The sequence below is a fragment of the Salminus brasiliensis genome, chromosome 5 (assembly GCF_030463535.1).
Source record: "Salminus brasiliensis chromosome 5, fSalBra1.hap2, whole genome shotgun sequence".
NCBI classification, from domain to species: domain Eukaryota; kingdom Metazoa; phylum Chordata; class Actinopteri; order Characiformes; family Bryconidae; genus Salminus; species Salminus brasiliensis.
Window position 1 is genome coordinate 24,584,150 of NC_132882.1, and position 113,435 is coordinate 24,697,584.

The window sequence follows — 113,435 nt, forward strand, 5'->3', positions numbered from 1 at the left end:
GTAGTGTTAGGCGTCTTGGCCAAGGACTCCTATTGGTGTAGCGCAGCATAGCCACCCAGACCAGGAATCGAAGCCCAGTCTCCCACATTGTGTGGTAGCTCACTGGCAGGTAGTGGTGTTATCTGTTGCGCCACACCAACCACTGTTGGTGTGGCAGCTGCTTTAGAATGTGCTGGTTGGTTTGTCGGCTGGTTTAGGATGTGCTGGTTGGTTTGTCGGCTGGTTTAGGATGTGCTGGTTGGTTTGTCGGCTGGTTTAGGATATACTAGTTGGTGTGCCGATTGGTGAACTGGTTGCTTTAGGATGTAACGGTTAGTGAGCTGATAGGTGTGCTGGCTTCTGTAGGGTGTGCCGGGTGGTTTGATGGCAGCTTTAGAATTTGTCAATTGATGTGCCAGTTGGTGTGCTGGCAGCTTAAGGATTTTCCATTGCTATGCCAGCACTTTTAGATGTAGTTAATGTGCTGGTTGGGGTGTTGGCTGCTTTAGGATGTGCTGGTTGGTGTGCTGGCTGCTTTTAGATGTGTCCATTGGTGTGGGTTTAAGATGTGTTGGTTGGTGTGCCAGTGGGTGTGCTATCTGCTGTAATATGTGTCGGGTGGTGTGCTAGCAGCTTTAGGATGTGCCATTGCTGTGCCGGCACACTTGGATGTATTAGTTGATGTGCAGGTTGGGTTGCCGGCTGCCTCAGAATGTGCCGAATGGTGTGCTGGCTGGCTTAGGATGTGCTGGTTGGTGTGCTGACTGCTTTATGATTTTCCAGTTGCTGATTGGTGTGCCGGATGGTAAGCTGACTGCCTTTGGATGTTCCGGTTGGTCTGCCGGTTGGTGTGCTGGCTGCTGTAGAATATCCCACTTGACTTAGGATGTACAGGTTGTCATGCGTGCTGCTTTAGGATGTGACTGCTTAAGTATGTGCTAGGTAGTTTATTGGCAGCTTTGGGACATCACAATTAATATGCAGTTTGGTGTGCTGCTTTTGGAAGTGCCGGGCGGTGGACTGGCAACCTTATGATGTGCCAGGTTGCAAGGCCGGCTGCTTTAGGATGTGCCTGTTGGTCTGCTGGTTGCAGTGCTGGCTGCTATAGGATGTGCCGGGTGGTGCGCCGACAGCTTTAGGTTGTGCCTATTGGTCTGCTGGTTGCAGTGCTGGCTGCTATAGGATGTGCCGGGTGGTGTGCCACTTTGTGTGCAGATTGCTTTGCCGGCTGCTCTAAGATGTGCTGTTTGGTGTGCTGGCTGCTTTAGAATGTGCCAGTTGGTGTGTCAGCTGCTTTAGGATGTGCCGGATGCTGTGCCGGCTCCAGTAGGATGTGCCCAGTGGTGTGCCAACTGCTGTAGGATGTGCAAGTGGTTTGCTGGCAGCTTTAGGATTTGCCAGTTGGTGTCGGTTGGTGTGGACACTTCAGGATCATTTGTAAAAAAAAACAATGGGTTTAATTAGGTGTCCATATTTTTTAACGTCTCCATATTGTTTAACGAGAGAGAGAGAGAGAGAGAGAGAGAGAGAGAGAGAGAGAGAGAGAGAGAGAGAGAGATCTTCAGCACCACGGCCAGAGCTCTCGGCAAGAACAATGGGAGGTTCTGTGGTCCAGCATGGCAGGGATCAGCCCAAATCAAAAACGCAGTAAAAAACGAAAAACAGCACTAAAGCCTGAGACCAGCATGCAGGTGTTTCTCCAGAGACAACACACAACTCTCCATAGACAAAACGATCAAAAACACCTCGCATTACAAGTAAAGGGAGAATATATATATTGTGTGTTTATTTTTTCGTGGTACCTAAAGTATGTACATTGTTGACGGCCCCTGCGGGATACATCACGATCAGTCAACAGCTGAAGAGAAGGGGACAGTCAGGAGGAGGTGGAGGAGAAAACTGTACCAAAGGCAGGGGAATCGCCTCTGGTGTGACTGTGAGTGTGAGTGTGTGTGAGTGAGTGTGTGTGTGTGTGTGTCAGGCTGAAAGTGGTCAGTGAGACTGATCGTCACGGCAGAGCGGGTTGTGCTCGCGGCGCTGGAGGAGCGGAAGCAGCCCGGGGGGATGAGAACACACACACGCCGACCTGTGGGACTGAAGATAGAGGACTACTGATCAGCTGTCCGTGTTCGTTAGAGAAACCGAACTGGAGGGAGACAACACCGATCCACTCCTCACCTCCAGCGCCAGAAGCATTCAGCAATAACTGGAAACAAGCGGCAGGATTGGGTACGCGTTGATTAGCATGTGTAACATATTTGTGTTTACAATATGTGTAAAACGCGCGTGAGCCTGTGTGTGTCTGTGTGTATAAAGTATGAGGGTTATATATAGCTATACATATATTGTGTGTGTGTGTGTATAGCCAATGTGTCTGTTTATGTGCATGTTTGTATAATCTGTATACACATGTCTACACATTCATAGTCTACATACACACATACACTAAACATATAACCTATATACACTTATACACTACACAATACAACCTATATGCACACACAAACACTACACTTATATATCTTATATATACACACGTACATTCACTATACAAATATTGGCTATATATACACTACACACATAAAGCCAATATACACACATACGTTGCACATATACAGCCTATATATGTGTATAAACTATGCATATACAGCCAATATACACACACATACTCTACATATAAACAGCCTATATACACACATACAGCTACATACATACTGACAATATATACGCACATACACACTACACATGTACAGCCTTTAGAAACCAGGTCTATTACACTATACACACACAGTCTATAGGCATCCTATATACACAAGTACAACACACAGCCTATATGCACATATTGGATTGTGTGTGCATGTAGTTATATTCTGTCACTGTCTTCAAAAATGTTGGGTCTTTACCTTTGATCTAATTTAGAACCAGCAGCTGCTGTTTCTCACTGTGTCAGAATTACATGATGAAAGGACCAATAGAAATGCTTCAAAATTTTACTTAGAATTCCATTGAAAAATTAAGGGTTTTTTTCCCCCCTTCTCCTGTAAAGTTGCTGTTTTAGAGATATAAGGGTTTGCATGACAGTGGTGAAATATAATATATATATATATATATATATATATATATATATATATATATAGGTAGTGTGCATGCGACTTTATGTTAACAGAGGTGGACAAAGGCACTCCTCCTCCTCCTCCTCCTCCTCCTCCTCCTCCTCCTCTAGGCACTCTGCATGGGTTAAACAAAGGAAGCGCACCCCCTCTGGATCTGAATAAATGTGTGAATCTTTCTGTGTCTCTTGCAGCCGGCTCTAGAGGAACACAGCTTTGAGGTAATTATGAAGTAATGTCATTACTCTATGGAAAACCGGGGCGTGATAGATGCCATGATGGCATTTTAATGGCATAATATAATTTGCATAATTGTTGTCATTATTGGCAAATGGAAGTGCCTTTGTTTTATTGTTTCTGCTGATTCGTCTGTTTTCAGGAACATCAACACTTTAGACCCATGGCTAATATATCTTGAACAACAGTCTATTTGATTATATATTGGCACTGTGATGTGATTTCTGCATATATTCATTCACATGTATCTCATACGTCCCACAGAGGCTCTGTTTTAGCCATCCCTGTCCTTAACTCCTGCTGTTGTGGTGTTGTGATCTGGGGCGTTTGGACACTTTTCTCTCCACCGTCCCAATGAAGGAGGCAGACGCAATAAAGCTCTTCATCGGGCAGATCCCACGGAATCTGGAGGAGAAGGACCTCAAGCCCATCTTCGAGCAGTTTGGGAAAATCTATGAGCTGACGGTGATCAAGGATAAATACACCGGCATGCACAAAGGTACTTATCAGGTTACAGAAGCCTTTCAGGGCAGAATGAGGGGACATTCCAAAACACTTACGGTGAAAAATGTATTGTGTCATGTGCCTAAATGGTCTGGGAACACCAAATCTCTTAGGATTCTCTGGGTTCTTGAGAAAACAATGTTAATGACCTGTCCACTGAAAAAAATGAGATGACAAAATTGAAATTGAATAGTGTAAATTCAAACTGCTGTTTTCAGTGTTGTACACTAAATGGACAAAAGTATTGGGACACCTGCTCACTGTATCCCTGTCTCTACTGTCCAGGGAACTCTTTTGGAGATAGCAGACTTGCCTGTGTTGACTTTGGTTAAGCCTAGCCAGCCAACTGCATAATAAACAGACAATACCAGAGAATCAGAGTAACTGCCTAGTAAAGATGCAGGGAGCAAGTAATGACTGTTTGCTGTCTGCAGTTCGTAGCCTGCAGGTTAGTGTATGATTGGGATTGAGCCATTATAGTGTCCATGACTGAGGGAAATGCTTGTTTACACAGTGACTGGCACCCTACATGAATCCTGGAATTCTAACACTGATCTTTTCGTTCAGTGTGCATGTAAATGGTTTCTTTTGCAAATGTGAACCCGTGCACAGGAGCGTGAAGGAGGCCTTTGTCTGCTGTTTTGCTCTGGTCTTTAAGATCCAGAAATGGGGAGGAGGGGGACTGCAGGTGGCTGTGGTTGAGTGTATGCTGTGAAGCAGGTCAGCGAATAACCTCTCGTCCATTTATGGGACATCTCAACAGCTAGGTCTGAGGGGCTGCTGCCCAAATAAAGAATGCACATCATTATAATGAATATAAAGCCTTACTGATAGCTTCCTGCCTTATGTGTATGTGTGTGTGTGTGTGTGTGTGTGTCCCTTCTCTTATTTATTGCAGTTAGTTCTGATCAGTTCTGATCAGTTCTGTTCGATTTGATTTGGAGCTTACTTGTGGGTGGACTGTTGTGAACTATCATGATCAGCTGTGCTGTGACATTAATAATGAGCTGCAGAGTAATTTTAGTTAGCTCTGGTGCATCTGTAATAATGAACTGAGCTGTAATAACTAAAAGCGAGCATTTGTGTAAATAATAACAGTGATTGTGTAAGTGTAACAATGAACTATGGTTGGCTTATGATAGTGTGCTGTGGTGTAATCTGAATAATCAGCTGTGTAACTACCACTGAACTCTAGGGTAACTGTAATTCTGAGCTGTAATCTAACTGTAATATTAAGATGTAATCTAACTGCAAAACTGAGCTGTAGTGTAACTATAATACTGAGCTGGAATCTAACTGTAATATTGAGCTGTAGTGTAACTGTAATACTGAGCTGTAATCCAACTTGAAAACTAAGCTGTAGTGTAACTGTAATATTGAGCTGTAGTGTAACTGTAATATTGAGCTGTAGTGTAACTGTAATACTGAACTGTAGTGTAACTGTAATATTGAGCTGTAATCTAACTGTAATACTGAGCTGTAGTGTAACTGTAATATTGAGCTGTAATGTAAATGTAATATTGAGCTGTAATCTAACTGTAATACTGAGCTGTAATCTAACTGTAATACTAAACTGTGATCTACCTGTAATACTGAGCTGTAGTGTAACTGTAATACTGAGCTGTAATCTAACTGTAATACTGAGCTGTGATCTACCTGTAATATTGAACTGTAATCTAACTGTAATACTGAGCTGTAATCTAACTGTAATACTGAGCTGTAGTGTAACTGTAATACTGAGCTGTAATCTAACTGTAATACTGAGCTGTAGTGTAACTGTAATACTGAGCTGTAATTTAACTGTAATACTGAGCTGTAGTGTAACTGTAATACTGAGCTGTAATTTAACTGTAATACTGAGCTGTAGTGTAACTAATATTAAAACTGAACAGTGTTGTGTCTGTTGAAGTAAACTGTGGTTTAATAGTTATACTGAATCGTAGTGTAACTATGCTGTCCTGTAGCTGTAATACTTGTAATACATATCTGTGCTGTGTCTGTAATAATGAACTGTGGTGTAATTTTAGTACTGATCCATGAAGTAACTATAATATAACTGATCTCTCTCTCTCTCTCTCTCTCTCTCTCTCTCTCTTAGGATGTGCCTTTCTGACATACTGTGCACGGGAATCAGCCATCAAAGCCCAGACTGCTCTGCATGAGCAAAAAACATTGCCAGGGGTGAGTCTACTGTGTGTGTGTATATGTGTATGTTTGTGGTTGGCATTTACACCGCAAGGCTTGGGTCATTTGACATTCAAGCTCTCCCATCTCTATGTGTGTGTGTGTGTGGTTTTTTTTTTACATTACAGTGTGATTGTATGTTTTGCAAGACCTGGTCCCTTCTAGTATTGTGATAAATCTTACACTACAGAAGATGGTAAGGTTACCAATAAAGGACTTTTTCTGTTAGAAAGATTTTCTTTTAAGTAGGGCTGGGCAATATATCATACATATCAATGCATTAAAAAATATTTTATTCAAGATATTAGAAATGATCTTATTCGTAATCTCACACATGCTATACAGATTATCTTCTGTATGTGATTTAAAAGAATGTGCAGGGGTTATTTGTGTGAAAATGGTTTCAACAGAGGAGAGTCTTATAAACGTCAGATACGAAGTTTCTTATTTTACTTTACTTTTGCGTTTGTTAGTCTCTAGACAAAAAAGGGCAGCTGGTATTTTTTAAATATGCCAATGTGTCTATGTGTGTGTGGTTATCTGTTATAGTCATAGTTAGCCCCCTAACAGTGTTGCCCATTCCCTCTGAGTGGCAGACTGTGACAGTGTGGCTGTTCTAGTGAATTCCATCATACATTACGTTTATGTAATTATTATTTATGTACAACAAAGTCCTGACACCTAAAGTGACCTGCACAGCAGTCACTGACAGTTGTTGCAGTGTGTAAATGTCTAGTTTACTAGATTTGATATATTGGTATATTTGGGAGCGTTCAGTGTGTTAGCATACACATTAATGCTATTAAGCTGCAGTAAAATCACAGTAAAGTGTCATACAACTAGCATTTAGTTTTTGCTCTGCTGCTTGAGTGTGTGTGTGTGTGTAAAAGTGGGAATTAAATGCTGAGCATGGGGATGGAGAGTGTTAAGGCAGTAATTAATGCTACCACCCTGACACACTTTTGACCTCTCTTAGATCATTCAGGAAGACTCCTCTCTCTCTTTCTCTCTCTCTCATCTGCCTCCTGTCTCACAAACTTTCTCTTGTCTTTTCTTGCCTCCTAATCCACAGTTTGTCATTTTACATGCAAAATGACTGGTTTTACACCCTCTGCTTTTCTCTAATGTGAAGTTGCTATTGATTGCAGTAATATTATTATTATTATTGTTGTTGTTGTTGTTGTTGTTGTTGTTATTTAGCCATCATTAACCTTTTTGTTTGATGAACTGTGTGGGCAGTGATCAATAAGGGCTTTCTATCGGCTACTTCTATCAAGTCCTATCATGATAAAACAATAACAGTGTCTCCATCATGCTGCTATACTTCTTCTCCATACACACTTTACCTCTTATTTAACGTATTACACACTAAGCCGTATTAATCAGGAACTACAGGGACTTCTGTACAAACTTCTATTCTTTTGTAATTTGTTAAGTTTGTAATCACACTTTCTGCCCTCTGGCATGCCACAAGCTTTTCTCACTGTCTAACATGTCCCATTCTAGAACTGGGCAGGCTTTTTAGATGATTTCTTTCAGTCTAATCTGTTACGAGCAGTCTAAATTTTGAAGTAAGTTTACCTTCATGAAGGAATCTCCTGATACACTGAACACTTTTAAGTTATATGCCTACATCCTGGAGGGTGTTCCTGACTTGACTAGATGTCACAGAATTTGGTGTTCATCACCTTCTGTAGTGTTCTGTGATCTTCCAGGCCTTTTGGTGTTGCTGAGATCACCAGTGCATTCATTTACTTTATAATGCTACCAGATTGTTCATTTTGGTTCAAGTTTCCGCTCTCTCTCTGATAGTCTTTTTTTGGTGTAATGATGCTTGCAGATACATTGGTGGCAGTGTACAGTGGCAAAATAACCTAACTGTGATACTGTACACATACTTATATGTATATGTATATAGCTGTATGGTATTTATTAAGCTTGTTGTTATGCTTGTAAGTGCCATGAGAAAGCACACCAAATGACTGAGGGATGCGTCAGTTGTTGCTTTGGCTGTCTCCACTCTGCCCAACCCCCTCATAACCGCATGACCGCCAATTGGTGGCATTTTGCAGGATTCATTCATTCATTCAGGATCCATTATTTACTTTGCCTTAGGAATAAATCTACCAATTTGCATAGTTTTTCTAATAAAGCATAAGTTAGAATATATGACATTTTCTCACAGACCCTGTAAGATAAAACATATTAACCTTCAATATCATCTGATTATGCCTACATGCAAACTATTGAAGGAACATGCAGTCATGCAAAACAGGGGGATTTGTGTATGTGTGTGTGTGTGTGTGAAAGAGAGAGAGAGAAAGAGAGAGAGAGAGGAGGAGAAAGATGAACAGATGGTGTTCTCTACGCATCACTGGGGCACTGGGTTTAATTTCAGTCGAAAGGACAAAAAACAAGCAACTCAAAAATGAGTACAGACATGTAAACAACTGACCTGATACTGCTTAATCTCTGCGAGTTCTTACTGATTTGAAGTGTGGCATGATTGTTGGTGCCAGACAGGCTAGTTTCAGTGTTTCTGTAGCTACTGATCTCCTAAGATTTTCAATACAACAGTTTCTAGAGTTCACTCAGAATGGTGCAATAAGGGTAATACATCCAGTGAGAGGCAGTTCTGCAGATGGATTGTTGTTAAGAGAGGTCAACAGAGAGGCTACTATAACTCAAATAACCACTCTGCACAGTTGTGAGGAGCAGAAAAACATCTTAGAATGCTCAACATGTCCAACCTCAAGGCAGAGGACTGCCACCGAGGGTCGAGTTTAAGGTTCCACTTTTGTCAGCCAAGAACAGAAAGAAACAGACTGGAGAAACATAACCTGGTCTGTTGAATCTTGATTTCTGCTGAGGCTCACAGATGGCAGGGTCAGAACTTGGCACCAACAGCATGAATCCGTAGACTCAACCTGCATTGTGTCAACAGTCCAGACTGGTGGATGTGGTGTAATGGTGTGGGGATTTTTTCTGGGCACACTTTGGGTCTTATAATACCAGTCAATCATGGATTAAATGCCAAAGTCTATTTAGGTATTGTTGCTGACCATGTGCATTTCTTCATGCACACCTTACCATCTTCTAATGGCTGCTTCCAGGATGATGATGCATCATGTCATAAGTCTCAAACTGGTCTTATGAACATGAAAATGAGTTCAGTGTTCTTCTGAGGCCTTCCTAGTTACCGGATCTGAATCCAGTAAAACCTTTTTTGGGATGTGGTAGAACGGGAGATCTGCAGAACTGTGTGATGCAATCATGTCACCTTAGACATCTTGTGGAACCCATGCCATGAGCAACTGTGTTTTGAGAGTAGAAGGAGACCCTACCTGGTATTAGTATAGTGTTCCTAATAAAGGGCTGTCTATCCATCTATGCCTGTGTCTACCCATCTTTCTGTGTCCCTATTTCTCCATCTGTTTTGGTCCATCTATCCATCGCCACCCCCCTTCCATCTATTCCCCAGATTCCTCTCTCTCTCATATACAGTAGCATGGGTTTAATGATGATGCATGTGTTAAATAGTGCATAACGTATCTTCGTCAGTAAGGGTTTTGTCAGAATGCTTGTGTGTGTGTGTGTGTGTTGTACAGTAACAGAGGTGGGAGCTGTAGGTCAATAGACAACATGAAGTGTGAGAGCAGAGAGACAGATGGAATCGGAGCATGGAAGTAGGTGAGAGGAGAACAGGGGAGTGAGGTGTTCAAACAGTGAGGAAAATCACTCAAAGAAAGTAGAATAACAGATGGAACAACCATGTGTGGTGTAGAAATCCAGAACTGTGTGTGTGTGTGTGTGTGTGTGTTAGGTGTGTAGTGTGTGATGTCACTCTGGTGAGCTCATCTGCACTACACTATAGTGCATTTTTGGGCCAATGTAGTGATACATGTGTTTAACAGTACTGACTATAAATAATTCTCTCTCTCGCCCTCTCTCTCTCGCCCTCTCTCTCTCATTCAGGGACATGCAGGTTTCGTTCTTCAGTTGATTTTTATTACGTTTATTATCCTGACATTTGAGGATAATTGGGTTATAAATACCTGCGGGTGTGTGACGGGATTCATATATTGAGAAGAGGTGGTACAGTGCAGAAAATGTCTTGCTCAATTTGTGTGAAGACCATAGTGTGAAGGAAGTAGCTGGATTTGCAAGTTTATGGAAGCGCACAGTCATACGGGTCTACCAGCAGTGGCGAAAATCCTTGTCATTCTCATCATTCTTGAGCAGAAGTGAGCAAAGGCTGCTCTGCTCCATATGTTCATGGTATGCGGTTTCCTGCAGAGTGTCCTTTCAGATATTGGATGTGAAGGACCTGCACTGACATTTAGTATTTTTAGAAGTATGCTTGGAAACAAAGTGGTTTTGATCCATGAGCCGTGAAACACTCCGGTGGTCCCTGTCTCTCAGTTGCATCTTATAGCCACAATTCTGACCTGAATTTCCTGTAGACTGGGATTTTTTGCTACTGCTGGTAGACCTACATTACCATACATTTTGATACACCTGCAAATTCATTCCAAATATGATCAAAACTGCAGGGATAACTGGTCTCAGTGGAATGGACTCAGGCTAATTTTTACCATTTTCCAGATGGTGGGATAGGCTGGACGAGTGGGAGAGATCTGATGAATGAAATCGGGGGAGGGATGAGGGTTGAAGAGGGGGAGGCAGGGGGAATAAAAGGATGAATAGATCTGAGGTTTGTGGGGGGAGGGGAGGAACAGAGCAGTGCTGAAAGTTTGGGGGCGTCAAGCTAAACAGAGACATCTGGTAGAGAGAGAGAGAGATAGAGAGCAGTAGAGAGATGGATGGTGATGAAAAGAGATAAAAAGAAAGAAAGATTAATTATAGTTAACTATATTATAAGGTGATACAATATGCATTTCTCATTTTTTGTCCACTAGCCTATTTTACCATTAACTGCCTTACCAAAATCCACTAGAGTGGAAAATCCTGTTTGCTCGTTTTGTTTGATGACCTGCCAGTGCAGTGTTTATAGTCATTAATAAATGCATTCATTCATTCATTGTGATGAGTGGATGCTTGAATAACATACTGAATGAAATAATATGGATGAAGGGACTGGTCATTGATCAGGATTGCTTTGTATATTCTGAACATTATGGATTTAAAATTAATTTATTTAAAAAAACTGAATTCAGTGTGAAAGCAGTGGGATGGCTGTAATGAATTCTTAGCCATTCACTCTTTCATTGGAAGAGGATGAGTGATGTTGGGTTGAGTTTCAAACATAAAGAGGATGAGATGAGAGGTTATGGATTGAATCTATAGGATGTGGTTGCTAGGATACAGTATTAGTAAGATATACCAGGTTGCTAGGTAATGTGCATGATACAAGAATAACAAATGTGATGTGTAAGGTGGCAGGTGAAAATAAGAAATGAGTGTCTGTGTGTGTGTGAGAGAGAGAGAGAGAGAGAGAGAGAGTAAGGCAGGCTGTGGACTGACAGATGTTATTTATAGACCAGTCCTTTGTGTCCTGCGGGTATGAAAATGAAATGTGAAAGCGACAGCGCTCCAGTCCCGTGCCTCCCCCCGCTGATGCTGCAAGGTGGTACGGTCTGATGATTGCACATAGGCTGAGAGGGGTGGAATGCAATTTGATTGGATAATCCAAGAATTTAATACTCCGTAATCCATGTCAAATCCTTTTGGTATTACTGCCAGGAAAGAAATGAATGTATGACTGTGTTTGTGTGAATTTTTGTAGCATATATTTCATGTATGGTTGAGTATGTTATAACATCATGACTTATATGTACATGTGTTTATTCTGTAAGTATGGTGATAGTTTGTAGACATGTGTGTCCAGATTGACTTTTACTGCCTTTGGAATGACCTTGTGTGTTAATTAATTATTTTAGTTTTTTCCCTTTTTGACATAAAGAGAATCTGGCAGTTCTTCTTTATATTAAGAGAAATGCTCCAAAATTAATTGGAATAAAATGTTTTTCGCTGATTTCCATTGAAAGTTAGGACAGATTTTTTTACTTCTCCTGTAAAGGGGATATTTAGAGATATAACATAGAATGACTAAGACTGGACTCAGGTCAGAAGTAGTACAGTGAACATTATACACTTATTGTCCATATTATACACACATATGTTGTTTTTTATCATTTCACTCACCACTTTATGAGGCCCACCTATGCACAGTCACAACAATACTTTAGTATTGTGTATTTCTGTCAGGGACAATACTTTATAACAATCAGTACACATAAACATGAATAAAATAGTAAGGATGTGGTGCCAATTTTTACTTAATGTGAATCTGACACTTGTTCTTAACTTTGTGTCAAAAGGTCATGATGAATGGAATCATGAATAATAGAAATGCTTCAAAATAACTTGGAATAAAGTCTTTTTTACATTGACTTTCATTGAAATTTAAGAAGATTTTGTCCTTCTGTAAAGTGACCATATTGGAGATACAAGGATTTAGTGCAACAGCAATGAAATCTTGGCTGGAGGAACACAGGTTCGGTTGCTGACATCTCTGTGAACTCTAGATACTGTATCAATGGATTTGTTCAGTTTCACCAGCAGCTCATTTAATTTGCTTTAATGGAGAACTGAATAGATACACTCAGTTTTGAATGGATGGTAACAGCAATAATGGTCTTTCCTGTTATGTAATTTTTTTTTTTTGTAAATTTATATTTATTTCAGTGTTCGTATTTTAATTCTTAAAAAATAATAATACCTGCTTATTGACCAGGTCACTAATTTTATATAAGCATTTTTCTTAGACATCACTTTCTCAGATAATTAAGACTATTGCAGAGTACTGTAGAGTGTACTGCAGAGTACTGCGGACAGCAGCCCTGCACAATTTATCAGCCACTACCCTGTTCATCATTGGTCAGTTTGTGGCCACAGGGATGCTGGCAATCAGATATTGTTTTTTTTAGCACAACTGTGACTCAGACATGGTAGCAACGTGGTAGAATGTGTGGTACGAGTGTTATTAGGCACAGTGGTGTTGTTGGGGTTTCTTACACGTCAGTGTCACAGCTAGGCTGAGAGTGGTCCACCCCCCAAACACATCCAGCCAAGAGCAGCACTATGGTTAAAAGGTGACCACTGATGAAGGGCGTATTTAGTGGCATTCGCTCTGATTCTCTTTGTTGTATCTCTCATCAGTCCTCTACTTACATGTATATATATTTTCCTCCTCCCTCACAACCCACTTTACCCATTTCTCTCTTGCCCTCTCTCTCTCTCTCCATGTCTCTCTTTGTTAGCTTTTAGAGGCCGGCTGTTGCCCCTGGCAACTGGCATCCTTGTTTACCTACCACTCTCGGTATCAGCATGTCGTCATGACTACAGGGAGCCGGACGAGGCCGTGTGTGGCCAAAGGCACTGTTGCCATGCCGATGTCGAGTGGCATTGTGTCAGAGCGACCCTTTTCTCTCACCTGTCTGATCTCGCTCATCGCCGTGGTTATGGAGTGTTTTTCAGCGGCCTGCCCTTTCTGTTTTTTCACCTTCTCCACTCGCAGCATTACTCTCTGGCTGAAGCCTGTGGAGTCATGCTCGTGTCTTATAAACGGTCGGTGTGTTTTAGAGAGTGTGTGCAGCGAGGACTGGAATCATGTACTACTGATGGCTTGATGCTGGCAATTTGTCCAGGCTGTGGGTCAGATTTAGTCCTAATCTTGGTGAAATACTGAAATAGTGAAGTGGGTGGAACTGGGCAGTGTATAAGCACATATCAGTGACCGATTATAACCTAGCAATCAGAGACGTGGATTGTGTGTATGTGTGTATGTGCAAATAAATAGATCCACTCTAGTCACATCATCATACAACACACACAAGCCTCTTTTACATATTCTGTCTCTCGCTCACACTTTTGCCCACTCTCTTATGAGTAGGTCCATTGCTGTGTGTCGTGACTCAAACCAGAGCCAACATGTCTCCCTCATTTTCTCTCAGTCACCCTTTTTCTGTTATTTTAAGCCCTGTAACCCATCTCTCTCTCACACAATCTCTCTCTGTTTGTGTGTTATCAGATCTTTTCCTCCCCCTCATGTGTGTATGTAATGTAATTTCAGTGCTCTGGTCACCTGGGATTTGTCACACGCTTGTGGGAAAGAGCCGTGACCAGTCAGTGTGTAAAACCTGCTCTTGGAGAACACAGAAAATGTATTTCTCCATCACACACATTCTTCTTCTCAATCCATTGTGTGTTTGTAATCCTGAAAAGATGGCCAGAATTACTAAGCTTTCTTAGCACTCTTTGTTGCTCTTTCGTTCCTCTTTTACTGGTGGTTGTTCCTTTTTAGGATAGAGAGGTTCTGGATGCTGTTCATCTTTATGATGCAGAGGTTCTGGTGGCTGTTCTTCTCTAGGATGTAGGGGTTCTGGTGACTGTTCTGTCTGATGGCTGTTCTCTCTATAAGCTAGAGAGGTTCTGATGGCTGTTCCTCTTTACGCTCTGGAGGCTCTGATGGCTGATGGCTCTGAGAGAGGTTTACAAGCTTGCTGATGATTTTTGTTTTTTGTCTTTTGTTAGATGAATCGACCCATTCAGGTGAAGCCTGCAGACAGCGAGGGAAGAGGAGGTAATGCACACACACACAGACACAGACACACACACAGCTTGTGCATCAGATAGACAAAGTGAGTCAACACTGTGCAGAAAGCCAAGCAGGCAAGTAGACAGGAACAGAAATAGCCTCCTGTGCACACATACACACACACACACTCTCCTGCAATTGTGCTGGTTTATTAGGTTTCTTGTGAGCTGTGGGTATACTCTGCCCCCTGGTGGAGGACATGTATTTTTGAGTTTATGCTTTTACAAGAACAACATAATCAACAGCAGCAATAATAATAATAATAATAATAATAATAATAATAATAATAATTATTATTATTATTATTATTATTATTATTATTATGTATAATAATGTATAGTAATGTCTTTTTTTCTTTAAAAATATTTATAATAAATTCTAATAATTCTAATCTTATATTATTATATATTAATAATTCTAATAATTTCAATTCTCCCTCTCTCTCTCTCTCTCTCTCTCTCAGAGGACAGGAAGTTGTTTGTAGGGATGTTGGGGAAGCAGCAGGAGGATGATGATGTGAGAAAGATGTTTGAGCCATTCGGCAGGATTGATGAGTGTACAGTACTGAGAGCACCTGACGGTACCAGTAAAGGCAAGACACACACTCATACACAGTGATACACACAGGCATGCACTCTCATACAATTTTAAAATCTACAACCACAAGCAACCTTTCACACACACACACACACATTATTCACATTATTATTAGAAAATAGAAAATTAGCTTTTAGAATTAGTTAGCAAGCAGAATAGGTTTGTTAGTGGCCGCCCCTGTTGTAAAACAACACACGTGTTTTAGGAGTGTAACAGTACCGTGTATAACACTGTGTGGCTCTTAGTTCAATACACACAGGAGCACTGATCAATACATTTAACACACTGGAGTGAATGAAAGTGACTGGTATTGACACTGATTTTACTGCAGTGAGCATAATCAAATAACCCCCTGCTTTGAAAATATGGGACATGCTACTCATAAGCATTGATTAGCTCAGGGCTAACATATTAGTTAGTAAAATCAGATAACTGGCCATTTCCACCCACAAGCAAGGACTTTGTTTTATGCCACCAGTGCTGGGAGGATGAAGGCTAGCACATGCTTCCTCGCGTGAAGCCAGCTAGTCTCTTCTTTTCCAGCTGTCACCAATGCAACATCATTGGGCAGCTGAGTACGCTTGGGGGAGAACACTAACTGTTATGGCAGCTAACAGACATCAGCACTGGCTAGCATCAGACTGAGTGATGGGGGAGATTTTTGAATTGTTACACCCTTAATGTTTCTGTGTTTGTGTGTCTATGATGGACAGGTTGTGCGTTTGTGAAGTTCCAAAGCCATGCTGAAGCTCAGGCAGCCATTAACAGCCTTCATGGAAGCAGAACGCTACCTGTGAGTTTACCTCTCTAACACCTCACACTGTCACAAACACACTTACACTTGGAAAAAGTCATGGACTCTCAGTAAGTCAGTTTCGTAAACTCAGGCAGTAATGGCACTACACCACGCAACATTTGCAGCACCCTATTTAAAGTAACACTATGTGAATAAAATTGAACAGGGAGAACTAACAGATAAATGGGATGGATGGACAACAGACTGGCAGAGAGAGAGAACGCTTACCTAGCTTTTGGCTATGCTGGTTAGGTTTTGCTTGGTGAGTTTCTCTGAGTGGAGTTGCTGCTGAATAGATAGTGTAGCTAAAGCTGAACAAAAACACATCGGCTCTGTGACTGGTAAGAGTACCACTGACACAAGAAGTACCCAAGATTAGAACCTTCCAATTTATATCTAAAACATATGGAAAAACTGTGGCAAAGTACTGTATATGTGTCATTTTTTGGTTAATAGAGTGCTATTGACACAGCATACTTTGTACAGACGACCTTAATTAAAGAGAACAGATTCAACTTTCCTGTGGCTTTAGGTTCTAGGGGCCTTTTTACTGCTGCAATATTTTTTACTACATGTGAACTCAAGAGCAAGCCTTCCAAATCATGTTTATTTAAATGTAAACAGAAGTTAGATCGACAGGAAAAAGTCAACAAGTAAAGGGATAAAGACCAGATATACAGGTTGAGATCTCTAACCTCATTTACACCTGATAACACCTGTTAACATGTTAGCCACATGTATTTACAATTGATAGTCAAATACGTCTCTGGTTAGCCAGACTTAGGAATATGCAAATCCGCTGGTTGTATGGCAGTTATGTACTGGTGTTTTGTTGGTGAATGCGTCTTGGAAAGATGGATGCATGTACTCTGCTATAACATGTGCCTCAAATGCGTCTCCACCTCCTGAAGTGGTTAGAGTAAACGGATTTTGATGTTTAGTATGAGTTAGGATGCGTTGGCCTTATCCAGATTTAATCCTGATCCTGAAGATGCATAAAGTGACCAGGTATGAACGGGGTCTGTAAGTATTTGTCTGACTGGCTGAGCCCTGTTTAAAGCTAGTCTGTTTTAATGTGCTCTGAAAGTTTTTCAGTTCGGGTGGCAGTTGGTATGTTAGCCATTATGCTCAACCTTGACAGCGCCAAATGAAACCAAATATGTTTAAAGGCATTATAGAAAAGATATTTAAAACTGCATCAACTTTTTACTAAACACTTACCGCCAAAATCAGTCAGGCTGAATTTTTAAGCATGACGGTGTGGTTCATGAATCATTAATGGCGCATGGAAGTGAGGGAAATTCACATTAGCACCATGTTTCACACAGATGGTAAAACATGCCGGTAATGCTTATTAATGGACAAGTACATGCCATTTCCTTCTAATGCCACTGTAAATCCGGTGGTGTGCTTTATGAATCACGCCCTAAGAGTCACTGTATTATTTCCAGGCCCGTTCTAGTGCATGCCTTTCTACTTCTATCTTTTACATTTTCTCTGCATGCTCTGCGCCTCTCCTTCATGCTCTCTCTCTCTCTCTCTTTCTCACACCCTCTCTTTTTAGGGAGCTTCCTCCAGCCTGGTGGTGAAGTTCGCAGACACAGAGAAAGAGCGAGGACTGCGGCGCATGCAGCAGGTAGCTTCACAGCTGGCCGTCTTCAGCCCTGTGACCCTCAACCTGGGGGCCTACAACGCTTACACACAGGCTGTGAGTATTCATGCATTACTGTGAGCGTAGTACACACTGCATCAGTCCTGTTCACTTTATTGCTTTCCACTTTCAACTCAACCCCCTGTGCACTTTATGGTAAAGCTTCATCTGCCATTCAGGTCCACTGATTACTGTAGTCCATCTGCACAGTTTGTCAGCCACTGACCCTGAAGTGCAATATTTGCTGTGGGCCGAGCACCATAAAGATAAGGAAAAGAAATAAAGGATGTCAAGGACGTTTTCAAAGCATTTTCTTAAAAATAGCATTCCACAATATTTTATTACAACAATATTTAAATGTAATTTAAAAGTAAAGAATAATAAGAATTACATTTGTTAAATAGTAAAAACAGTGTGGTTGTTTTTTCATTAGTTAGTGGCAGCTCCACTCCACCTCTTTCATCAGCTCAAACACAGACTGTGCGATAGACAGCTTGTGGTCCTGCCTTGTCTCTGCCGCAGGGAGTGTGTGTTGTGAGATGAAACCAGGCTTCTATCTCAGTGTGTTAGATTAGGCAGCTCAGACAGCAGCCAGCATGAGTTCTGTCCAACACCAGAACCCAGCCAGAGGAGCAGGGTAGACATATTTACACACACACACACACAGATTTGTCCCGTTACAATTAGATTAAAACATCTTTAAGTATTAACATCGGCAATGCACATGATGAAATCCTCATTCTTTCCATTTTCTCTCTCCTTTTCACTTCTGTTCTCTCTTTTTGTCTCTCTGTCTCTGTTTCCCAGCTGGTACAGCAGCAGAACCTTGTAGCACAGTCTGCCTACCTGTCACCCATAGCAACAGTCGCCACAGTGCAGATGCAGCAATTGGCAGCTCTTAATGCCAATGGCATCATAGCCACTCCCCTAACACCAATCACACCTTCCTCAGGTAAAGATCTGCGCTGAGCTAGGGTTTTGGCATTTGGTCCTGAAGTACTGAAAATCCCATTCCCAGGGTTTTGTTGCCCTGCTTTCTCGTTCTTATGTAAACGCTGCATATTTGCAGGCACAAACACTCCGCCCACTATTGCAGCGACACCTTTACCTGCCCTGCCTCCACCGATGGGAGTCAACGGTTACAGTCCTGTTCCCGCGCCAGCCAATGGACAGTCAGCATCTGAAACAATCTACACCAATGGCATTCACCCGTTTCAAGGTGAGATGCAGTGTGTGTGATTAATGCAACAGAAACGGCCCATACACATCAGTCCGCTACCCCGGGGGTTCCCAACCCTGGTCCCAACCCTGGCCTACATTTCCTTTTACTTAGGAAGGGCTTGTTAATTATTTTTATGATTTCCCGCACCAAATAACATCAACATAGGACAAGCTTTCCTATGTAGGAGGGTCACGGAGTTGGGATACTGCTATAAAGATCTTTGAGGGTAGAGGGTTGTGGAGCCAAGATACTGCTGTTATGATCTCTGAGGTCGGATGGTCTTAAAGTCACTGCTTCAGGGAATCGTATTCTATTCTATTGGTAATACTTCTCTCCAGGGACTAGACAAGCTGTGCATGTGCATTTGCACATCTGTATCAGCAGTGGGTGCAACCTAAAGTAGCTGAACACATTCATTAAAAGGGGTGTCCACAAACATTTGGACTGAGACAGATTCTACCGGGTTCAGACTTGTAGTAAGCTGGCACTATCTAGCTGTATTTAAATAACATCACAGCACAGCTAACTGTTCCAGCTAACTGAGGCTCAAGTCACATCCGTTTACCTGTCAACATTTTCAAATACTGCAGCATATGGTATTACCATTATACCATCCAACCCTTGATAATATTAAAATACTATTAGAGAAGAAGCTGTGTTTGTATTGCTAAGAATGTGTCCACACACACACACACACACATAAGGGGATTTTACCTCCAATTTTCTTCCATAATACCCCCTCCTCTCCCCATTATACACTTATAATGTATGTTTGGGTTTATTTATCAAAAACAATTATAATTCATTTTATGTGACCATTTTCCAACCTCACTTTATTCTTTAGAACAGCTGTTCTTATTTCTGTGCCTTTATGACTGATATATGTTAATAACCTATGTTCTGATTGGCTGTACCCCATTCAAAAAGCAATCTGGACTAAAATGCTCCTTGCAAGAGCTACTTACTATAGTAATTACTGTAGACTAAATAGGCAGATATATGCATTAGTGTCCTCTTACTGTATCGCATTCTCCCTCTCTCCAGCTCAGAGTTCAGCTGGTATGTTGGATCCCCTTCAGCAGGCTTATACTGGCATGCAGCACTACACAGGTATGACCCCCATGTGCTGTAGGCTCTTTATTGAGCGTGTCTCTCCACTGTGTGTCACGCTTTAGCGCAATTACCCTGCATGTCTTCCTAGCCGTCTATCATTACACCCTATTTTTCACTCTCCACAGCGGCCTACCCTGCTGCATATGGATTGGTTAGCCCGTCGTTTCCACAGCAACACACACTGGTTCCCCAACAGCAGCAGCAGCGAGAAGGTGATGTCATTTCCTGTAAGAAAGTTTTATGTTCGTGATACTCTTCTTGAACCAGTATTCTAAAAAAGCCATAGCAACTACCATAGCAACATCATATGCGTATTTAAATAAATGCCAGGGCAGAATGCTCCACATGGCAGGCTTAGTTTTTTTTTTAGCAATTTATTGTTGCACTGCTATACAATTCTAATGCACTTTCTCAGTGCACCTCACCTGTGCACTGAGACCTGTAAGCTGTGTTTGTGCAGGTTGTTTGTATGTAAAGATATTTATCTTGTGCCAGTACTTTAAAGAATATCATCAAGGTATTGCCAGTTCCTACCTTGGATCCCAGAGAGCATAATTGGCCTAGTTTTTCGTGGGTGAGTTGGATGGATTGCTCTCTCCCCCCACCACTCAGCGTGATGCTAGCCAATGTTGGCGTCTGGTAACAGAATTGGCAGTTAGTGGTCTCCTTCCAGTGCGTTCAGCTGTCCAGTGTTGCATTAGCGTTGCATTAGGATGCAGTGGCTGGCTTCATGTGACTCAGAGGATTCACATGCTAGCTTTCACCCTGCCAGCACTGATGGTGTCTGTTCCCTGCTCTCCTCTATAATTAAATCTGAAATATGTGTTAAAGTGAGCTTCAGTGTGATGTTTTTTTTTTCTGCAGGTCCTGAGGGCTGTAATATCTTCATTTACCACTTACCCCAGGAGTTTACAGACTCTGAACTGCTGCAGATGTTTGTGCCGTTTGGAAACGTCATCTCCGCCAAAGTGTTTGTGGACAGGGCCACCAATCAGAGCAAGTGTTTTGGTAAACACAGCACATTAACATATATTGGGAAACACCAGCATACAATTTTTATGTGTTTACATGTGTGTCAGGTATGCATTTTCCATACTAACTTCCTCTCTCTCTCTCTCTCTCTCTCTCTCTCTCTCTCTGTCGCTCTTTCTGTCTCTTTCGCTGTCTCTTTTTCTTAGGCTTTGTAAGCTTTGATCACCCAACAAGTGCTCAAACTGCCATCCAGGCAATGAACGGCTTCCAGATCGGGATGAAGCGTCTCAAAGTTCAGCTAAAGAGGCCAAAAGACGCCAACAGGCCATACTGAGACAGGAGAGCACATGAGATACAGGTGAGAGGAAGAGAGGAAGAGAAGAGGAAGAGAATGTGGAGTGTTTAAAGAGGACAAAAGTAAAAAGGCAGGAGAAAAGTAGGATACCTCTGAAACCGTCAGTGGGCCAGACTGTGCCAACAGAAAGTCTTAGTAGCTATACTTCCAGCCAACGAATTTTTGTCAAAGAATTATTAAATGAAATTATTGGTAATATTTAATGAATGTCAACAAAAAAGGTGTCCCTTCAACTTCAATGGATAAACAATTTGTGAGTGCAAGAAATGCACAATTTCCCTCACATTCCTCAACAAACACAACAAAACCTGGGACATAAAGGCTGCATCCCAAGCCACACATAAGCACACTAAATCATGAATTAACAAATGAAAAATGTATTTGTTAATGTAGTAAGTAAAGTGTGGAAGTGTGCGGTGTGGGATGTGTAATGATGGAGAGAGATGTCCAGAAAATGGACAGTTTTTCAACGGCTTGGACTAACAGGATCTCTCTGAATGGCTCTGATGGGAATAAATTTAAATTAAATGAATTAATTAGTAGATTAGTAGATCGGTCAGGTAAGCCAACAGTGCACTTATGTGACGGTGCTTTTTTTGCAATGCATAAAGCATTTTATAGTCACTTTAATGGAAACAAGCTTCTGGTCAATGGAAAAATATAGCTACTGATAGTTTCATAATTGGCCACCGGTTACTTTGAATGGTCGACAATTGCACACCTCTGCTATTTGAAAGATGCTGACAATGTGAATGATGGGATGCCAGTCTGCAGGGCAGGTGGTAGATGGACACAGTCTGCCCCACTGACCCAGGCAATGAGAATAAGTGAGGAACAGGGAAAAGTGAGAGTCTGTCATGAACACTCAATCAGTGCTTTCATGTGAGCTTAAGTGAATTTGAGGTATCATGCATTTTAATGCCTTAACCAGACTTTAATTCCTGGTTCCAGGCTTTAATTCCTCACTTAACCAGTTTGCATTGCTTTCCATGTAATTACGGAATAATGATCCACTGAATTTAATAATCCTGGAGAGTTCAAATCAAATCCAAAAAACAATTGTGACAATTAATATGTATGCCCAGTGTTATGTAACCTTCACTTTTACAGTTGTCGAATTTTTGTTCTGTATTTTTTTCCTGAAATCTACAAATCACAAGCCAAGGTCCACACGCCACATCGTATATCGCAGGAGGCCCCATCGCTATGGCTATGCCTACAGTTGCCTAGCAACAGATAATGCCCTCCCCCTTACAGCTCCCACTTGTAGTAAGTTTACTGGCCTGTGTTTGGGTTGCCGTGGTGACAAGCCAAGTGCTGGGCTGCATGCTGTGTTGCCGTGGCTACAATGGACTGAGTCTAGTGCATTGTGATTTTATTGATCTCTTTACAATTTGATCGGTTGCTGTGCGGCAAGCTTTAATGACTCACATATGAAGACAAATCTATAATCCCTTCTCTCTCTCCTTTTCTTACTTTCTGTCTCTCACAAACTCTCTCTCTCGTTCTGTCATTCTGTACGCTGTCTCTCAAACTCTCACGTTCTCGTTCGCTGTCTCTCAAACTCTCACGTTCTCGTTCGCTGTCTCTCAAACTCTCATATTCTCGTTCGCTGTCTCTCTCAAACTCTCACATTCTCGTTCGCTGTCTCTCAAACTCTCACATTCTCGTTCGCTGTCTCTCTCAAACTCTCACATTTTTGCTCGCTGTCTCTCAAACTCTCACATTCTCGTTCGCTGTCTCTCTCAAACTCTCACATTTTTGCTCGCTGTCTCTCAAACTCTCACATTCTCGTTCGCTGTCTCTCTCAAACTCTCACATTTTTGCTCGCTGTCTCTCTCAAACTCTCACATTTTTGCTCGCTGTCTCTCTCAAACTCTCACATTCCCGCTCGCTGTCTCTCTCAAACTCTCACATTCTCGTTCACTGTCTCTCTCAAACTCTCACATTCTCGTTCGGTGTGTCTTTCAAACTCACATTCTTTTTCGCTGTCTCTTTCAAGCTCACATTCTCGTTCGCTGTCTCTTTCAAGCTCACATTCTCGTTCGCTGTCTCTTTCAAGCTCACATTCTCGTTCGCTGTCTCTCAAACTCACATTCTCGTACGTTGTCTCTCTCAAACTTACATTCTTGTTTGTTGTCTCTCAAACTCTTACATTCTCGCACTGTATCGCTCTCATTCTCTCTCTCTCGCTCTCTCTATCTGATTTTTGTAGTGAATATGACTAATGTTGCCATTTACAGTTTGTTTTTGATCAATTCTCAGAGTGTTTTGTGGTTGATGGTGTGATGTGTTGCCCACTGATGTGCTGTTTATTTGGGATGCGCTAGTGTATGCGAGTGTGAGTGCGTGAGTGTGTGTGTGTGTATGTGTAACCTTAATTACAGCATGGCAAATACATGAGCAGCTTTTTCTTCAAATTTATAGCGCACTGCCCAATCTCTCCCTCTCTGCCCATGTCTTTTTCTCTGTCATTCTCCCCTTTCTGTCGTTGCCCAGTTTCTCTCCCTCTGTTGCTTTGAGGGACAGTAAAGGTTTGTGGTGCTCACGGTAAAATTCATTGTGTTGTGCTAACTGAAGAAATCATGCAGGACTTCTGGGAGGAAAATAAAACCGAATCATGTTTTGTTCATCAGATTAATTAATGGGTGTTTAACAAGGGATTGCTAAACATTCCTCATTTGAATAATATCAAGTAATACTGTTCTTAAAGAAATCCCAGAATTCCTGTGATGGAAAAAAGAGTGCTGCATGACGGGTGACGATTTGCTTGCTATGAGCATATAAACAAGCAGACAACTTAAACATGCATTTTTGACTACGCAGACGTAAACACACACACACACAGACATGAACACACAGCAATCTCAGGCTTCATTGTGTTCAGCTGCATGGTTACTGTGGATGCGAATGTGTGTGAAAGAGCATATTTGAAATGAAGCCTTGTTATGTATAAAACATGCTCATGTTTTAATTGGAAAACAAATCTTATATGTGCAAAGTTCAGCTGTAATTAAGCTGTTTATAACATTGTTTTAATACCTTATTCTTTAGGCTTTGAATTGTTATTTTTTTTAATACTTGACTAAACAATAACGACTACACAAAATACTTTGTTGGTTGGTTTCGGTTTTCTCAAACAATGGTTAAAGTTTCTCACGTGCACACATAATCCAAGCAATTGACATTTTTGGATCAGAATGGGTGATCAATGGTGTAATTCCTCAGTTCTCATGTTTGTTGTTTTTTTTTTTATTTGCATTTTAACATTTTACATTTTGTATTTGATTCAGTTCACTGGTTTATGGACATTTGTATTTCAGTAAGAGTTTTAAGGCCTTTCAGAGGGAGTAAAGGTCTTTTACTAGAGCAGAGGTGGGTAAAAGGGGCCAGAGTCCAGCACAGTTTGTTAATTTCCCTGCTCTAGCAGACCTACTAAACCTGGCAATTAACAGGAGAGTCAGATGAAAAAGAAAAACAATTAGAAGGAATCTGGCACTTCAGGACCAGAATTGCCCACACCTGTAGTAGAGGGCGTAAAAGCTTTTCAGTTGGAGGAGTCAATGTTTTTCAGTGTTTTAACAGTGTTGAGATTGGAGGCCTTTCAGTGTCAGGAGTGAGGGTCCTCGGTGTTAGGGAGTAAAGACCTTTCAGTGTTGGGGAGTAGATGCCTTTCAGTGTTGGGGAGTAGATGCCTTTCAGTGTTGGGGAGTAGAGGCCTTTCAGTGTTGGGGAGTAAAGACCTTTCAGTGTTGTGAGTGGAGGTCTTTCAGTGTTGGGGAGTAAAGGCCTTTCAGTGTTGGGGAGTAAAGACCTTTCAGTGTTGGGGAGTAGAGGCCTTTCATTGTTGTGAGTGGAGGCCTTTCAGTGTTGGGGAGTAAAGACCTTTCAGTGTTGGGGAGTAAAGACCTTTCAGTGTTGGGGAGTAGATGCCTTTCAGTGTTGGGGAGTAAAGACCTTTCAGTGTTGGGGAGTAAAGACCTTTCAGTGTTGGGGAGTAGATGCCTTTCAGTGTTGGGGAGTAGATGCCTTTCAGTGTTGGGGAGTAAAGGCCTTTCAGTGTTGGGGAGTAAAGACCTTTCAGTGTTGTGAGTGGAGGTCTTCAGTGTTGGGGAGTAAAGGCCTTTCAGCGTTGTGAGTGGAGGCCTTTCAGTGTTGGGGAGTAGAGGCCTTTCAGTGTTGGGGAGTAAAGACCTTTCAGTGTTGTGAGTGGAGGTCTTTCAGTGTTGGGGAGTAAAGGCCTTTCAGTGTTGGGGAGTAGAGGCCTTTCAGTGTTGGGGAGTAGAGGCCTTTCATTGTTGTGAGTGGAGGCCTTTCAGTGTTGGGGAGTAAAGACCTTTCAGTGTTGGGGAGTAAAGACCTTTCAGTGTTGTGAGTGGAGGTCTTCAGTGTTGGGGAGTAAAGACCTTTCAGTGTTGTGAGTGGAGGTCTTCAGTGTTGGGGAGTAAAGGCCTTTCAGCGTTGTGAGTGGAGGCCTTTCAGTGTTGGGGAGTAGAGGCCTTTCAGTGTTGGGGAGTAAAGACCTTTCAGTGTTGTGAGTGGAGGTCTTTCAGTGTTGGGGAGTAAAGGCCTTTCAGTGTTGGGGAGTAGAGGCCTTTCAGTGTTGGGGAGTAGAGGCCTTTCATTGTTGTGAGTGGAGGCCTTTCAGTGTTGGGGAGTAAAGGCCTTTCAGTGTTGGGGAGTAAAGACCTTTCAGTGTTGGGGAGTAAAGACCTTTCAGTGTAGGGGAGTAAAGGCCTTTCAGTGTTGTGAGTGGAGGTCTTTCAGTGTTGGGGAGTAAAGGCCTTTCAGTGTTGTGAGTGGAGGTCTTTCAGTGTTGGGGAGTAAAGGCCTTTCAGTGTTGTGAGTGGAGGCCTTTCAGTGTTGGGGAGTAGAGGCCTTTCAGTGTTGGGGAGTAAAGACCTTTCAGTGTTGTGAGTGGAGGTCTTTCAGTGTTGGGGAGTAAAGGCCTTTCAGTGTTGGGGAGTAGAGGCCTTTTAGTGTTGGGGAGTAGAGGCCTTTCATTGTTGTGAGTGGAGGCCTTTCAGTGTTGGGGAGTAAAGACCTTTCAGTGTTGGGGAGTAAAGACCTTTCAGTAGGGGGAGTAGAGGCCTTTCAGTGTTGGGGAGTAAAGACCTTTCAGTGTTGTGAGTGGAGGTCTTCAGTGTTGGGGAGTAAAGGCCTTTCAGCGTTGTGAGTGGAGGCCTTTCAGTGTTGGGGAGTAGAGGCCTTTCAGTGTTGGGGAGTAAAGACCTTTCAGTGTTGTGAGTGGAGGTCTTTCAGTGTTGGGGAGTAAAGGCCTTTCAGTGTTGGGGAGTAGAGGCCTTTCAGTGTTGGGGAGTAGAGGCCTTTCATTGTTGTGAGTGGAGGCCTTTCAGTGTTGGGGAGTAAAGACCTTTCAGTGTTGGGGAGTAAAGACCTTTCAGTGTTGGGGAGTAGAGGCCTTTCAGTGTTGGGGAGTAAAGGCCTTTCAGTGTTGTGAGTGGAGGTCTTCAGTGTTGTGAGTGAAGGTCTTCGGTGTTGGGGAGTAAAGGCCTTTCAGTGTTGGGGAGTAAAGACTTTTCAGTGTTGGGGAGTAAAGACCTTTCAGTGTTGGGGAGTAAAGGCCTTTCAGTGTTGTGAGTGGAGGTCTTTCAGTGTTGGGGAGTAAAGACCTTCCAGTGTTGGGGAGTAGAGGCCTTTCAGTGTTGGGGAGTAGAGGCCTTTCATTGTTGTGAGTGGAGGCCTTTCAGTGTTGGGGAGTAAAGACCTTTCAGTAGGGGGAGTAGAGGCCTTTCAGTGTTGGGGAGTAAAGGCCTTTCAGTGTTGTGAGTGGAGGTCTTTCAGTGTTGGGGAGTAAAGACCTTTCAGTAGGGGGAGTAGAGGCCTTTCAGTGTTGGGGAGTAAAGGCCTTTCAGTGTTGTGAGTGGAGGTCTTTCAGTGTTGGGGAGTAAAGGCCTTTCAGTGTTGTGAGTGGAGGTCTTTCAGTGTTGGGGAGTAAAGGCCTTTCAGTGTTGTGAGTGGAGGCCTTCAGTGTTGGGGAGTAGAGGCCTTTCAGTGTTGGGGAGTAAAGGCCTTCAGTGTTGTGAGTGGAGGTCTTCAGTGTTGTGAGTGGAGGCCTTCAGTGTTGTGAGTGGAGGTCTTCAGTGTTGTGAGTGGAGGTCTTCAGTGTTGCGAGTGGAGGCCTTCAGTGTTGTGAGTGGAGGTCTTCAGTGTTGGGGAGTAAAGGCCTTTCAGTGTTGGGGAGTAAAGACCTTTCAGCGTTGTGAGTGGAGGTCTTTCAGTGTTGGGGAGTAGAGGCCTTTCAGTGTTGTGAGTGGAGGCCTTCAGTGTTGGGGAGTAGAGGCCTTTCAGTGTTGGGGAGTAAAGGCCTTTCAGTGTTGTGAGTGGAGGTCTTTCAGTGTTGGGGAGTAAAGACCTTTCAGTAGGGGGAGTAGAGGCCTTTCAGTGTTGGGGAGTAAAGGCCTTTCAGTGTTGTGAGTGGAGGTCTTTCAGTGTTGGGGAGTAAAGGCCTTTCAGTGTTGTGAGTGGAGGTCTTTCAGTGTTGGGGAGTAAAGGCCTTTCAGTGTTGTGAGTGGAGGCCTTCAGTGTTGGGGAGTAGAGGCCTTTCAGTGTTGGGGAGTAAAGGCCTTCAGTGTTGTGAGTGGAGGTCTTCAGTGTTGTGAGTGGAGGCCTTCAGTGTTGTGAGTGGAGGTCTTCAGTGTTGTGAGTGGAGGTCTTCAGTGTTGCGAGTGGAGGCCTTCAGTGTTGTGAGTGGAGGTCTTCAGTGTTGGGGAGTAAAGGCCTTTCAGTGTTGGGGAGTAAAGACCTTTCAGCGTTGTGAGTGGAGGTCTTTCAGTGTTGGGGAGTAGAGGCCTTTCAGTGTTGTGAGTGGAGGCCTTCAGTGTTGGGGAGTAGAGGCCTTTCAGTGTTGGGGAGTAAAGGCCTTTCAGTGTTGTGAGTGGAGGTCTTCAGTGTTGTGAGTGGAGGCCTTCAGTGTTGTGAGTGGAGGTCTTCAGTGTTGTGAGTGGAGGTCTTCAGTGTTGTGAGTGGAGGTCTTCAGTGTTGGGGAGTAAAGGCCTTTCAGTGTTGGGGAGTAAAGACCTTTCAGTGTTGTGAGTGGAGGTCTTTCAGTGTTGGGGAGTAAAGGCCTTTCAGTGTTATGAGTGGAGGCCTTTAGTGTTGGGGAGTAGAGGCCTTTCAGTGTTATGAGTGGAGGCCTTCAGTGTTAGGGAGTAGAGGCCTTTCAGTGTTGGGGAGTAAAGGCCTTTCAGTGTTGTGAGTGGAGGTCTTTCAGTGTTGGGGAGTAAAGGCCTTTCAGTGTTGGGGAGTAAAGGCCTTTCAGTGCTGTGAGTGGAGGCCTTTCAGTGTTGGGGAGTAAAGACCTTTCAGTGTTGGGGAGTAAAGACCTTTCAGTGTTGGGGAGTAAAGGCCTTTCAGTGTTATGAGTGGAGGCCTTCAGTGTTAGGGAGTAGAGGCCTTTCAGTGTTGGGGAGTAAAGGCCTTTCAGTGTTGTGAGTGGAGGTCTTTCAGTGTTGGGGAGTAAAGGCCTTTCAGTGTTGTGAGTGGAGGTCTTCAGTGTTGGGGAGTAAAGGCCTTTCAGTGTTGGGGAGTAAAGGCCTTTCAGTGTTGTGAGTGGAGGTCTTCAGTGTTGGGGAGTAAAGGCCTTTCAGTGCTGTGAGTGGAGGCCTTTCAGTGTTGGGGAGTAAAGACCTTTCAGTGTTGGGGAGTAAAGACCTTTCAGTAGGGGGGAGAGTATAGGCCTTCCAGTGGGGGGAGTAAAGAATTCTAATTCAAATAAACAGACTGAGTTTCAAAAGTAGGAGGTCTTAAGGTCATGGGGTTTAATGAACTTAACCTGAAAGAAATTAATTAATCTCTCTTTTCCTCTCTCCCTCTTTGTCTCTCTGTTACAGGTTGCGAAAGATGTTGAAAGAGGTTCATGCAGTAAACTCAATTGCGGCGTTCCAAGATGAAGGGAGATTCACACAAAACACACACACACACACACCAACATATCAAATGTGCAAATGGAGCGTACCTTTGTAAAAGATTATGTACATAAACACTCATATGCATAGAGACATACACATCCTGAAAGAGACTGCAGTATGTCCAACATACGTGTGAGTCACACACCTTACTACTGCTCATGGACTCTAAATGTCCAACAGAGACAAAATATCTTAAAATGAAAATGAAACAGAAAGAAAGTAGCTTAGCTCTGCAGCAGTGTGAAGAACATTATCAAGTGTAAATACCCACCATTACTAGATTAAATAAAAAAGATTGAAAGAAACGGGAGTATAGTTTACATGAAAATAACAACCCATCAATGTTGTTGTTGTTATTATTATTATTATTATTATTATTATGACTACAATACAAAAGAACTTTTGAAGTATTTCTACTTTTCTCTAAATATAAGACATAGAGTTTTTTTCAGAGTTTTAATACTTGAGCTATTTTTATTTGTTGATTAATTTATCTTTTTTTTAAAGGTTTTATGTTTGTTGGGAGGAAATTTCTTAATTTTAGAGTGTTCATTTTTAAAGAAATCCATTTAAGCAGATGTATGACTTTGTATTTGAGTAATTATGAATTACAATGATATTTATGTCTTATTTATTGACTAATTTTTATTCTAATTTAAATAAAATACAACTGATAAAAACTGTGATTTTCTTTGGTCTTCGTTTCTGATCTTAGCTCTGAACATTATCAGATCTAAACTATAGAAATTCACATATTTAACTTTTTTTTGATCAAATATCTTCTGAATTATTTTTTTTCCAGTGTTGATGTATTCGTTTGTCGGGACTCTTGCTAGAATAAACTATATTTAACCAACGGGAGCGCGAGAGGGGCGTGTCCTTCCGGAATACGGGTGTGGAAAAAGCCATTACGCGCACCGCAGTTCGGTCTCACGTGCTCCCCTCCTCCCTCTGTTCGATTCAGTTTAGGCAACCGATTCTTTAGAAAAGTATCTAATCTTTGATTCAACTGATTCAATTTCGCTCTGATGAATCAGTCTGGCTGACACACTCTCGTGGTAGTGATATATGAATCAATTTATTTCTGAGTAGCGTGTTCAAAACTCTGTTAGCATTATTAAAGCATGAAAACTCTTATTGACTAAGCCTGCCGGGAAAAAAAGAAAAGTTTGCGTTGATGTTACCTACAGCCACTAATCCAAAGGGGTATTAAATAATCCGAATTTTGAGCTTTAATCAGGATTAAACTGCACAATGACTGGAATGCATCTAACAGTGTTAGGTATTCAGCATTTAATAAGGGTAACTGTACTCCATTGCTATTACAGAACAGGGCACCATTCTATTACAGATACATAGGATTACAGCAGGAGTACAATAAAACTACTATTCAGCATAACTTAAAACTGTACAAATTTATTTAGCATATATAATAAAGAACTGCAGCTCAAAAAAGTTCACAAAAACACATATAGCGAACAAGCCAACAAACAAAAATTATATAATGTCGTTTTGGTATATTATGATTTTATTAGGTGAAAGTGATAAATTTTTTATTCGTACTAAATTAGTAATTTATTTATTTCTTAGTTAGCGATATATTCTTACTCGATTCGCCCAAAAGTGACCTGTCGAGTAACGTAGCGCTAGGCCATCGTGGCGGTAGACAGCACTAACACAAGGACTTCAATTCGGTTGGTCTTGTGAATCGGTTCGGAGTGTTTATTTTGCAAGATCCTGTTCAAACGAGTCGGTTGGCAGAGGATTCGGACTCCGCCAGTGCCATCCTCCGTGCGTGTTGTGCTAACGGCTCACTTTTACCTCAGAGAGAAAATAACGGTAAAGCGGCAAACAACGGGGCAAAGCTTTCGAAGCTGGTTTTTAAAAATAACGGCCGTTACCCGAGGAGAGAGGCGTAGCCTTACCGTTAGCGAGCTAAAACCCCGGAGAGAGCGCGAAAGAGTAAAACTGAGGCTAAGCTAGCTAACTTTCCAAACTCTTTTATTTTCTCGCTAACGGACGCCGCAGCCCGGCGTAAGCGATTCCGCCGCTACCTAAACTGGAAGAAAAACTTGAATTTCTCTTTATACGGGAACGGAGATGAGGACAGGCGGCAGAATCACTCAGACCCGACCGTGAATCCACCGAGCGGACCACCGAGAGAACCACTCTTTCTCCCACCGACCAAGAACAGCACTCTGGACCCGGACACCCTGAGACACTTGGCCGGGCTTCTGTAGACTTCAGCCGACCATTTCCAGACGTTTTCTTTCTTTTCTTCCACTGTGGACCACCGACAGGATTGCTGTGACCAAAGTGAGTAACGTTACGTTAAAGCTCCGTTATATTTAACTAACTAAATAACATTTTAAGCAGGTTTTATTCAAACAGTTCTCGTCGAACCACGAACCGTAGATAATTAGCACTAGCTTAATTCTTAGCTAAATAATGTGCTCAGAGAGAGTACTGCGTTTTGCGGTTCGTTATTGTCGACTTTATTTGACTTAATAAACATAATAAACATAGCTAGCTAAATGACTTCTCGGTACTTAGCTAGTGCTTGCCAGCTATAGCTAGCTAATAGCTAGCTAGTTACTGTAGTCACTTAGCGCAAGCTAGGGCTAGCTGGCTACTCTGAATACTCTGGCCACGACTCTGCTCTTGACTCCAAATGTGACCGTTGTGTTAGGCAGCACTAGGGTCGGAAATACACGTAGCTAGTTAGTTTTCTACGGTTAATCTAAAATAAACTCTAAAGTGGAGTCCATATAGTAGACCCTCCGCCACCTGAGAGCTGCTGGGGTTCCTTTAACTGGAGAAAATGGGTTGGGTTGGTGTTCATTAAAAGGGAGAGAAGCAGGACCCACGACACTAAACACTTACTTTTGATGATCACTGCCTTCTCCACACTAGCTCCATATTCCACAGTAGTTTTAAGACTTTCAGTGTGGACAGAGGGGCATTGCTGACCAGTCAGCAAACCCATGACACATTGGATATTAGTTTCTATTAATATTGTGGCATATTTACTGTAGGGAATGCCAGTGGAGGTATGCTGCATTAGCATAGAAGTCAAAACCAAAAATATCCTCATGCTCTAATACTGTAGTTTAGTAATGGAAACCCAGATTTTACGTTACAAGGGCATTTTAATCAGAATTTGAAGAGTCTCATTAAATAACCATGTTCTCATCGGCTTTAGAAATAGACAACAGGTGTTTGTTCACACATGCAAGGATTCTCCTAAACAGGGAAGGAAAATCAGGAGTGTTACACTCATCACTTGTCCCCAGAATATGGGTGTAATAGGATGATGGGAGCGTGTCATGACTGATGAACCCATCCTAAACTCAGTGCACATGCTGCTAAGCACACACACACTCTTCCTGAAGCTATTGACTCAGCTGCCTTTAATACGAATGGTAAAGTCAACCAGCCACCCTGTAATTGCTCCACTACACACAAACACACTCCTACATAATTATGTAAGCAAATGATTGAAAGAGACGATCACAAACATCTCCCCGTACATGCCCATGTGTTCTACAAATATTTGTCCCCCCACACGCACACTCCCTGCAGATGCGTATGGTGCGAGTTTGTCTAGGTCTGATATGTTTGAGGTGAATTTGAGGTTAATCTGCAGTTTTTTTTAGATTAATACTGTTTTACAGTTACTGATTTACAAACTGTGACAGTTTGGCTTTTTTGGCAGAGGGTGAATTCTTAAGCTGATCTGCAGTACATCTCTCAGGCCTGCTATATCTGTATTTGTAACATCAGGATGCTGTTGTTATTTTCACCTATAGTACACTTCACTTAATACATCTCTGTGGAAGGCCAGTTCAGGTTTTGCAGACCCATTTTAAGGGACACATACCCAGACTATCATATTTACAAACTGCTGGATTCTCACATTCCCAATGAGGCCTCGACTGACGGACCTCGGTCCCTTTGTGCAGTTTCAAGCACAAATCAATAGAAATCAATTAATTGAATAATCAATATAAAAAATCAATCATAGCAAACTGTAATTATTAACCAGTTTTAACAAGTATTTTAATTAACCTTCTTACTCCCATTAATTACAGCCATGTCCCTGTGTAATAATATTTATTCTATAAGACAGTCACTATGTGGTAATGACTGGAGAATCAATGATTGATTCTTAAGCTGCTAAGTTGTTGATGTCTTTCATGGCAAGCTCTCTTAAACAGCCCTGAAGTGCTCAGAGTCAGTTTAAAATGAATCAAACTGATCAGTCACACAAGTTTCACAAAGATCCTTCTGACTAAAACCTAAGCTTCTCATTTTACACTGGATCATGAAAATGCAAATTAAAATCTAAACAGAAATTGTGTTTAAATGGCAGTGTGGGCTGAGCAGATGAATGGTCTTGGAAGACTGTGTCACTGAAGAGGAAGGGCTGTTTTATCGCGTGGCTCTTTAGGTCCAAAGACTCATTCTAAGCAACTGAAATGGGATAAATGAATCAGATGTGACTAACATGAGGCACACATATTTGAGGGGGGTGCCTGGGGGATCAGGGAATGAGCACAGTTGTAGACGGTTGTATATGAGTCATCAGACTAGACAGCTGTCATGCTTACAGTAGCAAAACAATGCCAGAGGACACGCTTTGCAACACACGTTAATACTTACACATTTAAAGCGTTCTAAGGCAGTTTGGATAAATGAATAAATAGAGGACATATTTGCATATTACTAACACATTTAACTTCAGTTAAAAGTGATGTACATCATACACCATGAAATTGAGCTGAACATTGAATTCAATACTCTGTTTTAAAACAGCCCTGTACCCACTATCTCACTATCTTTTGTCTAGTAAAGAGGAAATAGACACACATACTCATGCACAGTCTCTGCAGTGATGGGTCAAGAAGAGAATGGCCAGAGCAGTGTCACATGACTGGAATAGCCAGTCAGAGTGCATGATGTAGGCTGTCATTGGGGAAAGTGCTGGACTGAGCTGAAGTGTAGGATGACGGCATTCTTATCTGAGTGAGCACCCTCATGCAGGTTTGGGGTCGGAACAGGAGACACAGAGAAGTTACTCATTTGTAAGTTTATCTTAAACTGAAACATAATGATAAATTCCAAATAAATATTGCACCAAGTTACAAGTAACAACTTCTGCCATTATTGTGTAGCATTGATCTGGAGTTTTAAATAGACTTTGAAATGTAGCCCTTTCTGCCATACAAATCAATCAGGATAAAGTATTTGTTAGCAACAATTATGCCAGTCATGCTGGTGTATATTCCAGCAGCAAGAGGTTACATATTCTCACTTTGCCAGTCAGCAGAATCCTTGGGATTAGGTGCACATTTCCAGACACACTTGTGTGGAAGCACAATTATTGCTTAAGACTTGGGAGGTTTGGTGAGCTTGGGGTCAGGCAGATGGTCTGGGAGCTGCATTTGAGCTGTGCTTAAAACAGGGTGGAGTCCTGCAGATGGACACAGTGTAAATAAATGATGAAATGTAATGAAACAATAGATGAATTAGGATCATTCTAGTGCTGCACATTACCCAGAGGCATGTGTTCAGGGTTGGTGCAAATCCCTCTTTGTTTTAGTCCAACGCTTTTGTCTTTGAGTTTTAGTCAAAAACAAGTTGAAAGTAAGTAAATCCTGTTTTCCCTGAAGTCCTCTCGTTCAGTGCAGATTATGCTAAATGTTTCTTAAGTAGCAATGTCCGGTTCCAAAACAGCTTTTAAATTTGTAATAATTAATTAAAATTTAATAATTAGGAACAGAAGTTGTGGGCCAGTGTCAGTATTGAGTATTTTGAGTATTTATGTACAGGTTTTTTTATTCACAGAATCAAATTGTGACTAGTTCACAGTATCTTCCAGTTCGCTTTGATTGGTTTCTGTTATTTACTAATACTGTTTGTAAACAACACCAAAATTAAGAGATAAAATGAGTAATCATTCTGCAATGCTGTTGTACCTTGTGATATTATGGGCAGATCATACAGTGGGAAAATAAGTCCTATATGTGTCCTATATCACATTGTTAGCTAACCCTTGTGCTCCAAAATGAATTTACATGGCTAATTACTGACCCCCAACTCATCAACAAAGAATCTGAAGTTCGCTAGGCTAACATTGCTAACAAACACTGGACAAACACGGTCATCAGTCTCTTTATTATTACGTTCTCAAATGCTCAAAAATGTTTTTCAACCCACTCAGAACACATCCAGATATCCATTTGTTTAGCGCAGACAAATCTGTCTGACACAGTATGGAAATATATTTAAATATCTACAAATGTGTAAAAATTCACCATAACACAGCACTGCAGGTACGTTCTGCCTTCTGGAAGTTCTGCACCATTTAAGGTGGAATTGAAAATTCCAGAAGGAAGCCAGAGAATATCTTCAGCCTTGTTGGAGCAGCTGTGTTTGTTTACATAAATCACCACGTTATGATTTTAAAGGCAGCAATGTTATACAGAGGTTGTGTGGCAAGATGGATACATTTCATGCCTGACAAAACAAGAATATTTCTTTGCTATTTTAGTGAATAACGAGGGAAAGACATCTCAGAAGTGTATGTTGAGCACACATGAGTTGTTTTTGCGTTTTTGAGGCAAGACAAATATTTATGTATTTACAGTGAAGATTGGTGATAGTCTAAATCTAGAGTTTGTTAGCAATGTTAGCCTAGTGTTGCGAACTAAAGAAGCACATAGAAAGCAAATTTGTTGTTGTGGATTGACTGCAAGTAGGATAAGTGATGAATTGAATTGGATTTTTTGCTAATCTGTTCCTTTAATGTGGCTGTAACGGTTTTACTTCACACTGCTATCTCCTGTTAGGTTGCCAGCTATTCAACACAATGCTGCACTCATTTGCACTCATAAGATGATTAGTTTTTGTTCTTACAGCCTCCAGTTAATATATTGACCCTTCTTTGTGGTTGCGGTACATTTATAAATTAGCTACATAAATGTAGAAGTAAAATCTGTAGCTGCATTTTCAGACCCACCCAGTTTGGTGGGAAAAGGGTGTATCTGGCAGCCCTGTCATCGGGAAAAGAGCCAGTGAATCACAGGCATGGAAAAACATAGAACTGTTTTTGCAAACATTGTATGTATTTTCACTACCATGACTTGCTTCTTGCTTGCTTCTTGCATTGTCTCCTTATATTAGTTTGGGGTGGCCAGTGACTAAATGCCCCACGTACCCCCATAAATTGATCCACATATTTTACCACAGATACACATTTAAACCGTTTTTGCTATTAAAATATGACAATCAGTTAAGGATATATTTAAATTACTAGTATTTAAACCCAGAAAGCTGCATTTAATGACCATACAATAGTTCCAAGGGTAATCTAACTTGGAAAATGTCTAAAAACTAAAAGAGCTTTACAATTAAAAAGCACTTAAAGGAGACATTCCATTAAAGGAGACATTTGTCATTAAAGGCAATGAATGTTCATATTGTAATAAGTATTTAATTAGGGCTGGGCAATATAACTTTTTATCGCATTGTAATTTTGAATTTTGTTATTGTGATACACAATATGCTTTTCTGTGTGTATTGAAGATATTGTCAGTGTGTTGCACATGTTAAATACAAATCACAGTCCTAAGTATGGGGGAGTATTTGGATATTAGTTGTTAAGAATCACTTAACAATATTGCTTGTGGATTTATGACTCTGTTATGTTGGCTTTTATGTACAAGTCAGTTTGTATCTCGCCTGAGGAATAGAAAGGCCTATATGCGATCAAAGGTTGGTATGTTAGTGATTACTACAGATCACTAAGTAACAACTTGTCCCTTGTGTCTTAAGCAACCACGAACTATAGAACTGTGGGGCACTATAGATAGTGGTCTATTTTTGACCTTTTCCCTTATCTTTGGAAGATGATATCAGCCAGGTCCAAAGGTTAAAAGGTGATTGAAAAACTAGGCTTAAAGCAAATCACATGATCTTAGGCCTTTAATAGAGTATTATATTTCTGCTTCAAAATTTCACAAATCTAATAGTACTATCAGCACAAAACAACACCTTAGCTTTGCAATGACATGACACATTGTCTTCCCTGATACAATATTGAAATCTGTTGATTCTAAAACAGATACTGTTTTTTTTTTTCTTTATAAAACCTCTAAGCTTAAAACCTAACGCTTTCGATTTATAGCACTTGACTGTTGCGCATCCAAAAGCAGGCTTTTGTTTTCAAACTAAAAATAAAATAACCTTAATCAGAAAGTTTCTGTTATTTTCCCTGTAGTTGTATTTACTATCAGTGCTAGTGCTAGTGCTGATATTGGGTAAGACCATTTACTGTAGAAAACTGCCATTCTCTGTTTTCTGTGTTCTATAGAAATGAAGCTGAAATTGTCTGCCATGGTGTCAAGTTTGCAACCAAAGTCTGTGCAGTAGAAACCAGAGGTGGAACCAGACTCGCCTACTCGTTTGATAGACCCCTATCAAGCTTTTTATGTTCATTTTTTTGTACAAAATGACACGTGCAAATTTTCATTAATTAGCTACTTAGTCGTATTGTCCAGTTTGTCCAGTTTGTCCAGTAAGTGGAATAGTTTAACAGTAAAAGTGCAGTTCATGTAAGTTCCACTACAACTTAGCTAACTCTGTCCTCCTACGATATAGCAGAATAACTGATTTCTGGGGGGAAATATAAACTTTTGGAATTTTACTCTGGAGATGTTTAGAGGAAAAAAATGAGATGGAAAATTGACTGTTTTGTAATTAAAACGTATGGGAATGGATGGAGCTACACATCATACTGCAGCCAGCCAGCAGAGGCACTAGACCTGTGGTTACTTAACTTTTGAGTGACATTGCTTTATCTATGCTTTTTTTACAGTCATTGTGTAAGCACACATCCAGAGAACCTACTTATGAATACCATTCTGCCATTGGAAAACTTCTGAATGTTCTTGATGAAATATGAGGAGTGGCAGAGGAGAAATAAGAACAGTGGAAGAACAATAATTGATTTCGAGAAGTAATCAAGGTGCATTTCAGACATTCTGATTTAATTTGCAAAAAAGTGAAACATAGCATGAATTCAGACATATTTGGATAAAAATCACAAATAAATTAGCAGACTCTTGAAACTGAGGAAAATGGTGACAGTCCACAAATGCACAGTCTACAGATTCCATATTTTACATTTAAATTCTGTGTAATTATAATTAGTTAAATTATAGTGCTGAGTATTTTTCCCAGTTTCTTCTTTTTTGTGTAAGTATCACATTTAAATCTTTTAAATCATGCAATTAATTTATGTATAAGATAAAAACAACACAAGTAAACACAAAGTGCAGCTTTTAAATCATTCCATTTATTAAAGATAGATTTATTCAAAACCTACATCACCCATGGGAAAAGTAAACATCATAACTGGTTGTTCCACCCTAGGCAGTAGCAACATCAGCCAAGCGTTTACATCTTGTACATCGCTGTGGGTGAATTTTAGCCCACTCCTCTTTCCAGAATGGTGTTAATTTGGCTACATTGAAGCATAAACTGCCCATTTAAGGTCTTGCCACATCATCTTAATCTTCAAGCCAGGATCATTATCTTTCTGCATAACCCAACTGCTGATGGACAGACCTTCTCAGAATTCTTTGAATCATATGTAACAGGACCCATATTTCCTCATGCCATGGAATATTACCCAAAAAGCAGTCATCTAGATGTTTTTTGGCAAATGTGTTTTTTCTTTTTCAGCAGTAGTGCCTTGCAACTCTCTTATGGATGTACTTTTTCTTGTTATTGTAGAATTGTGTGCATTAACCACCTAAGAGCCAGGTTACTGATCCTAGGACCAGTGTGTAAAAGGGGTAGAAACTCCTCCTGGATTAACGCTTACTCTCAGAAGAATGATACATCCATGCCCTGGATAGGCCTCGCTCCCCGGACAGTGTTCTGTTAAAGGGTGGGTGTGAGTGTCTCGTGATGAATTCCAGCCAGTATCTCTTTGCATGGGACAGAACAATGAAGCTAATGTTGCTAGCCAAGTTTGTCCTCTCAGAGGGCTCATTGACAGGGAAAGTTACCACTATTCAGAGATCAGAGTCTGTGTAGTCCCGTATGCATAAAACTGTTAGAAGCTGCTTTGTTTTGACTTGGATCGTATCTTCAGTCCGATCCTGCTGCCCATTTCCTGACTTCACCCATTGACGAAGCTCATTCTCCTAAATCCTTCATGTAAATATGAGGAGCTTTTACAGAGATATCTTAAATATAGACCACAGTCAAGTTCAGAAAGTTCAGAAATGGCTTCTCGGGCTTTGTCGTTCTTGAAAGTTTGTTGCAGATATGCAGTGCAGTGATTCACGCTTTTAAATGCCCCTGCAGGTTGGGTCTGCCTGGGTGACCCTACAGTGGAAGCAGGTTTTTAATAAATGAGTTTAAATAATGAGACAGAGCATCTGTGTCATTGCTGATATAACACAGGACTCTCCATGTACAGTTCTAAACAACGCCCAAACCATAGTGATCTTGAATGTTTCAAACTGAAGTCCACAAGACTTTCTGTATTCATGCAGTTTGCAGTCAGTGAGATTGTTACTCTTGCCCAATGTATGTCCTCAGGTGTGCCTTTGCATCTGTAGATGCCTGTCTATGGAAAGCTGACACTAAAGAAATGGCCATGGCCTAATTGGATATTATGTTAAAGGTAAATAAGTAAAGCATCCTAGAGTAAAAATTACCTCGGAAGGTTGGAAGAGATACGTGTTTTACTATGGCACAACTGAGCTACATTCAGACACACTCACACATACACATATATAAACCTAAATGATCTTTCAATGAATTACTACACTGTCTAAGAGGTCGTAGACACTGGCTGATCCAAATCAAGGGTTTTGGGGAGGAACAGCTGCAGTAACAGCCTCTGTTGTTCTAGAAAGGTTTTACTCTAGCTGTTAACATTGAAGTGAGGATTTGATTGCATTCAGTCATTTGATTGCAATTCCCGCGACCCCCAGCCCAGTGCTGGAAGGCTTTGTTACAGTCTCACTAACACTTAGCATTGTCCATGATGACTTTTGTCCAATGTGTCGCTGCTCCAAAGCTTTTGCAGTAATTTTTCAGGTTGCTGTGCAGCAGAACGCCAATGTCAGCAATGGGACCAGTAGTTGGGGTGTCTGAATACTTTGGAACATTTGAATGTACAAATCAATTATTTTCTGGTGTTTTGTAAAATGCATGAGTTCATGTGAAGTCTGTCATAACTGGTAAATGCTCAGAAGCATACTGCCTATTTTGAGATTGCACAAGTTGTGCAACAATTGCATGGATTTTTGTCACTTTCCTGTTAAGACACATGTGACTTAAAGGAAGTAAAATTAGGGCTGTACCAAGAGCCAGAAGCTGTTCTAATTGGATGCAGAAGAAGCCTGAAGAAGGAGAAACTGATGCAGGATCAGTGACCATTCTTCTCCAAAGTGTGTCAGAACAGATTGTTTCCTGCAGTAGAGCTGTAAGACTCATGTTAAGTAACAAGACGCAAAAAAGACACACATATATGATGCACTCTTGCTTCACATTCTTGTGTGTCATAATTAATCACTTAAACTATCAGCTTCACACATGCCTCAGCACACCTCAGGCCCATACACTTAATTCAGGTACATCATGCAGACACACAAACAAAACCTCTGCCAATGCGGAGTGGTTTCTGCTTGTTCTTTTACACACAATGCATCATGTACTCGATCACACACAGCCAAGTAGATTTACTGGCCTGCACATAAAGACCTGTTTGAATGGGTGAAATTTTATTCAGAAAAACAAGTGACACTTATTCAGCATAAATGTAAAAGATTCTAAAGTTCACCCTAATTTGAAAGTTGTGATGTTATCTATGCTAAAATCCTGAGCTTGAACATTTGAACAGCCTGAGGTAGATTGGCTCTCCCAAGTGATAACCTAAAGATTTACTTAATGTGTTAGCAAGCAGTTAAACTCATTTTATTCAAAACTTTGATGAAACATTGGTTGAACTGACAAAGCCTTTTTTAACAGTTTGGAGTGTAAGGAGGATTTTTAATGAATAACTGCTCAAAAGGAGGGCTGCTTCTTTGATGGCATTGGAAAATAATGTATTGATTATTGACACAAGTAATTGAACATTCAAATTATGAATTTCTCAATTACCCAATAACTAACACTGAAGTGACAGAGTTGTGCAGATGTATGGCTGTGCTCTAGGTGTTGCCTTCTGGCTGTCGTGGCTCAGTGTTTACATGCCGTAACGATAATATCCACATCTGCTCTTTTAATTGCAGCTCTGCGTCCAGATTAAGGGAATTATTACTGTCAAGCAACAGCTATACTAACACCATATTCCACACTCTTATATAAAATATGTGGTGTTTTTTACTGTTTTCAGAAGAATGATTTGTTAAGAATGAGTTTATTTGAACATGCCAATCCAGAGGAATCAATTTTTAAGAGCAGGTGTTTGCATCCTGATAAGGAATTTACATATTTGTGTTTTTTATTTAGGCAATAACATTGTGTGTTTATGTAGTGTTATTGGCCAGTACAGTGTGCATGTGCCTGCCAAAAAGCTGTTCAAGAGCCAAGCCCACATGCAAGATTAATTCTGCTGTGTCCAGAGATCTATGTCTTAACAGCTGAGAGAGAGAGAGATGGGTGTGGTTCAGGGGGAGTGAGTGATTCATACATTTGTAGTGAGCTGTTTCACATCTTCCGCTCTGCTCCTCTCCTCGCTGTAACTCTTTATGCTCCTCTTCCTCTGAATATGGAGAGTTTCTATAGCTTTATCAGAGTTAAACTGAACTGCGGTATTAGAGTAAAAAGGGAATACTGAACTATTTATTCTGTTGTATGTAATTTTTTATTTATATCTTCAGGATTGATCATCCAACACCCAAAAGAATGTGCAATATAATGTTCTATATTTTGTGTACTATAATTGTATTTGTTCACCTCACAGATAATCAGACATTGGTCAAATGTTGCAGCAGCAAAATAATAGAAGAGAACCGCTCTCAGTCAGAAACTGACATGCATAATGTACGTCATAGATTACACACTTTATATCATGCAGTAATTTCAATAAGTGTATCTCTCTTTCTCTTTCTCTCAGTATGCTGGAGTGGTTGAGTGACATCTTCTGGCAGGAGCATCTCTGGTTTCCAAAGGGTTTAGGGTGGGCAGACCTAGAGGACCGGGATGGGCGGGTTTATGCCAAGGCGCGGGATTTGTGGGTTGTGCTGCCGATGGCCCTGCTCTTCCTCGTTATTCGCCAGATCTTTGAAAAGTAAGTTTCATCTATAAGTTAGATTCCTCTCATCTGAAGCTTCCAGTACTAGAGAACCTGTCGCTTTGAAAATGTATAAGAAATGTTCTAAGTTCTAAGGCATTGGGGTGAATTTTGCTGAATTGTTTTTGTAATTTTGTAATAACAATGAAGTGTAATATTAATTAGTGAAGTATGAACTACTGTAAGTATTGAATTATGCCTTAAAAAGTTTGCTCTTGTCTTTACTCTCTCTGACTGGCCATAATGTTTTTACTGTGCTAAAGTAGATGGATCATTGATTTCTGTCTGAATGACAGATGGCCTCCAGCTTCCTTCTGTTTCAGCATAGTGTAGCCTTGCTTGTTTAAATGGATTTGATGTAAAAGGGTACTTTGTTTTCTCTACTCATTTGTCTTTTAAACTGGTCTTTCTTACTGTTTACTTATAGGACTGTTGCTACATATCTGGCCTCATTGCTGGGAATAAAAGAAACCGTACGAAGGAAAGCAGCACACAACCCAACACTGGAGTCCTACTACAACCACACAAGCAAATATCCAACGCAGGTACCCAGCTTCAGCCAGCACCATGCCGTGTCAGACTAGTAGGATGGTGCTAATAAGAAGCTCTTTTTCTCTTAGCTACTGTGCAACTATTGCGCAAGTTGGATCAGACATGGTTTAGCAGTAGTGGCACATTATTTTTGTTTGTTTGTAAGGTTGGTTGGGTTTTTTTGTTTGTTTGTTAGTTTTTTTGTTGTTTTTTAAATTGTTGAAGGCTGTGCAGTGCTGCCAGAGGTTGTGAATTTGAATCCCGAGCTATGCCGCTTTGCCATCAACGCCCAGAGTCTTCGTGTTGGGAACATTGCTCATGCTAGGGGGAGTTACAAATGGGTGGGTGAAACCCATTTTAGGCAGTACCAAATTGGAAGGAAAAGGGAAAATTTTTAGAAGAAAAAAAAGAATATGCAGCATTCCATTCAGTGAAACATGGCCAGGTAATGACAGGGCTGGCAGGAAAGCAGGATCTCTTGACAACATGGCCAGACTTTAGACAGCTGTGCCACTTTTGAGTATTAATGAGGTGTTTTGAAAGTCAGCAAAGCTGTGTCCATTTCTAGTGATGAGCGTGATGTTAAGTCATATAACCTAACCCTGTATATCACCAGAATATCCACTTACACTTTCTCTCTTTCTCTAGTGTTCAGCAGAGAAGCTTTGTAAGCAGACTGGCTGTTCAGAGAGGCAACTGCAGCGATGGTTCAGACGACGTAGAAATCAAGACAGACCTAACTTATTGAAAAAGTTTCGTGAAGCTAGGTAGATACACACACACACACAACCAATATACACTTCCAAACATTTTGCACACATACTCTCCTGTTTAGCTTTCTGCTCCCACAGAACTTACACACAAATCAAATCACATTAATTGTCACATCACATTACGGAGGTGTCAAGGTGAGTGAAAAACGTAAGTTCATCATCCCTCACAGAGGAAAGTACAAAAATAGAACACTAAATGTTCTAAATGTTACATTGTTTACAAAAGTGTGTAGTGTGCGTGGGGAAAAGTCTTTGTGGGTGCAGTGTGACTGTGCATAGGAGTTCCAGTCATAAGTGCAGGGTGCAAATGGTGCACAGTGTTTGTATGGGGAGGACGTGTGATGATACAGTTGAGGTCCACAGTCCACAAGCTATTGTTCGTTCAGCAGTCTAATTGCTTGAGGATAGAATCTGTCTCTGTACCCTCTGGTTCTGGTCTTCAGGCTTCTGTACCTCCTGCCACTGGGCAGCTGTGAGATAAGGCAGTGGCTTGGGTGGGTGGAGTCCTTAATAACCCTCTCTGACTTTCTCAGACCCTGGCTAGTGTATAAACCTAGAAGGTTTGGAAGCTGAACCCTGATCATGCGCTGTGCTGTGCACTCCCCGCTCAGCAGAGCTTTCTGCTCATGAGCAGTACAGTTCCCTTACCAGGTGGTGATACAGCCCGTCAGAATACTCTCCACAGTGCAGGTGTTAGAACGTCCTGAGTATTCGGAGGTTCATACTAAACCTCCTTAGCCGCCTGAGATGGTAGAGGTGCTGTTGTGCCTTCTTCGCCCCCTGCCCCGGGTGTTGTGTTCTGTTCATGTAACTTCCTCAGTAATGTGAACATCAAGGAACTTGAAGCTGCTGACCCTCTCCACAGTGGTCCAAATGGTGGATATAGAGGTGTGCACACTGTCCTGTTTCCTGAAGTCCATTACCAGCTTCTTGGTCTTGCTGACATTAAGAGAAAGGCACCAGTGTGACAGCAAATTTAATGATGACATTGGAGCTGTGTCTGGCTGTCCAGTCGTAGGTGTACAGGGAGTACAGGAGCAGGCTGAGCACACATACCTGGGGGGTTTCAGTGTTGAGGGTCAGTGAGGAGGACATGATTCTGCCCATCCTTACCACCTGCTGTCGTCCAGTCAAGATGTTCAGGATACCGCTGCACAGAGAGCTGTTCAGACCCAGATCCCGGAGCTTGATGTCAAGCCTTGGAGGAATGATTGTGTTGAATGCTGAACTGTAGTCCACAAACAGCATCCTCACATACGTGTATTTCTTGTCCAGGTGGGAGAGAGCAGTATACAGAGTCAGGGCAATAGCATCATCAGTGGATCTGTTCCGCCTGTATGCAAATTGCAGTGGATCCAGGGTGGCAGGTAGTGAGGAGCAGCCTCCTAAAGCACTTGCTTATGATAGGGGTTAAAGCAACTGGGTGCCAATCATTTAAGCAGGTAATGCTGTCTGTCTTTGGAACAGGGACAATAAAGGTCAGTTTTAAGCAAGTTGGCAGCGAGAAATATGTTGAAGATGTCTGGAAAGACTCCAGCTAACTGACTGGTGCATACTTTAAGTGCTCTGCCAGGTATGCCATCTGGGCCAGCAGATTTACGTGTGCTGACGCGCTTATGGGATCTGCACACATCAGCTACGGAGACTGATGGTGGGTGAGACTCGGCAGTGGATGATGCTTTCACCAGGTGCAGCGTGGTCTGCCTTGAAATGAGCATAAAGGAGTCTAGCTAATCTAGGAAGCGCAGCACTGGTATTTACCATGTAGCGAGAACTCCCCTTAAAGTCTCTGTAATCACTTTGGCTTCTTTTCTGGTCTTACAAAGAGCATAGCTGACTACATACTTACATATACACCTGCTATAAGGTTACTAGATGCTCTTACATTACAGTGCTGTCAGTCATATCAGCACAGAGAGAGAGAGCAATAGACAGTTCTGAAATGGAGCAAACAATAGATGTTAGAACAATTTGTTGAAGTTATGCAATCTTTTATATCTAGTCAAAACTAAAAATAAGAAATAACTGTGCTGATAATTGTAATAAAATTATAATTGCTTTGTTTTGTTGGACTGAATGTTTTGCACAGAAAATAAAATACCATCGACAGTATAAACAAAGATACTCACAAGTATTGTTGTGTATGTGTGCATTTTTCTCTTGCAGTTGGAGATTTCTGTTTTATATTCTTGCCTTCATTTCTGGCGTGGTTGCTCTGATTGATGTAAGTAATCTAACAGATTTTTCTATCAGATGGACTTTGATCCAGCTTTCCTGTATTTTCATTTTAATCACACACTTGCCCTCCATCCTGCCGCTGCTACCTGCCTTCCAATTATGTTGAAGTTTACATGGATTCCATTTGCTACTAATATTATTATGACCACCATAAACATCATTACTTTTATCATTCTTACCATTCTCTATTGTGATAATATTAATTAAATAATATGTTTATATCAGCACACCTGAGCAGAGGAACAGCCTTATGTGGTGATACAGTGACTTTATCAATTATTTAGAGTAGAGTAGTTTTGATAAGAGGAAGGTCCTCCCAAGGTTTCTTCCTCCAGCCCTGAGGGAGCTTTTCCTTGCCACTGGTGCAGATATGCAAATAGGACACAAAAGAGTATGCTTGGAAAAAAAATCCTGCTAAAACATATGATCTAACCACTGCAGTTTTGTGTCAGCTAAAATTCCCTTCAGTTGCACTTAGAACACTACATAACAGAAGGGCAACTAACAGCAGTTACCACTTGAACCAACAGTGAAGCAATTAATAGTAGAGCTATCCCTAGACTTGGAGAAGTGGAGTGGCTTACAGTGTAGCTGCCACTGGAAAAACTGTAGAGCTGCCACTAGAATTAACACTAGAGCTATTACTAGAACTAACACTAGAATTAATGCAGTGCAAAGGATCACACACACAAAGAATGGTCTGAGAAACTGTCGTCTATGCAGAGCACAACTCTGGCAATGTCAACAGCTCCTTATCTCACTCTCTCTCCCTTTCTCCAACCAATTTGATAAACAATGCATTGTCAGTTTTGTGCATTTAGTTTTTCTTCATGTATCTATCAACAAATCTATATAGCAGTACATTTTCCTTTATATTCTCTCTCTCCCTCCCTCTATCTTTGTAGAAGCCCTGGCTGTATGACTTGGAGGAAATGTGGAAGGGATTCCCCACTCTGGTGAGTACTCTTTCCTCTTCTGAGTGATACTTTAGGAATCTCCTTGTTTATGTAACTCCCACATTTGCAGCGTGGCCCAGATTCAGACTCTGCTGCATTTAACCCTTTACACATATTCCTGCTAATGAATGTGAGAATGTGTTATTAATATTTATGTTTGTTTTTTTTCCTCCCTCTCTCTCTCTCACAGACACTCCTACCCTCTCAGTACTGGTACTACATGTTTGAGTTGAGTTTCTACGCATCTCTTCTTTTTAGTGTGGCGACAGACGTCAAAAGAAAAGTGAGTCTGAACTCCTGGAGATCTGGAGATATTATTGTCATTTTGCAACACATTGCGTGTACATTGTATAGTCTGTGTGTAATGATTACTTTTATAGTCATAGCATAATTACATAATTAATGAATTACTATGTAGGTACATGATCAATTGCATTTACATTTTATTATATATTACATTTTATTGAAAGTCTGCACTTTCATCTTTTATTTCTTTGTTTTGATGTCAGTCACACAGTGGCTATGACGTGATTCACACTTTTTTTACATAGCTTATCTACAGAATATGTCTACTTTTTTTTAGTTGAAAAAAATGAAAATTAATTCATATAAAATCTCTGCCAATAACTACAGCAGTTGAGTGTTAATTCACCCAACCTTCAGATCATGCAAACACCTGAATGTCATCACTTTCCCACAATGCAACTCACTCAAGGCAGGTACAGAGACGTGCATATTTGCATTCCAATCACACACACAGCTCTGGAATTGTAAGGCTGGTTTTCACAGTAATGCGTTATTCAAAACAGTCTAAGACATCTGGCTCATTTGTGTCTGCGTGTCGACTCAAAGTTCACCCGAGGTCAGGTGACTTTTCTGTCAGTTTTGAACTGTGCTGCTGTTTTTTTCTCTCTTATCTCTGTCATTACTGATGTGGTTATTTCCAGAGCATAGTACACTGCAGATAAACAAACAGTTTAACTGCCACAGTGTCCTCAAACAGCTTTAGATAACCTCCCGCTCCCGCTCTCTCTCTCTCTCCCTCTCTCCCCTTCTCTTTTCTCTCAGGACTTTAAAGAGCAGATCCTCCACCATGTTGCCACAATTATGCTGATCAGTTTCTCTTGGTGTATGAACTACATCCGAGCAGGAACACTGATCATGTTTTTGCACGATTCTTCTGACTACCTACTGGAGGTATATGTACACACACATACTTCATTTATACTCACTCAGTTACACACATATAGATAGATAGACAACTTGATAGACAGATAGACAGACACTTTATTGATCCCAAAGTGAGACTAGGTGAGTGCCAATCTGTTTCTTGGATTCATAGCCAGAAGATGCAAAAACACACAAACATTATACACACTCACAGTTAGAATGACGAATCAATGACGAAAGGCACATCTATCAGGTTCTTTGTGATATTTCTGAAATTCCTGAAGAATGGGTCAGTATTCACTGACCAGTAACTCGGAGGTCTTTTAGACATTTTGTAGGAGTCCTCAACCAAATCTAATACAGCTTAACTGTGGTCTGAAAAAAACAGTAGTTAACAGAGTTTAACCCAAGGTAATTTTACTGTAGTCGTTAATATTTTGGTGATGTACAGGTAAATTGAACGACAGCTCCTATAGTACAGACACTAACTTTATTCTTTTCCTTTTTCCTTTTAAACTTTAGACTGTTAAAGTCTTTAGCCTAAGACTGGTTACATTTAGCCTTAATTTTATTGCTGCATACATTTTGAGATCTGCTCAGAAAATAAATTAGTAAATAACTAAATATTAATAATAAGAGAGAGGGCCACCTACTGGGAAAATACCTGCAACTGTAATATCTGTTGTATGGTGTTTTGAAAATTCCTTTTTTTAACTTCCAGGCAGCTAAAATGTTTAATTATGCTGGCTGGAGAAACACTTGCAACTACATCTTCATTGTGTTTGGTACATTCTTCATCATCACACGACTCTTCATCTTTCCCTTCCGGTAAGAATTACACAAACACACTTGCATAAAATCTCATTTAATTGAATTCAGTGTGTGTAAATACACAGTGCATGGGCTTCATAGCTGTTTCTCAGTCTGATGGTTAGGAACATACACTTATTTTATGTTCATTGGCATTTCATATTTGTCTGTGTACCCAGTGTTTGTATTCATTGTGCATATTTGCATTAAAAGCAACACAGTGTGTTGTAATCTTCAAACCTCTTAACCGTCTCTTTCTTTCTTTTTCAGAATTATGTACTGCACATGGGTGTATCCAGTGACACTCTATCCTCCCTTCTTTGGATATTACTTCTTTAACAGCCTGCTGCTGGTGCTACAATGTCTCCACATCTTCTGGGCCGTGCTCATCATACGAATGGCACTGCGCTTCCTTCCTAGAAACGTATGTCCGTTTGTGTGTGTATGTGTGTATATAAGAGAGAGCTCATTCATTCAAAGCTAGTTTCTCGCAGTACAAGACAATGCACCACATGCACGTTGCATGTTTGGGAGAGATTCTGCATTAACCAAACATTTGTGGATCCTTATTAAAGCGCAGCTGGTAAAATTTTATATTATTTTTATTATTATTTCATATTATTTGCGCTACTAGCTTGCCACATGCATTGCACTCCTATATTAATTGATTTTACTTATTTATTTTTATTTTTTTTTAACTAAGATCACAATCTATGTGATTAGCACTTAGCAGAGATGCACACACAAAATGCAAATATATGCTTTAGATCTGATTTCCACCTCTTACCACTGTCATACAAAATATACAAAACACTCTCCATGGTGTTTTTCAGTCATGGCTACTGGCATTGAAGTTCTGCAGGCTGAAAGCTCTGTTATACCTGCACTAATGAAGCAATTAAACACACATGAGAAATAATGTAATAAAGTAATAATTATGTTTTGAAGCTGTGTGTCTCAAACACTGTGGTGCCTTGAAATTCTGTAATTTCTATATTTGTAGTAAAACCAGTTGCTAGGTACACCGGTCATATAGTTAAAAACTAATATATATATATATAGATCAGTAAAGTTTATTTTATTCATTCTATTCATCCCTCCTTCCTTATGGATGCCATTGAGCTCTGCTCTCAATTCTGTTATTGCATACTTGTGTTGTGGTTTAAAAGTAGTCAATAAGTAGGCCATAAGTAGATCATTTACATGTTGAATTGCATTGAACAATAATTGCGTTGCATTATACTGCTGATGATCAGTTATCCTCTGTTTACTCTCTGGGACGCCTATGAGGACGAGTTGCGGTTAATGCTTTTCAAACCTCCAAGAAACTCCAAGAAACACATGTTTTCATTAGCAAACATTTTTGCTGTAAATATAACATTTAGAGTAGCCTGTCCCAGCAACCAAAATATGAATGGACTGTTATCCTTTCGTCCAGGAAACTGAATCATTCCTGAACAACATGACCACCACAGCTCTGGCTGGTGTGAAGCCTTACTTGACATGAATGGAGTTGATATTTGTTGGAGGAATGGCAAGTCACCCAAGAACAATGGAAACAACATCCCTAATTACTCCTTTGTTTCTCTTTTCCAGGAGATTGTAGAAGATGAGAGGAGTGACAGAGACGAGACAGATAACTCAGAAGAGGAAGAGCAGGAGGAGCAGGAGAGAAACGGGGAGATAAAAAAAAACGGTCCAATTCAAAACGGTTACGTCAAACACAACAACAACCATCACAAAGCGGAGTGATCCTTGTGAGCGAGAGAGGAGAGAGAGGTGGAAGCAGGCGAGAAGCAAACTGTTAATGCACATTCTTATGAGAGAGAAAGGGGGGAAAGAACTGCTTCCAAATGTTGATGAACCTTTTATTCTCTCTTCTCTGCACACTACAGAGTGAACACTTCAGGCATCCCCTCACCACACGCACGCCACACATACAACCTGCAGTCGTATATTCGTACATACTGTATGTACACACATACGAACACAAGCACATACACGCATATACACAGCCGTCAGAGATTATTGATGCCAAATTCAAAGATGCCTCTGAGAGAGGACTTCGAAGAGAAATTGCAACGCAGATTTCTGTTTCTGTAGAAACATGTGCCTTATTGTTCTTTTATCTTTATTCTCCTGTCCCCTTTTTTAAGTGCCAGATCACCATTACTCTACATCAGTATACTGTTTCTGCTTATAAGACTCTCAATTCCAGAAGCTCAGTTCATTTTAAATCTCTTGGATCTTCTTGACAGATGAATTACTTCTGTATGATCCTACTCCAAATGTATGCACAAACAATAAGCCTGCTGCCAAAAAATGATCAGAATGAAACAGTAGATTGGTTATTCCCTTATTAAAACACATTTAGAGAAACAATAGATATGAGTAACTGATATGAGTAGCAAAGATCAGTCAGATGGAATATGATTGCAAGGCGGATGCATTATAGGTTGTTTATTAGAGCGTGCCCTGCTGGATAAGTCATTTAAGTTTCACAGTCAATCTTGCTGATGACTTTAAAGATGCCCCATTACAAACTGTTGTTTTTTTTTTGGTGAAAACTCTGGCATTAGCCTGTATTATGTAGTCTCTCCAAAGTAAATTCCAGACCCTGGCCAAACAAGCCTTCACATGCAGTATTTGAACTAGGAGAAGATCACTAGATTTTCTGCTCAAGTGGAAGGATAAAAAGATTTGTACTTTTAACTTTATATTTACATGATAAAATCCAATTTAAATATAAAAATGATCTATTCAGCTTTTGTGTATGTTGCAGTGAGGTTGCTTATCTACCTACCTGCTTCCCTGAACGCCATATCCATACTCCCAGACCTTATACTTGGACAGTAACAAATGTATGTGACAAATGTAATAGTTCGATTTACACAATTTCATTTCATCACAGTTTGGTACAACAGGAAAAATGCAGATTACCCCCCCAAATGTGCAGTGCTAGGCTTCTTTAATTTATTTCAGAACGGGCAGTAGTGCAAGTTACAGTTTTTTTTCCACATAGTGATTTATAGATCCCCTCTGAGGTAGTTGGTACAGCCTGAAGAGTATTAAGCCATAAAATGTAAACAGTTAACATACACTCTTACATAGGTCATATCTTGTATGTAGGATTAATAAAATAACAAAATATGGTAGGTCACAAATGATTATAAATAAAAATCATTCAATTAAGATTTAATAACAATTAACCTTAGTGTTTTAATTTGTTCCCATTTTGGCTTTTCTTGAACATTCAAAGCTTAAGGCCAACCCTTCTAAAGAAAAGACAGGAAAACACACTTGCTGATTCCACAAAAGCAGGAGGGTATTCTAGCTCCTGTGTGCCGTTTGCACTCTCCACAGTCTGACGGCAATCAGTCTGAGCTATGCTTAGCATGACATGTTGCTTGCTAAACTTGCTAAAGGTTTCCGGTGGAGCATTACGTTTATCACGCACATTACATCCCAAACAGACAACATGAACTTCGACCAGGTACCGTCAAATACATCAAAACAATTGATACTAAATCCCCAGTCAGGATGCCTTTGAAGTACAGTGTTCTGTATAATGCATTTGGATGGATGGCTCATGTACATATATTTTAGGACTTTTTGAATTTAGAATTAATACTTTATATAGATCCAGTAAATCTAACCAACTTTGGCAAGAAATACCAAGAATAAAGTCACTTTAACTTGAAAACGTTAAAAATTAGCGTCAATCAAGTCAGTCTTTTTGAGATATTACACAGGCTCAGGTGTTGATTTTCATATCCATGTAGAGCAGTTTACTTGATAAATTTGGTTGCTGAACTTATCTGTTTTGCATGTGCTAGAAAAACCAAACCAGATTATAAATTATGTTTATGGATGTTTTTGTGTTGCAATTCCAGTAAGAAAAAAGCAAAACATCAAGTTTACAATGGTTTTTGTTTGCTTTATTTTATTTTATCATTTTTATCATCTCCTTCATTCCACATGTTCTAAAGTAAATTGTAATTTAAGGAATGCATATTAGAGGTAAATTTTACAGTGAGAATTAAGTGTAATTGTTTCTTGATTGCAAAGAACCCCCCCCCCCCCTTTTTAAACCTGCCTGATTTGAATAGTACATACAGTGAACCTAAGCCACACAGGATTAAAAATGGTTAGTGGTAATCTTTGGACTTCCTCAAGCCTGCATTCGTAAAAGTGTGATGACTCAGGTCAAAGTCAGTAAGGACATTTCTTATCTTTGCCAGCTTTGCAAGTCTAGAGAAGTCTAGAGGTGCTTGCTTGGGGAGCGCTGAGAGGAATAGAACAACAGCGTGAAAATGATGACCATCACAGACCCACAACTTGCCAACACAGCACACTCTTTTCCTCCTCCATGAAGGCCCAAAAATCCTCAGCTCTGGAACATACGGGACAGTCTCATCCTCTCTTAGAATAAGTGCCTTTTCTACTTCTCCCCTCTCTCCATTCTTCTTTTCCTCTCCATGAATCACTCTGCTCACCACTTTCCAGTTCCGCTATTTCATGCCATCACAGAGTGTTCAGTTTCTTTTCCTGACCAGCCTCTTCACTGCCCTCATCTGTGTGTTGTTCCAGAGATACGGCCAAGCCCTAATTACAGTATTACTTTTTTTTTTGGATTATGTTTGTTGTTATGCATAAATGTTCTTAATAGTGGTGGAAATAATAAAACAACAAATTGGAATCACAACAGGCGTCTGTGTTTACAGTATGAGAATGAGGTTCTTTAGTTAGATTTGTGACTCTTTTTCCATGCAGTCCTAATTCATTCAGTCCCATTTTACTACACATCCTTCAGGCATTTTGCTTTCAAAAGGCCGATTATCCCCTTCTCAGAATGGATTTATGAGACAACCTCTAAACCAAAGAGTAAACCTTAAAACATTTCAATAATCACAAATGACAGGAGATATCTGATGTGTCATCAGCTGGCACACTAACAGACTTACCTGAAATTAAAGAATGACCCTCCCACTTTAACAGGAACATCTACTCATTTTCTGCAGTGATCTATTCAGCCAGTTGTGTGCAGCCATGCACTGCATAAAACCCTGCAGGTACGGGCCAGCAGCTTCAGATTAACCATTAGAAGGGGAGATAATCTGTGATTTTGACTGTGACTGATCTGACATTTTCAGCACAATAGGCTCTAGAGAGCTCTAGACAGAAACACGCATTGTTGATGAGAGATCAACAGAATGGCCGGCTGAGGACCACGTTTAGCTCTTCGTAGAGTACATAAAGTGCTAATTGTGTGTGTGTGTAAACTAGTTTTTTGACTCTGTACTGATTAATTTACTGACTTTATTGCTTGATTAATAGCTAATGTTATTTTTCTTATAATGGACAAATGACCTTATACGTTGCCCGTAAATACAAACTTCATATTAGCGTCATAACATCATATCTAATGCAGTATTGTTGATATAATACATTATTAGTTTATATATATATATAACCAAACCCAGCTGCACAGAGCAACAAGTAGCAAAGTAGGAAAATAATATTCAGAGACATAAAATGTTCCTTAAATTTAACAAACCGCTTCTTCTGCTTAATTAATTTATTAATTGAATCATGGGAAACATTATATCTGTGTAACGATTTATTAAATCGAAGAAACATTATTTTTCTGCCTTGAAACTCTGAGCTCTCCGTGAAACTCTTCAGCAACACTAAACTACAGACAAGGTCAAGAAACCTGCGTTGCGTCACTCGCAAGCAGTCTACCCGGAGAGCGCTCGAACGGGGCGCGTTCCCATCGCCTCAATCACACTAGAAGAGTCTGCGCTCAGCAACGCGTTTGCTTACAGCTCTGTGCACTCGCTAGGGGGCATAGCTAGGGTACGAGTGCGCGTATTGATGCACGGCGCGAGCCTCTGTCGACTTGCGTGTTTTCGGTGGACCGGCCGAAGCGCCATTTTAGAGCTTTGAGGGGTTTTAAAGAGAAGTAAATCATAACTTTATGAAAAATGACGCGGTTAAGATCGAACAGGAGACGAAAATAATCTGCTCCGCGCCATGATATTACAGGGGTAACCGGTTTTAATAAGCAGCGATTTGAAGGAGGTTAAAAGAAGGGGGGAAAAGACTGGGTTGGCTGTTTGTTTTTCTGCATGTTTTGTTTATACGTTAGCAGGAGAAGCTAGCTAACGTTAGCTAAAACTCTCACAGTTCCAGTCGGATATGGCATCTTCACATTCAGGTACTGCATTCAGCACACAGATTCATGAAGTTTAGCCAACTTTAGTCGATTAGAAACAGCTGTCAGAGGGTCCAGCAGCCGTTTTAGATCAGATCTGACAGCAGACAATTAGCTAGCAAAGTTAGCGCACTGGCTAACCGCACTGAACCAGGTAGCTAGCTAGCTTAACTTATCCATAGAGGTGACAAATCCCAGTCAGGAAAGTAAAATCCACCCCAGGATTGTGTTTCGACTGCAGCTGCAACAGAGACGGTCCAGGCAGTCGAAACCTGCTAAATCCTGGGTCGGAGTTTTACTTTAAGGACCTGGATTTGTCACCATTGCGTTATCCAGTGCTTTTTGGTTGTAAATAGCTCCCGTTAATAAACGTAGCGAGAACGTTTCAGGTGAACTTGCTTAGTCGTCTGTTTAGCTACATTGATGTGATCAGTTTATCTAGCCAGCTAGCTAATATTGAAGTCAGCCTGTAGCTGGTAGCTAGCCACCGTTAGCTTAGCATACATGTAGGCCCAGCTAAGCTAGGCTAAACGAACTAGACTTAACGTGGTTTAATGACGCCCAGCGGGGCAACTTCAGATGCCTTTAAATAGCAGTAGTCCCTCTAGTCCTGGTGACTCCCTTTCTCTGTTAACGTTCAGCTCCAGTCCCTGCCTGCGCTAACAGACTGACATCCGCTAACGGTAGCCTTCAGAAGTCACCTGATGATTTCAGTGAAGTGTGTGTGTGTGTGTGTGTGTGTGTATGAGAAGGGGGTGCATGTGGACTCTTGGACTGAGACTGACACCCAGGTGTCATTCTGACTATTTAATAATATTAACTTTAAATAAAGGTTGGGCCAACATACATTGTTTTAATGTTGATCAAATATATTTTTGTTATTTGGTTGCTGACATTGGTCACTGACACCCTTACTAGTCCTTGTGTGGTTCTCGGAAAGTGACGTTTTAGCTCAGAGGTGTCCGGTCTTATCCGGATAAGTTTGGACACCCCTGTTCTGGTATCAGATATGCCTGATTGTTCAGTCTCTTGGTGTATTTTTCCAGTGACCTTCTTACCTCTGTAAATCAAATACAGATGGTGTTCTAATGTGGATAGAGGATTTGATTGCATTCAGCAACAAAAGTGTAAGTGAGGTCAGGATGTTGGACGGACCATCTCCCAACCTCCTCCCCAGCTCCCCAACTCATCCCAAAAGTATTGGATGGAGCGCCATTATTCCAAAGAACACAGTTCCACTGCTCCACAGCTCAATCCTGGGGGGCTTTATACCCCTTTATAGCCCACACCTGGCATTAGGCATGGTGCCAGTAGGTTCATGTATATGAACTATATATGTATAGTACTTCTCTACATGGAGTAGACAAGCTGTGTGAATGTGTGCATTTGCACATCTGTATGGCAATGGGTTTAACTTGGAGTAACTGAATACCTTCATTTGAAAGGGTTTCCACAAACATTTGGATATATAGTCTATAAGCCAGTGTAAGGTCTGCTCTATGACAGTAAAATTACCTGTGATTTGTACTCCATATAACCACTGTCATGCTCGTGTTCCATCTGGCTGTATGCAAACAGGTTCTCTCACACAACATAGCAATGGTGACACTGCTTAGCTGAATTGGGATGTGATTTATTTTTTTTATTGTTTGTGTGTATGTAGATGTACCTGAGTTGCCTTCATTAGGAATGGCCGTATCAGCTGGATCTCATGCTGGCGCTGGAGCCGTCATGTCAAAGGGCAGCAACAAGCGGTCAGCCAGGTAAGGACTGTGCATTGGATCACGTCTATTGTTAGAGCCGCACTGGTGGTGGCTGCTTAGTATTACAAGGAAATGCAGACTTGTGGTCACCTCAGTAAAAAAGAAAAAAATAAAGGAAGCAGCATGTCAACAGATACAAGTGAACATAAATACAAGGGAGAGTAACAAGCAGTTCTCATTCTGAAGTAGTTGAGATCTTGTGAGCCGTGATCTTGAACATCTTGGGTCCAGATATCTCATGGATGCTTTGTGCCAGCATGTGGATTAGTTAAATTCATCACCGGCTCACCTGATTTAACATCATTAAGTACCGATTTACCAAACCAGGCGTCAGATGGTAACTATAATACTAGACTCTCATTAGGAGAGCTTTGGAAAAGCTTTAATGAACACATTTTAGATGTGTAATATTTCATGGTTGTATCACAGCGATGTTGCAATCAGGTTTGAAAGGAAGCTTCATCATCCTGTTCACACTGATGACTCATGTCAAAACCTTATTATTTTGTCCCCTCTCTGCCTCGTTTCCATTTTCAGCTCTGACTTCGAGGATGATGAAGGAAGTAAGATGTTCAGGTGAGTTTCAGTTTTAGTCATGGCTACCAGAGAAAAGTGTGTCAATTCTGGCCTTATCTTTCCTCTATATCAAGTACAGACAGGTGAGAGTCTTGGGAGAAAAGCTGAACTGCACTAGTGTTAGTTACTATTATGTTGCTGGCAGTTGATTAATCAGACTCTAAAAATGCTTTTTGCTTCTCTTTCAGATGCGATGATGATGCAGGCACCTCCAACGACAAAGAGCGCTTTGCAAGGTACAGAGGAGAGAGAATAAGCAGTGTGTGTGAGGCAGGAAATCAAAGCTGTTGTAGAGTCGCTTGTGTGAATTTAAAACGTGCCCAGTTTGATGGAAGAACTGGGACCCCTGAGTGGTAGCGTCAAACTCTCGCTGAAAGCAAACAGAATAAAGGCATAGGGTGAAATGAATCCTGTCCCTCACACTTTCCAACTTTTCCAATATTTTACCGGATGTACAGTAGCAGTCAAAGGTTTGGGTACAGGTAACAGTGTGTGTTTTGTAAGTGTTAGAAATGTGAGGATGTTTTTGGGGGTTTTTTGTTAGACTGCATTCAGATGGACCATATTCTGTCCAAAAAAACATGATGTCCTATTGAAAGATGTGGATTTCACTGGTTCCCGTTGTTCTGAAGCAGATCCTGTTTTTCAACTCCAGTGGTTAGGCTTTGTTTGTTGTGAGTCATTTTTTGTGAGGCAGCCCATCAAAAATGATGGTGGCCACAGGTCCTTGTCCTCAACAAAACAAGGTAATAAGTGGGGATGTTTTATATAAGTTATTTTGTCCCCCAATTGATCTCCTAATGCTGAGTAACAACTAATCCAGATCCGATATTTGTATAAATAATACAGCCACCCAGTTTAAATTAGATCATGAATTAATAATTAATAAGATCATTAATACTGAAGTAAAATCTTTTTTTTTTTAAATAACAAGTTTCTATAATGAGACATTCTGGACTGATTTATTTAATTTGGTTTTTTTTTTTTTATTAAAACTGCTGTTTTTTTTTTATATATATAATAATCCGGTCTGACTCACCTGATTGAGTTTTCGATAACATGTGTGCTTTAGTATTAGTGTTAGCCTCTTCCCGGTTCTGAATGCACTCTGGTTTAAAAACCAAAGAAAGGCGTGTGGTTGTCCTCCTGAGTTTCCACAATAGTTTTATAAAGTTTCAGATATTCTGTAAGCTATGTTTTCATGTTTCACTGTAAAATAGTTTCACACTGCAGACTCTGGACTCTTTTAAGTATCTTATGAGGACAAGCAATAAGTGTATTTAGTTGGACAATAAGGGAGCATCCAGCGTTTCGCCCATCGAGGTCCACTCTGCTCGCTTTCTACTTTGTAAAACTTGTCACTTGTCAAACTATCAGAAGTTTCAGAAGCAAATTTCTTGCGGAAAACACTTGCTGAACGTAGACTTAAAAAAAAAAAACGCTGCTGGTTGTTCTGTATGTTATTCCAGAGTTTGGATGTCTTTGATATGATTCTAATAAAAAAAAAAAAAAAAACAGTACAACGAAAAGCTCTTTCATTAGTAGGTGAGCCCAAGCATTTGACTGGTAACTGTATATCCCTGTGCACTCCCTGTTTCCCACAAGCTTTGAAGTGTTCCTTGCATGTTCACTTCCTAAAGTTTTTTCTTTTGAGCACTTTCCCTTTTCTCCCTCTCCTTCCTTTCCCCCTCTCCTTCCACTTTCCCTTTCCCCCGCTCTCCTACCTTCCTCTCTCTCTTTCAGGCACCCTGAAGAGACCTTGTTTTCCCCTCACTCATTTTTTCACCCACTCACTTCTCTCCCTTGTTGTGAGATGAAACTGTTTGCTCATTTGAAGAGATCAGTCCTTCTTTCTGTATTCTTCTCTCTCACGCCCGTCTTTGTCTTCATGTTCTCTTTTTCTATAATGGCCATTTTTTTTGGATGCTCTGTTGCCTACGTCTTTTACACTCACTCACATTTGTTTCCATCTTCACTCCTCCTTAAACCTTCCCATCTACTCTATGACCTCACTTTACCATCTCTTTACTCTCTCTCTCTCTCTCTCTCTCTCTCTCGCTCTCTCGCTCTCTCGCTCTCTCGCACACGCTTTCTGTTAAATCTGATCTGTCGTTCTCCAACACCAACGCTATTATTATTATTATTTAAAATTTTTTTTTAAAACCCATCTCCCATCCTCATCCATGGCCTTTGCCCCGTGATCTCCTCCTGACCCCAGGGAGAACCACAGCGAGATTGAGCGTCGGAGGCGGAACAAGATGACCGCCTACATCACCGAATTGTCCGAAATGGTGCCCACATGCAGCGCGTTGGCACGGAAACCAGACAAGCTGACCATCCTGCGCATGGCCGTGTCGCACATGAAATCTCTGGAAGGCAGCGGCAACACAAGGGCTGACGGAGCATACAAGCCATCTTTCCTCACAGACCAGGTATTTAACACTCACCCACACACAGACACGAATAGGTCCGTCACAGTAAAACTTTTTACGTTCTCCTATGTATTTTTCAACCACATAGTAGCTTTTATTTTTTGAATGTCTTTTGAAGGTGTTGTTTATCTTTAAGGACCTTAGAACCTTTGCATCTCAGAGAACCAGAAACAGATGACAGGATATAGATTTTCTTGTTGGGATAAATTGATAGTGTGTTATGGGTAGAAACAACATGTGGTCTGTAACAAAGCTCTTTAAGCATTCAGTACCTTTCTGCATGTTCAGTATTTTATAACATTAGCACCACTGACAGGCAAGGTAAAAAGCATTGGTTGTTTTCATCTAGTTGCATTGGTCAAGGGGTGGATACATTAGGCAGCATACGGTTTGGAACAGTCAGTTCTTGAAGGCAATGTGTAAAAAGCAGGCAGGGAAAATGGTCAAGCGTAAGGATCTGAGCCAATATGACATAAACCAATCATTACCTACCAAAAGTGATCCAAGAACAGACAACCAGTGAATCAGCCACTAGGTAATGGGCACCCAAGGTTCATTGATGCGATTCTCAGAGGCCGTACCTCACAACTTACAGGACTTAAAGGATCTGCTGCTAACGTCTTAGTGCCAGATACCATGTAACATCTTCAGAGGTCAATTTCTCAAACCTTATACCCCTAACAACACTCTGTCTCTCTGGCTAAAGGAGCTGAAGCACTTGATTTTGGAGGCAGCAGATGGTTTCTTGTTCGTGGTGTCGTGTGAGAGCGGACGGGTCGTTTATGTCTCTGACTCGGTCACACCGGTTTTGAACCAGGCTCAGTCTGACTGGCTTGGGTCGTCTCTGTATGACCAGCTCCATCCAGACGACAAGGACAAACTGAGAGAACAGCTCTCCACCAGCGAGAATGCCAACAGTGGTGAGCGTGTAGTGTCTCTCTCTCTCTCTCTCTCTCTCTCTCTCTCTCTCTCTCTCTCTCTCTCTCTCTCTCTCTCTCTCTCTCTCTCTCTCTCTCTCTCTCTCTCTCATAGCCTGTTTGTAATGACACTTTGACCTCTTTTCCACTGCTCGAATAGATCTGAGCACAAAGGGTTATTGCAGCAACTTTTCCTACTGCTACGGTTCAGCTCGGAATGTTGAGGCTGTTTTTCTCAGCACGGTTAGTTAACCACACAGAACCGGGGCCACAGAACCGTTCAGTGGGAGGGCTTAATGACAAGAATAATTGTTAAATTTTAGCACTCCTCAAGTGCAACTTGGTGCATTATAGCATAATACAGTTTTGCATATTCAGTCAGCTACGGGCCTCAGGCAACATCTTTGGACAGCACAGTGTCTAAGGGACTCCAATACCGCTACAGCCACATAAGCAGTCTGCCTGCTGGGCTCAGCCAACATCAGTAACACAACATTAGCACAACCCAACTCGCCTAGCTAGGAAACTAGTATTACCTTCCCGAGGTGAAACTGTCGCATAGTAAAAAAAAAAAAAAAAAAAACACACAGAAAACAGAAGCACTGCATGGATGTATTTTTCTTTGACATGTTTGACACGCACTTGCGTCGCATTAAGAAATGCGCCAACCATGTTTTTGAATGCAACTATGTGCAAAACTCAGTCAGGCCTTAACCCTTGGAACAGTTCAATGCCCACCACTACCTAATGTAGGGAAAAAAACTTTCCATTATTATCAACTAGGGCGGAGATACAAAAACAGCAGATCTGAATTTTCTGAACCAGTTAATTAAAAAGTTAATTATTTAATAACATAAAATAGTTCTTTTTTAAAGAATAAAATAAATAAATGTAAAAATGTACATAAATAAAGGTTGTCTGCCTCTCCCTCTTTTTCAGGGCGAATGCTGGATCTAAAGACGGGTACAGTGAAGAAGGAGGGTAGCCAGTCATCCATGAGGATGAGTATGGGGGCGCGCCGTTCCTTCATCTGCAGAATGAGGTGTCTTCAGCAGCCTTTGTCCTATTCATTTCACCCCTGAATCATTAGCATTGTATTCTAAATGCTGTTATTATTTTTTAGATGTGGTTCTTGTCCTGTGGAGCCAGTGTCCATGAACAGGCTCAGCTTTTTAAAGTCCAGAAACAGGTAAATATCTCTTGCTCGCTTTCTAACAGGTGCGCGCACACACACCCACACACCCACTCTAAGTGCCTCTCTATCTGTCTTTGTTGTCAGGAGTGGTTTGGGCCCTGCTAAAGATGGAGAGCGTCAGTATGTGGTGGTACATTGCACTGGTTACATCAGGTCGTGGCCTCCTGCAGGTAACATGCTAACTCAAAGGGGCCGTGCATGGTGTGTTCACATTCAGCTTAAAAGCACTGCTGTTGTCTCTCAGTGATTTAAAAACGGGCCACCAGCTGCTCTAGCCGAAAGCTGTGGAATTTCATGGAACAATCCAGAGGAAACGACCACCCATCAAAGCATCTATTGTCTGCAGGGAAATGATACACTGCCTATTTGTCCAAAGTGCACAAATCTCCAGGGTCCTAGTGCTGACTATGTGTTCATTTTATGTCAAACACTCAAACTGCTTTCTGTCTCAGGTGTTGCTCTTTCTGAAGAAGAGTGCGACAGTGGCCAAGGAAATCGTTACTGTCTAGTCGCCATTGGGCGGCTACAGGTAAAGTGTGTTCTTGTGTGTAAAAGTAATTCTCAGTCTTCTCCTCTAAAAAGTGATGCAATATGGCCATATAATGGCTATATATAATTTGCCAACAAGATAAGTTATGACGTTTTTTTTTTTTTTTTTGGTTATTTGCTTGTTTATCTGTGTCTGTCTAGGTAACGTGTTGCCCAAGTGATACCAGCTTAAACAGTGTCAGTGTGCCTGTGGAGTTCATTTCTCGCCATAATTGCCAGGGCACATTCACGTTTGTAGATCACCGCTGTGTGGCGACAGTAGGCTACCAGCCTCAGGTTAGTGTCTAAAGCATTGGGTTAAGGTACTTTATCAGCCTTTTGTCACCACTTCTTTCATTAGATTTTTCTTATATATTTTTTTTTATATTGTGTGTGAGTGTAGGAACTTCTGGGGAAGAACTTTCTTGAACTGGCCCATCCGGAGGACCAGGGCTTACTCAGAGACAGCTTGCAGCAGGTAGGTTTGCAGGTGTCTGTGTTGTGAGTCTACTCTCCTGCCTCATAATTTGTTTGGAAGTTTTTATGGCTAAGCTTTGTTGTTTTGACCCAGGTGGTGAAACTGCGTGGTCAGGTACTGTCTGTGATGTTCCGGTTTCGAGCCAAATCACGGGAGTGGATCTGGATGAGAACCAGCTCCTTCACCTTCCAGAACCCATACTCAGAAGAGATAGAGTACATCATCTGCACCAATGCCAATGTCAAGTGAGGCTACATGCGTGTGCACATGCACACATACACACACACATATTTTTATGCTTCTTTTCAGGTGCCAAGCACCTCTTTAGCTCATGAGAAGATAATAGCTTATTACTGAAGTATTGATTTGAAACAGTCAGTCTATTTATTTTGGGTTGATGTGTGTGCAGCTGTAATGCTTTGCTGTTATGTATAATTGTACCAACATTAATCTGATTTTAATGTGATGCGTGCTTGTATGGCTGTATTCCAATGTTAAAAATTTTAATTGCTGTGTGCGCAGTTCTATCAATGGATGATCAGCGTATGATCATGACTTGTGGCCTTGCGGTATATTACTTTGTAAAAAAGGGCACAGAAATCCTCCAGGCCTTTAAAGTCTTTTTTTCTTTTGGTGCTTTTTATACATACTATTGTCATTTGCAGAAATGTTCTCTGGGTAAAATGCATCTTAGTGAGGGTCTTCTATTGTGAACCAATAACATGCAGAAGGACTGATGCTGCCGCTAGGGTTAGAGGAAGAATTTCTGATAAGCGTGTGTTTTGTTGTTGTTGTTGTTGTTGTTGTTTTGTTTGTTTTTCACGTGTAGTGCACTTCTTTTTTTTTTTTTTTTTTTTTTTTTTACATTCATTTATTTTTTTAATTTTTGAAAAATCTGAACCAATCCGTCCCTTACTGCACCTGGGTGAATCTCTGTTGAAGAGATATTATGCTGATGGATGGTGAGGTGTGACGGCCTTCTAGTCCTTCTATCATTATTACCCCCATAGCTGAAAAAGATTGACAGGTTGTGTGTTTATTCACTGTGCTTGCCAGATCAGAAAAGCTGATCTCTCTGTCTTTGTGTGTGTGTGTGTGTGTGTGTATGTATGTGTGTGTATGTATGTGCGCGTGTGTGTGTGCGTGCGTGTGAGTGTTGCGATTGACTTGATGTAGGAAAGTGTGAGTTCACTCTGACCACCATATCTCCACTTCTCCCCTTCCTCCATTCCCCCAATCCCTACATCCCTTTCCCGTTCTGTGTGGCAGTAAAGCTCCAAATCAGGATGCCCTCTCCCCTCTGTCCTCCCCAAGAGGGGCATTGCCCCCTTCTCTGGGGCAGAACAGTCCCAACTGCCCCTCTGCCTCCAGCCCGGGGCAAATGACCACCAGGTGAGATCAGATATCCACGCCCACCCCCACCCCCCCCCAAAGCAGCTGTGTGTCTCCCTGACCACACTGCCCTGGACTCCACTCGTTTAGCTCCTTTTTGTAGTTCCTTCTCTCCTTCTCTCTTTTCTCTTCGTGGTGATCCCTCCTTCTCTTCATGTTGGGGTACAGATGAGTAGATCTAACAGCATGATTGTAGGAACTCTCTATGTGGTCGGTGGTCACAGGAATATGCTGCTGGTTGCCAGGTGATGGGTTTGTGGTGTTTTCTCGGTGGTGGGTTTTATGCAAACAGACCCATTTGGTCTTTTCTTACTATCTCTCTGTCTCTTCTTTTTATGTATCTCTTCCTACGATGTAGGCAGTTGCAGCAGCAGCAGGCAGAGTTGGAGGGAGGTGCAGGGAGAGACGACATGTATGAGGCTCTTCCTCAGGTAAACACGCACTGTTCTACTTGTACCGCAGTTCAGTGGATAATTGTGTGTCTGATACATTTAAATGTGTTTAGCTGCAAATTTTCCATCTTATGTTAAGCCATCTCCACATTTCTGCACTTCCGTCTAGGTTCCAGTGCAGCCAGTTGGAGCCGTTGGTGCTGATCCCAGTAAGGCACCTCATTCAACATCCTTATGGTGACCAATAATAGATCACTAAGCAAACCTACATACAAATATTTACAGTTCTGTTTTTCTTCATCTCTTCCCTGTCAGACCACTCTAAGGTTATGCCTTCCACCGCGCCCCCAGTGAATCAGCAGGTTTACCCTTCAGCTGCATCATTCAGTGCTGCACCTCGGCCCAGCGAGCCCTTCAGGTAGCTCTACAAGACACACACACGCCCCAAAAAATCCTCTAGGTACCTTTGCCAAGGCTACATTCAAACTTTGTTCATCCTGCTGTACCAGTGAAGCTTATCTGCCTGTCTTGACCTAATCCAGTTAGGTCCAGTTTGCAGGCAGTGTATACTGGGCTCATTGTGTGAGCATGGCTTTGTGCGTGCACTCTGTCTCCAGGTCACCAGCAGTGGCCCAGCCCCCTCCCTCTGCAGGTCAGCTCCTAGCACACATGTCCCGTCAGAGTGCCCCCTCTGGACCTGCAGTAAATGGCACCAGCCCCATTCAGGTGCAGTCGGGTAACACGGCGCCCCCTGGAGCCTGGACCGCCGCACGCCCCCCTTTCAGCTCACAGGTAGGCCATGGACACAGCAGCCTGCATGTATTTACTTTTTGGCAGATGTGGGTCTGGGTTCTGATTATGTCTGTGGGTTCAGCAGGTGGGAGGACAGACAGGGAAGAATCAGTCACCCCAGTTTGCTATGGGAGCCTTCAACTCTTCCTCCACATCATCTTCCTCTTTTGGGCAGATGGGTGGAGCTTCAGTCAGTGTTCCATCTAACACATCCAGCTACCCACAGCTCAGCACTCGCAGTAATCCTTCTACCAACGGCTACAGTAAGTGGGGCTATATCTAGGTTTGTATAATGTATTGAAAGGGGCATAAAATGCTTATTCACGTGTGCTGATTTCTAGTGCAGCTTGAACCTGCAGTGCTGAGTGGCGAAGTAGAGAAGTGATCATGTTTCACATTCAGTTAGATCAGGGGTTTTAAGCAAACATGGCTTGCTATTAGAGCATACAGTGAACTCCTCTAGAGAGCTAGCTAGGAAATAACTATTCTAGGAAATGAATGAAAATAACTTTCAATACAGGACAGGCTGCATCAGGTGGAAAGTTTCCTTTTCTTATGTTGTGTAAGATTGCTTGATTGCGGTGACTAGCCAGCATTTAGCTTGGTAAGCTTCTCTTAAGACTGTGTGGTTTTATGAGATAGAAATATATCTCTTGTTCTTGCTGTCTTTTAGGTGATGTCACTCAGTCAGGGTCTCAGTTCCCCTCTAGACCAGCAGAGGCATCAGGCTGGCAGCAGTGGCAGAACCAGCCACACACACAAAACAATGCAGACACGCATTCTCACATACAGAATAACCAGCCAGAGATGTTTAATGTGAGTATTACATGGATACGAACAGTGATAAAAACACCATTATAAAAAAGAAAAGAAAAAAAAATCTAATTTTAAAAATCACATCCCTTTCTTTCTTCTTAAGGATGTTCTGTCCATGTTGGATCAGTCTGCGAACTTCAACAGTGAAGATTTTGGAGAAATTCCCATGTTCCCTCCCTTTGCCGATTGAGTCGTCTCTTCATTCATCTCTTTTTTTTTTTTGTTGTTTTTTATTTTCCGCCATCTGTATTTCTGTTCTCCATTTTATTGATCACGGAGCAACAGGAGAGGAATTGTTTAAAGCCATAACGCAAGGAAAAGGAGAGGGAGCCAAGCAGAAGGTAGCACACAGGGTAGCACAGACTTGCCAGGTTGACTCCTAACGGCTTTAGTGAGCTGAATTTGCTCAGCTGTGGAAGCGACTCTGTGCTTAAACCACGCACAAGCAAACAAAGTTAGCACAACAAGTCCGACACACTGAGTTAATTTCCTTATCTCTACCACCCTACATGGTGCATACAGGCACACACACACACACACACACACACACACACACACACACACACACACACGTACGTGCACAGGTTTGAGTTTCAGACTCGGCTCTAGTCTCAGAAGTATCTGAGATGAGGTGGAGGTGAGAGGATGGAGCCTGGTGTAGGGCGGCCTGAGTGTTGAGTATAATTATTGCACTACCCCTCCTTTTTTTTTTCCCTGCTAAGAGTCACACATCTAAGAGCTCTAGGTGTTATAGGAGGTGGTTCTCTCAGTTTGTATTCTCACGTCCCTATTAGCAAGGAAATACACTGCCTGTCAATGGTTTGATTATGCTTTGAATTTACCTTTTTTTTTTTTTTTCTTTTCACTGATGCTTCCAGCTTAAAGATTTGTTGGTACTTTTGTTGTGTTCACCTTTATAATTGGACCGTATTATTTTCCAAAACTTTTGTTAAAAGCACTGATTTGAAATTACACCTAAAAGGATTAAGTGCTGACATCACGACAGAGAGATTTATTCCTTCATGTGTTTGAAAAGAAAGTTGACATGTAATGTTGGGTTTTTGCAAACTGTCCAATAAAACATGGAAATGTGTTATTTTAAAAGGAAAAAGTACAGATTGTCCCCAAACTTTTGACAGGTTTATTACGTTTAATAGTTACATATCCAGATGTGCATGGACACCCGAAGACACTTCATGCGTGTGCACATTCTGTTCCTCTTCTTCCTTGTTTTCTATGGATACAGATGCTCTTCTCAATTGCCAGATCATATGTTTTCATTTTTATTTGTAATCTGCCGTGTTTTTAGAAGAACCGTGAAAAGAAAACGATACAGCTAAAGCAATAATTATGGACAGGACTGCATTTTTAAAGCCATGTTTTATTGTTCTGATGATGTAATTCTGAGACTGTACAGTAGCTACAAAATTGGCTTCAGCTATTTGTTAAACAGTCAGAGCTCAGCAGTCCACTTTTAACTCCTAGGATTAAAAACAATGTTTTCTGTACTAATTAACTCCACCATCGCCGTAACACTGTCATATTCATTTGGTTACATTTTTATAATATCTACCTTAAACAAAGTGACCGCTGTGTAAAATCTCAGACATTTAACCTTTTTGGGTGGTCTCCTTCCAGTCAGTTCAGTTCAGGACCCTCTAGGGTCCAGAGAACATTCTCGGGCTGTTTTCCTCTATCTCTCCACACTTCAGGGGCACTCTGTAATCCGAAGGTTCTTGCATCATGTTGATTCAGGCCTTTTTTTTTTCTTTCTTTTTTTTTTAATTGAATGTTTTAACTGTCAGCATTTGCATTTAGAAAATGCGGAAACTGGCGTCAGTTCCTTTTTTTTTTTCAGCCGTGGCGAGGGAGGTGTTCTGGTGTATTTGTTGTAATGTATTTGTTTCTGTTAAACCACTTTGGTTTTTCGTCCAGGTTTTTACAACGATGTGAACAGCAGTTTATTAATTACACATAGATCCACAAATATATGAAAATATATGTATATGAAATGTTAAACAAGAGAAAGAGAAGTGTCTGGCTTTTTGTATTAAATTGTTATATTGTCAGGAGACTTGTGCTGTGTTTATTTTAATAGCAAAAAAAGTAACTTTTTCAGTTTTTGAGTGTTACCACTGGTTTAAAGTTTATGTAGTTAGATTCATGAAGGCATTCTTTAGTTGTAGACTTTGGCAATGATAGGCCTACGTCTTCAAGAGTGTTCTTGACTAGATGTAATGAAGGATGAATGCATTTATCTCCTTTAGTTACTTAGTTGTCGTACTAAAGTCTTCCGGGCCTCTTGATGTTGCTGAGCTCATCAGTGCATTCCTTCATTTGATCAGATTATTGATTTGGTCACTCCTGAAGTTTCGGATCTCTCTGCTAGGCTTGTTTTGTTTTTTAAGCCTCCTGAAAACAGATGAATTTGGAGCGAATGCATTTCTCCTTTATTTTATTCATATATTCATATTTCATATAAACCCCTGACTCCTCAGGCCAGAGACCAAACACTTAAACACAAAGATATGTTTGTATTGTAGGTGCATTACAGCCTTTAAATGGCATAATAAAAAGAAATAAATAAAAAAATAAAATTTGTACAGTGTCTAAGATATTCAGTGGTCCGTACACTGGTCATTTAGAATTAAGGGCATGCATTGTACATTTTATGTGCAAGTGAATTTATATATATATATATATATATATATATATATATATATATATATATATATATATATATATATATATATAGGTGAGTTACAAAACCCAAAGTGATCACGAAAGTGGCCAGTGTACTGCAGAGATTAAGCCATTTCACCCATTGATTTGGGCCAGACTGGTCATTAATGCTCTGCCCTCAGTCCAGAGTCTCAGTGGTGAAGGAGCGCATTGTGGATCTCACCATGTTTCACCAGCAGTGACTTAACACTGATCTACAAACTGAAAAAGAATGATGTTCCGTGTTGTTGTGTCACTCCCACAATGAACAAAACAGAAGCTCATTGGTCATCCACGCTCCTCTCTGTCTGTGCTGATGGAGGATCTGCTTAACCTCTCTGGATTAGGTTTCCCCCTGTACTCATTTCTCCCTCCCTCCAGCTCGTTTATGTCCTACCTGTTCCTCCTCTTTCCTCTGTTTCCCTCTCTCTTCTCTTTGCTTGACAGTGATAGCTGCTAAATTGTGTGGTGTAGGTTTACTGTTTCCTTCTCTTTCTCCCTTCCCAACTTTTTATCTGTCTGTATGTCTATCTGTCTACCTGTCTATGCTTCATTGGCCTGACCGAAAACAGCTGGCAAAGCAATAGTACTGATACAGCAGTGGTAAATGTTCACCATCCTTTGCTCTTTCTTTCTTTTCCTCTCTTTCCTTCCTTTCTTCTTTCCTGTTGGTATCCGGTTCCTTCTCTCTCAGTTGGCGCTCAAACTGAGCCACTCTGCATCTGATTGGTGCAGTTCAGTTTTCAGTTTTTCTCTCTCTCTCTCTCTCTCTCTCTCTCTCTCTCTCTCTCTCTCTCTCTCTCTCTCTCTCAGCTGCTCCCTCTGTCCATTCCTTCACTCCTCCACTGAACTGCATCTTATAAATTATTATTTTTGATCAATCTTCAGTCCGTCTCTGAGTATCTGCTCTGTCGTAGCTCACCTCTTCACTCTCACAGGTGATGGATGCTCTGCAGGGTGCCTGGACAGAGGCTGTCTTAATCCCGTATAAGGCCTGACCGTTACCAAGCTCCTCTTTAACTATTCATCGGGGACGCAGGTGCCAAGTGTTGGTGTGGGGTGTCCGGCAGGGCGGCGTGGACACGCTGATACCTGTGATAAGAGAAGTAGAAGTAGGAGGTGATCGAAGACGGCAGGGTAAGTTGCTTACAGTGGCCAGGCATGGGGGTTACAGTTTATTAAAGTGAAGCAAAGGAGGTAATGCTGCTTGATGTTAATAGAGGTAAATAGACAGACAGTCTACATCTGTACTGACCGGTCTACCAGAAAAGAAGCAATACAAGAAGGAGAACCAACAGAAGATGAAAGTTGTACATCAGGTGACCTACCTGAACAAGTCAAGGATGTCAGTGATTTTCTGAGGGATTTTGTGTCGAGGACTGAGGAACTTCTTGAAGGAACCATTTCTTACTGAATGGCCAAGATTAGGGGCAGCACTGTCCACACTGTTGGAAAAGCTATTAGCTGAATAGTCATGGACCTCCCTGTTCCCTCGTCCTGGCTGGACATCGATGTGGACTTGGGCTTCGCTATCTTCTTTTTCCTGCTGCTGTGTGTGTTCCTGCTGGTTACAATGGTGCGCTGTGCCCAGATGGTGCTGGACCCCTACAGTGCCATCTCAGTCTCTACCTACCAAGAGGAACAAGTAGAGGGATGAGCGCAAGACCTCACCACTTAACAGCATGCAAGAACTACACTGACCAGTCATTCTGCACCATATCGGTAACTTTAATGGGTGGAGCTGGACTAGTGCCCAACATTGATAAGAATAGATGAGGATCCTATGGAAACATGCAGTGCATGGAAGAGGTAAAAAATCTTCACCTGAACTTGACCTGCAAAGACTCATTACCCCCACTGAAAATGAAGGTAAAACAAACTGGGACACTGTGATTAATTCACGGGGAATGGAACAACTTTTACTTTTAAATATTGTTGCATTCAGAATGTATTGATAACGTTACCATGCAATAGGTTAAGCACCTAATATTTGGCTCACATCCCTTAGCAAATTGGACTAGCTGACTGTTTATTAGTCCTCCGTCTTCATTATTCCTTCCACATCCACAGTGTACCACTGGCAGCAAAACAGACCCAGAGCATGACGCTGCCGCCACCATGCTTAACAGTTGGTACGAAGTTCTTGGGGTTAAATGCCATCCCCTTTTACTCCTTCCAATATCTTTGTCTTATCTGACCATAAAACATTAAATTCCTCCTCTTTCTTTGTCCATGTGCTCAGCTGCAAGCTTTCATTCAAGAATTTAGTCCAGACCCTGGCAACGTGTCTACACCTCCTAATAACTCACACTTACATACAACTGTTTTATCTGATGATCTTGGAATCTGCAGGAGCCTGACTAGATCACAAAATCTCCTATCACCCTTCTAAGATCTGCACTGTCAAAGCTCTGGGTTATGTGGGCACAGAGAAGTTAGCAGCTGTAGTCCGTCAAGATTACCAATCATGAATTAATACATTAATATGTATGTATGTATTTATTTATGTATTTATTTATTTATTTATTCTGTCGTTTTTAAAATGTTTTGTAGAGTTTACCTGTAATACCTACAGACCAGGCAGTTGTGCTTTTATTTTGCCCGCAGGCTGAAGGCGAGGGCGCTAAAGTGAGAGGGACTTTAATTTTGAAAAGAGAGAACTTCCTTTCTCGCTGTCGCGGCTCGGTCGTTTCTCTTAGCATGCTGAATCTCCAGCAGTGCGGTTAAACTCTGTTTCTGGGAGTTCAGGAATGTCGGTGGAGTTTCCTAATTGAAAAGACATTCACGTTGTACCGAGTAAGACACTCTTGCCTGTGTTTTTCTCGTTAAACTGAAGATGAATGGTCTGACTTCCACAGCAAGGTTAAGCCGTGTCAGTCAGGAGTCTGCTGCAGGTCGCAGTGATGAGCTAAGGCTTCGTTGATCTGAACCTTTACTGTGATTGTGTTTTTATTTTGAACAGGAGCAGAAATGGCTTCATTTGGGAGTTTTCTGAAGCCTGCAGTGTCACTGCTACACTGCATGAGACAGTTCAGCACAGGTGTGTGTGTGTGTGTGTTGGTGCGCGCTGGTGTTTTCGTGTATGTATTGTCTGCTGATGCTTGTGTTCATGACATGGTACTTGTCGGGTGTCCGCTGGGTTTTGTGTGTGCTCTTAGTGTTAATGCCTCAAGGCAGTGTCGCCCACTGGCAGTCCAGATGTTCACATCAGTCAAGTTTCACATCTGCACCTGCATTCAGCTTTGATTCCCTGGTTCAGGTGCGCTGGGGTCTGAAACAGCACAGGAATGTGGATCCCAGATGAGCTCTGATACTGCGAGTGACTGGCTGTGTTCATATTAAAGGACTCCTAGCCTATATTTAGTCCTCTGAAGTCCACTGATGAGATTTTCTGTGTGGCTTATCAACCAAAAACCAAGCCAGATTATTATTTCCATGATGTTTCCTAACCTCTCTATATGTATTGTAATGAAACCAGCTGGTTTTGTTTCTGTGCCTTTTAAGACTGATGTGCTAAATGAGCTCTTTTCTGCCTATGCTGTGCTGTGCTGTGCCTCATTCACAAATCAGTCCAGGCTGAAACACTCTACTGAAGGTAGAATAGGAGGATGTTTGTAAATGTGTTGGTTTTTGTGTTAAAAGCATGCTCTTTTATGGCTTACATTACATAGACTTATTGTGTTGTGTTTCTTTAAGGAACATGGTCTCTGGTGAGAATGCATGGCATCCCAAAGCTGAAAGAAGTTGACCGGTGGACTAAGAAAAGAAGCATGTTTGGAGTTTATGACAACATTGGAATTTTAGGTGAGTTTTCACAAATATGACTTTCAGGCTTGTTTGGGCCTGGTCCTGCTTAAAGACCCTTCTTCCGTTCCATACCACTTTCCAGCTGGAGCCAGAAATGACAATTCTTGCATAATGCTGCTTTAATAGCCTTGACATTTGTTCATATCTTTGTGTAATTAAATGTCAGAAGCGAGTGTGATCACATAGAAATTGATATGTGAATGTGATTTAGAGAAATCTGATTTGGTATAGTTTACCCTGTGCTCAGCCCAGAGCCTTAGACATGAGGCAGCAATAGTCCAGATTTAACATGTGGACCTCAGCTGTAACATTTTCTGTACAGTGTAAATTATTATTTTTAATTCATAATTGTATTTTTTGGACCAAATCAGGTAACCAGTATAGTCTTTTAAACCAGCATGTCGGTGTAATTCATACCTTAAGGGTTCGGACTATATATATATATATATATATATATACATAATTATAGATAAAATTAAGGATTGATTTGACATAAATCACATGCTACACATGCTTTTATAAACATTAGAAGTGCACAGCCAGCTTTCCAAACAGCCACAGGATATTCTGCACATGTCCTCATGCATGCAAGCAAGTGTAATGTAGTTCGTACAGCAACTACATTTCTGCCTGCATGGTGTGTTATCCATTGTGCTGGGCTCTAGAGTTATGTTATTAATTAAAATATTTGTTCTTGATTGGTTGGTTAATAATATTGGCTGTTCACCATCACATACAGTGCATGTTTTTCCAAGGGATTCACTGTATCACTCTGTCTCTAACTGGGTTAGGTGACTTTAAGGTCCACCCCAAGGACCTGATCCTTGGCCCAAGCTGGCTGCGGGGTTTCCGTGGTAACGAGCTCCAGCGCCTCACCAGGAAGAAGCGAATGGTGGGCGATCGGATGATGACTGCAGACAAACACAACCTGGAGAAAAGAATCAGTTACCTCTACCGGCGCTTCAATCGCTACGGAAAACACAGATAGAGACTGTTTTCTCTGCAGTTCCCTCTGTCTCCTGTCCGTCTTTTATTTCCCTTTTTCAGTGTAAAAATGATCAAATAAACATGAACTATTACCAGCTGTCTGTTTTTACCCAGACTAGTCCTACTCTTCACCCCCCACTATGATGCCCCTGGTTACTGCCACTAAGTGGCGCAACTGTTCAACCACTACTGACTGATGATTTAGCTGTTAAAAGCTTTAAAAATGACTTCCACGGTGCTGTTCTGTGTTAGTGAGGACATTTTTCAGTACGAAAATGATTTTGAAAATGAAAATTTCCACTATGATTTTGCTCAAATTCTCCATGTTAGCCCAAATGAGTCTTATTACCAGGGTGAGAAGGAGCTTTCTGAGGCCTTCAGAAAGAAAGTTGTAGATACAGATGAGTCTGTTAAGGGATTTAAAAAGATCTCAGAAAAGTTTAGAAATCGGCTGTTCTGCTGTCCGCTAAATGATTTTACAAGTGCAACAACTGCCAACATGGCCAGATCAGGCCATCCTAGCAAGTACAGTACAACAGCAGACCACAGAATGCATAAAGAAGTGTCCAGTGATCTTAAAATGTCATCACAGGATCTCACCACAGCTGAAGTTGAAGTACATTATCTACTATTAGGAAGAGACCTGATGGTAGAAGCTTTTTGCTATTTAATTTTCATGGGAGGTGTGCAAGGAGGAAACTCCATTTCCAGGGAACACCTAGAACAATGTGCTTTTGACAAATTAATTAAACACAATAACAGAGGACATGTTTGGCGTAAACCAGACAGCATTTTAGGACAGGAACCCATACCAAGGAGGTAGAAATGTCATGGTTTGGGGCTGCTTTTCTGTTGTAGGGCCTGTAGAGCTCTCCAATATAGAATCCACTAGGAATTCTGTATCGTATCAGAGGACGCTTCAGGAAAATGCAAGATCATCTGTTAAAAAAAAAAAAAAAACTAAAGCTGAAACATCACACAGCTGAAAGAACTCTGCATGGAGGAGTGGGTCAAAAACATTCTCCCAGTTGAGGACCGAGACTGGTAGATCATAGTAAATGTCTCACTGAAGAAGGAGATAGGATGTCCAGACTTCCAGGATAATTGCATTTTAAATCACATTTCTTTAGTTTTATGTGTTTACTTATATTACCTCCATCTCTTAATATTGTAAAGTGTCAAGTGAAGTGTTTGTGTAAATAAATTTCACATGACTGTAGATTTTTTCCATCAGACTGAAATGCACAAGGGTCAAAAATGATTCATTTATTTAAAAAACGAGGGTGAAATCATAAATGAACAAAGAACAAATACATTAACTTAAGCTTGTGTTCTCTCCACTGAAGTGCTAGGGCTTGCTGTGCACTCCTTACACCACATTACTTTAGACATTCACAGACGATTTCTATTTCTTTACATTTAAAAAAAAACAAAAAACAAAACAGAAAACACAGTGCACACATTCAGTGCGAGAGGGAGCTGGGGCTGGGGAAGCCAGCGAATGAAGCCTCGGGCATAACAGCAAGATCCGACTCAGCCTGTAACAGAGAACGGAGGTTCAGAAATCAACACCATCTGAGGAGCTCTATTAGCAAAACCAAAATTAAAAACCTTTTTGTGACAATTTAAATCCAATGAGAAAGTGTGATGCATTTCAGAATTAAGGTGAACAAAATGAAGTGGCACAAAAGATGTTTTTTGCCTAAATGACTTGCGACCAAGATTTTTTGCACCACATGCAAACACAAATCCCATATTTTGAAATCACACCTGTGTCTCAGTCTTTTCACTGTAATAATAACCAGCTAAGATCTGTTCATGCTGTAATGTGAGTGCATTAAAAGCTTGAATATTTGTGTTGTGGTACGTGAATATGAAATGCCACATTTCCAGTTAGTGTTTTAATAAACTGGAGTGTTACATTTAAAATGTGCCACTTATTCTCCAGCCATGATGAGTTGGTTCACGTCATACCTGAGCATCTCTCTCTTTCTCCTTTGGGACTCGATTTCTCTTTTTCTTGGGTCCAGCTGTTGACTGGTGGGGGACTGAAGGGGAGGAGCCATCATCCTCTCCAGCAGGTAAACTATCCAAAACAGCTCCACAATCATCCTTTCAAAAGGAACATCAGAGAAAATTAGTCAGAAGGATCACAAAGGCAATAAGGGTGCTAACTGGCTGGTGCTGGAATTACTGTTAAGTAAAGTTAGTTTACTAGCAAATGCAAAGCAAAATGTGAAAACACTTTTCGGATTACAAAGCTCATGATCCTCCTGTTTGATACGCTCAAAATTAGAACTTCTAATACTGGGGGGCAGGTCTTCAGAAGGGAGAAAATCAAAAGAGCTGTCTTTTTTCTGTAATTGTTGTGCATGTATGTATAAAATTACTTTGACAATCACAGTTTCTGCAGAGAAGCCCAGCGACTGTGATGACTAACGGATTTAGCCATGTGTACTTTCTGAGCTTGGTTTAGCTGTTTGCAGAACAGTGACCTTGTTTTGAGAGAAAAAAAAGCAAACTGTAACTGGTCAACAGCAGCCTCACCTCCAATGGAATGGTAAGCTGTGCCATTCTGTAGTCGTCTCCATAAGAGTCCAGTGTCTTCATGAGGAACCTGACGAACATGTATGATTAGAAACATGGTTTGAATCCACCAGAAAGGTGGCACCATTGTAAAAAAGAAATAATCCATGTCTTCATTTAAGACTTATATCTTAGAACATACAAAACATCGAAAAAGACAAACCAGAGAACTGCAAGAAGCAGGTTTAAAATAAAATGGGTCGTCTCCCTTGCCTTCTCTCTTTCTTCATCCTGCGTGTAAGTCTTTGGACCTGGTGAAGACGACCCAGTATCCTTTCATTCACCTGATAAAAAAAGAACAGCAAAATAAACAAGAGAAAATCAGTAATGTGAAAGCTATGGGGGACTATGGGAGGAAATGGTCAAAATCGGACAGCATTGTTGGATTGGCACGCCTTCTGTATTACCACAGCATTAACCTAAAAGATAGATAGTTGCCATACAAGCATCAAAATCACAGGGCAAATTTGTTAACCTAGCATAAAATGTTGCCTAGGAGGTCTAGAAAGATTCTGATTCTGAAACATTTGAAACAAAACTGATTGAAAATATTTAATTGCATTTATACTATATATATATATATATAAGTTTAAAGTGTGACGTGAAGATGAAGAGTGAAGCAAAGGGAGATGTGATCATTGATTACTATTCAATTTATTTCCTACACAATTCAAAGAGTATGCTAATTGTCACTGGCAGACCAGATTGCCAACACACCACACAATCTGAGGTAAAAGCTTACCTGTTCGATTTCCTTGCACCTCTTGCTCAGAGTCTGATATTTCTTTTTGTCCAGTTCTCTCCTGTCCTCTTCACCATCCTGCCCTGAGCCAGCTGCAGGTACTTCATTGTCCAGGATCTCAGTGCCTCCTGGGCCCAGCTCCACTCCAGCCGCCTCCAGTTCGGCCTCCAGGATGTGACCCCCAAAGAGGGGCGGCAAAGCCAAGCCTGAGAAATCCTCCATCATCTTTAACACATAAGGGAGCGTAGTTCAGAGCTACAGTATTGGATCACATACAGGCACAAGGTCACAGTGCAATAATGCACTGAACCACAGCAAGTCTTTATATACAAAATATCAGTTAGTCTTTAAAATAACTTATTTTTCTTTGAAGGTTTAGTGTGAAGTTCACAATATAAAAAAATATAAAACAAAAATGTGCAAATATCATTTGTAACCCATAAAACACTGATATGAAACATTGGTTTGAATAACTACTTTTAATAGCATTTTATCAGTCAAATGTATTGAACACATAACTTACTTTCAGCTGGTTTTGCAGCGGCTCATCGGTTCCTCTTTAATAAACCCGAACAGCTCAGACAGTTACTAAAGTTACAATGAACGTTAGCAGGTCAAATGAATGATTACTGAAGTCCTCCACTAATTTAACTCCCTCTTCAGTTAACCTGTTTTTCTCTCCTTCACCTCGTTCGGTATTTTAACCTGTTAAACTCCATTTTCTCTGAAATCTTCACCTGAACAACCGCTCCGGCACATCAACACACCGCGCGGTTTAAATACGTCATTCCTTCAGCCGGTTTGAACTACACTTCCCACCAACCAACACGACTCCATTTAAACTACAATTCCCATGAAGCAACACCAACAGCGAGCAACATGGCAGCCAGTAAGTATTCGATATCAACCCAAACAGCTAGACTATCGTGATTTCTAAACGATTCTGAGTCTTTCTTGTGTATTTATATGGATGTTTACATTGTGTCTGTTTACCGTTGCGTTAATTTAAGTCTTAGGAAACTGTATTCTGCTGAAATTAGGGTGTTTGGACTCGTGTTTGACCTTGGCCCTGTCGTATCGTAGCTGCGAGGTCTTGGTGTTTTTGATGTAACCTACGTCGTTATAATGGACAGGAGTTGTAGATTATAGAAATATATATATTTCTGGGTATAATCCTACAGTGAGGTTTCTCTTTTTCAGTTGGGAGATTTCTGAGGAACGCCTGGAACAAGGAGCCTGTTGTGACAGCCGCCTGTGGAATCGGGCTCTTGTGTCAGTGAGATGAGACTGATTTCCATTCAGTTTGTAAAGGATGCGAGATGATCATTCAGACTTATATATGGTGAAGTGTGTATTGTACTCCAGAATAGGTGGTGTAGCATTACTGTGCTAAAATATCTGCATTATAATGCATTTGTAACCACATCTGTCACCATGTCTCTGAAGCTAAAAAGAAGTAGATAAATATCCACATTTCTAGTGATACAGTATATTTAGATACAGTAGCTGCACATGAGTCTGAGGTCACCATAACCAACGGTATGCATTGCCGTAAGTCTTCCAAAAAACTAAATGTTACATTTTAAAGCAAAACCTTATGGCGCACAGTGTGTACCCCGGGGGAACAAACAAACCAATAGTGTTTGATATTTTATGCATTTATTAAAAAAAAAAAAATGTATAAAAAAAAAAGATATTTAACACTTAACACCCAGTATGGAAAATGTGATTGCCCCTTCCTTTCAATAGCTAATTACACACACATTTTAGCAACAATATCTTAAACTCAACGCTTTCTGTAGGTTAGTGTCTGTTAGTGTTTTTCTTTTTTTGACTAGGCCATTCTAAAAGTTCAAATTTCTGATTGGCAGTGATTGTGAGGAAGACTCAGTGTGTAACATTTATTTATTTATAATTAGAAACTTTTTAAAATTTAATTTATTATTATTTAAAAAAAAAAAAAAAAAAAAAAACTTTTTTAAACCCAGTTTGGAAGGCCAATTACTCAGTCCCTGTTCTCAATCCCCGAACTCCCCTGTCATTGCCAAGGCCCCACCGCTAGGGTGGAGACTAGCACATGTCTCCTTCGACACATGTAAAGTAAGCCACTGCCTCTTTTTGAACAGCCGCTGATGCAGCATCGCTAGGCAGCCAGCACACTCAGAGGAAAGTGTGGCTCCCCAGCTCCGATACAACAGTAGACCAGTAGACCCACCCCTGAGAAAGCAAAACCAAATGTGCTCTCTCTGACTCTGGCTGCTGATGACGAGCAGAGACTTGTTTGTATGCTTTGGACTGTTGTCTTGTTGCATGGCCCAACTGTGCTTCAGCTCCTGGACAGATGACCTAAAGAATTCTAACACCACCACTGTATGTTCTTGCTTTGCAAAGCAGCCAAATATAACATGGCCCATGTCTGCCAAAAAACTCCACCTGTCTATTTAAAAAATAGTTCCAGAACTCAGGCAGGATCGTTTGGGTGTTTCTTGGCAAACTTTGATCATTTATATTCTTAATTAACAATGGTTTGCCAATTACTTTTTTATTTTGAGGGTTGTCATAAAAAAGCATGCAGTTTTTTCATTCAAATTCAGAATCATCCACCATCAGTACTTATCCAGCTAATTTGAATGATCTTGAAGGAACATTGGATGAGTGTATTTGTTATTGGTTATTTTGTAGTGATTCTGTGATGTGCTTTTTCCTGCAGCTGTTATTCTGCCACTGGTCAGCCCCTATACTAAGTACTCGGGATTATTGAACCAAGCAGTCCCGTACAACTATCCAGGTAAAGGATTCACTGGCATGAATACATCACAGTGCTTTATTTATTCTCCAAATGATTCATTTTTTTTCACTTGGCGTCACTTTTTAGTTCCTGTGCGAGATGACGGAAATATGCCAGACATCCCAGCTCATCCATGTGACCCTCAGGGCAGGAGTCTGGACTGGGTGAAGAACCTGTGAAGATTTAGAAATTCTACTGCTGTACAGACCACAATCCGTTCGTTCGTCACATTCTCTCTGCTCCTGACTTAAATGCTCTCAATAAATATCCCACTTCTGATTCCTTCTTCAGTGTGTTATTGCTGTAGCTCCATGTAAGTGCATTTTATAAATATATACTTGTATGGCAAATGTGACCCCTCAAAATGCAGCTTGAAATGTCTTGACAAATATGAGTACATCCTAATAAAGATCAGGTTGGTACTTCTACCTCTGCTGTGTAGCCAGATGTAGAAACAAGATGTGATGCTCAGTCAGGTCATGGAGGAGTATGCAGTCTGGGGTATATAGTGTTAGAAGCGGATTGCTACAGTGGGTAGACAGATTGAAGGCAGTCAAATAATCTTACGACATCCATCATTATTCATTCATCATGCAAGGAAAGGGACTGCAATCGATGCTCTGTCAATGTTTGAACAGTTGCTGTTCCACTTCTGGTGCCCTCATCCAAAGGAAAGCCCATCCCATCTAGGCTAAAACTGTTTTTCACAGATAATATCAAGAAGAGGAAATCATTCTTCCAAGGCATTATGGGTGTGGATTTTACTGTGAATGTATGCAGTCATCTTGGGATCATCTACATCTCTGTTCATTACTTAGTAAACACATCTCAGTACAGCCCTCCTCATCATTGTATATCTTCATCAGCCCCATCTTGCTTTTCTATTATTGGAAACACTGGTTCTAAAATGTTTGAACAGTGATTCCAGTTGTGTGATAAAGTAAAGCCTGCAACCTAGCTGAGCATAGAAAATCTTTCATTTTCAGAGGATCTAATCTAAAAAGACACTTTTTGAGGATCTATCACATATAAATTGTATCCAGATATTTGTACCTAGAGGGAAACTTACCTTTCTTGCATGAGCATGCTAACCCTGTACCGGTTAATAATATCTCATACAGAGAGACCGAACACCACGAAGGAAGGAAATCAAGGTTTATATATATATATATATATATATATATATATATAGTGGGGAAAAAAGTATTTAGTCAGTCACCAATTGTGCAAGTTCTCCCACTTAAAAAAATGAGAGAGGCCTGTAATTGACATCATAGGTAAAGCTCAACTATGAGAGACAAAATGAGAAAAAAAAAATCTGAAAATCACATTGTCTGATTTTTAAAGAATTCATTTGCAAATAATGGTGGAAAATAAGTATTTGGTCACCTACAAACAAGCAAGATTTCTGGTTGTCACAGACCTGTAACTTCTTCTTTAAGAGGCTTCTCTGTCCTCCACTCATTACCTGTGTTAATGGCACCTGTTTGAACTCGTTAACGGTATAAAAGACACCTGCCCACAACCTCAAACAGTCACACTCCAAACTCCACTATGGTGAAGACCAAAGAGCTGTCGAAGGACACCAGAAACAAAATTGTAGACCTGCACCAAGCTGGGAAGACTAAATCTGCAATAGGCAAGCAGCTTGGTGTGAAGAAATCTACTGTGGGAGCAATAATCAGAAAATGGGAGACGTGGGGTCAAAATGATCACAAGAACGCTGAGCAAAAATCCCAGAACCACACGGGGGGACCTAGTGAATGACCTGCAGAAAGCTGGGACCAACGTTACAAAGGCTACTGTCAGTAACACGCTACGCCGCCAGGGACTCGTGCGTGTCAGATGTATATATGTATATGTGTATATGTATGTGTGTGTGTGTATATATATATATATATATATATATATATATATATATATATATATATATATATAATGTTGTAGTTTTGTGACTTTTGTAATTCACTATATAGGGAGTGAGAAGGTGTTTGAGATTCAGCATGCATGTGTTGAATTGAAGATTGAATGAGAAAGCAATACGAAAAGGGTGGTAGAGATTAACATGGTTTATTTGGGTTCTTACACAAAAGAGGAAACAAGCTGACAGACAGTCTGTTTGTAACTCTGTAATTGAGCTGTGAGGCTCAAACCTCCCAGCCAAGCCCAAATATACAGCATGATGCCCAAGGATGAAGGAGTCTCACTGAGGCGGAACCTCAGGTAGACGTTTAGAGACACGCAGCAGTAAGCCCACTCACTTAGAATCCAATGACCCAGTAAAAATAAAACCTGTACAAGTGGCTAATAAATTGGTCAATGATTACCCACTGGTTCTTAATCTCGAGACCACAACTGTACAGCTGCAAATGGGAAGCATGGCGTTTCCTCTTTTTGCTCTAAAAGAAACAAATTAATCAACACAATCAACTCAAATGACCATACATGTCCAAACATAACACTGATTATTAAACAATAATTATGGTTGATTAATTTGAGTTGGCTTTCAGTATCATCTACGCAATTGAAGAATCTCTTACATGAGAGAAAAAATGCAAACCCTCGAGCAGGCCTTGTGCACATTTGATTGAACTACTGATAAAAAAGATTCCACAATAACTTACTGCAACAGATAAGAGACAATTGCACTTACAGGGTGACAGAAGTCACAGGTTATTAATGCCATAACACAAAAAGTGACCAGGTTCAGAACACTGTTATCATAGACATTTGAATTCTAAGCTACTCAGTATTTACAGTGTTAGCAATAAATGCATTTTCTCAAGTTCAATCAACCATTTGAACCTCACATATGATTTATATGCCTCATAGAGAGTTATTTAAAAAAATAAAATCAGTAAAAAAAAAAAGCTGCAAATTGTACGTCCATCTCAAATCACTGGGAAAAAAATGAGCAGAAATGAGCTCTAAAAGCAACGCTGAAGCAGGACAACAAAGACGTCCTCATGTACACACTGTTAGTTCTACACTTCCATTCAGCACTTCCTCAAACACTCCCTCACTTTCCAAACCTTTCTCACTCCCTTCCGAACAGAGGTCCTGTCTGTACGCCCCCACAAAGCCTCGACTCACTCTTTGCCTTCAATGCCCTCTGCCAAGGATCTGTGCAACTCCACACTACAAGCTTAGTGTGGTTTGTTTTAGGGGGGTGTTAGAAAACCAATACGCGGTTAATCACTACTAAAAAAGCAGAGACGCCTGAGCAGAGTCTTCTCATCAATTACATTCATTAATCCACCAAATCCAGCAGTCCTTTTCCTCTCAAACCAAAGGCCTTTCTGCGTCTTTCTCTTTCCACTTCCTTTAACTTTTTCCTCACCTTTCCTCTTTTCAGGAAATGCTCTGAACCTCACAGCTTTCCTAACATCAAATAATAAGACATTTTTATTTCTACATAAGAACACATAAGAACTAAGGAGCGACCCGACATGTTGGGGTGGTTTGCACACATATTAGCACAGCTTAAAAGAATCTTTAGAGTATTAGGATATGCATATGATAAAATCTCTAAAATCTGTGAAGAAAAAATGGGTCAAACATTTTTTTCCAAAACCAAAATAAATCCACAGAAATGTCCCCAAAAAACACCTGATGCAAAGTTCAGTGACTGGGACATTTTGGGAAGGGGAAGCTTGGGAACAAGGGACCAGTAAATGCAGGAACCAGTCCTGCGTCAGTTCGGTCTGATAGTAGGTCTTAAATCACACAGGTTTTTTTTCTTGTACATATTCCCTGAACCTCAAACTGTTCTCAGTTTGACAGACTAGAAACAGAAGGATCATCCCTGTGGCACTTTTGCTGTATCAGTTATTTCAAATCATACAGTACAATATTTACTTTAATATTTATTTTACATATTTAGTACATATTTATTTAACATATTTCATTCAGATTAATGGATATATGAAATCAGAAGTGTTTCTAAATGATAGTTACCATACTAAATAAAAGTGTTTCTTTAACATTAGGGGTTACATATTCCATGTTGTTTCCTCCCAATACGCATAAAACTTTTATATGTTCAAAAAGAATTAGAAATACACTCCAGGAATGAATTTTAATTGTGTAGTTTCATCAGTATAGCTCCAGTGATGTGCTTTTTCCCAACCTTTTTTCATATAGAAAGTAAAATTTCACTCTTTATTCCTCCTGGTTCTCTCTAACTGAATATAACAGGGTGGCTGTTGGCACAGAAACTTGGGGAAAAAATCCTAAAAGAAACACCCTCTGAACTCTGCCTGGGTCAAACCGGAAAACAGAAGCCCTACTCGATGAGAGGAGCCGAGCGGTCATTGGTCACCGTCTTCCTCAGTCGAATGTGAGCAAACGGATTGGTCCTGTGTGAGAAATGTGCATGTTAGCAGTTATAGCTCATAATAGTTGAAGCTTTATAGTTAACCCCTTTTTTTATGCAGATGCAGTTTCAGTGCTGTTTGAATTACCTGGTGGGAGACGGAGGGGGGGAGGAGCGCTCAGCGGACAGCTGGGATGAGGAAAAAAAGACAATGATGCCATGAGAACACTGCAGACCTAAAGTTGTGGTCAGAGGTTTACATACACTTGTTGTGAGGAGGTTAAGAACTTTCGGCTTTAGTCAAGAAAATGTGATTTTGGCCCTTTCAGCACAGCTGATTAATAATCTAAGTGGGTGTATGGATATTTTTGACCCTGTATGTATAATTTTGACTCTGTCTTGATTTCAGAAAATCCATAAAAAAGTAAAAATTCTTTTTCTAGTCACTCATTCTGCAGGGCTGTGAACTGGCAAGAACCTGACGATCCGTATTACAATAAAATTAAATATATTGTGACATACTGTGATATACCCTCACTTAGGATGCTGGGAATTGTTTTTTTTCCCTAAGGATTGATTAACAGCTTAGAGGTTGGTTTCTCTTCCTCATGAAGGTTGCTGGAAATAATTTGAGTACATAAAATGTTATTCTAAGCTTTATCAACTCCTTTTTAACATTTATTTAATAAAAATAAAAATAAATAAAAATAAAATAATAAATAAAATAATAAATATAAATATATAATTTTAACATTTTGCTCAGTTATAGTTGTGAGCCATCACTCATTTAATTTATAAATAAATGTTTTATTTATTATTTGATTATTCTCTATGTCTTTATGTAAAGCACTTTGAATTGCCGCTGTGTATGAAAGGTGCTATACAAATAAACATGCCTTGCCTTGTTGTAAGCAAAAAGATTAATTGCGGTACATCATATGTAAACATTCTGAGTAAAAGAAAAGTGCATTACAATGTAAATTCATATTTTTATTGCCTAACCAGGATGCCTTTATTGCCTATAATCAGGATGCAAGCAGCACAGCATTAACAGATGAGCTGCCCTGTCTGGGGAAGTAGGGTTTAGGTGTCTTGGCCACAGGAGACTGGGCAAGATCTTAGCACTAACAGCCCTCGAAAGGTAGCGGAAGGTACCCTCCTTACTCATTTCTGTTACCTCTTGATTACTTCATGGATACTTCACTTTATTTTTTGCCTTAGCAATTTTTTTTTAACCTTTAAATTGTATAGAGTTGCTCAGTATCATCAAAGCTTTTAGTTGGACAGGAATGTGTCCGTATGCATCTCTCTAGTGAATAAAAAAGAAGTATCAGTGTCTTTTAGGACAAAGAAAAACTCTAGCTACTGCCCAGCATGTAAAGATTCCTGCCCCTGATCCTTGAAAACCCCAGCCATGCACAGTTTTGTTCAACTTTTGTTCAACAAATTTAGTTTAATTCTCTAGTTAATTCTCTGATCAGTTCCATCAGGTGTCTGAGAGTAAAGAAAACACCAAAACATGCAGAGCTGGGGTGCAGAGTCGGGTTGAGGAGCCACTGTTCTGGTGTGTTGAAGTGCAGAGAGCTGGTGTATCTTACTTTGTCCTTTAGGCGCTGAGCAGACAGTCTGGGGCTCAGCTGCCTGGTGTCAGGGTTCATCATGCTGTACGGCCGTGGCCTGAAGGTGCTGATGCGTTGAGACACCACGCTCCTATCATCCTCCGAGTCTGGGCTGGCCTGTTTCAGATCTCCGCCAGGGGGCAGTCTGTCCAGCTGCCCTGTACTTGTGCTATTCAGCTTAGACAGCAGGGGGAGGCTAAAAGGTGAGAAATAAAGAGGAAATGAGAGACCTGGTTACTTTTTTTCATATTAGCAAAACTAAAGTTTTACCATTTAGTTTAGTGAAGCAAATCCATTAATTTAATGAAATATGGGTGAAGACAGACCTGATATCCTGCTGTTCGGGTGTGCTTGAGAATGACTGGGTGTAGGAGAAAGGAAACCAGCCTTTCCTTTGGGAAGAAGAACAACATGTCCATGTGAAACTGGCTGAGGGATATCCAGCCAATATTAAGTGTGATCTAATAGCTCAATTTTGAAGGACCCACTTTCTATATTTTTCTTATATTAAATTTGTTCCCTGATCCTAATGTTACATTTCCATTGGTTCTATGTACTGAAAACATAATTATGCTGGCACAATGTGGCTGAAACAGTGGTTTCGTTTAGTTTGTTTTGTAGCTTTTGTTTCAGATATGATGTTTGTAAGGGCCTCTGCGTGAGACCTTTATACCTGGTCTTTTCACGAGTCTCAAGTATCAGGATTATATCAGGATTAGGCCAAGCCATAAAAATGCAAGTGTAAACACACCCAAGACGCATTTACACCAGATACAAATCTGATCACTCAAACCAATTTAGAAGGTGGTCTGAGACATGTTTGAGCCACATGTTGTAGCAGTGTAAACACACCTGTCTCTCCAAGACAATTTCAACAACCAAAACCCCTCCTAGTACAACCGAAACACCAGTAACAGCTGCTGCACAACGAGCAAACTTGCATATTCCTTCCCACAATCGGATTTCAGTCTGACTAACCACAGATTTGCACACCTTTGTCTGAGGAGTCTTTCCCCTAGCCTGCTGGGAAACTGTGTGTGGGTATGTGCTGTGGCTGCTTTTCTTTATGGTTGGTTGTGTTTTTGTTGCTAATGTAATAACGTGTTTGATGAGTTTGATGAATGCAATCAATAAATTCAACTTATTTAATTGATTTTCATTTTCTAATCTCTCCTTATCTCCTATAATTGAACAGCTGTTCTTGTTTTTGGAACAGCACAGTATTCAGTCTTTCACTCTTTCACCCCAGTAACGCTGCCACAGACCTGCAATAACAACACTCCTTGTCTAATCTGATTGCATGATTGATATTAGTAAGGACAACCCATACCGCCCTGTCCTCTCGTTCTGCCCGTAGTGCCAGCCGTCTCTTGGCTCGCTGATCAGTAGACTCAGGACGTCTCCGGGAAGGAAGGACAGCAGGCAGGAGCCTCCTCCTCTTTCTCCACCAGGGCCTCCTTCAGCAGAGCTTGGGGAGTGAGGGAACAGCGCTTCAACACGAAGAGGAGGAGAGAGAGGGAGTACGCGAGGAAGAGTGGAGCCTGCAGATGGAAAAAGGGGGAGATGGAGAAAGGGTATGAAAGATATAAATGACCTGAGAGACAAATAGACCCCAGACAGGACCACAGTCTCACCGAAGATTCCAGTCCGAGTCTCACTGGGCTGTCTCCTTGGCAGCGGCAGAGTTGAAGTCGCATAGAGCTCTGCGGCCTTGAGCAGCATAGGATTATGGGTCGGTGGAGAGGTGGCACTGCCCTGCTGGAGAGCAAAGGGCACAGGTGTGAGGGCACGGGAGAGAGGCGCACTGTGGGGAAGTGGAGGACTGTGTGGGGCGTTGGGAAGTAGAGTCAGGCCCTGCAGGGAGGCGGGACTAAGAGAGAGAGATGCAGAAACTGATGAAGGCGGAGACTGCAGACTTGACTGGGACTGAGCAGGGCTGGCGGAGGGACTGGAACTGTGGGCAGGGCCATTGGGAGAGATGTGTTGTGGAGTGCTAGTCGCAGTGGGTGAAGGGAGAGAGGCAGGACTGGGCTCAGACGAGCCAGGCTGACCCCCTCGCTGCTGCTGCTGAGAACGGCTGCTGGCCTCACCATTCAGCAAGGGAGGGACTTCCTGTACAGACAACCTCTGGAAGAGAATGCAAAAAGGCAACCAATCAGATTAATGTCATTATTCATATTAAGTTTAATAAAAGCACTAAGATTATTAATATTCCAAACCCATTCAAATAGGAATGAATTTTACACCAGCATGTCCAGTACTGACAGGGCAGAAGAGCAAGCCAGAAAACAAATTAATAATGTCAAATAGCTCAATATTGTGTGAACACTACAGAGTGCTACTGATTCTGACCAACCCCACCTGCTCTCCAGACTGAGCAGCGCCCAGTTTGGCATGTCGTAGGACCTCTGCTATCCCAGCAGCCCCAGAACCTTGAGGAGCTGTGTGCCTGAGCAGGTTGAGCGCTCGCTCCGGGAGTTTGGTTGGCTGAGAGCAAGACTGCTGCCAGGATGACAACTTCTGGGAAAGAAGCTCCCGAACCTGTAGAGAAGCATTCATGTTTTAGTGGTATAGTACTCACCCATCTCTTCATCACTGTTTCAGTACAGTAGTACTGTACCATTCATAAACTGATACTGATACTTTATATTTAATATCACTATATTCATTAAATACATCTATAGTTTTAGGATTGACTCTCAGGCTACGTTCCCACAGCAGGTAAAAGAGGCTGACGCACAGGCATGTGACCAGTTTTTCCCTTTTCCTCAGCATGAATTTATGACACATTTCAAGATGGATTGATGTAAAAATCTGAAACATGAAATCCAATCTGTCTGTTCAGTCGCATTGATGCATATCGGCTATGTATCAGATTTCAATACCACATCTTTTGTGGCCCAAATCGGAACTGAAAATAGTATCTGTCCACAGATTCATAGAATACAGAACAGTGTTAAAATACTGACACATTCATAGATTGCTGTTTTGATTTCAGTGTTACACTACTGACCAATTCATAGATTAGTGTTAATGAGTAGATTTAATGAGTTGCTGTTATATTTTATTATATTATATTATGATGATTTATTATATTCACTTATTTAATGAGCGGGACATGTTTTAGTTCCGGTGTTATAGTCCTAACCTCTTTCACTGATACTGTTTCAGTGTGAAGGTGCAGTAGTTCTGTATCATGGTTATGGTAGTTGATGATGAGCTAGTCTAACTATCTGTAATTGTGTACCTTGCAGTGGTAGTTGATTAGCAGCTTGGTGACAGAGCACTGGCGGTCCACCAGAAAGCAGTACCTCCTCCTTTCCTCTGTCAGAGCTGAGCGGTAACCCACAGCAACTAACGTATCCAACTCCGTCTGCCTGCGACTCATGAGCTCTACAAACTGAAAGTGTGAAAGAGAGAGAGAGATAGGTAAGAAGTATGTATGTTTGGGTTACTTCTCTAAATGCTATTCACTAATACTTTTATTGGCTTTTTTCTGGATTTTCTGGACAAAAGGCCTTTTTCAAATTGCTCTGTGGTCAACACACACAGAGCTAATCAAACCAAATATGCAAAATATGTGAACATTTCCAAAAACATGTGCCAGTCTGCAATCACATAAGCTGTTATTAGCTCCCAAGTCAGAATGGTGGTAAAACGGTCTTACTCTAAATATGAACAAAAACACAATACACCACTAATGGTCTTCCAGTGCAAGGTGACGGGCTATAGTGCTTCACACAACTTAGATCCAAACAATTTATATTTACATCAAAACATGCACATGCAAATACTGTCCAGTTGTATAAGATATGAAAGAAAGTAAACTGTTTTATAAACAATGCTTCATATAATGCTTCTAATATATTCTCATTTAGATCTTAGCTAACATGTCCATGTGGGGCCTGTATGGGTAGTCTATCTGGGAACCAGAAAGTTTTATCTTCAGGTTCCATGTTGGCCCCACATATGGATGGCCACCAGGGTCAGTGATAGGACCAGCATGAGTTAATCATGGACCCCATCCCAGTTGTACACTACACATGGGGCCTAGATGGGACCCATGCAAGATTAAGCTGAGTTACAATGGGGTCCATTTGGGAAGCCCAACTGGGACCCAGTAACAAAGTATGTTCAAAGTATGTTCTCAGAGCCCATGCCTACCTGGAAACCACCTAGCCTACATTCCACACATGGGAGCCCCACATGAGCATGTTGGTTGGGACTACTATATACCATGCCAATAAAGCACTGAACTGAACTGAATTGGTATGTGAGTATTGGTATTGGTATGTGAGTATGTGCTGCTGGTACTAGTGTATCAGGTACAAGAGTGTTTCTGGGGGTAGTGCCACTGCTACCTTCAGAGTGTTTCGTCCAGCAAAAAAGCAGCTTTGTGATCAGAAACTGACCATAGATAATGAGTTTGTGGATGATGGCTTACAGTCACTGACTCTACACCAAACAAATGGATCTTCACTAGACCACAGGGCTTTCTCATGAAGTAGACGACAACTCTAGTCTAGTTTTGGCTAAGACCAGTATGCACTAATTGCTGCATGTACCTGCATCTCTCGGTCTCCATACTTGTTGGGGTGGCGGCTGCCCTGGCTCTTCCGACGCAGCTTCTTCAGCTGTGATTGACAGCGCTCGATAGAATCCGCCTTCGACTTGCGCTCGGTCTGGTACTTCTTGAGGGTTGCCTGGAAAAAGATGGAGTCCATCAACATCTGAAGAATTTCTGTGGAAACTGTGTAATAGTAGACCTGAAAGGCAGCTGTAAATGTGTGTCTCACTGTGAGGTATTTAATGTCCAGATCCAGCTTCTGCTCCAGCTGAGAAAGAAGTTCAGAGTGGAACTGCTTCAGCTAGAGACAGACAGACACATACACACATAAAGAATCAGGTGATGAGCTACTACATTGATCATAAGTCCATTTTTCTAGATAACGGTATATCATACAGAATCAGAATCCACATAATAACAGAGTAGTGGCTCAGCGGTTAGAGCGCAGGGATATCGATAACAGGGTTGTGGGTTCGATTCCCGGGCTCAGCAAGCTGCCACTGTTGGGCCCTTGAGCAAGGGCCTTTACCCTCTCTGCTCCCCGGGTGCTGGAGTTGGCTGCCCACCGCTCTGTGTGTGTGTGTGTGTGTGTGTGTGTGTGTGTGTGTGTGTGTGTGTGTGTGTGTGTGTGTGTGTGTGTGTGTGTGTGTGTGTGTGTGTGTGTACTCACTGCCCCTAACACATGTTGTGTGTGTGTGTGTGTGTGTTCACTACCAGATAGGTTAAATGCGGAGGACACATTTTGCTGTACAGTGTACACTGTACAGTGACAAATATGTGCACCTTACCTTTAATTAAGTCTATTTCAGATTATTTAACATCTCAATGCAGGTTTAAGGCAAGTGTGATGGCAAGAAGCTTGCACAGTGCTAACTGGTGAGGTAAGCTTCCATTACTTGCTAGTCATAGTAGATAACTGACTACTAAATACTTAGCGGGTATCTCATACACATTTACACACTCACCACATCTTCCAACTGCACTTGGATCTGTCTGTGCACTTCGGCCATCTGGAACAGCGTGTCACCTGGAATTACACACAGAAATAAACAGAAATTGTGCCAACATACACAGATCATGATGTAAACACAACAATGCACACAAGGAAAATACACGTACTGTCCACCTTACTAGGAAGCTCTTGTAGCTCCACCTTGCTGGTTTACAGTTACAGTACTGTACAATACAGCACAATTCTTCACTAGTGGTCAGGATATTGTTGGGTAGCTGACCACTCACAGTCTAGCGGTAACACTGATGTGTGTGGAAACCCCAACAACACTGCTGTGCTAGATTTACTCATACCAGCAAAACACACAACACCCTACTATTGCCATGTCAGTGTCACTGCTGCATTGTAAATGGTCCACCACCCAAATAACATCTGGTCAGAAGTGGTCTCATGGTCAGAAACTGACCAATGATGAACTTGGTAAAGGGTGATTGGCAAATTGTGCATGACAACAGATCTATACATCAGTAAAGTGGACCTACAAGCTACAAGGGCCTCATAAAGTGCTCAGTGAGTAGAAATACTGGTCCACTGTCCAAATAATATTTGGTCAGCAGTGGTTCCATTGTCAGAAACTGACCAATGATGAACCAGGTAGAGGGTGGCTGCCAAATAGTATGTGACAACAGATCTATACATCTATAGAGTGGACCTATAAGCTAGGTGGACCTCATGAACTGCTTCATAAGTGAACGTTGTGATCCACCATCCAACTAATATCTGGTCAGCAGTGGCCCCATGGTCAGAAACATACCAATAATGAACTGGGTAAAAGGTGACTGGCATATTGTGTATGACAACAAATCTATACATCAGTAAAGTGCACCTACAAGCTAAAAGGACCTCATACAGTGAGTAGAAGTACTGGTCCACTGTCCAAATAATATCTGTTCAGCAGTGGTCCCATTGTCAGAAACTGACCAGAAACTTGGCTGCAACATACTTGTTGCAAGAAGCATACTTGTTGCATGACAACATATCTATACATCTATAGAGTGGACCTATAGGCTAGGTGGACCTCAAACTGCTTAATGAGTGGAACTACTGGTCCACCATCCATATAATATCTGGCCAGCAGTGGTTCCATGGTCAGAAACTGACCAATAATGAGCCAGGTAGAGGGTGGCTGGCAAATAATCCATGACAACAGATCTATACATCTATAGAGTGGACCTATAAGCTAGGTGGACCTCAGGCAATGCTCCATGAGTGGACGTTCTGATCCACAATCCAACTAATATCTGGTCAGCAGTGGCCCCATGGTCAGAAACTGACCAATGATGAAGAGGGTAGAGGTTGTCTGGCAAATTGTGCATGACAACAGATCAATACATCTATATACAAGTTAGGTGGACCTGTTAAAAGTGCTCAGTGAGTGGAAGTACAAGATAGGATGGCCTGGACAGTGACTGAAGATGCGGAACATGCAGAAAGATGAATGAAAACTTTGTCCCACATGCAGAACTGTGTGAAGTATAACTGAAGACAGAGCCTATGACTGTGCTGCCACTGAATGAGGGTGTATTCATACATATAATTTGTCGCCCGGTTTGTTTTGAGTGTGGTCCTGCTGGGCAGTGTGCATGCCGGCCGTGTGTGTCCCCCAATGAACAACACACTGTGTGTGGAGCCTGGCATGCCTCCCTCTCTCCCCCTCTCTTCTTCCCTCTCGCTCTCTCTCTCTCTCTCCCTCCCTCATTTCTTTTTCTCCCCCACCCCCGCTGTTTTCAACAGTACAATGAGATCATGTGGTGTTGTTAATCTTTCTCAACAAAGGCCCCTCTCTCTCTCTTTTCCCTAATTTTCTCTTTCCCCTTTTTATGCAACACTCTTCTTTCATTCTCTCGTCTTGTCTTCTCTTCCTGCTCTCCACGGCCTGTCTTCCCTTCCCTCGACTTCCCTTAGTCTTCCCCGTTTCCTATCTTGCTTTCCTCAGCAACCCCTCTATCTCTCTGGCTCTCTCTCACCCAGTTCTTTAGATCCTTGGCTGTCACTGGCCAGTTCCCCCAGTTTGACTAGTGCATCAAAGTAGCCCTTAGCGGCAACGGTCACTCCTGTACACACAAAGAAAGAGAGAGAGAGAGAGAGAAGATAACACTTGTTACACATGGAATTTGTTCACCAGCATAGCGTATCCAGAATCTAATGGTCTGTTATGAATACCATGATTTACTCAGATTTACTCTTGTTTAGTGCAAACTGGGTTCCACTCTCACACACACTAGCTGCGTGCAGAATCAGAGCAGTAATGACTCACCAGTCAGGGCTTTCTCATAGTGCTTTCCCATGGTGACAAAGTTCTTCAGGCTGGGGTTAAACTGCTCCAGGATACCCTAAACAGAGCACACACACTCTCAAATGCCGTTCAGTTCCGCCTTCTTTGTATAGCACTTTCCACACCAGACATTGCGCCAAAGCAGCTTTCCAGAAATGCAGGTTCAGAGAGAAAGACAGTGTCATGAAAAAACTCTCTCAGAGCATTAAGAAGTAACACTAAGAGACACAAGACTCAAAAAAGGAAACCTGTCCTTTTCTGGAGCGCTCTGGAGAGTGCAGTTATCATAGAAGTAGAACAAGTTTACAAAAGGATTAAACAGACGCCTCTGGTTCTTCCAGAGAGAAGCTCCAACAGATAAACCAGTGAGGATGATGAAGTCTGTCAGAGATACTGTTTGGGACACATGCAGGATGTTAAATGAGATAAAGTGTATGGTAAGGAGTTCAATGTGCTTGTAAAGCAGGATAAAAAATAATATGGGCAGATAAATGAGCACTCAGCTTCATGAAGATCTCCATGGCCACCAGCTGAGAGCAGACTATGTGAGTGAATAAAGTAATGATGGATGTGAATGTGGATGCATTTGGAGGACAAAAAGAAGGAAGACTTTTGGATGCTGTACATAAAGAAGCTATATTTACCTTGTAGACGTTTTCTGTCATTTTGTTGACCTCGTCAGATCGTGACATTGTGCCGCTCTCAGTATCTGCCCAGCCTCCGTCTCTCAGAATACAGCTCCAAATGTTACAATAATACCACACACACCTGCTGAGAGAGGATGAGACTGTGTTATTGATGTAAGACTGTGTAGGCACACATCAAGTCCTTTAAGTGTATTTTAGACTGTATATACATACACTTCATGTACACTTCATGCATCCCTGAGTACTAAATGTAACTTGAATTGAATTGGGCCAATACATCTTGTATAATATTCATAGAACAGCACTGGGAACAGAATGCACATGAGTCTAAGACCACCATGTATTTACATTACATTTACATTTAAGGCATTTAGCAGATGCTCTTATCCAGAGCGACTTACAAAAGTGCTTCGCTATTTAACCAGGAATAACCTCAGCTAGTTTGAATAGACTAATAATTAAAAGTTACCTCTAAGTTTAGATACTACTAAACACAAGTCAATAAGGTGACCACAGTACTCTGCTATTTGCCCAAGTACTCTCGGAAGAGGAGGGTCTTCAGTCTGCGTGTGAAGACAGTGAGCGACTCTGCCGTTCCAGGGGAAGCTCGTTCCACCACTTTGGTGCCAGGACAGAAAAAAGCCTGGACGCTTGTCTTCCGCGGATTTTGAGAGATGGCGGGTCGAGCTGAGCCGTACTTGAAGCTCGAAGGGCTCTTGGTGCAAATCAGCTTTTGACCATTGCCATCAAGTACGGAGGGGCTGGTCCGTTCTGGGCTTTGTAGGTCAGCGTCAGGGTTTGAATCTGATGCGGGCAGCAGCTACAGGAAGCCAGTGAAGAGAACGCAGCAGTGGAGTGACATGTCCAATGTCAGGCATCAACTGAACTAAAATCACACTACACTAATACTGGCTAGGGACTGTTGACACAAGGCAGGTTGGATCCATGGACTCATGCTCTTTTTGCCAGATTCTGACTCTACCTTCTGTGTGCTTTAGCAGAAAGCAAGACTCATCAGATCAGGCTACGTTTTGCAGCCTCAGCTTTGTGTTCTTGCCTTCTTGTTCACCACAATTGTACTGAGTGGTTCTCTGAATTACAGTAGCCTTTTTGTCAGTCTGGCCATTCTTCGTTAATCTTTCTCATCAACAAGATGTTTCCGTCTGCAGAACTGCTGCTCACTGGAGACTGAAAATCCCTGGAGTTGGAGCAGTTCTAGAAATACTCAAACCAGCCTGCCTGGTGTCAATTATAATGCCAATTATAATGCCACTCATGATCACTGAGACCACAATTAGCTGATTAGATAACTGCAAGTGTAACGGTGTACCTAATAAAGTGCTCAGTGAGTGTATATCTATAGCCCAATATAGATACATTTTACATTAAAATGCTTTGTGGACAGCCCTTCTAAAAATGTATTCAGCTACTTTAATTTGCACCCATTTCTGTCCCAAAATGAGCAAATGCACACACTCACAGCTTGTCTAGTATAGAAGAATTGCCAATATATTAGGAGTCTCTGGAGCAGATAAACATGAACCTATTGGCACCATGCCTAATGTCAGACATGGCCTATAAAGTATAAAGCCCCCATCATTGAGCTGTGGAGCAGTACAACTGTGTTTACTGGAACGATGGTGCTCCATCCAGTACTTTTGGGATGAGTTGAGGAGTTAGGGAAGAGGTGGGGTGAAATGAAATGTTAATCATCCAACATTTTGACCTCACTAACTTCATTGAATGCAATCAAATGCCCACAGTAATGCTCCAAAACGAGCAGAAAGCCTTCCCTCAACAGTAGCAACAGTCACTCCCACAAAAGCAGGATAGTTCTTCAACACTGAGACAGAGAGATGTATAGTCGAATCAGTTGACAATATCTGAGGGTACTGAAGGCATGACACATGGACATTCTGATGACATTTTGGGGTAAAATTTCAGCTGTAGTGAGGTTCTACCTCCTATTTATTTATTTTTGCAACAATGCCAATAAATATGCCAAGACAGTTTAAATAACCTACAAATTCTGAATTCTGTTCAATTTTTATTTCATAATCTTCATTTGGTGATTCTTGTGTCAATGAAACAATCATTGCATATAGGTCCACTTGGAATAGGGGTAATATGAGTAATATGTTTGCTTAAATTTCTCATGATTCCTTGATTCTGGTTTAGAGGTCAACATGAGATCGGGATACAGCATGTCTTGAATCCATCACATCGAAGCGGACATGTCATAGTTCCTCTGAGGAAAACAGTGTGTCCAAGGATCCGGGCAAGTGTCAGAGCGCTGAACAAACAAGCATGTGCTTTGCAGAGCTTCCCCTTGGAAAGGGTGGTCGAGGCTGGCAGGCACGGAGAGGAATTCCAGTCCGGATTACCCTTTCAGACACAGCTCCACCTCACCCCCCCCCCCCCCCCCCCAAACCTCTCCCTCATACTGCTGTTATTGCAGGGAGATTAGGCGGAAAACTTTAACCCATATCAAGTGATGAAGCACGACACAAAAAAAACATTCTCACCACTCTGATCTCTCCTTTTCTTCCTCTCTATGCTTCTGTCACCTCCCATCCCTTGTTATTAGACACGTTCATCTCTCATCATGTCCCTCTTTTTTTCCCCTCTTCTCCCTGTCTTACTCTGCCTTGACTCAGAGAACTGATCTGAACTCACTGCTTTTTCACACAGTCAAAAGTCTGGACACATCTATTGGAATGTGCGTTTTTCACAACCTTAAGGACACTATGATCTAAAGACTTACATTTAACTGCTTAATCTAAATAAAAATTGATTTTCAAACCTTCAACAAGCAGATGTGGAACATCCTCAATGCTGTTGGAAAGCATCCCAAGCATCATCATGGAGCAGCTTAAGGAAATGCCAAGAGTGTACAAAACTACCTCAGGACAAAGGAGACAACTTTCAAGAATCTAAGAGTCTGTTTTTGCTTTTCTGTCACAGATATTACATTTTTGTTTCAGGTCTACAAACTAAAGTTAATAAAACCTGAGTAAACACAGTAAAAACTGCAGTTTTTAAATAATCATTTCATTAATTAAAGAAGTGGGAAAAGTATTGACTGAGTATTGATTATTTGGAAAATTTATCTTAACCAACCTGTTAACCAAATTTAGTTAATATTAGTCAAATTTGGTTAATATCTGGCATCAATAAAAAAAACACCCAGAGTTGACTACTCTGAGAACTGCAGGTGGATCTTTCCAGAAGTACCACCACACTTCTTCCAAAAGACTTGCCAGAAGAGTGGCAAGGTGGAAACCACTGCTAGCTATAAGGAACATAAAAACCCACTTTAAATTTGCCGAAACAAATACCTTGATGAACCACAAGCATTTTGGAATAATGTGCACTCACAAGTCAAAGGCTGAACGTCTTAGATAACAGATATATATATATACATATATACAGATATACATCTGCTGTACATCTGCTGTAAAGCTAACATAGCATTTTGGTGTGGCGCAACAAATAACACCACTACCTGCCAGTGAGCTACCACACCATGTGGGAGACTGGGCTTCGATTCCTGGTCTGGGGGACTATGCTGCGCTACACCAATAAGAGTCCTTGGGCAAGACTCCTAACACTACATTGGCCCTCCTCTGTAATACGAGTAACCTTGTAAGTCGCTCTGGATAAGAGCGTCAGCTAAATACCATAAATGTAAATTTCACAGACATGGTGGTGACAAATCTGAAAAATCCCACAGAAGAACGTTTAGTCATCAGTATGTGATCTTAAGCCCAAGCACAACTGGCTTATGCATGACGTCAGAGACGACAAGAGTGCAAGAGCTCACAAGAAACAAGATTTTGTAGTTTTGTAGGGCAAGTCAATGTCCTGATTTGAACCCCACTGAGAAGCCATGGCAGAACTTTTAAATGGCCAATTTATGATAAGAAGCCTTCCAATGTTGCAACCATAAAAAGGGGCAAATCTGACTGCACTTCTCATGTTCACCTTGCCAGATATGACGCCTGTATTGGATGGATGTGGAAAATAAAACAAGCTTTTTATGAGTAGGCCTTTAATGTCCGACAGGAGCTGAAGATGGTCTTACATACCTCTACACCCTACAGAGATCCACCACTAAACCCCAACGTGGTCCAACCAGGACCTCAACAGGTTTTGTTATTCTAAAGAGAAGACAAAGTATTTGACTCAGTACAGTGGCATAGTACAGTGTGCAAAATCAACTGTTGTCAAACCAATCAGTAATCAGTGACCAACCACAAGTCCCAAGTCAGATGTCCTTATGTATGCTAACAAAACAGCAACCAAAAGGTCTAGATTGATTAAAGATGAGTTTGCCTCTGGAGTGTTGCTGATGTCTCTCAACATGAGAACCAAACAAGAGTGAATGTTAATACGCACCCAGTTATGAAGCCTATTGCCATATCCTAACCAAATGCCTCCAAATGCCAGGGGTCAGTTTGAGAGGGGGGGGGGGGGGTGCAATGGAATGCTATCCCCCACTAATAAAAGACAAATCCAACCTTCTTGTAACTTGCTGTCCCCATTATATTAATGCTAGGTTCTATCACCTAAGATATACGACTATAATTTTATCCACAGATGTATTCAGAGTACACCCAATGATTTCTATTTAAAACAATGCCACAACTGCTAAATCATCAAGGTTTTTTTCCAAACCTAAAAAGGGGGACATTCTTGAGTGGCCATGTCATTCACCCAACCTGAACCCCAGTGAACAGCACTTCACTTCCAGAGAACAAAACTGAGTGCAAAAAGTGGCATTATAGGCCTAGCAGAACACCACCAGGGGAGACACCCAGCACCTGGTGACGTCTGTGAGCCGGACACTTCAGGCGGTCATAATAATATACAATTGATATTATTTCTATTATTTCCCCAATAACCTGTTAACCGAACACTGCTCAGTTTCTTTCATCCTCTCCTGGGATTGTAGTAGCCTGTGCACTTACATGGCACCTGTTCCAGATTAGAGAGGGAGAGTGACTGCTGTTCTTCAAGAGGTTTGGAGCCTAACAGACTACCCAGGCTCTGATGACCATCACTGCCCTCATTTGTACTTAGAGGAACAAATAAATGGTTGAAATGCAAATATTCCTTAACATGAACCATATTAATAAACCATATATGCCTATAAATCTCCATAATAAAAAGCCAACAAAGCACAACCATCCACGTCCAAACCCACCCCCACCTGTTGATCGAGAAGCAACTACTTGATTGTATGAGTGTGTGTGAAGAGTGTGTGTGGTGTTTTACCTTCCCTGTGCTCATCAGAGACCTCCCCGCGGGATCCTCTCGGCGCTGGTTTCTAACTCTTAGTGAAAAGGGTTAGGGTTTCTCCTCCTCGGTCGCTCCACTTTGCACCTCTGCTGCTCTTCGCCTCCGATTGTGGGGGGTGGTAAAAACTCAGCACTGTGCTAAATCTCCCCCTCTCCCCCCGTGTATGCCCCCTGCCCCCCTCCCCCCTAAGCCTCACTCTCACGAATCGAGGTCAGAGATGTGGTGGAGTTGAACACTGCGCCTCATTGCTCTCTCCAGTCACTCGCTGCTCATTAAAGAAAATATAAAGTTGCAGTGAAATGAAGTGAACTCTCCCCTCACTTTGCACGGATTTACACGGGTCACACTCCCTCTCTGCTCTAGGCTAGAGTCTCACATGCACTCTCCCTCTCTCTCTCAGACAATGTCTCCCCTCTCTCTCTGTCTCTCTCACTTTCTCTCCATCCCTCCCTCTCTCGCTCTCCCTCACTCGGAATGAATAACAATGAGGTAACGGGACTGGGCTCTGAATAGCACTGAGGCGGAGAAGAATGGCCAAAGGACTCGAGGACACTGCCACTGCCCGCCACATCGACCACCTAACCCAACTGAAAAACGACCCTTAAAAGACAATTCCAACATTTTCCCCTCAAACATGATTTCTGATCATTGTGCAGATTGATTAATAAATAGTCCTCTAGAGGCTTCTAGGCTTTTAAAGTGAGATGAAAATGTCTTCTGATGGGCTGGAATGGGTCGTGGAACAAGGCAGCAAAAATGGCTCTAGGAAACTAGGAAATTGTAATATACTGCTAATAACTGCAGCAGGGCAATATCAGCTTTGGCTTTATCTACATCTTATGCTTAGACCTAATAAAGAACGGAATGCATGTAGCTAAAGCTTATAACTCGAGGCCTGGTACCAACCCTATTTGTAGCAACCCCTACAAAACTAATGTCTCAGTGCCAGATACCACACAACACCTTCAGAGGTCTTGTGGAGTCCATATGTCTCCATAATGTGTGGGAGCTGTTTTGGTGGCACAAGGGAACAGAGAACAGGCCCAGTAAGATAGACATGCTACATGCATGTATTAAGTAGACAGAAGGATGCTGGTTTAAACCAGGTAGCTGACCGTAACTTAGTGCTTGCATGCTAAATTAGATACAACTGTCAGGGCTAGATTGACTAAACCATTAGTTTCTGTTCTGAATTTAAAATGAGAGCAGCAGAGCTACTGATACTGCCCAACCAAATAAACTCATCTTCACCAGAACTAGCTTAATAAAGCCCAGCAAACGAGAACACAGTCACACTCTTAGTAGTGCTGAGAATTTTACACTGTATGGACAAAATGATTGGGATGTCTGCATATTCACAGTTTCTTCCCAAATCAAGGGTATTAAAGTTTTATAGCAGAGTTTATGTTGCTTTTGTTTGAGTCTCTACTGTCCAGGGAAGACATTTTGTATTCCTGTGAGGATTTGATTGCATTCAGAAACAGGAGCGTTAGTCAGGTCAAGATGTTGGATGATCACCACTCTAACTCATGCCAAAAGTATTGGACGGAGCACCATTATTTCAGTTTTACAATTTCGCTGCTAAATTCTAGGGGCTTTATACCACTCTAGCCCACAGTAGGCATGATGCCAACAGAGGCATTTTTATCTGCCTATTCTAGTCGTATTCTGTTCACAATACTTCTATAGCTGAATGCTATAGAGAAGTATTAGAAGGGGTTCACAAATCTTTGGACATATATTGCACTTTAGGTGCACCTTTTTCTGAGTCAGATGTGCACAGCCTGTATAATGTCTAAAGAAACGCATTGAATGAGATGCTTTGGAGACTAGACCCTGTGTGGTCATATATACATATATATATATATATATATATATATATATATATATATATATATATATATATATATATATATATATATATATATATATATATATGGGGTAGGTAGACATTTTATTTGGAATGTTTTTGCAATACATCTGGCTAATCTGCTCTTCTGGCCACTATGATTAAGATATCAGTTTAAGCTTGACAAATGACCAACTGGGCATGCCTTTCTTCTGCCTGGTCTTAGTCATTTATGTTTTTAGACATGTCTCTGCAACAATAATGAGTCCCCATCACCCAATTGTAACAAGTGACACTAAAAAACATAAATGCAATGAAGATACGTACAAGATACAGTAAGGTTCAGAGTTAAGTTCATAAATGATTTGCCTATGAGGTAAATGGTGACAAATTCCTGCACTTTGCCTTTCCTATAAACTACCAATTGAGCTTCAATCCATAGTATCCAAATTTGTTTATTATATGGGATTCATTTAATGGTACTGAGGGCAAATTGCAAATTGTAAATATGATTAAAGAAAATGATGATGATGTATGATGATTCATCATCAATAAGATTACACAACATTGTGTTGCACTCTGACTCTTCTGCTTTTGTAATATTGGACAGCATTCAGGGCAGCAGCCCTCTAAAAAGGGAGGCCCTGTATTGATTTTAATTATCTCTTTTTACACAGAACAGTCCAAGGGAGCATCAAACTACTTACAAAAATACAGTTTCAATCATTCTTCACATGTTTTCTTCAAGCTTTCTCTCGTTTCCTTTTTAGAAAGAATGGGTGGCTTTAATGAGTTCCCCTTTAGTTATTCTACGCATGTGAACTTTGACCTCTCCACCCACAAGCTCTCAGCTCTTTCTCAGAGTAGACAGAAGCGGAGAGGTTAAAAGGTCAACAGTAATATCATTCTTGCCATCACGGACTGGCTCTGTTCTGGCAGACCAAACTAAACACAAGCCAAACGTATCTAATCACGAAAACCTGCATCCTCTCACAAACACAAGCCTAACCCCTAGCAGTCAGTCTTACTGAAGACTACACATGTAGCTTTAGTGATATCACAGAGACCTATGTTAACTGTGGGAATCATTTCAAATTTGCATTTAGTTAAAAAGGTTTAACCTGGGAAAAATCTCCAGTACAACATTTGGATTGTCTTTTGACACGGAGCTGAACGTGTTGCAAAGCTTTATACCTCTACTAGCCTTTTTTTAAACAGTGATTCAGGTGGGTCTGCTGGTTTGTGCTGAGGATTGTGAAGTCCTTCTCTTTACAGTATTTTAGATCATCAGCAGAGGTAAAATGTGCACACAGTCTGATAATGGGTCACTACAAGACCACAGTGAAAGAGTTAACCGTAAACCAGAGACTGACGCCACCTTCAGGCTGTGGATAGGAACTGCATCACTACTAGGTGATGTAGGTCAGTATTTTAACTTGTGCTATCTCCCTACCACCACTAGAGACAATCGCTACTTCCAGCAGTCTGTAAGTCTGCACTCTAGTCTTTGGGACCACGTTTTGAACATGACTGTGCTATAATTTAGCTTTAAATATCACTCCTATATTTATTAACATATGACACGAGAAGAGAAGCTAAATCATTTAATGCTTACAAGCCAGCCCCTAATGTAAACACACTGTTGTCTTCAGCTGGAAAAAGGGGCCTCTTCAGTCTTCTACTCTTTAAAGCAAAAAATATATCATATAGGGCCCAGGGATGCTTTAATGCTTATTAAGCTGCTTAAATGGTTCTTCATATACAAGAAAAACGAAAACCCTCTTGTAGATTGTAGTGTGTAGTACTAGAAGTCACAGAAGGCTTTTTACTAAGAGAGTACAGAGTTGAGTTGATCATTATTACTTTTTTCTAGAGGTGTATTTACTGTAAAACTGTATTTAGGTAAAGGTATGAGTAAAAAGTACTTTTAATTAAAAGTAAAAAATGCATAAATAAATAAATTTGAAAAAAAAAATATATATATATATATATATAATGTGGTGTGGCAACTAATGTAGCTGTAGTCAGCAGTACATTTAAAAATGTGGAACCTACACTGTCTAGACAATTTGGCACAAAATACATTTATTGACTGATTAACTGATTCTTGTATACCTTTTGTACCCTGTGATGGACTGAGGCCCTGTCCATATATAGGATATTCCTGCCTCGCACCGCAACCCAGACCACTACATTCCAAAGTCTAGCCAAAGTCTTAAAACTGACAACCTATTTTTAACCATTAAAAATATCGAAAATCTGAACACTGTAACACAATGCATGGAGCTCATTCTAAAGCACAGACTAAATGAATACATGGAACTCCTTTATCATTACATTCTGTTGCCAATCTGTGAGCTTTCCAACACAACACACATCTAGCAGCCCATACTAACAGCAACGACTGAATCTCCCCCCGTATATGTAGCAGCTAGTCTCTAGATCTCTTTGTGTAGAGTAGGAAACAATGGCTTATCTCAGCGTGAGTGTGTCTCCACTGTCTGAATGGAGCATCACTCCATTTATAAATACAGGCATGTCTGTGTGTGGGAGTGTGTCTGTGCCTGTCTTTCCGGTGATAATTCTGTCTGGGCTGATCATTGGTCTGTAAGTCTGCTCTGCTTTTTGCAGGGTGTGTGTGTATGTGTGTCTGCCCTTCCCATGATAAATCTGTTTGGGGCTTCTTGCTTCCTCTCACACAAACCTGTATTAGTGACTTACGCACACAGATAAAGGGATAACAAGCCCAGGGACGTTACACTGCACAGCCACACTACACAACCTGACCTTCAAACACAGATGAAAAGACTACTGAGCAGGGCCCAGAAACATCTCAGTGTTCAGGTCATATTTATGGGTAGAGGGAGTGTTCAGTGTGTTCAGTGTTATTTAAGACGATTCTAAAGGAACCCAGGTTCTAAGGAACCCAGACTTGACAGCTTCATCAAATTTTGGCCCACTCTCTCTCATGATGTTCCATCATTATATAATCTAGAACTTAGTGGGTATTAAAATCTGATTGTCTCGACAAAGAAGTGTATTTAATGGGGCCTCCAAAATTATTGGCACCCTTGTTAGGGATGCGGGAAAAAAAGAAAAGATGTGTGCTGTTGTCAGCTTGACCTCAAAACTGAAAATTTGAGAAAATCTAAACCCGAGTTAGATTCCTAGCTAACAGAGAACATTATAAGAACATTCTGCGACAATTTTAAAGTTACAGGAAGGTTATACAGTCATGTTCTGAAAGAAAGTTGCATCACAACATTCCCAGTTAGACAAATACTACCGACATGGAAAAGCAACATTCCCACAAGTAAAAATTAAACCAACTGTTACATGTTACATGTTTCAAACTAAAGAAGTGAAGCATTTATGTAAACCTCAAATGTTATAAATGAGGAGAGGGGGCACTGGTTGAAATATGAATGAGAGTTCTCACGCTCAACATGGTGTCTGTGTATGGATAAAGTCCTGCCTCTCAGCAAATTGAGCCAATCAACTTGCTGATAAGTGGAGAACCCCCCCCCTCCCCAGTGAAGCTATGATTTTTGTGCAATACTGAGCAAAACGCTACAAACTATTTATTAGGTGTTTGTCAGATTTGATCAGTGATTTATAAAATGTTTTGTTTTTTTAACGTAATCTGACCCATTTGTTTAACGTATTAATACCAAGTGTAAAACCCCATGTCAAATGGATTACCAGAACATAAAAAGCGTTCTAGGTATGTCCAGATAATTTGACAGACTGAACGTTCTAAAAAACAATTCTCAGAAAAATATTAAGCCAATAAACTTTTTTTTCCAACATCTGTTTTGCTCCTCCTCTCCTACCCAGGGTGCCAGTAGTTTTGCAAAACCTTCTCTGAGCATCATGTATGTGTATGGGAGTGTTTGTTTAAAGGCTTTATTGTTAATCTGGCATCTGGATCCTGTATAAATTCACTGTGGAACTGATGGAATCAGATTACTTGCCATGTCTGATCTCTGTGACTGTGTGATTTGCTTGCCTCTGTCCAGGCAATACTTAATTCTGTCAGGAAATGGAGGCTAATGGGACACTAGAAATCTAGACTGTAAAATTAGTCCTAGAATTTAAGCGTGGGTGCTTGTCCTCAGACTACCGCTGCATAATGACCTGCACTGCTCTACTTGGAGCTGCTCCAGGGTTAATTGTGTTTAATTGTATTTCCACTGCATGTGTGAGTTACTTTGCTGCTGCTGTGTACGACAGCGCTGCCTTTTTGTCTTGACCCTGAAATGAGATTAGAGCTCAGGATTCCTAGAAGGTGCTTGTGTGACGCTCTGTGGCACAAAGGAAAATGTTCCGTCTTTCAGAAGAAAGGGTCTTGCGTGTGTGTGTGTGAAAGTTTTTGCTGTGGTAACTAGGTTGATCCAGTCAAGTAAGCTCTTTCATTTGTTAGGACTTCAGGAGCTGCACAGAAGGTCTTACACATTAAATGAACTACCAATAGAATTAGTCAGCGACAGTGGAGTCAACCAATCACGCTTCTGATTTCTAATGTGCGACTAGTATTGTGGGGAAAAAAGCACTAGCCTTTCCAAAAGGCATCTTCAACCCTGTGGTCCTCCTCTTGGACAACATGAAAGGTTTAAAAGTGAAAGTTAGAAAATCGAGAGTTAATGTGTAAGCAGAAGTAAAGGCTGGGGGATGTTCAGTGTGATGCTCACTTGACATTCTAATGATCATCTGTGTGCTATGATGCTTTTAGGAAAGGTTTAGCACTAACATACAACTAGAAACACCATAGATCAGTGTTTTTCAACCCTGGTCCTGGTTTTTCACCCTGCCCTGCACATCTTTGTGCTTTAACACACCCTCTGTTAATGAGGTGATTAGTGGAATACGGTGTGTTGGGAGCAGGGAATGCACAAAAATGTCCAGGGTAGGCAGGGCCAGGGTTGAGAAACACTGCCATAGATAGACTACCACAAATTATAATGATCATAGAGGTGGTTTCCCTTGTTTCTAACACACAAAAGTCACAATTGCCATGTATTTGCAGCATTAAAAAGAAAGTAGGGAAGTAGGGAAAGTAGGAAGTGTAGCACTGAAGTACATTCTTTGTAGATGTAGAGTAATATCACAGGATTCCACACAAATGTAGTTGATATATGTGTTCCTGTATATACTTGTAAAATGTCCTCAGTTGCTGGCCAAGCACTGTTATATTCACATCTAGCCTAGTACAGTCCAAATCCCTGTGTTATGGAGGATGTGTGGACATGGCACACGCAAATATGCCAGAGCGTCAGCACAGCGTCTTCCCGTCCTTGGAAGGAGTGGAACTTCCCAAGTCAGTACTGACAAGTCTGTACCACCAAGTACACCAGCCTGAACTTGCTAGACTTTGTATGACTTGGGTTTCGACAGTTACATACTGCAGTTAGCGGCATTTCCTAGCTCAGAGTGGCAATGATAGAGACCCTATTCTTTCTATTCCAGGTCAGTGGAGCATCAACATGATTTCGAAGCTGTTATTTTAGGGTAGAAATGCTCCACAGTGTTGCTTTAAAGATTTTAAGTTCATTTCAGGTTGTATGTTTTAGTTTAGTCAGCAACATACCCACAAAAAAACCCTTTAAAATTATGCTTCATACACACTGCTGATGTGCCAATATTCCTGTCTGCTGAACGGATGACTTTAACTGTATTATATAACACCACCAGCTCCATAAACTGTAGGTTCCTACTGCCAAAGTAGCTTAAGTACCACACACACAAGCCCGACCCACAAGTCACTTATATGCGCGCATATTTTGCAATATAGTAGGGCAGAGATTCATCTGTTTATTGATTTTCGTCATTTTCTATGGATACAAGCACTCAGTCACAGCCTCCCACCGCGCAGGAACATCTGCAAACGGACAGCCGTTCTCGTAGGACAAGGGCTTTCATAGCCATGCAGGCGAGAACTTGAATAAGTCACGTGACAAAATGAACCAAGCGTACTGAACTCACAGAGCAAGCAGACCTGGGTCAAGAACAAAGGGCTGTAGTGGGAAAATGCCTTTATTTACAGTATTTGACTCATTCGCTTTTTTCCAGAGCGACTTCTACTAGAATCAGGCTACACTAGTAGGCAAATGCAGCATTAGGGTCTTGCACAAAGCTATTGCTATTGGTGTAGGGTGGTGTGCTTTCCCAGCAGGGGAATTGAACCCTAGTCTTCCACTACGCTGCCTCACTGGACAAAGCTTGCTACTCTGCATGGGGTGTTTGTGTACAGTTGTAAGATTTAAGAGGTCAATTCAAATTGCCTGGGTATATATTCTTGTATGAAAACACAATTTATATTTTCTCTGTGGGATTTTTTTTAATCGAAAGCAACTAATTACTCAATAAAAACTGATGCAAAATGATGCAAAAATCACTCCAGCTCCGAAGGTAAAAAATAAAGTCAGAGACAGCCAGCATTGCCGAATACAGTCTGAATAAGTCTGATTCCGTATGCAGTTTATATAGAGCCCTTATCCGGACTATGCTGACATCCTCAAAACCTGGGATAGGCCTGGTTGCTCATACACATGTTAATTGCATTTATTTAAATCTTTCCATCAACTCAAAACTCCTTATTAAGTATTACACAGACTCTAAAAACAACAGCACTTTCTCAGAGGCCTGTATAGTTCTCAAAGTAATTCCTGTGATACATTCAGGGAAGGATACTGTAGTGTCATTTAGATAAAAAAAAAAAAAAAAAAACGAATAACATGTCATACTATATGTTGTATATTTAAAGAGACACTGACTGTGCATGGCTTCAGTCTTCTCCTTTCAGAAGTCAGGTTAGGCTGTTTTGGCTCCAGACTCGCCTGGGCCACTGTAGTTTTCAGATAAAGCCATGTGTCATGTTGTGAACAGTAATTAACCTCTACTAAACTCTGAATCCTAACCTCCCTCTCTGTCTGTTTTTGGGTTGCCTGTACATGTACCCCTCTGACCTCAATCAGTGGCCATCTGTTGCAGTGGCGACTGGGACTTTAATTAGGCTGGTTATCTTGTTAAAACCCACAACACAGCTGCCAGAGGAGGCGCTGGGACACAGATCTAGCTCCATTAACCTCCCATTAAAGTACGGTAAGTACAGAGATTTTAATGAATAGTCTATCACCACACTCCTTTTGGTCTTGGTCTCTAATCATGATCCGTTCTGAACTCCTCCATTAACTCCAAACCTTCTCTACAGTCATACTAAACATCTTCAACATGTTTTCATATTGTCGCTGACCAGTGAAAAACATGTATCTCCACAATTTGACAGGAAAACATTTCTTTTTTAAAATAAAAGTTAATGTAAAATAAGAGCTTATTTCATGTAATTACATGGTTACTGGGTTTAAACGATGGAGAAAACTAAAAACAGACACAAATGGAGGTACATGTTTTTCATTGGGCAGCAGCAATATCTACTAATCTAGTCCCCTAGATCTTTCTCTTTGGTTTATGTCACATATCTTTCCCTCACATGATCCCAGTGCGTCTGTCTTGTTTTACTTGTATTATAATTATTAAAGGTCTGGACAAGCTACAGGGCATGATCTGTTGTAGAAATACAGTAAAACAAACAGAACAAACAAAACACAAAGGTTCTCTTCTTTTGTTCCCTTAGTTTTCTAGTTTCAGGGAGAAACCTGAGGAGTAACATGATTATTAGTACTTAAAGGGCCTTACATTTCATGTTGTACTAAATGCTAAAAAACAAGAAAGAAATATTAACAAGACTCACTTTAATTACTTTCAAAAATTAAAACTCAAGACAAGACTCGGATTAGCCCTTTCTGGGAGGAGACAGAAGAGATAGAGTGGGAGGGAGAGATAGAGAAAGAGAGAGAGAGCGAGAGAGAGAGAGATGAATTAAAGTATTCCTCTGGATTAGGTCTCTGTTGGGCAACTGCAGGAGATGGTCTGAACAACTGAGCTACCTCATGCTAACGGGATATGAGCAGACTCACACTAAGAACATAGGAACCTTACAACCATACAGGTACAATTGTCCTATCTTTCAACACTACACGGTGTGTGTGTGTGTATATATATATATATATATATATATATATATATATAGATATATATATAGATAGATAGATAGATAGATAGAGAGAGATAGAGAGAGAGAGACAGTTATGAGTGTGTGTGTGTGTTTGTGTGTATATATATATATAAAATCTTACATTGACTTCTACTAAAAGGGTTTTCCCTCTCTTGTAAAGGTAACATTTTGAATAATTTTGAATAAATTATGTTTTTGTGTGACAGCTGCAGAATGTATAAATACACATATTTTATTGTGATATGTGATGGAGATTATCAGCCATGTTATTAGTAAACAATATTATCATGCAATTAGAAGCTTATGTGTGTCAGAGTTCAGCTTGGCATTAAGCCTAATAATGGACTGCAAGCGGGTTTGAATGGAGGACTGTTACTAACAGAGTAATTATGCCTAATGTTCAATACAGACTGAATCCAGAAAAAAAAACATTTGTGTTCCACAATGTGGGAAACCAAAAACGATCAAGGTTTTGTGAACCTATTGCAGTGCTTTTCATAATTCCCCCAAATTCCAGCTGCCCAAACATTGCCTGGAAAGGTTTGTGCTGGTAACACAGCAGCAAAGAAGACAAGTTTCTTTTGAGTGTAACGATCGAAAATGACTAAAATTAATCTCTGCTTCAGCATATCAGACTGAGAATGAAGTGAAACTGGAAATGCTCAGAAACATGGTTATATGGAAGATGATTACTGAAGGTTCTCTTGCTACTGGCCTACATGTGTGAAAAAGAACAGGCACATACACTGACGTCAACCTCTATTACAAAAGGCAGATTTAAAAAAAAAAAAGAGTTGTTTCTTTCTTTCGAGACTGGACACTTTTCTGAGCTAATTACTGTCCTAATCCACCAGCCAGTAATGCTCGTGTTCAAAGCCAGACCATCTGCCTCCTTGAACAGAGCTTGGTAGCTTCAGCAGAAAAGGCTCTAAAGCTGTGTGGGCCATCCAGAACAATGTTCACGCTAAGAGGCCGGATCAGGGAGGCAGATCAATCCAGATAAACTCAGGAGTGAGACACTGGGCACCGAAATTGGGCCTAAGACCCTTCACCGGCTCAGTCATTTGTCTCCCTAAAGGCTCAGAAATATGGATCTGACTCACACATACACAAATATCAGTGTTTGTCCTTATACACAGTCAGAACATGGTGTCATACATATACTTGCTGCCATGCAAATACTTTGTATTTCCAAAACATTAAAGGAAAGGGAAAATACCTTCTTAACTTTCAATGAAAGTCAATGTGAAACGATGTTATTTCAGATCATGTCGTGCATTTCTATTGGTCCAGTCATAATGACACAATATAAATAGCCGGTTTCAGAATTTATTAAAAAGTCAAAAACAGCAAGGAGATGTATTATAAGCTTTTTAAATGACCCATATGCTGCATGCAGTTTTTTAAAATATGGAATTTTACTTCCATAGCCTATCCCAATACCAAACAGTAGTCTTAACATAAGTAACATAAATAATTATATTCTTAATACAGTGGGGAGAACAAGTATTTGATACACTGCTGATTTTTCAGGTTTTCCCACTTGCAAAGCATGTAGAAGACTGTAATTTTTATCATAGGTACTCTTCAACTGTGAGTGATGGAATCTAAAACAAAAATCCAGAAAAATACATTGTATGATTTTTAAATAATTAATTTCCATTTTATTGTGGGAAATAAGTATTTGATACACCAGAAAAAGAAACTTCATATTTGGTACAGAAACCTTTGTTTGCAATTACAGAGATGAGACGTTTCCTGTAGTTCTTGACAAGGTTTGCACACACTGCAGCAGGGATTTTGGCCCACTCCTCCATACAGATCTCCTCCAGAGCCTTCAGGTTTTGTGGCTGTCGCTGGGCCACACGGACTTTAAGCTCCCTCCAAAGATTTTCTATTGGATTCAGGTCTGGAGACTGGCTAGGCCACTCCAGGACCTTAAGATGTTTCCTACGGAGCCACTCTTTAGTTGCCCTGGCTGTGTGTTTTGGGTCGTTATCATGCTGGAAGACCCAGCCACGACCCATCTTCAGTGCTCTTACTGAGGGAAGGAGGTTGTTGGCCAAAATCTCACGATACATGGCCCCATCCATCCTTTCCACAATACGGTGCAGTCGTCCTGTCCCCTTTGCAGAAAAGCATCCCCAAAGAATGATGTTTCCACCGCCATGCTTCACGGTTGGGATGGTGTTCTTGGGGTTGTACTCATCATTCTTCTTCCTCCAAACATGATGAGTGGAGTTTAAACCAAAAAGTTCTATTTTTGTCTCATCAGACCACATGACCTTCTCCCATTCCTCCTCTGGATCATTCAGATGGTCATTTGCAAACTTCAGACGGGCTTTGACATGCGTTGGCTTGAGGAAGGGCACCTTGCGTGCACTGCAGGATTTTAATCCTTGACGGCGTAGAGTGTTACTGATTGTTTTCTTTGAGACTGTGGTCCCAGCTCTATTCAGGTCATTGACCAGGTCCTGCCGTGTAATTCTGGGCTCATTCCTCACCTTCCTCAAGATCATTGATGCTCCACGAGGTGAGATCTTGCATGGCGCCCCAGACCGAGGAAGATTATCCGTTATTTTGCATTTCTTCCATTTTCTAATAATTGCACCAACAGTTGTTGCCTTCTCACCAAGCTGCTTGCCTATTGTCCTGTAGCCCATCCCAGCCTTGTGCAGGTCTACAATTTTATCCCTGATGTCCTTACAAAGCTCTCTGGTCTTGGGCATTGTGGAGATGCTGGAGTCTGACTGATTGAGTGTGTGGACAGGTGTCTTTTATACAGGTAACGAGTTCAAACAGGTGCAGTTAATACAGGTAATGAGTGGAGAACAGGAGGGCTTCTTAAAGAAGAAGTAACATGTCTGTGAGAGCCAAAATTCTTACTGGTTGATAGATGATCAAATACTTATTTCCCACAATAAAATGGATTTTTCTGGATTTTTGTTTTAGATTCCATCACTCACAGTTGAAGAGTACCTATGATAAAAATTACAGTCTTCTACATGCTTTGCAAGTGGGAAAACCTGAAAAATCAGCAGTGTATCAAATACTTGTTCTCCCCACTGTAAATATGAATGCTCTTTTTAAATCAGGACTGTTTTGCTGGTCTTCATAAAAAAGTTCTCTGATTTGCCTACATAATTAGGACATTTGTTTTCATGAGTTTCCGTCTAATGACTCTTCCATGAAGATCATGTTTGTGCATACAATGCTGCACAGTTGAACAGTGCACCACCACTCTTGATTCAGCTAAACCCTTCTGCAGGTTCTTGACAGTCATGTGTTGGCATTGACTTGCCTTTCTTACCAGCATATGAGCAGTTTCTCATCTTGACATTTACCCTGAACAGCCATTACTTAATAACATCCCGCACTGTAAAAGGAGCAAGCTGGAAATGCTTTGCTATCTTCTTATAGCCCCTCTATGACGTACTTTTATTTTAACAATCAGTGACATGCCTTTGCAACACTGCAACTAACCTTTTGCACAGGCCACACTGATGCTTTGGTATGTTATGAAAGATAGAAACTGTGCATTGAGATTGAGTTTCATGTTTGATTAGCAACAGAGGCTGTG

At 41.1% G+C, this 113,435-nt stretch overlaps 7 protein-coding genes across 15 annotated transcripts; 5 read left to right on the top strand and 2 right to left on the bottom strand.

Annotated features, from left to right (window-relative positions):
* The first annotated feature begins 1,818 nt into the window (after positions 1-1,818).
* celf3b (cugbp, Elav-like family member 3b) lies at positions 1,819-29,811 on the top strand. 4 transcript variants are annotated; one of them, XR_011979719.1, is made up of 16 exons: positions 1,819-2,208; positions 3,284-3,310; positions 3,591-3,825; positions 5,929-6,011; positions 14,571-14,619; positions 15,098-15,226; positions 15,945-16,024; positions 17,592-17,735; positions 18,486-18,630; positions 18,748-18,897; positions 19,945-20,010; positions 20,139-20,240; positions 20,878-21,021; positions 21,192-21,343; positions 22,501-22,609; positions 29,194-29,811. XR_011979719.1 is itself a non-coding variant. In XM_072679880.1 (15 exons), exons 3-14 carry the CDS (start codon positions 3,681-3,683, stop codon positions 21,317-21,319), a joined length of 1,365 nt encoding a protein of 454 aa, XP_072535981.1. In that variant the 5' UTR covers positions 1,819-2,208; positions 3,284-3,310; positions 3,591-3,680; the 3' UTR covers positions 21,320-21,343; positions 29,194-29,811. The 4 variants fall into 4 exon arrangements, 3 of the variants coding, with proteins under 3 accessions (XP_072535981.1, XP_072535982.1, XP_072535984.1); XM_072679880.1 differs by lacking the exon at positions 22,501-22,609; XM_072679881.1 differs by lacking the exon at positions 22,501-22,609 and having other exon boundaries at positions 20,139-20,225.
* Positions 29,812-31,052: 1,241 nt separating this feature from the next.
* On the top strand, positions 31,053-53,772 carry cers2b (ceramide synthase 2b). The gene is made up of 11 exons (XM_072679884.1): positions 31,053-31,587; positions 42,413-42,586; positions 43,017-43,134; positions 43,769-43,887; positions 46,060-46,117; positions 47,037-47,087; positions 47,278-47,370; positions 48,156-48,284; positions 48,979-49,085; positions 49,338-49,491; positions 50,664-53,772. Exons 2-11 carry the CDS (start codon positions 42,414-42,416, stop codon positions 50,817-50,819), a joined length of 1,158 nt encoding a protein of 385 aa, XP_072535985.1. The 5' UTR covers positions 31,053-31,587; position 42,413; the 3' UTR covers positions 50,820-53,772.
* Positions 53,773-54,980: 1,208 nt separating this feature from the next.
* Positions 54,981-68,634, top strand: arnt (aryl hydrocarbon receptor nuclear translocator). 3 transcript variants are annotated; one of them, XM_072679885.1, is made up of 21 exons: positions 54,981-55,287; positions 56,948-57,047; positions 57,585-57,623; positions 57,812-57,859; positions 59,842-60,055; positions 60,762-60,975; positions 61,912-62,014; positions 62,096-62,161; positions 62,252-62,337; positions 62,620-62,696; positions 62,858-62,992; positions 63,099-63,173; positions 63,267-63,418; positions 64,443-64,565; positions 64,924-64,996; positions 65,127-65,166; positions 65,273-65,375; positions 65,575-65,749; positions 65,832-66,012; positions 66,423-66,565; positions 66,669-68,634. In XM_072679885.1, exons 1-21 carry the CDS (start codon positions 55,269-55,271, stop codon positions 66,753-66,755), a joined length of 2,253 nt encoding a protein of 750 aa, XP_072535986.1. In that variant the 5' UTR covers positions 54,981-55,268; the 3' UTR covers positions 66,756-68,634. The 3 variants fall into 3 exon arrangements, with proteins under 3 accessions (XP_072535986.1, XP_072535987.1, XP_072535988.1); XM_072679886.1 differs by having other exon boundaries at positions 65,835-66,012; XM_072679887.1 differs by lacking the exon at positions 64,443-64,565.
* A 3,319-nt stretch (positions 68,635-71,953) lies between these two features.
* mrpl51 (mitochondrial ribosomal protein L51) lies at positions 71,954-74,172 on the top strand. The gene is made up of 4 exons (XM_072679889.1): positions 71,954-72,082; positions 72,249-72,326; positions 72,983-73,090; positions 73,885-74,172. The coding sequence occupies exons 2-4, from the start codon at positions 72,257-72,259 to the stop codon at positions 74,079-74,081; spliced, it is 375 nt and encodes a 124-aa protein (XP_072535990.1). The 5' UTR covers positions 71,954-72,082; positions 72,249-72,256; the 3' UTR covers positions 74,082-74,172.
* A 1,159-nt stretch (positions 74,173-75,331) lies between these two features.
* Positions 75,332-78,184, bottom strand: tfpt (TCF3 (E2A) fusion partner). The gene is made up of 6 exons (XM_072679888.1): positions 77,932-78,184; positions 77,409-77,633; positions 76,880-76,950; positions 76,628-76,697; positions 76,055-76,192; positions 75,332-75,618 (listed from the first exon to the last, which is right to left on the bottom strand). Exons 2-6 carry the CDS (start codon positions 77,631-77,633, stop codon positions 75,544-75,546), a joined length of 579 nt encoding a protein of 192 aa, XP_072535989.1. The 5' UTR covers positions 77,932-78,184; the 3' UTR covers positions 75,332-75,543.
* Positions 78,185-78,233: 49 nt separating this feature from the next.
* ndufa3 (NADH:ubiquinone oxidoreductase subunit A3) lies at positions 78,234-80,475 on the top strand. The gene is made up of 4 exons (XM_072679890.1): positions 78,234-78,297; positions 78,609-78,680; positions 80,119-80,196; positions 80,284-80,475. The coding sequence occupies exons 1-4, from the start codon at positions 78,288-78,290 to the stop codon at positions 80,373-80,375; spliced, it is 252 nt and encodes an 83-aa protein (XP_072535991.1). The 5' UTR covers positions 78,234-78,287; the 3' UTR covers positions 80,376-80,475.
* Positions 80,476-82,274: 1,799 nt separating this feature from the next.
* On the bottom strand, positions 82,275-100,070 carry LOC140556230 (BAR/IMD domain-containing adapter protein 2). Of its 4 annotated transcripts, none has more exons than XM_072679893.1 (16): positions 99,909-100,070; positions 98,720-98,791; positions 94,629-94,752; positions 93,967-94,042; positions 93,677-93,763; positions 91,663-91,724; positions 90,927-90,998; positions 90,696-90,833; positions 89,378-89,530; positions 88,492-88,671; positions 87,765-88,257; positions 87,461-87,671; positions 86,457-86,522; positions 86,110-86,326; positions 84,660-84,700; positions 82,275-84,554 (listed from the first exon to the last, which is right to left on the bottom strand). In XM_072679893.1, the coding sequence occupies exons 3-16, from the start codon at positions 94,674-94,676 to the stop codon at positions 84,482-84,484; spliced, it is 1,917 nt and encodes a 638-aa protein (XP_072535994.1). In that variant the 5' UTR covers positions 94,677-94,752; positions 98,720-98,791; positions 99,909-100,070; the 3' UTR covers positions 82,275-84,481. The 4 variants fall into 4 exon arrangements, with proteins under 4 accessions (XP_072535994.1, XP_072535992.1, XP_072535995.1 ...); XM_072679891.1 differs by having other exon boundaries at positions 94,629-94,755; XM_072679894.1 differs by lacking the exon at positions 98,720-98,791.
* Between the last annotated feature and the right edge of the window lie 13,365 nt (positions 100,071-113,435).

Coding starts and splice junctions, on each gene's coding strand:
- celf3b (XM_072679880.1), top strand. CDS start 3,681: ATGAAGGAGGCAGACGCAATAAAGCTCTTCATCGGGCAGATCCCACGG. Junction 3,826..5,928: donor ATACACCGGCATGCACAAAG/GTACTTATCAGG, acceptor TCTCTCTCTTAG/GATGTGCCTTTCTGACATAC. Junction 18,631..18,747: donor ACCAATCACACCTTCCTCAG/GTAAAGATCTGC, acceptor GCATATTTGCAG/GCACAAACACTCCGCCCACT.
- cers2b (XM_072679884.1), top strand. CDS start 42,414: ATGCTGGAGTGGTTGAGTGACATCTTCTGGCAGGAGCATCTCTGGTTT. Junction 42,587..43,016: donor ATTCGCCAGATCTTTGAAAA/GTAAGTTTCATC, acceptor GTTTACTTATAG/GACTGTTGCTACATATCTGG. Junction 47,371..48,155: donor CGACAGACGTCAAAAGAAAA/GTGAGTCTGAAC, acceptor CTTTTCTCTCAG/GACTTTAAAGAGCAGATCCT.
- arnt (XM_072679885.1), top strand. Junction 63,174..63,266: donor TCAGAGACAGCTTGCAGCAG/GTAGGTTTGCAG, acceptor GTTTTGACCCAG/GTGGTGAAACTGCGTGGTCA. Junction 65,376..65,574: donor CGGCCCAGCGAGCCCTTCAG/GTAGCTCTACAA, acceptor CTCTGTCTCCAG/GTCACCAGCAGTGGCCCAGC.
- mrpl51 (XM_072679889.1), top strand. CDS start 72,257: ATGGCTTCATTTGGGAGTTTTCTGAAGCCTGCAGTGTCACTGCTACAC. Junction 72,327..72,982: donor CATGAGACAGTTCAGCACAG/GTGTGTGTGTGT, acceptor TGTTTCTTTAAG/GAACATGGTCTCTGGTGAGA. Junction 73,091..73,884: donor TGACAACATTGGAATTTTAG/GTGAGTTTTCAC, acceptor TAACTGGGTTAG/GTGACTTTAAGGTCCACCCC.
- tfpt (XM_072679888.1), bottom strand. CDS start 77,633: ATGATGGAGGATTTCTCAGGCTTGGCTTTGCCGCCCCTCTTTGGGGGT. Junction 76,698..76,879: donor AGGATGAAGAAAGAGAGAAG/GCAAGGGAGACG, acceptor CATGTTCGTCAG/GTTCCTCATGAAGACACTGG. Junction 76,193..76,627: donor AGCTTACCATTCCATTGGAG/GTGAGGCTGCTG, acceptor TCCTTTTGAAAG/GATGATTGTGGAGCTGTTTT.
- ndufa3 (XM_072679890.1), top strand. Junction 78,681..80,118: donor CTGTGGAATCGGGCTCTTGT/GTCAGTGAGATG, acceptor TTTTTCCTGCAG/CTGTTATTCTGCCACTGGTC. Junction 80,197..80,283: donor AGTCCCGTACAACTATCCAG/GTAAAGGATTCA, acceptor GTCACTTTTTAG/TTCCTGTGCGAGATGACGGA.
- LOC140556230 (XM_072679894.1), bottom strand. CDS start 94,676: ATGTCACGATCTGACGAGGTCAACAAAATGACAGAAAACGTCTACAAG. Junction 94,043..94,628: donor TGACAGAAAACGTCTACAAG/GTAAATATAGCT, acceptor TGCTCTGTTTAG/GGTATCCTGGAGCAGTTTAA. Junction 84,555..84,659: donor CCCCCTCCGTCTCCCACCAG/GTAATTCAAACA, acceptor TTTCTCACACAG/GACCAATCCGTTTGCTCACA.